This window comes from Leuresthes tenuis, unplaced genomic scaffold (assembly GCF_036924035.1).
Source record: "Leuresthes tenuis unplaced genomic scaffold, fLeuTen1.0.hap1 SCAF_15, whole genome shotgun sequence".
NCBI lineage: Eukaryota > Metazoa > Chordata > Actinopteri > Atheriniformes > Atherinopsidae > Leuresthes > Leuresthes tenuis.
In genome coordinates this window covers 2607192-2751370 of record NW_027325369.1, presented here as the reverse complement: position 1 = coordinate 2751370, position 144179 = coordinate 2607192, and the positions used below count along the sequence as shown (strand labels likewise).

At 41.0% G+C, this 144179-nt stretch overlaps 3 protein-coding genes and 4 gene segments (V, D, J or C); all 7 read right to left on the bottom strand.

Annotated features, from left to right (window-relative positions):
* Positions 1–836: 836 nt before the first annotated feature.
* LOC140270633 (M1-specific T cell receptor beta chain-like) lies at positions 837–4478 on the bottom strand (the record flags this gene model as incomplete). The annotated part of the segment is given in 5 exon segments: positions 837–1373; positions 1544–1650; positions 1768–1794; positions 1884–2231; positions 4424–4478. Coding segments are annotated over 5 exon segments (564 nt in total), but the record flags the coding sequence as incomplete, so codon positions are not given.
* A 54423-nt stretch (positions 4479–58901) lies between these two features.
* On the bottom strand, positions 58902–96390 carry LOC140270687 (M1-specific T cell receptor beta chain-like). The gene is made up of 11 exons (XM_072365884.1): positions 96282–96390; positions 96070–96141; positions 95813–95946; positions 95052–95118; positions 94674–94973; positions 67060–67076; positions 61064–61103; positions 59949–60296; positions 59833–59850; positions 59609–59715; positions 58902–59438 (listed from the first exon to the last, which is right to left on the bottom strand). The coding sequence occupies exons 1-11, from the start codon at positions 96388–96390 to the stop codon at positions 59412–59414; spliced, it is 1239 nt and encodes a 412-aa protein (XP_072221985.1). The 3' UTR covers positions 58902–59411.
* On the bottom strand, positions 88066–89559 carry LOC140270632 (uncharacterized). Its single transcript, XM_072365837.1, has 5 exons — positions 89502–89559; positions 89097–89386; positions 88996–89006; positions 88806–88921; positions 88066–88651 (listed from the first exon to the last, which is right to left on the bottom strand). The coding sequence occupies exons 1-5, from the start codon at positions 89557–89559 to the stop codon at positions 88287–88289; spliced, it is 840 nt and encodes a 279-aa protein (XP_072221938.1). The 3' UTR covers positions 88066–88286.
* Positions 96391–99485: 3095 nt separating the features above from the next.
* Positions 99486–121482, bottom strand: LOC140270686 (M1-specific T cell receptor beta chain-like). Its single transcript, XM_072365883.1, has 10 exons — positions 121428–121482; positions 120542–120844; positions 119888–120002; positions 109828–109832; positions 108477–108755; positions 103105–103161; positions 100636–100983; positions 100520–100546; positions 100296–100402; positions 99486–100125 (listed from the first exon to the last, which is right to left on the bottom strand). Exons 1-10 carry the CDS (start codon positions 121480–121482, stop codon positions 100099–100101), a joined length of 1323 nt encoding a protein of 440 aa, XP_072221984.1. The 3' UTR covers positions 99486–100098.
* A 5389-nt stretch (positions 121483–126871) lies between these two features.
* On the bottom strand, positions 126872–127408 carry LOC140270683 (T cell receptor alpha variable 23/delta variable 6-like). The segment is given in 2 exon segments: positions 126872–127246; positions 127325–127408. Coding segments are annotated over 2 exon segments (459 nt in total).
* A 943-nt stretch (positions 127409–128351) lies between these two features.
* On the bottom strand, positions 128352–129326 carry LOC140270754 (T cell receptor beta variable 29-1-like). The segment is given in 2 exon segments: positions 128352–128937; positions 129092–129326. Coding segments are annotated over 2 exon segments (417 nt in total).
* Positions 129327–140563: 11237 nt separating this feature from the next.
* LOC140270752 (T-cell receptor beta-1 chain C region-like) lies at positions 140564–142672 on the bottom strand. The segment is given in 5 exon segments: positions 140564–140869; positions 141040–141146; positions 141264–141290; positions 141380–141727; positions 142494–142672. Coding segments are annotated over 5 exon segments (666 nt in total).
* Positions 142673–144179: the final 1507 nt, after the last annotated feature.

The window sequence follows — 144179 nt, the reverse complement described above, 5'->3', positions numbered from 1 at the left end:
TGAAACCCCAGTGTTTTTCTTTTTGAAGCCTTTAAAAGTGCTGCTGACCTTCTGATTTTTACATTTTGTTATGTTCAGTGCCTGTGCTTTCTTTGTTTTTGGTTGTTGTCTTTGCTCAGTGAAGGACGTTGGGTTTTACTTGTATTTGAAAAAGTGCCGTATAAATAAAGCTGAGTTGTGACGGTTGGCGGATGGATGGCGTTAATACGGGCAGCTGTGTTTAAACTGCAACAGAATTCATTTCATGTTTGTTCTCTGCATCAGCATGAAACATTTAGCAACAAATTCCTGCCCCAGATCTCAGTGAACAGCTGCTGTTTGTCATATAACTCAGACACATGTTCGATTTTTAGCTTCGGTTGACACAGAAACGGAAGTTTTTCCAACTGTTTGCTCAGAGATGTGCAGTGTGTGTGTGTGTGTGTGTGTGTGGGGGGGGGGGGGGGGGGGGGGGGTGCTGGTGCACACATGCAGGTGCATTCAGAGAGCCGGAGGTTGTGGTGAAGTGGAAGGTTTCACCTCCGTTGTTTCTCAGCACAGAGAACGAGCTGCAGGCTGCTCTGTGACCACATCCTGTCCTCTGCTGTCGCTCTCTGCTCCTCTGCAGGTTTCATGCCCCACTTAATCTTCCTCTTCAGCAACAGCTCTGACCTTCTTCTCCAAACACACGAGGACCCTAACCTTCTGCTGTTACGTTACAGTAATAGAAATGAACTTATCTTTTCATACAAAGTTGAAAACTCAAGTTAACCTGCTTTAATTACATTAAAAACACATTTCAGGATCCAAAGCATGTGGGTAGAACATTACTCACAAGTTAGAAGAAGGAGAATAAATTCTAATTTGTGTGAGTTTGTTGGAAAGCCTGGCTAATGACTCACTTAAACCGACATGAAGAATTTTCCTGAGCTGAGACGTTTCAACATTGTGAAAACGAAACAGATTTCTCAGAATAACAGTCAGATAAGCCTGCAGCTAAAAATATCTGACTCTATCTCTGGAACAAGTGATGTTCAGTGTAGGATGATGGGCTGTTGATGCAAAAGTCAAAAGGAAAGAGACACGACTTGACTGAGAAGATTAACTTGCAGGTGTTTATTTAGAAGAAGCATTAATTGGAAATAGTTCAGCGAAAACACAGCCAATGAAGCAGGAAACAAAAGCTTTTATACTGTGAGAAGAATGTGCACATAGTTCCTCTATATTAGCAGGATTTGATCAACTCTCATATGAATGCAAAGTCACAGCAATACACAGACAGTGTGTTCTGTGTTCTCCAGATTTTATTTACACACAACAGAATAATCCATCTCCTGCTGATTGTAGATCCAGGCCTCAGTTCAGTTTCACTTCTTCTGTTTTCCTGCTGAACTCTGCAACACAAAGACCAGACATATTGTCCTTTCAGTCATCAGATTTCATTCATTCACATATTTAAATCCTTCCATCCCAAAGCAGGTTTTATATAGAAGACAGTGAATGCTAAAATAACAAGGGTGTAAGTTGGATAACTGATGTAAGCTGCAGTTGATGTTTAACACACCTGAAGCTTCCACACCAAAAAGCTAACAAAGGCTCCGTAGATGCAGCTCTTCACGATAAAAACACCGTAGGAGAGTTTGGCGCTCTGTGTGATCCTCAGATATTTCTCTGCAGGGAGGTCAAAGAGGAAACATTCAGTTAGTGGAGACTGGTGACCAGAGCAGCAAAGTTCACTGCAGTTTAAACTGTTAACATCACATTCAGTGGACAAAGTAAAACATTTACCTCTTGACATGCCTCCACCTGAAACATCTGATGAAGAATAAAACCAATTTAGTCAATGAGAGATATTTTCTCATGGCATCAAGCTTCAGATTAGGTAATACCTGCAGGTATCATACCTGTTTCACCATTAATTGATTCAGCATGGTCAGTGCTTGTTGTTCCATCGAAGAATTTGACGTTGCAGGTGAATTTATTGTCAGGTTTAAACCACTCATCAGCAGGGACCCTCAGCCTGCTGGTGATTCTGTAGAACTGTCCTTCTCGCACGGCAGCGCTGTCCGTCGCCACACCTTCAGGTTTTCCAACTCCATTGATTGTCCAGGACACTTTGACATGGTCTGGGTAGAAACCAGTCGCCACACAGACCAGGGTCTTCTTCCTTTTCCTGTCTTTTTTGTTTCTGCACTCTTTTTGTGAAGGTGGAAGAACTTTCACTGTTGGTGGAGTGGGATCACGTCCTGATTCTGAAAAGTCAGAGGAAAGAATTCATTCAGATTTCAGTCAAAGCTGCATTGTTAAAAGCCTGAAACCCACAAAGCAGTTTTCCTGCTGGAGACAAGAAGACAATGTGCTCCTAACACTTCTGTAGGTTAGAATCAGTGAACATCAGTTGTTTTCATCACATAAAAGTTTATTTTAGTTAACTACTGTAATGATCTCACCCAGAACTGTTAGCTTGGTTCCTTCTCCAAAAGCAGCAGGATAACTGCCAGAGCACACTGCTGACTCACATGGAAAAACTGACCACTACCTTATATTTAATCTTGCTGCCAGAATATTTTCAGTCCTATCAAACAATCACAATTTATCAGACGTTTATTCTGTGTAACTTTCTATTTAGTAAGTGAAATAATACTATTTTGCAAATTAAACACTGCTGTCTCTTGTGAGCACTTTTAGTGTTTGTTGCACATTTGGAAGCCTTTAAGTTAACGGATTAAGTAACACAACAGTTGAACAGGTATAACAAAGTCTGGGGCCTGACCCAAATGTTGCCTTTTTCCACTGAACTGAGGGATTTACATGTCTGTACAGACTTTGACACTTTTTACAACTTTTATAGGTATCTTTTTTTTTTTCACAGGTTTTTAACATTTTCTTCCAGAGTTCTGACAACATAACAGCATAACAATCCCAAAAAGTACACCAAAATATTATTTACTCAACAATAATTTTGCAGATTTAGGTTGCAGAAAGAGCTTCAGAAACACAAGATTTGATCATTTCTTACCCAGTACAGTCAATTTGGTGCCTCTGCCAAAGTAAGCAGGCTCGAAGTTGTTCACACTGATAAACAGCTGCATAAAAAACTGCTGAAGTTTCAGCGCTGAGAGCTGCAGACTGTCTTTGTGCTCTTTTACAGACACTAAAGACCTTTTTCCCAACATAATCTTGTTCAAAATCCATGCTTTTACAAAGTCTGATCAGTTTACAGCCATTTTAAATTGAGATTTAAGTTCAGTTTAGCTCAGAATAAGCGATTTTCCCTTATTTTTGTCAGTGCTTTACATTAGTAGATACTGAAAATCTTTACTTTCTTACCTAAAACTGTGAGTTTAGTCCCAGCTCCAAAGTGAGCTTCTGACTGTGTATTCACAGTGTTTCACAGAGCTGATAAGAACTGACTGAGACTAATAATCTGGGCGTAGAGCCAGATGTTTTATAGCTGCAGCACTTTAACTGAAGAAGGCTCATTTTTACTGGCACAAATAAACATGTGCATTTTGATTCATGCACTTTGCTGACTGCCGTCGTATCAAATGTCTATTGATTATGTTCCAAGTGTTGCTGATAGTTCTGACTCACAGATAACCAAAGAGTGGAGCTGAGCTCAGTTTGTTTGCTGGAAGTTTTCTTACCTAAAACAGTGAGTTTAGTTCCAGCTCCAAAGTAAGCCTCGCTGTTGGAGCACAGAGACTCTGAACTGCAACAAAAACTCTTCCTGCTGCCTGTCTTTATCTGTTATACTTTGTAACTCCTCCAACATTATCACTCTTTGACTTGTGAACACTTTGACTTTCTAAACATCAGTATTTTGGGGAATTTGATGTTTTTGACTCATCAAATCATTTCTATATAACATTTAATAAACTTCAAAGTGTTTTCTTACCTAAAACAGTGAGTTTAGTTCCAGCTCCAAAGTAAGCCTCGCTGTTGGAGCACAGAGACTCTGAACTGCAACAAAAACTCTTCCTGCTGCCTCTCTGACACTTTCTATTTAAACCAGCTTTTTCACCATTTTGCATCTCACGAGTTTAACTTGACCTACTTCAGAAGTTGTGGTGTATTCAAAGTTTTAGAAGCATTGAATTATTCCTCCAGAACATTTAATAAACTTCAAAGTGTTTCTTACCTAAAACAGTTAACTTTGTTCCTCCACCAAAGTAAGCCTCTGAAGCACCAGAGTCACAGTGCACATGACCAGTGCTGAAAACAGCTTGTCAGCTGATTTGACTTTACTTCTTTGCTTTCTAGTTTTACAATAAACAACTTTCACCTGAATTAAAAATAATCCACCAGCTGCTGATCTACATTCATTTTTTACAAGCTGTTTATGGCGCACACAACATCTCTCTCAATAAGAAACCTGCTTGGTTTTGACATATTCTCTTTGTCTTGTTATTTGTATGATAAGAAATTTGGACGTTTTACTCACCCAGAACAGTCAGTTTAGTTCCCTGACCGAAATAAGCTTCGTACTGACACAGCGTTTATGCTTCAGAACAAAAAGCACTGAACTGAAACTCCAGTGAGCTGAAGAACTCTGAGTTTGTTAATGTCCCTTCCAGTAAAACATTCTACCACTTAACTTTTTACAGACTTAATGCATAACGTGTATCTTACCTAAAACAGTTAATTTTGTTCCTGCACCGAAGAAAGCTTCATAACCACCAGAGTCACAGTGCACATGATCAGTGCTTAAAACATCCCAAGATGCTGCTTTTACTTTACTTCCTTTTTAGATTTTTGAGTGAATCAAACTTTCATTTAAAGCAACCAGCTGCATCATTTTCCCACAAAACCTGAAAAGCTCTCCATCAGCAGCCTGTTAAACTGGTTTCAGCTCACTGATGACTGTTATGTCTCATTCTACATCAGTTTAGGCTGAACAAGAAGCACTTAAATTGAGAAAAATACATTTCTTAATGAAACACTTCAACAGCGGTACTGGTTTTCATGTGTTTTGGTTTCTTACCTAAAACAGTTAACTTTGTTCCTGCACCGAAGAAAGCTTCAGCAGTACCAGAGTCACAGTGCACATGATCTGTGCTCAAAACAGCCCAAGATGCTGCTTTTACTTTGCGCCTTTGCATTTTTATCCTATTTTTCCTGTTATTTAACATTGAAAACCTTTTTTTCTTCATTTTACTTGTCTTTAAATCACAAACCAGTGTTTGTTTCTTTATAGTCTCCTTTATATTAACTTTTTTCCCATTAAAATGTCACTGTAACTTATTTATTACATGTGAATTCATGAGAAGACATTCAGAAGTCTTACTTACCCAGAACAGTCAGTTTTGTTCCCTGTCCAAAATAAGCTTCATAGGTGGCACAGAGCTGCTGCTTAATATCAAAAATCCCTGAGCTGGACTTAAAATGTAAATACCAATGGATGTGATGTCTCTTTATGCATTGACGCAGTTTAAGATCATGTTTCATTAGTTTTGTTTGAATCATCCTTCACTCACCTAAAACAGTCAGTTTGGTTCCTTTTCCAAAGTAAGCTTCGTTTGCATTGTCACAGTGCAGCAATACTGAGCAAGAATCTCTTTCTCTCCCTGATTTATCTCTGAAAAGTCTTTACTGATGCTTCTGTCTATACTAAGGCTTAAACCAATGTGTAATCCACCAAAACACAGTATTAAAGGGACATATTTACCTAAAACAGTCAGTTTGGTTCCTTGGCCAAAGTAAGCAGGATCAGTGTATGTCACAGTGCTCTGAGTTCAGCTCAATAATGCAGATTCTTTTAACACAACAGCTTTTTCCTTCACTTTCATCCCAACTTTTCCACCATTTTAAGTCTAATACAGTGAACAGAACTTGTAAGAGCTCCAACTTACCCAAAACAGTGAGTTTTGTTCCTTTTCCAAAGTAAGCTTCTGCTCCAGTGTCACACTGAAAGTCTCTTCGACCAAAAAGTCCCAAAACTGTCCAGAATCATCCTGTTCAGACACACTCTGGTAATCCAGAGGATAAAGAGGGTTTAAACATACAGGCTGAACTTCATCATGTCAACATTTGTTTTGTCTTTGTCAAGATGAGCAAAGCAAACTTCCAAATGTTCCACATATGAACAGCAAGACCTTAAAAAACTTCCTTTTGATCAAATATCTACATATAAAGTGACTAATCAATGGCCACCTGTTCCAGCATCCTACACACCTTCAGATGGATGATTTTTCTGCTCTGTTGAGCCTCCTAAGTTGCATGTAGCCGTCTACACAATGGAAGTTAATGGAAGGAGGTTTTTGTACGGCGGCTCTATGGGATTGTATCACCGTGCCCCCCTGTCCCCACGGTGAAAAAGCATCATACAAAAACCTTGTGTCTCTTTCGCTCTCTCCTCTCTGCCTCCCCCACCCAGCTTCTCCTTATCTCAGCCTCCATCTGTGTGTGTGTGAGAGCAGCTGTGCAGGTCGGGCTGACTGATGTCTGAGGCGCTCCAACCTGACTGCTGCTATTTCTGTGACAGCTAAGAAAAGAGGAGAGAACAGAGGGAAGGAAAAGGGAAGCTGCTTTTTGTTGGTGTTTGTTTATAGCTGCTCAGAGGAAGTGACATCTCTGCTGGTCACAGCTCTTCATCCAATCAGTTGTCAGGGTGTGACAATCGCTGACACATGTGACAGAAACTGTCGGTGGTCTTTTAAATGCCTCTGTCTGTCTTCTAACTCCAAGGTTAGAATGTAGAAATCTTTCTAAATCTTAAGCAGAAAATGCTGTAATGAGTAAAAATCTTGCCTTTCTTTATGCCTAAATGACAAAATGTATAATGTGAGGTGGTCTCTCTTTTACAGTGATGAGGAAACATTTAGTCCTTATTCTGCTTTGACAGCAGAATTAAAGCTAACATTCAGCTTCATACTTCAGCTAACATAGGCATGTTTTTGTCTTTGCATCCTTTGTTTAGGTCCACATAGGTCCAATCCCAGTTCTTCCCAGATTTGATTGGATTATGATAATATTAGAATGAATTGTATTCTAACTGGCTTCAATTGGACTGAATCTTTGACGTTCCTTTGAGATGACATTGTTATGATTCGGCGCTTTATGAATAAACTGAAATGAAATTTGCTCTAACATCTAACAATGTTAACCACTGTGCATGATTTGTTCACTATGTGCTGAATCCATCAAGAACCAATATCTGCTCATGTCAAACTACATATTTGCTTTAATTCAGGAACCTGACAGGTCACCAAACTTGAATGGTTTTGGTTTTTCATACAAACTGACTAAAATGACAGATTTACTACAATAAAGCTTTGATTCTATTGATAATGAATCTCGTGATATAATCCGTGATTTGGAAGAATATCTGAAGCTAAAGTTTGTGTAACTGTACAATAAATAATGATCATCAGTGATAAAAGTTTATGTCCCTTAAGTGTTCCTAAAGTAAAGTAACTCTGCTGTGAGGTCATTAAACTCGACAGATTCAGTCGGTATTGAGATCATTTATTTTCGTGACATTTACAGGATTTGATCTCCATGGTTGCTCCTTTATGCAGGCTGACATCATTTTACTTTTACCAACAGTACCAAGTGTGATCCTGTAGAGGTCAGCATATGATAACTTCTTAAAGTTGATACACTTCTGCCTTGTCAGGCTGCACAGAGAATGAAATTATTTATGAAGCTGCACACTTGATTTCAGTGACACAGATGAAACACTGCAGAGCAATCATAGAACATGGGATGCAGAAACCTAAACCATTAACACCTGCTCTTTCATCTGAACACATCAGCTTTTTGGGGTTTCAGAAACCACACAGAACCATGGAGAGACAGCTCTTATACTTTTAATGAATGTGCTCTTTTACATGGAGTTATATCATGGTGTGTGTTCTGATGCCATTAAAGTTAGTTGCCTGACATGTTTCTTATTTATTATTTCAACATGATCCTGCACGGAGCACTTAGTCTCCTCATTTCTTCTTCTCTGTTTTCTCCTGAGGTTGTTGTTTAGCTGCAGAGGCTCTTTGCAGCACTGTGCTCTTCTGGAGGCACAGTAAAACACAGCGGAGTCTCCAACCTCAGGAGGCTGAATCTGCAGAGTGGAACTCAGCAACGCAGGTCTGGACATGCTGTACTTGGACTTGTTGAAAGGTGCTTCAATGTCCCATGTGTCTTTGCCAAGAGAGTATGTTACCAGCTCCAGTCTCCCAGCGCTTCTTTGTCTGTACCAGTACATGTAGTAATACTGATCATCATCTTGTTCACACTGAAAAGTCACAGCGCTGTCGCTTTCTCTGCTGACTGCAAAGGGCAGCTGGTGGATTTTTACACAGAGGGAGAAATCTGAAAAAGAAGAAACAGACAAGTAAATAAACAACAGGTCATCATAACTAATAAGTGTGAAAACATTCAATGACAGCACTGAAAGGAAGTGTTCTTACTGGAGAAGATTAGTACTGCGACACAAAGGATGTTCATCATCACTGGTCTAATGAAATCATCCCTGTGCTCAGTCAGACCGAGGAGCTTCAGCTTTAACTTACAGCACTTCAAATCAAAAGCTCTGAAATACGCTCAGATCCTCCCCGTACTTCTCTGTTTGAACCAGGAAAACTTCCCACGCCGTCTTTCACATGCAAGTCTCTCTTTGCAGCAGCTGTCTCCTTGTGGACTCTGAGCAGTAACTGCAGGTTCAGATTCTTCCACTGCAGCTCCTCAAAGTCATATCTGGATGGACTATTTAGAAAGAGAATTTGAAAGATTTAACATGGAAATAAAACATTGTAACTGCATGTGATGCATGTGGATCATTGCTGCAGATTTTGGTTCATTTTCAAACAGAATATTTCATTTTTCTTATGATGGCAGAGACATTTGGAGCTGGGGGGGGTAGAACAATGTGAGAGTATAAACATTACAGTCACATCTAAAGAACAAGAAGAAAGGGCTGTTTGATGAAATCAGGCAAACAGATTATTGGAAGAGAGCAGTGACGTGAAAACTGAGGATGGAATCATTTATTATTCACTCAGAGATCGGATCATTCCTGTTGAACTTAGTAAATTTGATTAAATCGGGTAACAGAGATGAAACTATCCCGCCTCGCATGTGCTTACACACATCAAGCCAGCATAATGGAACGCAACACTCTAACCAGCAGTGCTGCCGTCACTCAGCTGATTCCACGTCGTAGGCTTAACAAGGAAAAGGCTTTATCCCTCAGCCATCAAAGTGAAAAAATGGGACCAGATATTGGGATCCATTTGTAGAGCATATTTAGGGGTTTTGTAAAGGTGCAGTATGTAGAAATGTGACTCTTAATCATTATGCTTATGGGAACAGATACAATAATCAACCACAACACTGAAACCACTGTCTGTGTCAGACACTCCAGCACACCTGCAGATGTTTCTTGTTCATGCCCTGACTGGTCAGAGTTTAGATGGATGAGAGGGAGCCTACACAATATCAGGTGGGACTGATTGGTGTGCCTTCTTTATGAAAATAAGAAGTAGAAACAGTAGAAACACTGTCAAAACCTTGCTTATCCAGTATTTGATGACAACGTGACCAGCATATCTTTACTCTAAATTTATATTTTAGCTTTGTGATATGTGTATTGAGGACTTAAGCCCTTGATACCTGAGGGAACCTACACTCAAGAGCTTGAAAACAGCAGAATAAAGGAGCAAGTTTTAGTAATGGTTTCTCATTAGACCACATCACTGTGTGCTGGCAGCGCAGAAATACACAGCAGAGTCTGACAGATTTGTACTGTTAATAATCAGACCTCCTGTTTGGATGTCTTTCCTTGTAATCTTAAAATGAGTTTCAAAGTGCTTCTCATACACTGGGTCAGAGCCAACATAGCTGTATCCAATCAAACCAATCAGACCGCTCTCTGTTTGCTGGTACCAGAGCATTACAGAGAGAGCATTATCATCGTGACTGCAGCTGAAATCCACTGTTTCCTTGTTGTGGACTATTATCGGATGGGATGGCTGGAATTTCACACTCTTTGCTTGATCTGCAGATAAAACACAGATTAAAAATCAATTCTCTGAAGGTTTTGTTTTCTTTTTGTTCATTTCAAGGCATGATAACATTACCTGGAAGCAAGATGAGAAGCAGTAGGATCATAGTGGGATACATCCTACTGGTTTGTGCTGCTGCTCCAGTGCCAGTCTGTAAAAAGACACATCTTTATGTGCAAACACACACACACACATCACATGTGCAAGAAAAGCTGAGGGTTTGAGTGAGGGAGCAGCATTAAACCACATCACTGTGTACTGGCAGCGCAGAAGTAAACAGCCGAGTGTGACAGATCCGCCTTCAGTATAGTCAGAGCTCCTTCGACTGCGTTTCTTCGTGTCAGCTTGTATTGTTTTTCAAACTGACCTTCGTAGGTCTGAGAGGTTTCATACCCGTACCCGATGAGGGTCATTGAGTTGTTGTCCCTGTTATGCTGATACCAGAGCATCATTATAAGGGAGTTATCGTCATGGCTACAGTTAATGTGGACCTCACTGCCCTGCCTCACTATGTGAGGAGAAGACTGGTGAAATGTAGCAGCACTCACCCGACCTGTGGAGAAACCAGCAGCAAACAATGGGTCAGTGCAAAGTGAAACAGAGTTTTACAAGTTCAGAGGAACATTTGAGATCTTACATGAGAACCAGATGAAGAGGAAACCAAATATTTGCATCGATGGGAGCATTGTCAAGTAGTTATGTTGGGGAAAGGGTTGATCAGGGTAAAGACGGAGGGCGTTGTGTTTGTTGGCTGATATATCAACCCACGCTCATGATGACGGCTGCATGTCATGTGCTGTGCCTCCACCTATTGGTTGAATATATTCAGTGTATTATTTCTTGGCAGTTTCTTACATCCTATCTTTAGTAGTTAGTCATAAAGAAGTCAACAAATGAATAAATAGTAAGAGTTTCAGTCTTTTCCACAGTGTGGTTTTCTTTCTTCCTTGGTTTGATCATGAATGAGAGTCAGGTGTCAGAACAATGAACAGCCTCTCCACAGTACGTTTTTGTCACAGTCCTGAGGTCTTCCACAGCACTGTGTGGCCTAGCAGCACACAGATAAACAGCCTCATCTGCCTCCTGGATGCTGGATATTGTCAGAGACCACTGCTTCTCATTCAGTTTTGCTGCCTGAAAGCCGGATTTGAATCCTTCTTCAAAGGTTGCAGTGCCAGCTATTATATTCACCATCAGCTGAAAACCTTTTCCCCTCAGTTGTCTGTACCAGTACAGGTACTCATAATCAGAGTCATTTTGGTAGCAGCGCATTTCTGCTGGACCATCGGGATGGCTGGCGATGTATTGCGGCCACTGGGTGATCAGCACAGACCCTGACCCTAACCCTGACACAAAGGAAGGAGAAAGAAAGAATCACTAAGAATCAAATCCACTGCCTGGATGCTTTTAAGAAATAGTTTTCTTCAGGGTTAAAAAGATGTAAATATGGAATAAGTGACATTTTTCTATCCCAGACTGACTAAGAGTAAAGTGTGATGTGTTTTTTCTTTGTATCAGTTTTACCTGCAGCCCAGAATATAATGAATGCCAAGGCGGTAAAGCTTGGAGCCATCAGGACTTTAGAAGAGGGAACCAAATGAATGGAAAGACAGAGGGCCAACACCTGGCATCTGTAGGGAGGAAATGACATCAGCGCATTTGCAACGAGAAATACATGGAAGAGAACAAAGTGAGCTCATTTTTCATTTGGTAGTCATTGGTGCTGCTTTGTTTCCAGTTTTGAGGTCTCCAATGTGCTGTCAAGATGTGGACATTTCTTTTACTACATAAGAGAGTCTCAGTCATCTGCCACATTTCTTTTTTGGCTTTGCAGCACAGAGAAAGAAATGGAAGTCTCGGTTCCTCTGTACCGAGCAGCTTGATGCAGGCGCACGTGTGTCGCTATGAGCCACCAGCTTTTTGTAAAGGAGCCAGACGAGTTGAAACACTGTGCTGACTCGCTGCACAGAAATACTCTGCCGTGTCTGACAGGTTGACGTTGGAGATTACGAGCTGGGCTTTGGCCTTTGAATTGCCGGTTATGCTAAAGCGGTTATTAAATATTTTCTCAAGATTTGGGTTTTCATTATAAAGGTTTCCAATCAGGTCCATGGCCTGTTGGCCTCCTGCTGCTGACTTGTACCAAAGCATGTAGGGATAGTTACTATCTCCATGGTAACATTCAAGGCTGGCCTCTTGTCCAGGCTTAATCAGAAGAGCCACAGGTGATTGCTGGATGACAAGTGATGATAGAACAATGTCTAGAAAATAAAAACAGAATGTAGACACACAGTGAAGGTCTGCTGGAGTAATGAGAACGTAAACACATCTCATGATTCTTACCTGCAAGTAAAAACAAAGAAAAAAGCAACTTGAACATTTCTGAGCAGATGGACCAAAAAAAACGTATAGAATTGATATAATCTGCGGCTTCTTACCGAAAACACACTGAACTGGAAACCTTCTTTTCCTCTCCATTTGTAATGAGAAGGGAGGAGCTTACAGCGACTGTATCTACATGTCAGTGTGTTATCACTGCTCTCTGCTGTTCAGTGCTTTGATTCTGATTTACTCAGAGCAGACACTTGTGCGGCTGATCTGACAGAATGTGCAACACCTCTACATATAAAGAACGCAAACGTACAATTATGACAGTAAATTCTCTAAAGTGCCTTCTGTCTTTATCTGTGGAATAGAAAGTCTGACCACAGAAGGTAATTTGTGAAAGGTACGGCCCCTGGTGAACAGTTGGGAATCGCCTGTGCTTTTTTATTAATTAGACAGAATGATAATACCAATGACACGACAATATTCTGTAACATCTAAACATGCTGGGTGGTAAAACACACCTGGCATTAAAAAGCATTTCTACCTGTGTTTGGTTTTCCGGCTCAGCTGCGCCTTTTGTTTGTGAGATAATAAATCAAGTTTTCTTTGCAATATCTGCGTCCGGGTCCTCCCATCCACACCACGTCTGTGACAGTTTCCCTTTTGCAACTTTCCCATTTTGTTTGATCTTGCTTCAGATTTTGGACACAGATGGTGGGAACAACTCCTTGTTGAAGGACTTTTATAATCCTTTTCATTGTTTTCACCAATGACTTTCTGATGGAGGCATTTTTTTTCCCTGTCAATCACCCAGGTGCAGCTCTTTAATCTCTGGAAGCACGGGGGGGCAGAGGCTGCTTCAGGCAGCTGGGGTGTTTCACCCTGGGCATTGGGGTGAGTGCTGGGGGAAGTTGTCTGGGGTGGCCTGGTCCTCTGAGGCGGACGGGCCCTCTGCCGGGTGGAGGTGCAGTCCTCGGCACGTGTGCATTTGGTCCTGCTTCCGGCTCATGCTGGGTGGCTGGGGGGGCCTGTCCCACCACCCCTGGTTCCCTGGCTCCTTTGCTCCATCATATTCAGGGTTCTACCCATGAACTTCCTCTGCTGTCCTCTGGGCTGGAGCATGACTGTCCTGTGATAGGCTGCCTGGTTTCTCTCTTCCGTGCTCCGTTGGGGCTGCTGGTTGCTCGGGTCTGGGGGCCCTTCCTGTCTGCTCCTGATCTCTGGAATAGGGGGTGGTTTCGGCCCCCTTTCCCTTTGCCATACATTAGCATGCGCACACACCCACTTATTCACTTGCATGCTTACTCCACAGTTGCCATGTCACCTTGTGGCGTTCTTAATATTCAGTGACCATGGTTTACTCTGATAAGGCCTCTAACCGAATGACCCCAGAGCTGGAGGTGGATATCAGCCACGCCCATTAACGCCTGTCTGTGGGCTTCGGCTTTGCTGATGCCTCTGAGTACAGCAAAGAAAAGAAACCCTTTGGACTGTGACGCTCTCTTTTAACTGGAGACTAATTTGAATGTTTCGATTTTAGATTTGTTTGAGAAACGCAATTTAAGAAGTGCTTCCTTATTTCTTCTCATATGATTGAGTGACATTTTTTCCTCTTAATCTGTTGAACATGTCAACGATGACATTTTGAGTGATGACACTGTTTTGTATTATTCAATATTTTTAGTTTTCATTTCTACAAAGACAAAAAACTGAATGTTCTCCCAGGGCATTTGTTCCATAGTTTTTGTGTAACACTCTGGGTTGTAAAACTGTAAATGACCATGAACTATCTCATGCATCCTTGTGACTTTGTCTGCAGAACAGAAAGTTGAACCATGGAAGGTAACATTATTGTAAGGCACTCTAAAATGTGAAACATAGTATGTTTGATGGAGGTAAACTGCTTAATTACAGCTAAAGTTTCACCTGGAAGCGTTTGATCCAGATTTTCCTGATCATTTCCATAAGTTTCTTTTACATCCACCCTTGCAGCAGTTCATCATGGAGTTGTTTTGCTGTTTCTTTAGATTTTTGCCACAGAGTCACATGGATTTAGAGGTTTCCTGTTGGTGTCCCATTATCTGCCAGATCATTATGCAGGTTTTTGTATGAGAGAATCACTATCTTCCTCACTGTGCATACTTGCTGCTCCAAAATATTCTCCAGTGTGTTCAGGGTGTGTGAGGTTCAGAAGGTGAAGATAAGCCGCTTTCTCTCCATCACCTCTCACTGTAAAGCGGCCCTGAAATTGTGCCTCAACCGTAGGTTTTTTGTAGGTCATGTAGGCAATCAGCTTCAAGGAGGTGTCTCCTGGTGAGCGCTGATACCAGAGAATCGTGTCATAGCTCGAGATGTTGTGTGAGAGGGTCAGGTTGACTTCACTGTTGGCTTTCCTCAAGACATTAGCCGGACTCTGAAACACTTGATTTTCTTTGCTGGGGTAAATTCCTGTGATTGAAAAAAAGTTATTCAGTAAAGATTACATTTTTTTTTTTTTTTCACAATCCTCAAATTTTTCTTCTTCTACTGCCTAAAAAACCAGTTAAGTGATACCTTTAATCCAGCATAGAGTGATGATGCTTATGATGAGAAGAGATGGCTCCATGTTGAATGTCAGGAACTAACTGGAGTCTCTGCTGTACTTTGTCCATCTGAAGGAGGAGCAGGAAATGGTGTGTATAACCGAGAGCTTTTTTTTACATCAGCGACTTGTTTTTTGTGTATTTTTCTCCAGGAGTAAAGGATGATGTACGGACTGATTTAGAAAAATATCTTCATCTGTATGATATCAGTATTTATTGCACATAAGAGTGCTTCACTTATGATGTGTAGTGTCTCCCTGATATTGTACAGACGCTGTGTTGGCCTTTAAGATAAAGAGCAGTGTAATCTAAGGGTGAAGTTGGAGGTGTCAAACATCTCAGGTGGCAACTATCTAGTAATAAATTGTACATTGTACTTTACAGTATATCAGTTGGCTAAATAATCTGTTGAGGAGAGAACAAGTAGCTTCAACTCCAAGCAGCATCGGTGACGTCCATCTGGGATGAGCCATACTATTGTCTATTGTTTTCTTTCTTCTGCTTCTCCATGTATTCATTCCTTTCATGAGATTGTTTTATAATATAATTAGTATGATTCTCATTTTCTACAAAACAGTATTTACAAGCACTAATTCCTCCACTTTCTTCGTCTTTATGGCACCTTGAATATAATGCTTTTCCATGTATCTTTTATGGCAGTAATATAGCTTTTCCATCATGTAGCAGAACCCACAGCACAAACTGATGAGAATGGTTTAATCTAAGGCAATAAAAACATACCACTTCACTGAGCAAAATGATTAACCGCTAATCGTAACATAGCTTTTAACTAAATAATAAAAAATCTATTTTATTGTTGAATCCTTTTTTGCACGCTGTTTAATAATGCCAAAATACACCTGTAAAGTCAAGTTAATGAGCCACTTATTGGGGGAAGATTTACCCTTTAACACGCATTCAGAGGGGAGAGATAAAGAGGTTTTTGTCAGGAGCAGCTGGGTGTTTGATGTACTGTGGCTACTCGCAGCGCAGAAATATGTTGCCGTGTGTTCAGGTGTTTTAAGATTCCTGATGAAAAGGGAACCATTTTTAGCTTTGTCTCCACTCAGGTCTCCAGCTAAGCTGAAATGTTTGCTAAAAGCCTCATCGACGGCGTCATCTCTGAACAGCATGTATCCATATCCAATGAGTTTCATAGCTTTGTCTCCAGGTGACTGCTGGTACCACAGCATCACTCTGTAGTCACTTTGTTCATGGCTGCAGACCAGCTGTACCTCATCATCCAGCTTTCTGATGAGAGCAGAAGGAGACTGATGGACCTGAATCCCCAAAGAAATACCTGCTGTGAGAAGAGTTAGACAGATTGGTGATTTAAAAAGTGATGAGAAGACAGCTGAATTCACAATTAAACAATCGGTACCTGTGAGGAAATGACAAATAAGAAATATGATAATCCTGTAGAAGTGTGACATGAGTGCAGTTACTCTGACGTCTGCGATGAAACACAGGAGTTAAATTACGACAGGGTTTCTCCTTCTAACTGAAGTGAGAGGGATTTTATGAGCGAACCAATGTGATGTCAAGAGAGGAGTGGCTTCCTGTCGCTGTAAACCAGACTGATGGCTCCCATTGTTGCTGAATTATTAATCATTTACTTGCATTCTTAAACTTTTGGTTTTTCAGAAAACGTGAAAAAGCTCATTACAGTTTTTTAAAACCCAAAGTGCTGCCTTGTGTTGTGAGATCTTCCAAACTAGAAAAGGAAGAAGGAAGACAGGAAGAAAGAAGTCTTTTGCTTTAAAGGCAACGTGTCAAAAACACGTAACATAAGGTCACATTTTCAAACTGAGCAGACAGCAAACAATAAATCAACATCAACAGTGCAAGACATGTGATGTAAGTCTTGTGGGAGAGAGTTCCAGAGGTGAAGGGCAGCTCATCTGAAGATTCTGGATACCATAGGGTAGCAACAAGGACACTTCTGTTTCATCACTATTTTTATTAAGGATCATGAAAACTAAGATTTAATTTCTACACCCTCACATCCCATTATAATAAAACCACTTCAGCAGGTGTCCCAGCAGTTTTTTTTTTCATTTTTTAAAAACCACTGAAGTTGATCAGTCGTGTGCAGTTTTTGTAAAGTTCAGAGAGGATTTCTGTCATTGTGCTTCTTGTGCTGCACAGTAGTAAACTGCACTGTAATTCACTCCTGCATCTCGGATGTACAAAGATCCATTCTTTGCTGCATCTCCACCCAAATCTCCATCGAGATTGAAACCATCTTTATATTTGTCTTCCATTGTGACAGCTTGGAAGTTCAAATATCCAATAAGTTTCATTGCTGTGTCTCCAGCTAACTGCTGGTACCAGAGCATCACTCTGTAGTCAGTTTTATTGTGGCTGCAGAAAATCTGCATTTTGTCACCAGGATTTCTGATGAGATCAGAGGGAGACTGACGGACCTCGAGACCCAGACTAACACCTGAACAAAGAAAGACAATAGAAAACTTTTAAACCATGATATATGATATAAAGTTACTTCAACATCCACAGAAGATGATGATTTCAGACAAATTATTACCAGACAAGCAGCAGAGAAAGAGCAAACGAATCATGTTGACTGTCCCAACACTGGACTGATGCTTTACTGATCTGCCTAAAAACAAGTGAAGTCACCTCAGTGGCAGCTGCTGACATCAAATCATGAGCTGGGAGGAGCTTGTTCAAGTTCTAATTTAAACCCCCTGATTCAGAAAATAAGCTGACTGTGAGTTTTTGTATGAGGGAGTGATGGTTTGCAGGTGATGTGCACAGCCAGCTGCGCAGTAGTACCCTGCAGTGTGTTCAGCCTTCAGGTCCACAATGAACAGAGAGACGTTCTTTGCTGTCTCCCCACTCATATCTCCAGTGATATTAAAATGTTTTTCAAAAGACTTGACCAATACACTGCAGAGCTTGGTCTCCAGGGGATTTCTGGAACCAGAACATTAGTCTGTAGTCAGTCTGTTCATGGCTGCAGAACAGCTGGATTTTGTCTCCAGGATTTCTTAAAGCAGCTGGAGGTCTTTGGTTGACTTCAACTCCCAGACAAACACCCAGAAAGAGACAAAATGGATTCCTGTAAATCTGCTGAAGGTATTGAAAAAGGGAGATTTCTTATCAAGGAGAGTGATTACCGATGAGCCAAAGTAAAAGAGAAAGTGTCAGCATGATAAACGTCTGTCTTAGTGGACACACAAACAAGACTGGCTTTAACTTGTCACTGCACACTTCTTATAAACGCCCCCTTTTCAAACCTAATAGTTAACTGAAAAAGTATTCCTGGAGCTCCAGCACCATCTACTGGAAAGACATAAAAGTGAAACAGATTCCTAAGTGCATCCTGATGAATTGGCAACTGGTCTTTGTTCAGCTGCTCACACTCCTCTCATCACTGTGTTTGCTGAAGGCACAGAAACACACACCACTGTTGTGAGGCTGAAGGTTTCTCACAGTGACAGTCCCAATGCTGTCTTTGAAGGCTGAATATTTGTTTTTAGGTCCCCCCCGTAGTCAGGCTTCCCTCACAGGGGGAACAAGGAAAGGGAGAAAGCAAAGAGAAGAAAAACGAGACACAGAGACAAAGGAATATTATTAGGTAAAAATAGTATAAGAAAAACAAGACAAAACTGCAACCTGCTACTACATCTGTAGAGAGAAATAAGAGAAGACATCCTGCAGTCTCTGTGGGGAAACCATGCAGAGAACCATTAGGAGCACATTAAAACCACAAGATGACACAGCAACTGTATAATAAGCATGTGAGAGAGTGAATGTGCAAGCAAAGTATATGACTTAGGTCTTACATGAACACTGCTGAACGATGGGTGCAGAGGGCCCCAACCACACCCCCAGGGATGATCAGAAGCAGGTAGAAAGGGCCCCAAGACCTGGGCAATCAGCTGCCGCCATGGAGCACAAAACCTAGACAGCCCACCCAAAGGCATAAGTTTGCATCGGGACCATAGGGACAAGTCACAATCAAAGTTTGGGGAAGACAGAGTTGTCCCTACCAATATTTTTGATAATATTTTTTTTACATAATGCATTAAATATAATATTTTTCACAAACTCATTCCTAGTATTAAGCATTTGTAGAGAACTATTTTTCCAATGTGCCCTTTCGTCCATAGACATCGGAAATAGGGGTGCGGGAAGTGGGGACCCCATCAGCCTCCCTAGCCATTGCATTACACTTTAGAAAAACAAAGAATCTGAATTTAAAATAAATTTGTCTTACTTACATTTATGTCTTTGATATAATTAATTCATAGATCTGTGCTTTTGGTGTGATATGCAGCCTGCCGTGGCATAGGCCACTGTGGAGTCAGCCCAGTGTAACAAATAAAAAAACATGACTTTTGTTTCACGGGCATTGTTTTTTTGTCTTGATATGTTCACATGCATTGTTGTTTTGATCTGTTGGTGTTAGCTTAATGTCACAAGTTCAATAAAACCAGCTGAAATATTACAAAAAAGGACTTGCATGATGCTGACAGGGGTCTGTCTCTGTCTCATGTTTTATTTAGGCTTCCTTTATACTGCACATGACATTTCTAAATACATTTTAGTCCCTTATTTCTGAAAAAAATAAATAAAATAAGAATAATTACACTGTGGAGTCTGAAAAAAAAAAATTCTTGTGGGGGTCCCGCAGAGAAAGTGTTTCTCTCATAAGAAAAAGGTTTTTTTCAGACTCCATTGCAGTTTCTTTCAGCATTATAATTAATACAATACAATTGAAGTAAACTTCCACTAAAACTTATTTTAGAATGAGAAATAAATAAAATAACAAACCGCTTTTACAGTGTAATTATAAGCGTTGGCTGAAGATTCAAGCATAGCTGAAACCGTGTCCATAGCACAGGGAAGTATTAATTCCTCCGCTGTTGGCTTTTTACACTCTTCCACTCGGCAGCCAACTTTATATGAGACGAGTTGAGCATTCGCCGGCATAGTTGCAGCTTTAGTAAAAAATGACTGCTGAGTCAAATCAAAAACTTGTCCATGTTATGCTGGCAGTGTAATTCATTCATTCAAACCCCTCTCCCAATGGCTCTGTGCCCCCCAGTTTGGGAACCACTGCCCTACTGTAAAAGCCTCACAGAAACCCTTATATTTGAGCTTTCTTTAAGGCTTTAGTGGTCTTGTTTGTTCTAAATGGGGATATCTAATGTCAAGCCAACCAGACAGGCAGCAGGAAAAGGAGAAAATGTTTCATTTTGACTGTTCTCATGTGAAAGTTTCTCAGAAGTCCTTTGATAAATGTGTTCTGTTGCACTTTTAGCTTGTGTACTTGAAAATGAGTAGAAATAATCAACAATCAGAAGCAGCAACTTCTGATTTATCAATGGTTGAACTTGCTGCTGTTTATAAAGAGAGGTGGGGGTTAAAGTCACTCCTCTACAGTAAGAACCTCCATTTTAATCTATGATTATAATCAGAGGAGACCAACACTGGTTAGAATGCAGGTGCAGGGAGCTGAGAGCTATCAGAGAGATGAGAAAAAGAAATGTGTGATCAGGAGGTTTTTGTACTGAGGAGCAGTGATATGTTACACTGTGGTAACTAGCAGCACAGAAGTAAACTGCACTGCTGTTCAGGCTGAGTCCTTCAATTGTTAATGTGCAGGTTTCTCCTTTGTTTGCACCTCCTTCAATCTTCACATTCACTCCTTTCTCTACATTTCCAGTTCCTACATACATGTATCCGAGGAGCTGCAGTTGTGTGTTTGATTGCTTGTACCAGAGGATTTGGTTGTAAATATCAACTTTGTGTGAACAGCTAATTTCAACTGTTTGCTTCTCTTCTTTGTACAGATCAGGTGGAGTCTGGCTGACTTCATCACTGAGAGAGGAACCTGTTGAGAAATTATCAGCAAGAAGCATTATCAGCACTGATGAAACCAGAAAACTGAAAGTGAAATTTATTTCTTTTTAATCCAGTAATGCTGCATTAAAGTTTAACAGAAATGTCTGAATTATTCTGAGGTCGTTACCTGAAAGCAGCACGGTGATAAAAGCAATGCAAAGAAGAAAGATCAGCATTTTCTGTTCTCCAAATGTTTAGTTATATTGAAGAATTTAGTTTATTTCCCTTAATGCCTGAGCAGTTATACTGATTATTTCCAGCTTCTTTCTGATTTAACCCTCCAACAGCACCACCAAACATACATGAAATCATCAGATGGGTGGTGTCACAGTTGTTCCTCCTCTTAGTTTGTAGATGAGCATGAAGGTCTGATGCTGCCACCTAATGGAAGGAAATTGTACGGGTGTTTGGGTCTCTGAGATGTAATACACACATGGAAAACGCTCATGACATTTTTGTATTGAGTGATATCAGTAACAGTGATATGTTACACTGTGGTAACCAGCAGCACAGAAGTGAACTGCACTGCTGTCTTTCAAGTGTTAATGTAAACTCCATTTCTCCATAATCACCCATAAAAACCCAAAGCATTTTCACAGTGTTTTTTTTTTGGCCTCCTCACAAAACTGCAGAGGATATTGACCAAAATGACACAGCCTTGCAGACAAATTGGCAGCCTCAGCAAAATAATAGGTATATAACATATCTCACTGATAATTGAGATTCTCACTAACCATCTGTAAAGGCAGCTATGATTTGATAAATAAGTCCTCCCCAGCTCTGATATCTTTAAAGAAGGAAGAGGTATTAAACTCCACTGAAATGGGAAAAATGACCAATTGACCTGCAAATTCCTGAAAGGGGTTACTCTGTAAATCTGTTAACACTTATGAAGCATTATAGCTTTGCTTTCCATTGTGGATTTCCTGCAGAGATCATTTCATTAGATAATTAAATGTGACCTTGTATTCACAGACACTTAGTTTGACTGAATATTACTTGAGGTCCACAACAGGAAGGGGGCAGTATGAAGAGTTGTTTTCCGATGATATTATCCATGTTCTGTTTGACAGAAACTGCCAGAGTCTCTGATAGTTTCAGGTGGGAGTGTCACTGAATTAAAGTATCACAAGAAGTGTAGCATACGGTCTGTCTCCCAGCAGGTCATTACTGCTATGAAAATATCTCAAATTTGAACAAAGGCTGAGAAAGACAGATGTCAAGGATTTGTTCATTTTTTATTGTTTCAAAGAGAAGAAGCTAAGCTTGAAATAACAAAACGGTGTTGCCCACAGAGACTGTAGGAGGCAGAACATCTTAGAAGTCTCCTTATATATCGGAACTGCACGGAAAGAACTGTGTGTCTGCTAGTGTAAGTTTTTTCTAAGCTTCTTGCCTAATTCAATATCTGTTGTTGTTGTGAGAGTGATCAAAACCCATCCGTGGGTGAAACCTGTTGCCTAGTAGCCTCGGTTGGGCCATCGCAAAGCAATCAGAGTATTCAGGAGCTGTGAACGGGCGGGGCGGTCACTCTCCTCTCTGAAAACACTTGCTGGTTAACTCTCGGTGGGCGGTCGCAGCCTAGTGCAATTAACCAACACATGAACGGCTGTGCACAACATAAAGTAAGGGGTGGCGCCTGAAGCGTCAGCCATTCTCGTGTGAAGACATTCTTGGGTAAAGACTAGCGTGTATACCTGCACGTGTCCACCGAGCAAGGCCACTGAACAAGGCAAACCTGTCCTACTTGCCTCATCCATGTCGCTCTGGCCTCACCACCTGCTTTAAAATGTGCCTCAAACCCATTCCCATTCCTGTTGTCTCCGGCTCACACAGAAGGTTTCACATAACCAAACGCCACCGCAACCTTAACAACCTCCGCTCTCTAAAACCCACTTCACTCTGTGACACACCCTTGTCTGTGGGGTTGTGGAATTGCCAATCGGCGGTAAACAAAGTAGATTTCATTATGGCTTATGCTAATCACCTGTCTCTTGACATCCTGGCTCTCACTGAAACGTGGATTAAGCCTGAAAACACAGCTACCCCGACTGCACTTTCAACCAACCACTCATTTTCCCACACCTCTCGTACATCTGGGAGAGGTGGTGGAACAGGCATGCTCATTTCCAACAAATGGAAATACACCCAACTGCTACCTGAAGCTAAATACAATACCTTTGAATACCACGCCATCTTGGTAACTGCACCGCTCAAAACCTATATGATTGTCGTATATCGCCCACCAGGACAACTCGGTGACTTTCTAAATGAACTCGACACCTTGCTCTCTTCTATCTTGGAGCATGACTGTCCCACAATTGTCCTTGGTGACATGAAGATCCACCTTGACAGTCCTAACTCTTCTGATTTTCTGTCACTAATGCACTCGTTTGAGCTACAACTGCTCAGCAGTCCTCCGACCCATAAAGCTGGCAAAGTGCTCAATCTCGTTTTCTCAAGAAACTGTGCCACAGAGGCCCTATCTGTCACACCTCTGCATTTCTCTGACCACTATTTCATTCAGTTCAGAGTGAGTCTCCCGAGAAGACCATCTGCTTCTACCCCTATGGTTTCCTTCCGCCGCAATCTCCGCAACTTGTCTCCCACCCGCTTCTGCTCCGTTGTTGCTCTTCCAACCTCCAGCACATTCTCCTCCCTTCAGGTTAGTGATGCCACGGAGTCCCTTTGCTCTACTCTGAGCTTATCTCTGGAAAGTCTGTGTCCTCTATCCACCAAACCCTCCTGATCCTCCCAGTCTCACCCCTGGCTTAATGATACTCTCCGAGCGACGCGCACCAATCTCAGAGCTGCCGAAAGGAAATGGCAAAAGTCAAAAGATCCGGCAGATCTAGCTAAATTCCAGGTGCTACTGTCATCATTCGCATCCAGTGTCACTGATGCAAAAAAGTCTTTCTACATCAACAAGATTCATAGTACTACTGACACCCGGAAACTTTTTTCCACCTTCAAAATAATACTTAATCCTCCGCCTCCGCCACCTGCTACCAATTTAACAGCAGACTCCTTTGCCTAATTTTTTACTGACAAAGTGGCAGCTATAAGCAAACAGTTTACCAAACCTGTTACCACAAAATCTGCATGCAGAAGTCCTACTGCATCATTTTCCTCATTTACCCCTCTGACTCAGAGCAGTGTGTCTAAACTTCTCACATGTAGCCGTCCTACTACATGCCCGCTGGACCCCGTTCCTACTAATCTTCTCCAATCCATTGCTCCTACTGTAACTGCAGCAGTCATGCATGTGATTAATGCTTCACTGACATCGGGCACATTTCCTACCACTTTCAAACAAGCTCAGGTTACACCGCTGCTCAAGAAACCTTCCCTCCCTCAAACTCATGTGGAGAATTATCGGCCGGTCTCTCTCCTCCCGTTTCTGTCTAAAATCATTGAAAGGGCGGTCTTTAAGCAGGTCACCGATTATCTCTCTCATAACAACCTCCTTGACCCAAACCAATCTGGGTTTAAAAGTGGACACTCCACCGAGACGGCTCTGTTAGCTGTGACAGAAGCCTTAAAAGAAGCCAGAGCGACAGCTAAGTCCTCTGTACTTATCCTGCTCGACTTATCGGCTGCATTTGACACTGTCAACCACAGTATTCTTTTGTCCATGCTCTCAAGCATGGGCATCACAGGGAGAGCATACTCCTGGTTTGAATCGTACCTCACTGGTCGGTCCTTCAAAGTATCCTGGCTTGGTCACACTTCTGCAGCGCACCACCTTGCCACAGGGGTCCCCCAACGCTCAGTACTGGGACCTCTTCTCTTTGCCATATACACCAACTCACTGGGACAGATCATCCGATCACATGGCTTCTCATACCAATGTTATGCTGATGATACCCAGCTCTATCTGTCATTCCCACCTGATGACCACACGGTCTCAGCACGAATCTCAGACTGTCTCTCTGACATATCAGCATGGATGAAAGCCCATCATCTCCAACTTAACCTCCCAAAAACTGAACTGCTTGTCTTTCCAGCCAAACCAACCATACAACACAGCATCTGCATCCAAACCGAATCCCTATCTCTTGCTCCATCAAAGGTTACTAGAAACTTGGGTGTCATGATTGATGACCAACTAACCTTCAAAGATCACGTTAGCTCGGTTGCTCGTTCATGCCGCTTTGCATTACTAAACATAAGAAAGATCAGACCATACCTGACCCAACATGCCACCCAGCTCCTGGTGCAGGCCATGGTCATCTCCTGCCTTGACTACTGCAACGCTCTCCTAACTGGTCTCCCAGCCTGTGCTGTGAAACCTCTGCAGATGATCCAGAACACGGCGGCGCGTCTGGTCTTCAATCAGCCTAAAAGAGCACACATCAGAGATATAATAGGATACCTTCGATCAAACTAATTTTGACAGGTGACCTCTGACCTCTTATCGATCAATCAAATTAATATGACAGGTGACCTTTGTTTGACATCCGTTTGCTGACATCTGGGGATATGACTTTTGACCTCTTATCGATCGATCAAGCTATTTTGACGTGTGACCTTTGTTTGACATAGATTAGCCATCTGTTGAAGAGGTCTTTGTAGGTCTTAAGAATGCAAAGTACAGTGTGGTAAACAGTCTGTGTCGTTGTCTTAGTTCGCAAGTAAACAAATGAACATATATGATGTTCACTAGAATGCATCATGCTGTGTGGGAAAGAGACAGCATTTTAAGTCTCGTATGAGTATGGCTCAGGGTGCCGGAAAGTCCTCCTTTTGCCAGGTGTTGCTAGCCCTACAAGGATTTGGGTGGGGTGGGGGATGGTAACAGACATCTGGTTCTCTCTGGCTGCACCATACTGTGACACTGAACGGAGGATGGGGTGTTTATAGCAAATAGAGGTAGGTTTAAATTACACAAAAAGGTTTCCCTCTTAGTTTGCACACATGGTGTATATGGTATCATGGGTTAATCTACAGAGAATTCACTAATAGACCAGGCAGCCCATAAAGTTTGCATCTGGTTCTCTCTGACCGATCAACTCATTTTTTTATCCTCTTCATTTTTTTTCTCTTTTATAGTCTGCACTGCATGCATGCTGTGACACTGGGCAGTAGGAACAAATGGCCAGGGGTTCATAAAAATGCAAAGTACAGTGTGGTAAACAGTCTGTGTCGTTGTCTTAGTTCGCAAGTAAACAAATGAACATAGATGATGTTCACTAGAATGCATCATGCTGTGTGGGAAACATCCTATGTCTTACTTCACAAGTAAACAGAATCAATACATCTGTTACTAACCGTAGGGTGGATGTAGACCAGGTGTGAAGAGCAAATGGGTTGAAATTAGCACTTCAAGAAATTTTTAAAACACTCCCTTATTTCTATGGAGGGGGATGTAAGACTATATAAAATGGTTCAGGCATTTACGTCGGGGGCTCAACCGAGGCAGGACAGGAATCATGGACTCAGGTACGCAAAAGTCTCCTTAAAACTTTAGATCTCTTAGGTCAGTACTAAAAAAAACAAAAAAAAAAAACAACAACAAACAACTTTTTTTAGGACAGAAAACAAGAGCTGACATCCATACACAGCCAACTCAACGGTGAGTAAAAAAGATCTGATGATAAACATGAATGCGTGTATAGTTATATTACCACACCATGACAGAGTGCTAATTTCCAGAGCTGGACGCGGAGGATTTGGTTGACTTCATATTGACGCAAGCCGATTATGGTAATGTTTCTTTAACTTTAATAACTTTTAACAAGTCAAATGTTTCAATGAAATAACATCAGATGTAACTGTTTACAGATTTACTAAACAGTGTGGAGCAAGGGCTTCCCCGAAAGAAGAACCCAGCCGTGTTTGAGGGTGATTTGACTTTCATCGCACCGAGCGGGGGAAACTGACTTTCCCTGAATAAATCCCGGCTACGACGAAGACTGCTCCCTGTTCAGCACAATCAGTTTTCAACGGAGTGTCCGAGTGCTATTACAGAGGACGGACAGCAGGAAACATCGATGTTACACACACCACCGAGCATACGTTTCTCCCCTCGAATAATACCGCGGCCCGAGTCGCCTGTGAGCGGCTTCAATACCGATACGGTTGAGGGCGAGGGGGCACGGGCTGTCGGTTTACTAGGCTGCATATCGGCGCAGCTATTAGAGGCGCCGGGCATTGTTCGCGGGGAGGAAGGACCCCTCGCTAAACAGCTTGATCTGCGGGGTAAGTTTTAAAAAAACTCATCACTCTTTGTTTTTGTTTTCTCACGTGAGCGCGTAAGCGTCATACGTCATCAACACGGATGTGACGCATAGGGAGAGAGTGAGGGTGGGAGGGGTTAAAAGAGCGCAGCCTTTTTCAGTAGAACTCATGTGAACCTTAGAATGCGAATTAATCCATAAGAAAAAACGTCACTTGTACATTACAGATAACTGTGACAATCAGCTCTGTTTCGCCATCAGTCTCGCGCACGTCTCCGGCTCTAAATTTACCGATAGTCAGGCTTCGGCCCAGGCGAGAGAGTGGCAGCGTCAGGCAGGGCTGACTGATCAGACGCCTGTATCTTTCAGTGATGTTGGAAAATTCGAAAAAATCCTAAACAGAAAAATTGTGGTGTTTCACAGAACCAAGGGTGATCTAGCTCTGTGTAAATTTGAAACTGATTTCAGAGATCGATCAAGCCCTCTCTTTCTGTTGTTACTCCAAAACCATTACTATGGAATAAAAAACCTCAAAGTATTTTTAGGGTCGAGGTACATTTGCGTGCACTGCTACACCAGTTACAATCAGCCACACTCACACTACTGTCCTGGTTACTGTCCTGTGTGTTGCGACTCATCATGTACAAATCAAGAGCTCAGTCGTGTATTTTGTGGTGATTGCAACAGAAGCTTTCGTAACTCGTCGTGCTTCAACAGACACAAAGAACCTCGTGAGAGACCCCGAGCCAGAATGCAAGTGAGTGGTTGTGATCTGATTAAAAGGTGTCCGACGTGTAAGAGATTTTATCGCGTTGCGATGACTAAGGTAAAAACCCCCCACGTGTGTGAAGGTTTAAAATGTACAATCTGTGGTGAGAAACTGACCCTCGGTTCTACAGCAACTCTCAGTGGACACCAGTGCTACATTCAGCCTAGCAGCGCCGACGAACGGCTTGACGAAAAACTGATCTTTTATGATTTTGAATCCTTAGTCGGTCAGAACGATGTGCATGTCCCCTTTCTGGTCTGTGCAAAAACGCTGAAAGGTGTCGAGTGGTCTGCCTACGGATTGGATTGTGTCAGGAAATTCCTCCTCCATTTCAGGAGACCACGCTACCGTGGATACACGTTTATTGCTCACAACGGACGAGGTTATGATAGCTATCTAATCCTTAACGTCATGGTGCAACTAGGTATGAAGCCCTCTCTCATCACACAGGGGAGTAAAATTCTCTGTTTTACAGACTGTGATTATGGTTTGAGATTCATCGATAGTCTGTCATTCCTGACTATGAAACTGAGTATGATGCCGAAAGCATTAGGTTTCAGTGATCATACCAAAGTTTTCTTTCCCCACAGATTCTCTTCAGAACAGAATTTGAAATATGTGGGGCCTTTTCCTTCACCAAGTTACTACTCTGTAGAACTCATGAGCCCCAGTGAGCAGGGAGAGTTCTACAGATGGTACGATGGAGTTTGTAAAGGCACCTTTAACTTTCGTGAACAGAGCATGCTTTACTGCAAAAATGATGTAGACATACTTTTCAAGGGGTGTGTCAAATTCCGCGAGCAATTCTTTAACGAGACGCGCGTGGACCCCCTGAAATGCATCACGATCGCGTCGGCCTGTATGAAGGTTTTTACCGCAAACTTTCTGCAGCCTAAAACCCTGGCCATACCTTCACCTGTTGATTACAGTCAGCAGTGTAAGACCTTCTCAAACGCATCCATCCAGTGGCTGGAGTGATTAGTGTTTAGCAGAGGGATTGAGATTAGCCACGCGTTAAACACAGGGGAAAATGGAATCGGTCCTTATCACGTAGATGGGTATGCGGAAATTGACGGTGTGAGGGTAGCTTTTGAGTTTTACAGCTGTTTCTTTCACGGCTGCCCCATCTGCTATCTGCCTCAGGACACATGTCCGCTGAGGAAGGAGCCGTTTGAAAAGTTCTATGCAGAGACCCATGAGAGAGAGAGAGTGCTTCAGTCAGTGTATGGTCTTCGTCTGCATATCATGTGGGAGCACGAGTGGACTGAGATGAAAAAGTCCCATCCGGAGGTGATTGAATTTCTCAAGAGCTTTAACGCCCCTGAACTTCTCTCTCCCAGACAAGCACTGTACGGTGGTCGGACCTGCGCACTCAGGTTGAGGTACAGTGGGGGGGTAGATGAAACTGTGCACTACGCTGACTTTACATCTCTTTACCCCTATGTAAATTGCAGCTTTCCTTACCCTCTCGGCCATCCCAGAATTATTTGCAAAGATTTTGATGACCCTGACAGCTACTTTGGTTTCATAAGAGCTGTTGTTTATCCTCCGCTTGGGCTGTTTTTCCCAGTTTTACCTTACAAGTCATCTCACGGAAAACTTGTATTCACTCTCTGTCGCACCTGTGCTGAAATGAATAACCAGGCAGATGCATGCAACCACAGCGATGAGGAGAGAGCACTAACAGGCGTGTGGGTGAGTGTGGAGTTTAGCAAGGCGTTAAAGCTTGGTTATCGTCTTGCTAAAATCACTGAGGTGTGGCACTATGACAGGACCAGTAGCTCAATCTTTGTAGACTACATACACACATTTCTGAAGGGTAAACAAGAGGCTTCAGGATATCCCGCAGACGCACTTGATGAGGAGAGAAAGCTGAGGTACGTCAGAGATTACAAACTCCATCAAGGTATTCAGCTGGATACCAGCAAAATAGAGGTGAACCCTGCTAAAAGACAGGTGGCTAAACTGTGTCTGAAGAGTTTCTGGGGGAAATTTGCGCAGAGGAACGACCTCCATCAGACCACCATCGTCACAGACCCGAATGAATTTTTTAATTTCATGTTCTCGGGTAAATACAAGATAGCCTACTTCCACTTTCTAAACCCTGACGTGTGCATGTTGCAGTGGACTTACAACAAATGGTGCATCGCTCCTCCCAACAAGGTAAACAATGTATTCATTGCAGCATTTACCACCGCATATGCACGTTTAAAACTGTACAGCTGTATGGAAGTAATGCAGGACAAAATTCTCTACATAGACACAGACAGTCTGATCTATGTTGTGAAAAAAGGTGAGACTCCTCTGAAACTGGGAAACGATCTGGGGGATTTGACCGATGAGCTGGGGGGTGACACAATTCAGGAATTTGTTGCAGCAGGACCCAAGAGTTACGCCTACCAGACCAGAAATCAGAAAAAAGTATCGATGCGCGTTAAAGGCATCACTCAAACGCATGAATGCAGCGAGAAGGTCAACTTTGACAGCGTCAAAGAGTTAGTGGAGGGATACTTGGCTGGCTCCAGAGAAACGGTGATCGAGACCCCTCAGCGTACCATCAGAAGAGATAAAAAGGGGTTTCTGTTAAAAAATGTGACATTCCCGAAAAAGTTCCGGGTGGTGTATGACAAGAGACGCCTTTTTCCTGACGGTACAACTCTTCCTTTCGGTTATTAAGGTATTAAGGTGGTTAAGAGGGGAAAAAATAATAAAAAATGCCGCAATTTTCTGATATGAAGGAGATTGATTTTGACCCCAGACTAAAGACTCCTTTTTCATGTCTGATTGTGGGGCCCAGCGGATGTGGGAAATCATTTTTTGTTAAAAGTGTTTTAAAAAAGTGTAACCATGTGATGGATGATGTACCTGATAATATTGTTTGGATTTATACCTCTTCCCAACCATTGTACGCTGAACTGCAGCGGCTGAATAAAAACATCAAGTTTGTGGAAGGATTGCCTCATTCTTTTGAAGATGAAAATCTGTTCCCTCCTGATCGTAAGCACTTGGTTATTCTGGATGATGTCATTTTTCAGGCTTCAGACCATCCTGAAGTGGTAAAAATTTTCACACAGTACAGACATCACAGAAATATGAGTGTCATGATGTTGACTCAAAATGTATTTCATCAAGGGAAATACAGTCGCACCATCAGCCTGAACAGTAACTACCTGGTGCTGTTTAAGAATCCCAGAGACAGATTGCAGGTGAATATACTAGCCCGTCAAATCTTCCCCTCAGAGAAAGCTATTTTCCTGGAGAGCTTTTAGGACGCCACCAGAGAGCCGCACGGGTATTTAATCGTCGACCTGACCCACTCATACCCAGAACAATACAGACTGAGAACGGGTTTACTTCCTAGTCAGTGGCCAGTTGTCTATGTTCCGAAAGCATAGTAATTTATCATGTCAGCCCGTATAAAAAGGAATGCTCCGTTACTCAGAGCTCTGTACCACGCCACACCTCAGAAACGTAAGGACATTCTCGGCCATTGTTCACCCGACTTTCTTAAAGCTTTGTGTGAGATTGCTCTGATTATTTTAAAGGGTAACATTAAACTATCTCCTCCCCAATATCGGAGTTTGAAAAAGCAAAAGAAAGTTATCAGACTGCTGGCTGATAAGAGAACCGGTTTAAAACGTAAGCAGCTGGCTCTCAAAAGTCAAGGAGGTGGGTTTATTCTCCCCATCCTAACGGCTCTTGCACCCGTAATTGGGGATCTAGTGGCCGGAATCGTTAGAAGATAAGATGTCGCTCAGGACGGCACAAAAGATGTTTCTCATCTCACCTCATCAGTTCAAACACTTGAGTCAGTCAGAGACTTCTATCAGACAGACGGCGGAGGATGATTTGGATAATAAAATGAGAGCGATACTCGACGAGTCAGGAATGACCTCTTATGAAAAAATTAAGAAATACGACGCCCTGCTGCAAAGATACCTCACCCTAATCAAGCAAGGTCAGATGGAGGAGCCGCGGATGACTCTTCAGCGAAACAGTCTTAATGATCCAATACCTGAATCAGATTCCCGTGAGACGGATCGTGTTCACGAGCCCGATCAGCTAGAATTGGATGCAACGGCGAGTGAGGTATTAAAAATCCTTCCAAAGCGCAATCGCAGAAATGGTGAATACATCTTGAGGAAATTATCTGAGAGAAAGGGCTGGACCACCAGAGGAGAATTTGTTTATCAGGGGCAGGTTGTGAGAGGATCACATTTGGTTGATTTACTTAAAAACCTTCTGCTCCCTTTTAAAAGAAAAGCCCAAACCATGCAACCAGCAGGCTGGACAAGTTTTCTCAATGTCCTGAATGAACTGAACATACCTTTATCCTCTGTGAATAATCCGCAAGCCCGTGAACAATATCGTCGTCTCAAAACAGAGCCGAGCGGAATGGAGAAAATACCATCTGTAAAACAGAAGAAGAAGATAACCCTCTCCCCACATTTTTTAAGATCTGGACATGGTGAGCGAGACGAGGGTGCAGATGAACATAGTCTGCATAAGAAGATAAAACCTACGCGCTGGGTTACCTTTTCACCATAAATTTCTGTAAGAAATGAATAAAAGGATACCGTCATTTGTTCTCAATAAAAATTTTTATTGATTCCAATTTTCAGAGTCTACAGAGTCATCACTTTCATGCTCTTTGAACATCTGTAAAGAACAGGCTCCGTGATGAAATGAGGTAGCACTGTGCTTTCTGATGCATCTCTGATATTTTTTCACAAAGTTAGATACCATCACATCATTTTTAAGAACATCGTCACTGTAGGAGGATAATACTTGTTGCAGAGACATTCCGCACGCCCGGTGGCAGAGGTAATAAACGCACTGCTGACCGCACACGGTGGACAAGGTGTTCTGAAGTTGGCGATTATGGTACGTTATCTTCAGGGATCGGTCTTTCAGAAATGACACAATGTCTGAGGGGTAGTGAGAAAAATCTGACGGTAGCCCGTAAGAGTCGAAAAAGGTGGCTTGACCGTTCTCCTCCAGAGTCAGAGCTAGCCAGTGCTCCCCAGGCATGTGAGAAGGATGGGTGTTCACAATAAAGTAAGCCGGCTTTGTAAACGTTTGTGTGAGCAAGGGGAGTTGGTCACTAGCCCACACGCCACAAAATAGGTCTCCCAGTAGATGGTGCAACAGGCTCTCCAGTTGGTGGTTATTCATGCTTACTCTTTTAATAATAGTCCACCAGCACCTGTCTTCTCGAGTTGATCTCCAAAATGGAATCGTAACATGCGTAGACAATGAGGGTTGTGGTGTGAGGTAACGGAACTCTAAACCTCGCCTCCAGTCTTAAATTCCCATTAGAAACAGGTGACAAGGCGTCGCTATCCTCACCAGGATTGAGATTAAAGATAAACAGCGAGTAACTGTTGTTAAATTATTCACGTGTGATACTCAGAGGGAGATCTTTTAAATGACGACCTGTCACTGTAAACAAATTGTAAAATTCCCGGACTGAAATGCCTTGGTTGAACTGAGGCTGGAACGCCTTGGCGGGAACTTGTTTACCATCCTGACAAAGAGCTAGATACTCTATATCCATATGTTTAAAGTTGAAGGGTGACAAGTCCCTTCTTCCCGTGAATGCCTCGTGGTGCACCATACCTAAAACAATATATTTAGGCATCGCTCCCAAAAATACCTCTGTCACTCGTGACAGTGGGTAGAGAGCGTTTCCTCTCATTAAGGCCGATGTGTGGCCTAAACGAACAGCGGGGGAGACGGAAACTTTTTTGATAAAAAGAGAGGCTCCTAATATCATTAATCGGTAAGTCAAGTCTCTGGTTCCCATGAGATAGAAAGCCTCGCTGGCTCTAGTTAGTTTAACTCTTTCGCAGCCTTTCGCAGAAAAAAATATCCCCATGGAGGGGGCCCAATAGGTGTACTTCTCTGGAATTAGCTGTACAGAGAGCCCTCTGGTTTAGCCCTCTGTTTGGCCCATTATTGGTTACTATAGAGTCTATGGCGCCGGCTGTGTCTTTACAATAAAGACCAGCGCTGAACTGACTCTTTAACGTGTCTTCAGAAAAGTTTAGCAGAGTCTTGATCATAGCTCTATATGGGTGGGTGGCACTAGACTGTGAAATTAATCTATCACCCAGAGTGACATCGCATTGACTGAATAGTGTATTGAGAGGATAATTGATGAGACCCACAGGTGCGTCGTTCGCCAAGTTTGTGCCGTCTGCATTGGTGATCTTCACGCGTAGATGTAACAAGGTATCGTTGAGATCCAGATACTTTTCACCATCTCCCGGTATAAAAAACTCAATCGGACCATTCTCAGTAATAGCGGATAGAGGCATAATTTCCGTGTAGATCTTATCCTCGATAGAAAGCTGGGTCATAGGGACTGAAAATAAGTCCAGTTCTGCCAGGGTGCACTCAGGGGATTTGTGATGCAAAAGAGCCATGTTTTACTCTCTTTCTCTCTCTATTTATGATTCGGTGAAATATATCCCTGCTCCGTGCAGACTTCCTTCCTTTAGGCTTGATCCTTCCAACTGACTTCTTTCTTTTGAGCGGCCTCACTATTTGTGACCTCCTCACACGTTCACCCGGCCGCCGCTTTTTTGGTCTTCGTGACAGAACCATAATACCCGATCCTTCTTGTCCTCCCGTCTCTGCAGGACCAGAGATCCTTCTCATGGATTTGCCTATGACATCTGAGGCAATGTTTGTAGCTGCTGTTTTCAGATGAGGCTTAGCTATAGCAAAACCTTTTTTAACAAGGGGGGCTACGAAGCAAAATAATTTTGAAAATATAGAACCTATTCCGCGACCGTACATTACAGGTACTCCATAAAAACCAGGCAGGGTACCTCCGACCTGATTCTGGTAATAGTTTACGATCATCCCTCACGTTTATCTGAACCATGTTGCTTTGTTTTGTTGTCCTCCTTCTGACACAGACACAGACACTGAGGTGACCTCTGACTGAACGTTTGCTTGATAGTGACTAATGAGTCTGTGATCGACCCGTTTTTATATATATATATTCCCTCTTACTCTCTCTGTGATATCAGAGTGAATGACCATCATTTCATTACGCGTTGTGATATCACGGGTCGAAAGTGTAGTCTCACAACGGTTTTCCCATAAGTAAAATTTACCGGAGTGTTTTGATCCGTTTTTAATCTCTATGTGGATGTTTTCAATATGCCTCTTTGCTACAGGTAGATAGTTGACCGGGTTAAAAGTATGCGTAATTATATCGCCAAACTTACCCTCTACTCTAACTGTTCGCAAGAGCGGGGCATAAGCATCGCCGACTATCTGAGGAACAACCACATCGCTGTAACAGTAAAGCTGGTAGAAACCTGCTTTTAAATCCATCGGGTAAGGGGCACTCCTTTTATCAAATACGATCCATTTGCCAGGCTCCACAACTAGCATGTAGCTCAGTGGTGGATAAAAACGCAGGTGGTACTGGGCACCTGCCTGATACACGAGTCTATTTTCCACCGTGTTCACGACTAAATAAATATCAGAACCTATTTTTCTAAGGTGACCCTCAATCTCGGCTTTGAGCTGATTCAAATCCTTGAAATGTCCGCATCCTATATTCTGGCGGTAGAAGTTTTCCAGCCCCGCTTTCCTCCATTCAAAAAAAGCCTGGTCCCTGGGGGCGTTATGCCATGTGTACGGATAAGAAATCTCCGTCAAGGCAACCTGCCACGAACCTTCCAAATCTGGAACTGGTATTATTCTTAAAGACGTTGAGACTAGCGTTGGAGGGCAGGGTGATATAAAACCCCTCATCCTCTACCGTTCGGTTCATGGCGTAATGTAGCGGGCTATGAGTAGTGATGGCCCCCTTTATACCTCGTGAAGGTCACTGGCTCTGACCCAGCTGTTGAATTTCTCATGCCAGTTTTTCCAACGGACAAAAACCTGTTTTACACCTCTGATGCTGCGTCGTTTTAATATCTTCTCCACTTGATACATCTTGTCTTTATTCAGTTTAACTTTTTGAAGCTCCTCCGCGTAAAAGGAACCTTCAATAGCTTCTCCATCAAAATCTTTGAGTTTGTACACAGGGGGAGATCGTGCAAGCTGCTCGGTCACTGTAAACACTTCATCTGTAAAACTTTTCATATTTCTTGTCAAACACGCCTCGCAGTTTAGATATTCTTACAAGATCTCCTTTTTTAAACTTTATCCTTGAGTCCTTGCAGCGTCGATCGCGTGCATAGCCGTACAGGTTCTGAAAAACTTTAAAGGTGTTTTCTAGAGTCACCTCTACAGGCTTCATTTTGATGCTCGTGTGGTAACTGTGGTTGCAACTTTCCAGGAGATCCTGCAGGACGTCGAGGTATCGACGTGTGTTATTAGCAGTAAAATATCTCCACATCCTGGTTTTTAACGTGCGGTTAAACCTCTCAATCACAGATGCCTTTACCTCGCTCGGAGTAGCAAAATGCACAACTCTGTGGTTCTCTAATAATGCCTTAAATTTTTTGTTAAAAAATTCTTTCCCCGCATCAGTTTGAAGTTTTTTAGGGGTCTCGCTTTCTCTAAAAACGGATTCAAAAGCCTTTACCACCTCTGCGGCGGTTTTTCTCTTCGTAGTGCGAACGTAAGCCTTTTTTGAAAACACGTCAATGACGGTTAATAGATAATTATACCCGTCATTGTACTCAGCCAAGGCCTGCATGTCGCAGAGATCTCCTTGGAATTGTTTTAAGGGGCTGGTGACAAAAACTCTGTTTCTCGGAAAATGTATTCTTGCAGGTTTATGTAGAGTATATGCATCTTGCTCTGATAAGAAGTCTTGCACTTTTTCGCACGCAACTTTCTTACCCGTTTCGTCCTGTACAGCTTTACGCAACCTCTCTACTCCCCCAAAACTACCAGGGTGGATAGGATCGTAGAAAACCTTTTTCATTAATCTCGTTTCAGCCATCTCACCTTATACAAACTCTGGCTTGTAATGACAGAAAACACAAAACGCAAGTATATTTCAACCTTTTATTTTTTCTCTAATGTGTGATAATACACACACACACACATACAAATGATCACAAAAAGCAGGAATGCTAGTAATATAGGATTTAAGAAAAGTTAAATGTTATAACAACATCACATCACATGATTACAATATTACACCCTCCTTTTAACCCTCCCAGAACTTTGTCATGGTTTGAAGCTGCTGCAATTTCTTTACATCTTCTCCAATCAACTGCTCGTACATATCGTGTATAGAAGTGTTGATTTGTTTCACCAGAGTTAGTTCGTACAAGTAAGCTTCTGCCACAGCCCTGACTCTGGCATCATCTTCACAAATGTTACGCGCAGTTAGAAGATGTTGAATGGAAGCAATGAATCATTGATTACAAAGTCTCCGCAACAGAGTGTAGTAATGGTCATGAAAAAAGTCGTCCTGGAGGACATCCTTGCACTGATGTTGGCGTAAACTAGGGTGATCGACACTACACCCGTAGCATGATTCAATCATACATTTTTTGATGGTCTCATTCAAGAGGTGTATCACTGCAGTTTTCACAACTTTGATAAAACCTGAGGGGACCCATCCATCAAATTCGTCCTCGCCCTCTCCTCCCCCATCCTGAGTGTCTGCAGGGGACCCCTGGCCTGGTGGAAGCTGAGAGTCCTCCATTTCGTTAGATTTAGTTGTTACGGCCACGGCCAGTGCCAGTGCCACGGTGGATCCTATCGGGTAGAGCGTTAAGCAGCGGTCATCAGGCACCGAATTTGAGAACTCGATCTCGAGAGAAGAGGAGGAGTTGGAGGAGAAGAAAGACTCAGACGAAGTCGCTGGTGAAGGAGGGTGATACGGCTCCAGGTAGTATCTATCGCTGTCTGGTGATCCAAACTGCGGTGATGTGGATGTTGCAGAAGGGGTCCCTGTATCCATCAATAGCGACGGAGAAGCATTCTCCAGATCGCGGTCAGTGATCTCCTCGCACAATGTCTTCTGGACGCTAGTTCTCATCCTGTTCCTCGTGTTGATCGGTGTATGACCTGTGCTGGAGTGTGTCCTTATAAACCTGAAGGGGGTGTGGTTATTGAGGTTGAGGAGGAGGGTTCTCAGCGGAGGGAGGTCTACACAGCCAGGGTTTTCTTGACTGCTAGAATCTGACCCCAGTTCTGGCAACTGCGGAACAGCATGGAAACTCGATCCGCTATATCATTCATCTTCTCCACCCAGGCTGCATGAGGTATTGCTAACAATACCTAAATCAGAGATGTCCACAGTCAGAGTTATAACACTCAAGAACAAAAAGATCCCCCTCTTCATTCTCATTAGATTTCCGGTGGCTTGCACGGAAGAACCAACGGCCTGTAACGCCTGTTTTCGATTGCCACACAGCAGTGAAAACCATCCTTGTTTTGGCCAGCTCAGCATCATCCAGAGGATTCTTCAGTCTCGGACTCTCCAGTCTCGGTCGTTTGACTGCAGACGTTGCTGGGATTTCTTCGGGTTCTTCTTTCACTGTTAACACCTCCTCAGCCGAGCCCTTGCCTCCTTCTATATGACGCGGTATCGCTAGTTTCAACACTCCCCAGTCGTTGGAAGTTAGCATACCCACAGTGGTCAGAGGTCCCGGCTTCTCACCACCCTCGTCAAGCTGATACAGACAGAGGTCACCTGTTTCGTACATGAACACATAGCCCCATCTTCCCCGCAGTCCATAAGGCTCCAGTGACCATTCTTCCTGTAGAGACACGGGCGGTGCTTGCTGCGTTCTGCACAGAAACACCATCCTTTTCTTGGGAGCATTTGGTATCAAGGGCTGATCTTCAAATATCGTTACTGGAGTCTCACAAATGAGAGACCGCAGAGCACATGTCCTCTCCGGTGCCTGCGTAGATTTCTCCTCTACACTCACTCTGCTTCTTGTCCTGGGCATCTTGAATCAGCTATCTTTCACCCCAAAGTCGTTCTCTACACACTGACTGTCTCAGGGTTTTTATCCTTTACTCTAAACCCCACCCCTGTCCACCCATTGGCCCTCAAACCTGGGGTCTAACAATACCCCCCACACATCTAATTATTTTCCCATCTTTACCTTACAGGGACCGGTCTTTGAAGCTGTTAAAATGTTGACCGCTTCTACAACTTTTCTATTAACCCTAACCCTTTCTCTTATTTAAACATTCAACTCATATATTTCTCACAACCTCCTGACTTTAGCTGTAATCATTCTTAACCCTAGCCATAAACACCCCCTTCCTTAAATGTCAAAGACCTCTTCAACAGATGGCTAATCTATGTCAAACAAAGGTCACACGTCAAAATAGCTTGATCGATCGATAAGAGGTCAAAAGTCATATCCCCAGATGTCAGCAAACGAATGTCAAACAAAGGCCACCTGTCATATTAATTTGATTGATCGATAAGAGGTCAGAGGTCACCTGTCAAAATGAGTTTGATCGAAGGTATCCTATTATATCTCTCACATCCCCCCTCTGTTCATTGAACTCCACTGATTACCCTTAGCCGCCCGCATCAAATTCAAGTCTCTGATGTTAGCCTACAAAGTGCTTAATGGAACGGCTCCCATCTACTTGAATGCTCTTGCAAAGGCTTATGTCACAACTCGGTCTCTCCGTTCATCCCAGGATTGTCGTCTAGCAGCTCCTACACCACGCCTAAGACAATCCAAACTCTTTTCATGTGTCGTCCCACGATGGTGGAATGACCTACCGAGCGCTACCAGAACAGGGGCGTCCCTGTCTATCTTCAAGAAGCTCCTGAAAACCCAGCTCTTCAGAGAGCATCTCCTATCCTAGCACTTACCTTGTACTTCCCTACACCCTCTATCTCTGCACTTTATCTTTCTGCACTTCTTTCTATGCCTACACCCTATCTCTACTCTGTCACCTCTGACATAGTCAGACTAGTGGGTTCCTTCTATGTAGTTTATTGTTAGCTTTATATAGCTTGTTAAATCTTCATTTGTAAGTCGCTTTGGATAAAAGCGTCTGCTAAATACATACACATAAACATAAACATAACATAAACATATATTAGGATCACAATTCTATATCCTACACTGCCAGGAATTGGAAAAAAAATTCCTGAAGTGGGATTTATGGCATAGCAGGGGGGTCAAAAATTGGTGTGAAAATAGCAACATAACAACAACAACATAAAATGATCAAATTCCAGGCTTACACGGCGCGCTGCAGGTGTTCAGATCTTTATCTGTATGCTGACTTCTTGTATTGATTCAGGGGAAGTTGTTGCACTGTGCCGACTGGCAGCACAGAAATACACTGCACTGTCATTCATTGAAACAGTAGAAATAGTCAGGTTTGAAAATGTACTGCCATCTCCACCAAAGCTGATCTTTCCTTTTACGTCATCCTCTGGATAGGGAAACTTCAGATTCAGATATCCCAGGTACCTCAGAGCTCCGTGTTTGTCTTGTTTGTACCAAAGGATGCGCTCAAAACCAGACACATGGTGTGAACAGTGGATCTCACTGACAACGGATTCATCAGGTCTCTTAATCATGAAAGGAGGTGTTTGGAGGACATTGTAGGCTTTAGAAGCCCCTGTGAAGGAAAAACAAAGCAGATGGGATTTTTTCTTATTAATATAGCATGAAATTAGAAACTCTTTGAGGTCTTTTCATGGTGTAGCTACTCACCATTATTCACAGGCAGATGAAGGAAGTGTAATATGAAGACCAGGAAGATCATGTTTATGGTATTTAGAGGTGCTCTCTCTTTCTGAGATATGACCTTTTAGCTTACACTTTATAGGCGGGGATAGGATTTTGTCAAAAGTGTAAGTGAACATTTATTTGTTTCCTCACTTTATTTGACCAAATTTGTCTCCCTCTGCAGGTGATTTTTGTGAAGTTGGACCCCATGTTTGCAAATATTTCTTTCCTTTTCAGATAATTTGCCAAGATAGTGGCTTGTAATAAACTGATGCGTTTCTCCATTCTTCAAGCAGCTTTGGCTGTGATTGCAGACTCGGTTCTTTTTAAGTTTAACATGAATAAGTGTTTCTGTTTGAAATTAAGGTTTTTGTACCATTCAACTCAGCAAATACTCTCAAGCTCTGTCAGATTAGATGAGGGCTGTTGAGAGGCAGCTTTTGTTAGGTGGATTTGATCAGTTGGCTTAATGCTGGGACTCTGATGAGACCACTCAAGACATTCACATCCATCTCGATCTATTGTGACGACATGCTTAAGATCACTAAGTCTTCTATCCATGCAGAGATTCCTGATTGTTTCCCCCTGTTCCCCACTTCCCTCCATGTGAACTTATTGTCTGTGTCTCCCTTTGTCCCGTGCCAGCGTGTTCGTTATCAGTCTTATGTTCATGTGTTCATCCAAGCTTTTCCATGGTTATACCAAGCCTTGAGTCACAGCCATAGCCTTCTGCTTCATTTCCCTCCAACAGACTGGTTTTGATTTGGGAAGTTTTGTCTTGTAGATTTAGTTAAGCTTTGCTAAGTTTTTCATAGCCTTTGGTTTCCTCCATTCAGAGTGATTTTGATTTCTGTAATTTTTCATAGTGCCTCCGTTTTTACAGTGATTTTTGTTTCTCGCTGCCTCTTTAGTAAGAGAGCATTTTTGGTTATTGATAAAGTTTATAGTTCTTTTCATTTTCCTCCTCGAGTGGAGTGATTATTCTTTTGATCATTTTTATAGTCTCACTTTTCCCTCTTTATTCACTAGAAGTGTGTTAGGCATACTTCATAGCCTATTTATAGCCTATTTATTTCTCTGCCTTGGAGATTTAAAGTAGTGAAAATAAAGATCTACTTATTGAAAAGACAAACCCTGCATCTGTATCCTGCCGGGTCGTGACAGCACCTACTCTTGACTTTTAACAGTGTCTTTCACCTAATATTTGGAAATAAAACAAATTGCAAATGAAATTTCACAGACAGAAGATGAAGTCACAGACAGAAGAAAATGAAAAGGCGGGTTATTTTCTCCTTTATCAGCACAGAGGATTTGTTTAAAAGCCTAATAAAACTAGGTCATGGTTCTCCAGGATCTGGTGTTCTCTCTCTTGTGTTCACCTTCCCTTTTCCCATAAGTGTGTATTGCATTGTCTCTTATTGCTGAGAGTTGGTGCTTGTTCCTGTGTGTGGGAGTGTGGGCCTGATCTATTTCTCCAGCAGGCTCTCTCCGCACTGATAAAGATCATCTACTTTATCAATCCCTCTGATTATATTCCCTGGGCTGTCATCCACTCAACACCAGATTGCTGTAACTTCTAAGTGATACAACTGGCTACTCCTTAAGTTAAGCCTTTCTTCCCTTGACCTTATCTAATTACACTTCTCTCGGCTCTTAAAAAGGAGAAAATTAATAATTTTGGCTGTTCTCATGTGAAAGTTTCTCAGAAGTCCTTTGATAAATGTGTTCTGTTGCACTTTTAGCTTGTGTTCTTGAAAATGAGTAGAAATAATCAACAATCAGAAGCAGCAACTACTGATTTATCAATGGTTGAACTTGCTGCTGTTTATAAAGAGAGGTGGGGGTTAAAGTCACTCCTCTACAGTAAGAACCTCAATTTTAATCTATGATTATAATCAGAGGAGACCAACACTGGTTAGAATGCAGGTGCAGGGAGCTGAGAGCTATCAGAGAGATGAGAAAAAGAAATGTGTGATCAGGAGGTTTTTGTACTGAGGAGCAGTGATATGTTCCACTGTGGTAACTAGCAGCACAGAAGTAAACTGCACTGCTGTTCAGGCTGAGTCCTTCAATTGTTAATGTGCAGGTTTCTCCTTTGTTTGCACCTCCTTCAATCTTCACATTCACTCCTTTCTCTACATTTCCAGAGCCTGCAAGCATGTATCCGAGGAGCTGCAGTTGTGTGTTTGATTGCTTGTACCAGAGGATTCGGTCGTAGCTATCACTGTTGTGTGAACACTTAATTTGAGGTTTTTCTTCAAGTGTTTTGTACATTTCTGCTGGATCCTGTTGAACTTCATCACTGAGAGGGGAACCTGTTGAGAAATTATCAGCAAGAAGCATTATCAGCACTGATGAAAACAGAAAACTGAAAGTGAAATTTATTTCTTTTTAATCCAGTAATGCTGCATTAAACTTTAACAGAAATGTCTGAATTACTCTGAGGTCGTTACCTGAAAGCAGCACGGTGATAAAAGCAATGCAAAGAAGAAAGATGAGCATTTTCTGTTCTCCAATTGTTGGTTATATTGAAGAATTTAGTTTATTTCCCTTCATACCTGAGCAGTTATACTGATTATTTCCAGCTTCTTTCTGAGTTAACCCTCCAGCAGCACCACCAAACATACATGAAATCATCAGATGGGTGGTGTCACAGTTGTTCCTCCTCTTAGTTTGTAGATGAGCATGAAGGTCTGATGCTGCCACCTAATGAAGGAAAATGATACTGATGTAAGGGAATAATATGTGTGGCTGAGAGGTTTTTGTACTGAGGAGCAGTGATATGTTACACTGTGGTAACTAGCAGCACAGAAGTAAACTGCACTGCTGTTCAGGCTGAGTCCTTCAATTGTTAATGTGCAGGTTTCTCCTTTGTTTGCACCTCCTTCAATCTTCACATTCACTCCTTGTTCTACATTTTCAGCACCATAGCGCATGTGTCCAAGAAGCTGCAGTTGTGTGTTTGATTGCTTGTACCAGAGGATTCGGTTGTAGCTATCACTGTTGTGTGAACACTTAATTTGAGGTTTTTCTTCAAGTGTTTTGTACATTTCTGCTGGATCCTGTTGAACTTCATCACTGAGAGAGGAACCTGTTGAGAAATTATCAGCAAGAAGCATTATCAGCACTGATGAAACCAGAAAACTGAAAGAGAAATTGATTTATTTTTAATCCAGTAATGCTGCATTAAACTTTAACAGAAATGTCTGAATTATTCTGAGGTCGTTACCTGAAAGCAGCACGGTGATAAAAGCAATGCAAAGAAGAAAGATCAGCATTTTCTGTTCTCCAAATGTTTGGTTATATTGAAGAATTTTCCCTTAATGCCTGAGCAGTTATACTGATTATTTCCAGCTTCTTTCTGAGTTAACCCTCCAGCAGCACCACCAAACATACATGAAATCATCAGATGGGTGGTGTCACAGTTGTTCCTCCTCTTAGTTTGTAGATGAGCATGAAGGTCTGATGCTGCCACCTAATGAAGGAAAATGATACTGATGTAAGGGTATAATATGTGTGGCTGAGAGGTTTTTGTACTGAGGAGCAGTGATATGTTCCACTGTGGTAACTAGCAGCACAGAAGTAAACTGCACTGCTGTTCAGGCTGAGTCCTTCAATTGTTAATGTGCAGGTTTCTCCTTTATTTGCATTTCCATGTATCTTTATTCTGGTCTCTGGAAATGCAGTGAATGCTTGCATGTATCCCAAAAACTGCAATTGTCTACTCTTCATCTGCTTGTACCAGAGGATTGTATCATAGTTGTCGATAGTGTGTGAACAGCTAATTTCAACTGTTTGCTTCTCTTCTTTGTACAGATCAGGTAGAGTCTGGAGTGAGGAACCTGTGGAAAAGAACCAACAGAAAACCCATGAAGATATACAGTGAAGGATATATTAATAACTGAGAACTGTTCTAAAAGTGTTTCATTTGAAAAAATGATAAAAGCACATTTGGTTCATTACCTGAGACCCATATAAGGTGAAAGGTTATGCAGAAGCCTGTGATGATCATGTGGTGTTTCATGGCTGAATTTAAGGACATCCTTGTTATTGCTGCCTTGTTTGCAGTTCAGCTGATTATTCACCTTTCATGTCAGGGCTCACTTATCCATCAGGAAATGTGTCGTTAGGTGGGCGGGGCCTTCATGCGTTGTTCTCTTTCTTTTTTTTTTTTTTTCCCCTTGTCCTGTTCAGCATTATGGCAGCAGAATTGTAGTCTGAATACCTTTGATGCCAAAGAGATTTGCTTTGCCAAGGGAAGTTTTATAAATGTAAAGCTCCCCTTGATGCCCATTTATTTATTTCTGTTTACAATATATGACATGAAATAGAACTGAACCGGACCGGGGGACAAGGAAAGAAGAAGAGGAAAGAAAAGGAAACAGAACAAAAATAGAAACAAAAACCAGACAACCAGCTGCTACACCTGTAGCCTGTATGTTGTATGTTTGTGTGTGTGCATATATGCTTCCATGAACATGCCATTGTTGGTGTTTCAGTTGTCAGTATGAGCTTGCTACAATATGTACTTGCGCTGTCGATGCAGACAGAATAGAAAAACAGTGCAAAAGAGTGGAAGTGTGAGATAGAAAAAACAAAAACGAAAACAAAAAAACATACCCAAATAAACAAATATGAACTGCATACATCCTGTGCTGGTGAGACTGGCAGTGAGCTATATATTTTGCCTTGATAGATAACTGTGAATTGGATAGATTATTTCATCTTACTTATGTCATCTACAGTGAAATGATTCATACAAGTTAACGAATACAGATCACCTGGAGTTTAGAAGAGCCAAGGAGTGGTTGCCTGGTACAGCTGCCCGGTGATGAATAACTTGTCCACCGCGATGACAGCTCGGGAGCCTCCTTCCATGAACTTTCTCCGGATGGGGAACAGAACTCTGCGTCTTTCCAGGATTTCTTTGGGAAACTGGTCGTTGACGCTGAAGTCCGTTCCTCTCAGCTCCCTGCCGCGTCCCCTCACCTGGACCTTCTGTTGATAATGCTCGAACTTGGCCACAATCGGTCTCGGTCGGCGGGCATCAGGTCTCTTCCCTCCCAGGCGGTGGACTCGGTGAAAAGTAATGTTTTTCACTACATCTCCTGGAAGTTTCAGCTGATTTTGGATGAAGTTTTTCACTGCGAGTTCAGGATCCGTCTGCCTGCTCCGGGATTCCAGAAAACACCAGATTGTCCCTCATACTACGAGCCTGGAGATCAATAATTGATTCTTTTATCCTCTTGTTCTCATCAGAGATCCGGCTCATTCCCTCGGTGAGTGTTTTCACCGATCCTCTGAGGGCTGCGTTTTCTGCAGCCAGCGTCTGCACCTGTTGCTGAACTCCAGCGACTCCCGTAATGCCTGGAACTCTCTGTGTAGAATCTCCAACAGAGACACACGGTCGTCGAAGCTGGATAATTTGTTATCGATCGATGTTGAAATGTCCGTCGAATCATTACCAGCTGGAGACGTCGCTCCGGGTGACTCTTCCTTACGACTTCTTTTTGAGGTTGAAGCCTTGCTGCTGGCAGATGGGGTTTGGTTAGTTTTCCCCATGACGATCCTGTCAAAACACTCGTCGATGAAATCCGTGAGGCTCTCCAGGCTTTCTTCACTGTACTCCAGTGTTTTCTTTTTGTTTCACCCGATAATATATTTATTTAAACAGTAGTTATTGGCGTAATTATAATCTTACTATATTGTTTGCTCTATTTGAGGCGCGCCTTGTTTGAATCTGCCGATAGTCTCACACAATCTCGCAACACTACAGCATCACACTACAGCCTTTAATCGTTGTTCTCTTTCTAAACTGTTGCAGCACTCTGCAGCCATACTGCCACTTTATGAAAATAGATGCCTGCTTGTCACAAATAATGATGAGATTTGATCATTCTTTTGTCACAGTCTGTCATGTCATAGTTTATGTTAATCATGTTTTCAGGTTTTGTTCTAGTCATGTTTCTCACGTTCAGTTCACTCTAGTCACCTGGTTAATTGTTCACAGCTGCACCTCATGTCACTGATCACTCCCCTCACAGTATTTAGCTTCCTGGTTTACTTTCAGTCACTGCAGAATCCTCACCATCCCTCAGTCATAGTGTTTTTCATAGCCTTGTTTTGTTATAGCCTCGTTTTGTTTGTCATAGTTCTTTTTGTAGTCAAGTCATTTTGATGATCCGGCTTTGCCGCGCCCTTTGTTCATGCTCCCTGTCTTGATTTTTGCGAATAAACCTTGTTTTTTGATATAAAAGAGAACTGCATCTGGGTCCTACCTTCCCACGATCCTGACATCTTTAAATTTAAGTTACAGGAATTTGACAAAGGGAGATTTATGCTTAAAAAGGGTTCCAGAACAATAGGATAATGCTGTTTTTTGAGAGATCCGCAGGATGAAAACGAGAGCAAAAAGATTTAGAGCTGAGAATAGATTTTACTTGGGATGATTCCTTATGATTTGATTGAATGTTACCTGTTAAACAGAACGGCAGAGCTGCTAAATGTATGAGGAGCCTGATCATGATCCCAGAGCAGAGAAAAACTAAATGATAATGAGAAGTGCAAACTGAACAGAGCTGCCTGGATGTAAAGCAGGAGGAGGGATCAACACATGGGCGTCACATTTGATCAGTGGATCTGTACAGTATCCTGCTGTGTGGGTTAACACAGGAAGAGGAGGCTTTAATGATGAGATCTTTCTTTATTTGCTGCCATTAACTGTGGTTAGATGCAGGTGTCTCTTCTTCTGTGTGTTTGTGTGGTGAATTAAAGTTACTGGATGATTGTTTTAACATTAAATACAGAGCAGAGCTGCAAAGAGTTTGATCAGAGCAGCTGTGATCATTATTGTGTTGTGAGAAGACTGAACTTTGAGACCACAGTCACTGTCAGTGTGTGTGATGGGAGCTCTGACATCACAGCACAGATATGAAGACTTGCATATGGGAGTGTCACATGACTGTGAGACATTGTGTGGTTGTACTTGAGGTCCCCCTACAGTAGAGCAGATAAATACAGATGGGAACAGTGTGCAGAGGTTTTTGTTCAGCGTTCACATGTGTTTGGATCACTGTGTTCACTCACAGCACAGAAATACCAGCCTGTATCTGCTGGCTGCAGATTCTTTACTGTGAATGTTCCTCTCTCAGCTTCAGTCTTGGTGGCTGAGAATTTGTCTTGGCTGAATTCTCCAAAGTCATGTTTGACTGTAGTTGAGAACACAATTAGTTTCATAGTTTCTCCAGGCAGCTGTCTGTACCAGTACATCTGGTTATAGCCAGCACCCTTTGTGTGGTTACAGTGTATTGTTGCATTTTCACCCTGCTTCTCCCACAGTTTGGGAGTCTGGTAGACATCACTTCCATCAACATGACCTGTGAGTACAACAGTGAAAGTTACCAGAAATGAACATCTTAATAGTTGACGGTTTCAGAAATATTTTCATCTTCTAACTGCTGAATACAATCTGCTGATATACCAGTACTTTACCTTGTATCCAGAGTACAAGCACCAACAAGCTGAGGAGACCCTGTCTGATAGTGGTCATGTTGTAAAACTAAGAGTCTCAGTTATCTTTAAGTGCAGTTACAGAGATATGAAGAGATGCAGGTAGGTGTGTCACTGCAGAAGTGACGTCTAATTCTGTGATCTGAGCAGGAGGCTAAATTTCTCATCTGTGACGAGTTGAGCTGTAACAAAAAGCTCGTAAAAAATATGGCAAACTCATTATTTCATTATTACAGGTCAACATACAAACTGCAAATGCCACTCCACTACTCACTGAATTCCACTGGCTACCCTTCATAAAATTCAAGTTATTAATGCTTCCTACAATGTTCTTACACTCATTTCTTTCTTGATCCCTCGCCTGTGAAATCTGACTCACAAACCTGACTCATGATCTGTGAGTACAACAGTGAAAGTTACCAGAAATGAGCATTTTACCAGTTAACGGTTTCACAGGTGTAGACACCATCTAATTGCTGAAATGAAACTGCTAATAAAATACTACTTTACCTTGTATCCAGAGTACAAACACCAATAAGCTGAGGAGCCAATGTCTGATAGTGGTCATGTTCTAAAACTCAGGGTCTCAGTTACAGTATCTCACTGTGTCGTCACACAGATATGAAGAAATGCAGGTAGGTGTGTCACTTTAAGGTGTGACGGTCTCTGATCCTGTGAACCAACAGGAGGAAACATTTGTTATGTGGGATGAGCTTAACTGAAGTGAACACAGCTGTAAAAAACAGGAAGATTAGACTGTGTGTGAAGCATGAATCAGCTGATGGAGAAATTCCACCATGTGATCCGTTCTGATATTGACATTCACACTTGTAACACTTTGAAATATTGGTATTAACATTTTTCTGTCTTTAACAAATATTCAAAAGTTAAACGGAGGCGGGTTTGTGTGCTCGGTACAGGTGTTCGTCAGTGTCTTTGGACATGTTGACGGAGCTGATGGTGGTTTAAACACAGAGGCAGATATATTATTTGATATACTACAGATATAGATATATTATTTTGGGTTTGTCACAGAACTTCTGAGGTTTTGTCTGTTTTGTTTGAATGGTTTCACTGTATGCACATTCACCAGTTTTCTTCACCATGAAGTTAAGTTTGTGAATGACTCACCGTTGGTGTAGAAGACATCTTAATTCACAAATATAGCTACAATAAGCTAACAGAGCTATAGTACACATTCATTCAGTCATTCGTCTTAAAGTATTGGTGAATTATAGACAGATAATGCCTTATTTAGAGGCTGCATTGTCTAAGCCCCGTTCACTCCGTTATATGGATCTCGAGGAATCTAAATATCTTCTGAAGGACGCCGACTTTCACCAATCTGCTCTCGGTGAGTAGATGAACGTATTTCATGCCAGAAATAAGGTCTAGAGCTCTACCAGAGTTCCCCTTTAAACATTCGGTACCTGTGAGGAAATGACAAAAAATAAATAAGATAATCCTGTAAAAGTGACAGACCTCAAGACCCAAAAGAGAACTTCAGATCAGGATAATGCATCAGAAAAACATCCACATGATAAAGAATGAATACTTTCTTAAATGATTACCTGGTATGCAACAAAAAATGAGAAGGCAGAACATTTTCTCCTTTAACAACACAGATTAAAAGCCTTTAAAAAAAACTATGTTTCAAGTTTTGTTTCAAGATGTTGAAACAGTCAGAAAAGTCTCAGCATCTATATTTGTGAAAAGGCTCACATCTGTCACAGTTTATGTTCATGTCACAGTTTATGTTTTAATAGTCTTGTTTTCAGGTTACGTTCTGGTCATGTTTCTCCCCTGCCACCTAGTTTCACTCACAACACCTGCTTCATTGTTTACAGCTGCACCGCATTCACTGATCACTCCCTCCACAGTATTTAGTCTCCTGGTTTCCTTTCACCCATTGTAGAATCCTCACCAACCCTTCATGCCTCAGTCACAGAAGATAAGGCTGGTTTCATGCCTCATAGTCCTGTTCATAGTTATTTATTCATAGTCACAGTTAATCAAAGTCTTGTTTTGTTTTTCATAGTCTTGGTTTTTGTCAACCTTTAAGTATTTTTGAATCCGGCTCTGTCGCGCTTTCTGTTCTTGCCTTTTGCTCCCTGTTTTTTGGAAATAAACCTTTTTTGAATTCGAAGAACTGCATCTGGGTCCTACCTCTTCACAGTTCCCGTCAAAATCATGACTGCAAAGAGATGAGTGAGGTTTAAAGAGGAATGAAGAGAATGAAGAAACACCATCAATGTAACTGATGAGGAGGGAGTGGCTTCACATATTCTTGCTAATATAAACTGCCTTCCTGGAAGTATAAATCATATTAAAGTGAGACACATAGTTAAAGTGTACAGTGTACTATGAATGCGTCAAACTACAAGGCAACCACATAGCAGCTGCTTTGGGAGCCCCTTTAAAGAAAACACCTGCAGAAAAAACATTGTGTGCCGTTTTTGTAAAGTTCAGAGGGGATTTCTGTCATTGTGCTTCTTGTGCTGCACAGTAGTAAACTGCACTGTAATTCACTCCTGCATCTCGGATGTGCAGAGATCCATTCTTTGCTTCATCTCCACCCAAATCTCCAGCGAGATTGAAACCATCTGAACAAAGACAGACAATAGAAAACTTTTAAACCATGATATATGATAAAAAGTTACTTCAACATCCACAGAAGATGATGATTTCAGACAAATTATTACCAGACAAGCAGCAGAGAAAGAGCAAACGAATCATGTTGACTGTCCCAACACTGGACTGATGCTTTACTGATCTGCCTAAAAACAAGTGAAGTCACCTCAGTGGCAGCTGCTGACATCAAATCATGAGCTGGGAGGAGCTTGTTCAAGTTCTAATTTAAACCCCCTGATTCAGAAAATAAGCTGACTGTGAGTTTTTGTATGAGGGAGTGATGGTTTGCAGGTGATGTGCACAGCCAGCTGCGCAGTAATACCCTGCAGTGTGTTCAGCCTTCAGGTCCACCATGAACAGAGAGACGTTCTTTGCTGTCTCCCCACTCATATCTCCAGTGATATTAAAACGTTTTTCAAAAGACTTCTCAAGTTCTGTGGTGCTGTGGTACTCATGACCAATGCACTGCAGAGCTTGGTCTCCAGGGGATTTCTGGAACCAGAACATTAGTCTGTAGTCAGTCTGTTCATGGATGCAGAACAGCTGGATTTTGTCTCCAGGATTTCTTAAAGCAGCTGGAGGTCTTTGGTTGACTTCAACTCCCAGACAAACACCCAAAAGAGACAAAATTAATTCCTGTAAATCTGCTGAAGGAACTGAAAAAGGGAGTTTTTTATCAAGGAGAGTGATTACCGATGAGCCAAAGTAAAAGAGAAAGTGTCAGCATGATAAACGTCTGTCTTAGTGGACACACAAACAAGACTGGCTTTAACTTGTCACTGCACACTTCTTATAAACGCCCCCTTTTCAAACCTGATAGTTAACTGAAAAAGTATTCCTGGAGCTCCAGCACCATCTACTGGAAAGACATAAAAGTGAAACAGATTCCTAAGTGCATCCTGATGAATTGGCAACTGGTCTTTGTTCAGCTGCTCACACTCCTCTCATCACTGTGTTTGCTGAAGGCACAGAAACACACACCGCTGTTGTGAGGCTGAAGGTTTCTCACAGTGACAGTCCCAATGCTGTCTTTGAAGGCTGAATATTTGTTGTTAGGTCCCCCCCGTAGCCAGGCTTCCCTCACAGGGGGAACAAGGAAAGGGAGAAAGCAAAGAGAAGAAAAACAAGACACAGAGACAAAGGAATATTATTAGGAAAAAATAGTATAAGAAAAACAAGACAAAACTGCAACCTGCTACTACATCTGTAGAGAGAAATAAGAGAAGACATCCTGCAGTCTCTGTGGGGAAACCATGCAGAGAACCATTAGGAGCACCACTTCATCCACACGCCCCCCTGGAGCACAGTTTATTTACTCCGTGCTCTGTGACAGTCGGCTCACTTCACACGGACTTTGCTACTGCTAGTTTTGAGCAACATGACAGGATATTTCTCAAATTTTGACAACGTGAACGACAACTTTGAGTAAGATGGACGTTCTTACTGGAGTGAATGAGCTGTGCTGCAGGGGGGCGTGTGGATGAAGTGGTCCCAGTAGAGGTGTGTGTAGAAATCCCTCCGTTAGCTCTCCTATAGCTGCAAGTAGCCACATAACAGCAGCTATGAGCTAACAGAGCTATAGCACACGTTCATTAATTCATTTGTCTTAAAGTATTGGTGAAATAAAGACAGATAATGCCTTATTTAGACGCTGCATCGTCTTTGCCCCGTTCACTCCATTATATGGATTGAGAGTTATCTAAATAGATTCCGAAGTACACCGACTTTTGCCAAACTGTTCTTTGTGAGTAGATAAACGTATTTCATGCCAGAAATAAGGTCTAGGTTTAAAACTACTGGAGTTCCCCTTTAAGCTCTGTCTGTCTCTGTCTCCATGTTTTATTTAGGCTTCCTTTATACTGCACATGACATTTCTAAATACTTTTTAATCCCGTATTTCTGAAAAAAATATATAAAATAATTTTTACACTCTGCCACTCGGTAGGCAACTTTATATGAGACGAGTTGAGCATTCGCCGGCATAGATGCACTTTTAGTAAAAATGACTGCTGAGTCTTTTTCTGAAAAACTCAACTGGCTTTTCTTTGTGCTCTGGATGTTTTCTCTCCCTCATTACCCACCGTTGTACAGGTGAAGCCAAAGCCAAGATATGTGTCATCATGTCTTCTTAACTTTGCCATGGAATGAAACTGCTTTGGAAGAACATTTGGCAATGCTTCATCCACTGCTTTGCTTGTGAGGCCCAACAGAAACTTGTCCATGTCATGCTAGCAGAGCCCGCAATGGCTCTGTGCCCCCCAGTTTGGGAACCACTGCCCTACTGTAAGCTTTGTGCACTGATGGTTGGGGCCGAGTTGGGGGGGCTTTTGTCGGTGGAGTAGGCTGAGGAGGGAGAGGGGCTCGATGCTTCTTTGAGGATAAAATTCTTGATCTTGCCATGTTTGGCGTGAGAGGAAGTTGTAAAATTATAAGGATATAATATGTGTGACGGAGAGGTTTTTGTACTGAGGAGCAGTGATATGTTCCACTGTGGTAACGAGCAGCACAGAAGTAAACTGCACTGCTGTTCAGGCTGAGTCCTTCAAGCCAAGTCAAGTCAAATTTATTTGTATAGCACATTTCATGTACAAAACAATTCTAAGTGCTTTACATAAAATAAAAGCATGACAGTCACGCTTTTGGGTCTTTTGTCGTGTCGCACATTGTATTTCTTACACTGAAAAAAAAATTCTAATATAAATTTCCCTGGTGCCGCTACTGCTATGGAAACGGCAGGAAAGAAGCACGTCCCCCATGAGTCTGAGCAGAACAGTTTTAGCTTTAGGAGGAGAGATGTCACTCTTGCCTGCATTCAAAACTTGAAAGTCCTGTAACGCAAAACTTCCAGGTCCTGTTGATTGTAATAATGTTAACGACATACTGTATGAATAATTTCCAACTGATATTAACATTTAGTTGACAAGGACTGCAAGAGTGAGGCAGGCTCAGAGGCAGGATCACACATACCTGTAGCTACACCTTTCATACAGGCAGGGAAAAGCAAAATGACAGAGGAAAAAATAGATAAAATGCTGGTGCATACTTAAAAAAAAGTGTTTCTGCAACCAAAGCCATTTGTTCTATATATTACTGGATGAGAACTGATAAGAGAACTGATAAGGAACCGAATCGATAAGCGATATCGATAATGGAATCAGAATTGCTAAATTCTTAACAATTCCCATTTCTATTCCTGAGGTAAGAGCAGTTTGACGTGAGTGTGTCAAAATGTCATGTGACATCACTGATCCTCTTAGCACATTGTGACTTTAAGAGTAATGCTACTATTATTGGTACTTGAGGTCCCCCTAGAGTACATGAGATTCTTAGGTTAGGTTTGTGAGTATTGCAGTGGGGTTTCTGTTTAGCTTCCATGCATGCCTGCATCACTGTGCTCACTGACAGCACAGAAATACAAGCCTCTGTCTTCTGGCACCAGGTTCTTCACTGTGAATGTCCCAGTGTGAGCATCAGGCTTGGTGGCTGAGAACTTGTCTTTGCCAAAATCCCCAAAGTCACGCTCACTCATTCCTGTTGTTGTGAAGACGATCAGTTTCATGGCTTCTCCTGGCAGCTGTCTGTACCAGTACATCTGGAAGTAAAAATTGCCTTTGGTGTGGCTGCATTCTATTGTTGCATTTTCACCCCTGTTTTTCCACACAGTGGAGGGCTGGGTGACATCACTCCCATCAGCAAAACCTGTAAATGTAAGAGCAAAGCTTACGAAAGATATTATTGATGCATCAGTAAATTCTGTAAATTAATTTTGTAATTTACCTGATGTCCACATTAAAGAGAGTAGTAATGGCAGAATATTTTATTTAACGATGATTATATCCATTTCCTGTTATACAGAAGCTGGCACATTCTAACTGAGTTACACAGATATTAAAAGCTGAAAGGGGAGTGGCTTTTAAATAGCTTTTAAAGCACAGCTTCAGTTTTAGTAGAGGTTCCCCACAGAGTATGTAATTTCCTGATAAAGGAAGATAAAAGCTAAAAAAGTTTAGATATGATGGATTTTGTGAAATTTTATACATATTTTAACACAAATGACTTGTCATTGTGTATCAGTTACTGAGAATAATCTGTGATCAGGTTTGATTTTGAATTGCTTCAGAGGGAAATCAAGTCACATTAAGTGCTTCTTAAACATACTCGTATGTTCCAGCCTGAGAAAAGTGAACATTTCTTAATTTTTCTGTATTTGTGAGCATAAAGACATCATTTGAAGAATAACTCTTCATATAATGAGAGGGACATGGAAAAGGCATTTTACACAATTTCCTGGTATCTATAATTCGAAGGATTCATCACTTTAAGATCACCTTTGAAGAAAATGTGGGTAGATTAAATAAAAAAATGTAACCTTCAACCATCTTTTTCATTATTGTTTTAAATATATTTACAAGCATCAAAGTACATCAAATCGTTGATAAAATCTTGGTTGAGAGTCTTTGTTGAGTCAGTGGCTCCCTGCAGGTGTTCAGCAGCTTAAACGTCTGTGAGTGGAACAAATGAAAGGGGTTTTTGCATTGACTTTTGGGGAATCTGCAGCACTGTGTCGACTGGCTGCACAGAAATACACAGCACTGTCGTTCAGCTTAAGATCAGAGATGGTGAGGCTTGATTGTTTGCGACCATCTCCATCAAAGTTGATTTTTCCTTCCACATCTTTTTCAGGATTTACGGATTCGAAATTTAGATGTCCCAGGAGTTTCAGAGCTCTGTGTTTGTCTTGTTTGTACCACAGAATGACCTCATAACTTGGTATGTTGTGTGAACATTTAATCTCACTGTCCACAGATTCTCCGGTTTTCTTAATGATGAAAAGAGGAGTTTGGTCGACATCTTTGGTGTCAGAGGCGCCTGTGGAGAAGCAGATAGGATTTTATTTGCAGAAAATTTTACCTTGGCATCATCTTCCTGCTGAATATTGTTTCCTTTCTCACCATTATTTCCTGGAAGATGAAAGACACAAAATATGCAGAAAATAAATTTCATGTTACAGAAGTTGAGATTTGAGAGTCTGCAGCTCGCTCTCAGTTCAGGTCCTGTGTGTTCCAACAGTGCACGAGAAGGCATCCCTTCTACAATGATGACTGAGTGACCTTTCATCTTAGTCATGTAATTTTTAACTGACATTAAACAGGAAGTAGTATCTTGAATCTGAGGTTTATTTGTTGAGGTTTGTCTCCACCTGCTGGAGAAAAATATTTTCAAACACTTCACTAAGTAAAGACTTGTGAAGTTTACAGGAAAAATGCAGCTGATCTTTATTAGAGCACAATGTATTGATATCATGACAATGAGAGTGTTATGTAAAGGATTAATCATGATCAAACTCAATATTTGAACTGCCACAGAGCCAAATATTCACCGTTTCAATGGGATCTGTTGGTTTCCTTAGCTATACAACATTTTCTTAAACTGGCTCTATGAATTGGGCTAACTTGGAATGTAATGAATTTTATTTAATTGAGTCATACAGCATTAAAGTGTTACAATGAATGGAATTGGCTTGCACTGGACTGTATCTTTGAAGTGCCTTGAGATGACATTTGTTGTGATTTGGTGCTATATAAATGAAATTGAATTGAACTAAATTGCAGACTACATGCAGTTAAACATCAAGCCTTGTTACAGGAATTAGAAATTCTTTTGTATCTCCTTTTATTCCCAGTTCAAAGATGCTGATTTTGAGGTTTGCAGCTCTGACTGATGTGTTGCAGGTTTATCCAGCAGATGGCACCCTGACATCTGGCCAGCTGCTGGGGACGAAGTAACAAAGCAGGAGGTGGATTTTATCCTGGTCATCATGCACAGAGGTGAATATGAGGATGTTGATGTGCACTACAGCAGAAAACAACATCCTGAGGTAAGTATGGAGATTGTGAGTGGAAAAAAGTTGGTGCTAACTGTGTCAAACGCTGCAACACTTTTATTTTCCTGAAGGTTTCATCCTTTACACAAGCAAAGACTGACTAACACTGACCACTGAAGTACCAGCATGCCAGGACTGACCTTTGCTGGCGCTTTAATGTCAGGCGTCAGAGGACATCAGTACATTTTTAACTCCTTTATGAACATTCATTCCACAGTTTTAAGCTGACTTCCTTGGCAGAACTTACTTATTCTGTTTGTTTGGTTTTCCATCTTAAATGTGTTGATTTGAAAGACAATTCATGAGGTATATTCCTGCATCCGCTAATGTCATTGAAACAGAAGTATTGAAGGTTTCAGCTCCTGAGAATATCAGGAACTGTTACAGTCTGCTTTATGATAGAAAACTTTAAAGGCATATTAGAAAGAACTACATTTTGGGGGTAAATCCAGTAAACTTTTCCTGCTGATTCTGCTTTTGTCATCATGATCAACAATGCAGCCTGTTTGTTGGAAATACTGAGCATGAATCACATGATGTGATGTTCACTTTGCACCACAGGGGGTCATTCAACATGACAAGCGTCTCACTCTGCTGATTAAATGGAACATTTGAGTGGAACAATTTGTCAGCGGCTGCAGCGTCATAATTTAACACAGAACACAGGCACAGACAACATATGTGCTGTTCAGTCCACACCAGCAAACACCATCTGCTCAGACAAAGACTGCTGTTCAAAGAAAATCTTCCAGCCTGCTATTTCAGTTTCCCTCACTGCTCTGCTGTCATTACTGCAGATTATGCTGACTCGCTATTTTAACGTTTTCAGTCCACTGAAACCATCATTTTGTGAAGATGCTTTAGTGAACAACCACTGATAATCTATATTACAGATGTGACAGGCAACTTCTTTGTAGCAGTCAGCGATAAGAAAATCAGTACGTTGATGTTCAAACTTTCAGATGGTTAAGTTACAGTCCATTCTACTTAATACCTTTAAAGCCTCGATCATCAGAAAATGTTCTGCCTGATCCTACGAAGTACCACATACATCTGTTCTAATGATGATTACACATAACTAAAACTTTGCATTTCAGTGTGACTCGGTATAAAGACATTTGTGTTTATTGAAGGATCCCACTGTTTCTTTTTCTCAGGAAAATTTCAAGTGTATCAGCTTGATTTCCATGTCTGAGAGTGCTGATTTCCACTTTGGTTTACATTTTGAAATGTGGCTCATATATAGAGACAGAATAATCATGTTCACAATTCATTTATGCTGATCTTTTATCAGGACCCAATATTTGATAGTGTTTGGATTTGCATGTGTTTTCCTATCATTTTTCTGACATAAAAACAGGATTTCAAAAAGATCAAGCTTTGCCGGAGAAGATTTCATCGGCTCACATGTCAGACACAGCGTGTTTCTGTGGTTGCTCTGCACATGCTGGTCCCTGCTTATATGACAGCATCGATTTAAGGACAAACATGTTTTTCAAAGAAACTTATGGAACAAGAACAAGAGTTTTCCTCAATGTGAGTCGCACTGAGTGCTTGAAAATAGAACTAAGATATTGTGGGTCACTACAGAGGCAGTAATCAGGTTAACTGCTGGGCTTTGCTTCACATATAGTTGTTATAGTTTGTGCTTTTTGTTGTTTTCAACATGAAGGAGGAAAATACAATGAAACCCCAGTGTTTTTCTTTTTGAAGCCTTTAAAAGTGTTGCTGACCTTCTGATTTTTACATTTTGTTATGTTCAGTGCCTGTGCTTTCTTTGTTTTTGGTTGTTGTCTTTGCTCAGTGAAGGACGTTGGGTTTTACTTGTATTTGAAAAAGTGCCGTATAAATAAAGCTGAGTTGTGACGGTTGGCGGATGGATGGCGTTAATACGGGCAGCTGTGTTTAAACTGCAACAGAATTCATTTCATGTTTGTTCTCTGCATCAGCATGAAACATTTAGCAACAAATTCCTGCCCCAGATCTCAGTGAACAGCTGCTGTTTGTCATATAACTCAGACACATGTTCGATTTTTAGCTTCGGTTGACACAGAAACGGAAGTTTTTCCAACTGTTTGCTCAGAGATGTGCAGCGTGTGTATGTGTGTGTGTGTGTGTGGGGGGGGGGGGGGGTTGCTGGTGCACACATGCAGGTGCACTCAGAGAGCCGGAGGTTGTGGTGAAGTGGAAGGTTTCACCTCCGTTGTTTCTCAGCACAGAGAACGAGCTGCAGGCTGCTCTGTGACCACATCCTGTCCTCTGCTGTCGCTCTCTGCTCCTCTGCAGGTTTCATGCCCCACTTAATCTTCCTCTTCAGCAACAGCTCTGACCTTCTTCTCCAAACACACGAGGACCCTAACCTTCTGTTGTTACGTTACAGTAATAGAAATGAACTTATCTTTTCATACAAAGTTGAAAACTCAAGTTAACCTGCTTTAATTACATTAAAAACACATTTCAGGATCCAAAGCATGTGGGTAGAACATTACTCACAAGTTAGAAGAAGGAGAATAAATTCTAATTTGTGTGAGTTTGTTGGAAAGCCTGGCTAATGACTCACTTAAACCGACATGAAGAATTTTCCTGAGCTGAGACGTTTCAACATTGTGAAAACGAAACAGATTTCTCAGAATAACAGTCAGATAAGCCTGCAGCTAAAAATATCTGACTCTATCTCTGGAACAAGTGATGTTCAGTGTAGGATGATGGGCTGTTGATGCAAAAGTCAAAAGGAAAGAGACACGACTTGACTGAGAAGATTAACTTGCAGGTGTTTATTTAGAAGAAGCATTAATTGGAAATAGTTCAGCGAAAACACAGCCAATGAAGCAGGAAACAAAAGCTTTTATACTGTGAGAAGAATGTGCACATAGTTCCTCTATATTAGCAGGATTTGATCAACTCTCATATGAATGCAAAGTCACAGCAATACACAGACAGTGTGTTCTGTGTTCTCCAGATTTTATTTACACACAACAGAATAATCCATCTCCTGCTGATTGTAGATCCAGGCCTCAGTTCAGTTTCACTTCTTCTGTTTTCCTGCTGAACTCTGCAACACAAAGACCAGACATATTGTCCTTTCAGTCATCAGATTTCATTCATTCACATATTTAAATCCTTCCATCCCAAAGCAGGTTTTATATAGAAGACAGTGAATGCTAAAATAACAAGGGTGTAAGTTGGATAACTGATGTAAGCTGCAGTTGATGTTTAACACACCTGAAGCTTCCACACCAAAAAGCTAACAAAGGCTCCGTAGATGCAGCTCTTCACGATAAAAACACCGTAGGAGAGTTTGGCGCTCTGTGTGATCCTCAGATATTTCTCTGCAGGGAGGTCAAAGAGGAAACATTCAGTTAGTGGAGACTGGTGACCAGAGCAGCAAAGTTCACTGCAGTTTAAACTGTTAACATCACATTCAGTGGACAAAGTAAAACATTTACCTCTTGACATGCCTCCACCTGAAACATCTGATGAAGAATAAAACCAATTTAGTCAATGAGAGATATTTTCTCATGGCATAAAGCTTCAGATTAGGTAATACCTGCAGGTGTCATACCTGTTTCACCATTAATTGATTCAGCATGGTCAGTGCTTGTTGTTCCATCGAAGAATTTGACGTTGCAGGTGAATTTATTGTCAGGTTTAAACCACTCATCAGCAGGGACCCTCAGCCTGCTGGTGATTCTGTAGAACTGTCCTTCTCGCACGGCAGCGCTGTCCGTCGCCACACCTTCAGGTTTTCCAACTCCATTGATTGTCCAGGACACTTTGACATGGTCGGGGTAGAAACCAGTCGCCACACAGACCAGGGTCTTCTTCCTTTTCCTGTCTTTTTTGTTTCTGCACTCTTTTTGTGAAGGTGGAAGAACTTTCACTGTTGGTGGAGTGGGATCACGTCCTGATTCTGAAAAGTCAGAGGAAAGAATTCATTCAGATTTCAGTCAAAGCTGCATTGTTAAAAGCCTGAAACCCACAAAGCAGTTTTCCTGCTGGAGACAAGAAGACAATGTGCTCCTAACACTTCTGTAGGTTAGAATCAGTGAACATCAGTTGTTTTCATCACATAAAAGTGTATTTTAGTTAACTACTGTAATGATCTCACCCAGAACTGTTAGCTTGGTTCCTTCTCCAAAAGCAGCAGGATAACTGCCAGAGCACACTGCTGACTCACATGGAAAAACTGACCACTACCTTATATTTAATCTTGCTGCCAGAATATTTTCAGTCCTATCAAACAATCACAATTTATCAGACGTTTATTCTGTGTAACTTTCTATTTAGTAAGTGAAATAATACTATTTTGCAAATGACTCACTGCTGTCTCTTGTGAGCACTTTTAGTGTTTGTTGCACATTTTGAAGCCTTTAAGTTAACGGATTAAGTAACACAACAGTTGAACAGGTATAACAAAGTCTGGGGCCTGACCCAAATGTTGCCTTTTTCCACTGAACTGAGGGATTTACATGTCTGTACAGACTTTGACACTTTTTACAACTTTTATAGGTATCTTTTTTTTTTTCACAGGTTTTTAACATTTTCTTCCAGAGTTCTGACAACATAACAGCATAACAATCCCAAAAAGTACACCAAAATATTATTTACTCAACAATAATTTTGCAGATTTAGGTTGCAGAAAGAGCTTCAGAAACACAAGATTTGATCATTTCTTACCCAGTACAGTCAATTTGGTGCCTCTGCCAAAGTAAGCAGGCTCGTAGTTGTTCACACTGATAAACAGCTGCATAAAAAACTGCTGAAGTTTCAGCGCTGAGAGCTGCAGACTGTCTTTGTGCTCTTTTACAGACACTAAAGACCTTTTTCCCAACATAATCTTGTTCAAAATCCATGCTTTTACAAAATCTGATCAGTTTACAGCCATTTTAAATTGAGATTTAAATTCAGTTTAGCTCAGAATAAGCGATTTTCCCTTATTTTTGTCAGTGCTTTACATTAGTAGACACTGAAAATCTTTACTTTCTTACCTAAAACAGTGAGTTTAGTCCCAGCTCCAAAGTGAGCTTCTGACTGTGTATTCACAGTGTTTCACAGAGCTGATAAGAACTGACTGAGACTAATAATCTGGGCGTAGAGCCAGATGTTTTATAGCTGCAGCACTTTAACTGAAGAAGGCTCATTTTTACTGGCACAAATAAACATGTGCATTTTGATTCATGCACTTTGCTGACTGCTGTCATATCAAATGTCTATTGATTATGTTCCAAGTGTTGCTGATAGTTCTGACTCACAGATAACCAAAGAGTGGAGCTGAGCTCAGTTTGTTTGCTGGAAGTTTTCTTACCTAAAACAGTGAGTTTGGTTCCAGCTCCAAAGTAAGCCTCGCTGTTGGAGCACAGAGACTCTGAACTGCAACAAAAACTCTTCCTGCTGCCTGTCTTTATCTGTTATACTTTGTAACTCATCCAACATTATCACTCTTTGACTTGTGAACACTTTGACTTTCTAAACATCAGTATTTTGGGGAATTTGATGTTTTTGACCCATGAAATCATTTCTATATAACATTTAATAAACTTCAAAGTGTTTTCTTACCTAAAACAGTGAGTTTAGTTCCAGCTCCAAAGTAAGCCTCCCTGTTGGAGCACAGAGACTCTGAACTGCAACAAAAACTCTTCCTGCTGCCTCTCTGACACTTTCTATTTAAACCAGCTTTTTCACAATTTTGCATCTCACGAGTTTAACTTGACCTACTTCAGAAGTTGTGGTGTATTCAAAGTTTTAGAAGCATTGAATTATTCCTCCAGAACATTTAATAAACTTCAAAGTGTTTCTTACCTAAAACAGTTACCTTTGTTCCTCCACCAAAGTAAGCCTCTGAAGCACCAGAGTCACAGTGCACATGACCAGTGCTGAAAACAGCTTGTCAGCTGATTTGACTTTACTTCTTTGCTTTCTAGTTTTACAATAAACAACTTTCACCTGAATTAAAAATAATCCACCAGCTGCTGATCTACATTCATTTTTTACAAGCTGTTTATGGCGCACACAACATCTCTCTCAATAAGAAACCTGCTTGGTTTTGACATATTCTCTTTGTCTTGTTATTTGTATGATAAGAAATTTGGACGTTTTACTCACCCAGAACAGTCAGTTTAGTTCCCTGACCGAAATAAGCTTCGTACTGACACAGCGTTTATGCTTCAGAACAAAAAGCACTGAACTGAAACTCCAGTGAGCTGAAGAACTCTGAGTTTGTTAATGTCCCTTCCAGTAAAACATTCTACCACTTAACTTTTTACACACTTAATGCACAACGTGTATCTTACCTAAAACAGTTCATTTTGTTCCTGCACCGAAGAAAGCTTCATAACCACCAGAGTCACAGTGCACATGATCAGTGCTTAAAACATCCCAAGATGCTGCTTTTACTTTACTTCCTTTTTAGATTTTTGAGTGAATCAAACTTTCATTTAAAGCAACCAGCTGCATCATTTTTCCACAAAACCTGAAAAGCTCTCCATCAGCAGCCTGTTAAACTGGTTTCAGCTCACTGATGACTGTTATGTCTCATTCTACATCAGTTTAGGCTGAACAAGAAGCACTTAAATTGAGAAAAATACATTTCTTAATGAAACACTTCAACAGCGGTACTGGTTTTCATGTGTTTTGGTTTCTTACCTAAAACAGTTAACTTTGTTCCTGCACCGAAGAAAGCTTCAGCAGTACCAGAGTCACAGTGCACATGATCTGTGCTCAAAACAGCCCAAGATGCTGCTTTTACTTTGCGCCTTTGCATTTCTATCCTATTTTTCCTGTTATTTAACATTGAAAACCTTTTTTTCTTCATTTTACTTGTCTTTAAATCACAAACCAGTGTTTGTTTCTTTATAGTCTCCTTTATATTAACTTTTTTCCCATTAAAATGTCACTGTAACTTATTTATTACATGTGAGTTCATGAGAAGACATTCAGAAGTCTTACTTACCCAGAACAGTCAGTTTTGTTCCCTGTCCAAAATAAGCTTCATAGGTGGCACAGAGCTGCAGCTTAATATCAAAAAGCCCTGAGCTGGACTTAAAATGTAAATACCAATGGATGTGATGTCTCTTTATGCACTGACGCAGTTTAAGATCATGTTTCATTAGTTTTGTTTGAATCCTCCTTCACTCACCTAAAACAGTCAGTTTGGTTCCTTTTCCAAAGTAAGCTTCGTTTGCATTGTCACAGTGCAGCAATACTGAGCAAGAATCTCTTTCTCTCCCTGATTTATCTCTGAAAAGTCTTTACTGATGCTTCTGTCTATACTAAGGCTTAAACCAATGTGTAATCCACCAAAACACAGTATTAAAGGGAAATATTTACCTAAAACAGTCAGTTTGGTTCCTTGGCCAAAGTAAGCAGGATCAGTGTATGTCACAGTGCTCTGAGTTCAGCTCAATAATGCAGATTCTTTTAACACAACAGCTTTTTCCTTCACTTTCATCCAACTTTTCCACCAGTTTAAGTCTAATACAGTGAGCAGAACTTGTAAGAGCTCCAACTTACCTAAAACAGTGAGTTTTGTTCCTTTTCCAAAGTAAGCTTCTGCTCCAGTGTCACTCTGAAAGTCTCTTCGACCAAAAAGTCCCAAAACTGTCCAGAATCATCCTGTTCAGACACACTCTGGTAATCCAGAGGATAAAGAGGGTTTAAACATACAGGCTGAACTTCATCATGTCAACATTTGTTTTGTCTTTGTCAAGATGAGCAAAGCAAACTTCCAAATGTTCCACATATGAACAGCAAGACCTTAAAAAACTTCCTTTTGATCAAATATCTACATATAAAGTGACTAATCAATGGCCACCTGTTCCAGCATCCTACACACCTTCAGATGGATGATTTTTCTGCTCTGTTGAGCCTCCTAAGTTGCATGTAGCCGTCTACACAATGGAAGTTAATGGAAGGAGGTTTTTGTACGGCGGCTCTATGGGATTGTATCACCGTGGCTCCCTGTCCCCACGGTGAAAAAGCATCATACAAAAACCTTGTGTCTCTTTAGCTCTCTCCTCTCTGCCTCCCCCACCCAGCTTCTCCTTATCTCAGCCTCCATCTGTGTGTGTGTGAGAGCAGCTGTGCAGGTCGGGCTGACTGATGTCTGAGGCGCTCCAACCTGACTGCTGCTATTTCTGTGACAGCTAAGAAAAGAGGAGAGAACAGAGGGAAGGAAAAGGGAAGCTGCTTTTTGTTGGTGTTTGTTTATAGCTGCTCAGAGGAAGTGACATCTCTGCTGGTCACAGCTCTTCATCCAATCAGTTGTCAGGGTGTGACAATCGCTGACACATGTGACAGATTTTTAAAACTGCTCTTAAATTTATTTACATTATAAAGTTATAGGTGACTTTATCTGTGATAATATGATCTTATATTTTGCATCATAAAGTGACCATTGATTAAAGTTTTCATATATATATAGAGTACAATATGCTATTATACAATAGTATACTATACATATTGAATATATATATTGAAATGAAGGATAATATGCTTCATTTCTCACTGATCTGAAGTAGGATGGTAAAAAAGAAAAAACAGGGTGATGTTTTTTGTATTATGAGGAGAAAACACAGATAAAGTTACCTCACTTGTGTACTTAAGTGTTTGAATAAATACAGTTTGTCACATCTCATGACACCAGATTATATGAGACATCGTTGTATTTATTAACTTAACTTAAATCTCTTACATCGCCAAGTTCATCAGAATGATTAATGATGTCTGACTTCTGAATGCTTATTTCAGGATACATTTCATTGTGTATTTTATCACTTTATTATCAGTGATAGCAACATAAACATGTTAATATTTGGTAAAATGTGAGTTGCTTTGCAATCAGCCATCTTGTCTTCGAGTCGTTTCAGTGTCCAACAGTGGTTAGATGGAGCTGAGAGAAGGTTTTTAGATCAAGTATTCTAATGAGCATGTTCTTGTGAAACACGCATACCAACAAAGTGAATTTTTTTATAGAATCCACATCTTACCAGTCTGTGTGCTGTGCTATCGCTCTGTGCATTTAAGGTTTTATCTAAGTGATCATTCAACAATGAAGTGGTAACATCAGCGTGTTTAAACACATAAACTATGTTTATGAGGAAGCTGTACCTTACTTGTATTAATTCTTAATGATTGGTGCCATGATTGATTTTGAAGCACAAAATCATTTGTTTTTACTTTGAATGTAATCCCACATGAAGCCAGTAGAGGTCAGTCTGTGATAGACTCTTAAACTCGATCCTAATCGAACAGAATTATGGCAAAATCAAATAGTAAAGAATGAAGGTGTATATGATGAGAAGCTGTCCGGGACAAAAATTTGAGTGTGACAGATACTCTCCACCCTGCAGACACCTGCTGTCTTATCTGAACAGATCAGCTTTGTGGTGTTGTGGAAGCACGACTATGAACACGCAGTTCTTGTACCTGATGTATATGTGCAAATAAATGTTAGTGATTTGTTCTAAATGTGATGTGTGTCAGTAAATCCTATTTCTGCTTCCCTTCTCCTCTTCCTGGTTTTGTCTGAGGTTGTGTTTTAGTTGGTGAGGCTTCCTGACCCTCTGCGCCCTACTGGAGGCATAGAAATATGTCCAGCTTCAGCAGGATGTATCTGCAGAGTGGAACTGCACTGTGTGATGGGACATGGTGTGCATGGATTTTATTAGAAGGAGCTTCAGTAATCCACACATCTTTACCAATGAAATATGCTAGGAGCAAATTCTAGCTTTTGAGTCTGTCCCAGAACGTGTTCAGATGCTGGTCATCATCTCATTGACATTTGCAAGGTTACAGCCTGGTCTCCTTTACTGAAAAATGCGAGTGGATTTGAACAAAAATGGATAAATCTGGATAGCAAGAAAGACAGTTAAAACAAACTTAATGAGGAACACACTGCTCTGTTTTTATTCAAACTGAATATGAATGTTCTTACCGTGGAAGATTAAAACTACAAACCAAACCGTGGTCTTCGTGTTCCTGATTTGTGATTGTCCTTTATTTTACGGCACATCTTCTTTCACTTTTGAAGTCTCTCTAAGTTCCGTACCAGTGATAGTGAATATTGATGATGGATCTACAAAATCTCAGGCTCGAACAGACTCCTAGTCCCTCATGAAAGTGTAAGTCAATACGTTTTCCTATAAGTTGTTATGGTGTTTGATGCATTCACTCATTCTGATTACTATGCTGGTGGACTTCCTCAGATAGCTCATTTAATAGATCTTCATTGTGAGCTGAGTTTGTCCAGTCTGCTTTCAAGTATCTCTCTCCATCTTGACCTTTTTGTCCAAATATGGTCAGTTGAAGATCAAAAGATCAATTTTTACCAACAGTATTCAGAACGTAATCAGCCCAGGGCTCTGAACCTTTCAGCCTTTGCATTTCCAATGAGGTGGAAGGTGGGTAAAGCAAAGTAAGTGAGCTCAAGTGTGTCGATCTTCTTCGACAGTACTCTCTGGAGTGTTGGCACAGCCGGTGGATCAAAACTGCTGACACAAATCAATCAACAAGGAACCCGCCACTGTACCTCCTCTTAATGCACACATGCCAAACAGAAGCTGTTGTCACTGAATCAGCTGAGTAGTGACAGAAGCTTTGGTTTGAGTGGCGTATTCTGTGATGCTGGTTTGATGTGTCTAAGCACACACGAAGCAGGCCTTCAGTGGCAAATTAACTTTGATCCCCGTTCCACCTCCACACTGTCACAAATGATGCAATGGAATCAAGGTGCGTCAGTCCCTGCTTGAAAAGGTATTTGTGAAAGAAAACCTCCCTACCAGAACAGTTTTTTGGTACATTTTTCTCCCGGATGTTAGTGTTTCGAGTTCCTGCAGTTTAGATGGATACAAAGCGAATATCTCCATTCATAACTGCATAATTAGGGGTCTAGCAGCGAAGCTGCAGAACCCTATTGTTTTAGTAGTTTTTCTTATTATTATTATTCTTCTACTTTCCGCTGCAATTGAAGTCTATGGCAGCCCCATTAACGCAATGGTAAAAAGTTGTGAAATTTGGCACATCTATTTAGCACATTCCCATTAGCAAATTCAACAAATTTCGTGCCCAAATTCTAAACTCTCTAGCGCCACCAACATGTCAAAGTTTGAAGCCCATTCAGCTAAATAACTTTTGAGTCGTTGATCCAAATTTAAAAAACAAGGCATCGTTGGAATCCTTGGATCATGACGAGTCCAACGCACCCTATGACGTCATTTTCCGTCTAACTAGATTTTCCGCCATCTTGGATTTTGTTGAAAACCTTCAAAAATTTTCACAGGTCACAAATTTTGACCAATTCTCATGAAAATTGGCACAGAGTATCTTTAGACCAATCCGCACAAAAGTTGCTCGTTTTTTACTTCAAATTTGACTTTGTTCAACCAGTACATCCAATCAAAGTTGATGGCGACTACGCCAAAAAGGACGTGAGGACATATCTCAGCAACAGTTTAATCTTTTGACATCAAACTCATAACACATATTCATAACTCGATTTTGAAGAGGCCCAAGAATTTTGGAGACCTTTGACCTATAGGTGGCGCTATATTTAGAAAAAATGCATTTTTGCTCATATCTTTAGACCCGTTTGTCCAAATTTCACAAATGAGGTACCGTTGTAATCCGTGGATATAGCCGAGGTCAACCAATCCTATGACGTCATTCGCGCCATCTTTGATTGTCCGCCATTTTGAATTATGTCAAAAACCTTCAAAACGCATTACAGGTCACCCAGATTGTCTGATCTCCACGGGACTTGACATATAGAATCTTCAGACCATGCCCCACAAGAGCTATCATGTGAAATTTTTATATTCACTTCCGTTTGCCCGTAGTAGCCAATCAAACTCAGCGATGACGCGCCAAACAGGACGTGAGGCCATATCTCAGCAACCAATTAATCTTTTGACATCAAACTTCTAACACAGACTCATGACCAAGTCTGTAAGAAGCCCAAGAAGTCTGGTGAACTTCCAAGCACAGGGGGCGCTATAAGTAGCAAAAATGCATTTTGCTCATAGCTTTGGAGCCGTTGGTTCAAATTGGACAAATGAGGTACCGTTGGAATCCCTGGATGAAGACGAGTTCATTTCAAACACCAAACTTGGTCTATGGACTCATGACGCCTTCCTGAGCGGCCGCAGGCTTACCTGCTATTCTGCTAGACCCCGCCATCGCTGCTTGCAGCTATATTTAGGGGTCTAGCAGCGAAGCTGCAGAACCCTATTGTTTTAGTAGCTTTTCTTATTATTCTTCTACTTTCCGCCACCATTGAAGTCTATGGCAGCCCCATTAACGCAATGGTAAAAAGTTGTGAAATTTGGCCCATATCTTTAGGACAATCCCATTAGCAAATTCAACAAATTTGGAACCCAAACTCAAAACTCTCTAGCGCCACCAACATGTCAAAGTTTGAAGCCCATTCAGCTAAATAACTTTTGACTCGTTGGTCCAAATTTCAAAAACAAGGTATCGTTGGAATCCTTGGATCATGACGATTCCAACGCACCCTATGACGTCATTTTCCGTCTGACTAGATTTTCCGCCATCTTGGATTTTGTTGAAAACCTTCAAAAGGATTCTTCGTTCACACATTTTAACAGATTCTCATGAAAATTGGCACACAGTATCTTTGGACAAATCCGCACAAAAGTTAGGAAGCGGATTTTTGAATTTCGACTTTGTTCACCCACAATAACCAATCAAATTTGGCGGCGACTACGCCAAAAAGGACGTGAGGCCATATCTCAGCAACCGGTTGATCTTTTGACATCAAACTTATAACACAGACTCATAACTCAATCTTTAACAGGCACAAGAATTATAGTTATCTTTGACCTATAGGTGGCGCTATATTTAGCAAAAATGCATTTTTACTCATATCTTTTGACCCGTTTGTCCAAATTTCACAAATGAGGTACAGCTAGAGTCCCTGGATATAGCCGAGGTTAACCAACCTCGTGACGTCATTCGCGCCATCTTGGATTGTCCGCCATTTTGAATTATATCAAAAACCTTCAAAACGCATTACAGGTCACCCAGATTGTCTGATTTCCACGGGACTTGACACATAGAATTTTCAGACCAAACCTCACAAGAGCTATCATGTGGAATATTTTATTTCGTTTCCCTTTGCCCGTAGCAGCCAATCAAACTCAGCGATGACGCGCCAAACAGGACGTGAGGCCATATCTCAGCAACCATTTAATCTGTTGACATCAAACTTCTAACACAGACTCATGATCAAGCCTTTAAGAGGCCCAAGAAGTCTGGTGAACTTCAACTCAGAGGGGGCGCTATAAGTAGCAAACATGCATTTTGCTCATAACTTTGGAGCCGTTGGTTCAAATTGGACAAATGAGGTACCGTTGGAATCCCTGGATGAAGACTAGTTCATCTCAAACACCAACCTTGGTCTATGGACTCATGATGCCTTCCTGAGCAGCCGAAGGCTTACCTGCTGTTCTGCTAGACCCCGCCATCGCTGCTTGCAGCTATATTTCAAACTTGGATTTTGTTGTTAATGCACATTCAACTAATTCTTGAACCTGTCGCAGCTAAGTATTACAGCGTGTTTCACATTCATGTTTGAGGAGGAGTCATGTTTTGAATCAAACACTATTAGGCTGGCCTGTTAGCTTTAACAGAACATATTTGACTTTGACTATTTGACAATGATGATATGATTTTATAGATATTTAAACTCCATGATTTGGCAAAGCGAGACAGATGGAGAAAGCCTGTGTGACTATATGGAGCAGCAGACTTTAAGCATTTAAAAATTTTAACTATGAGCATTTAAGGAATCACAAGGACAACTCACTGCACTATATAAGTTGGTAAGTTTTTGACATGAACTGTCGAACAAGAACTGATGACAGTCATGTATCTGTTCTGTCTCAACCCGAGCTGCTTGCTCATATCAAAGTGTACAGGACGAAGTCTCATGGTATCTTCTTTTTGCTTACTTAAGAAAAGAATCGTCCATAAATGTCCTCACAAACAGGGTAAAAGTCCTTTTTTCAGCAACAACCCGCATTCTGATGTCTAAAAAGCCACAGCTCCTTCATGCCTGTGAGCGATATATAGAGTCCTGTTATTTGTATGAGGGCCTGGTCTGGCTGCATCACTGTGACTGTAGCACAGTAGTAGGTGCTGCTGTCGTTCACAAACAGCTCAGTGATTTGAAGAGAAAAGCTGTTTTTGGTTGCCTCGATAGACGAGTGGAAGCGACCCACAGTTTTCTCGTGTTCTTTGATGAGAAACTCTACTTGAGCTCCGTGGTGGTTTTGTCGGTACCAGAGCATGGTGTAGCTGCTCATGTCAAACCCTTCACCCATTCTGCACTCCAACGTCACCGTGGCTCCTGGGGGAGACGTTTGATCTCCAGACTGAAGGACTACAACAGGGAGAGCTGCAGCACATGGAGGTCAATGTTTCAATGTGTCTCATCTCAACACAAACAAATGCAAAGTTACTCAGATATGAAATATTTGATGGGATCTCAACCGTCCAAGTCCTGCTTAGCCATTATGTTCATTATGAGTTAATACTCAGCACCCACCTGAGTGTGTAAAAAGTGCCAGATAAATGACTGCGACCAACATGTTAGTGATGAGCTGTCTTCAGCTGAATGATGCATCTGATACAAATATCACTCTGTTCAGCAGAGGGAAAGCACCGGGTCACATGATCACATGATGTGACAGGAAGTGACATCAGAAACAAATACTCACAACTAACACTTACACACCGGTGTACTGGCATTGAAAGGAACAGATTAAATACTCAAAATTCAGTTGATTAGTTTTATTTTTCCTGGGAGGAAAAACATCTGGAATAAGATCATAAAACACTCATTTATAAGAAACAATAGACCATCAGAAGTATCTTACTGCATACATATAATACAAAGGTCTTGTGCCACCTCTCATTTCTTTATATATTGCAGGGAAAACCAGTAATAGATGCAGTGATTTACTGAAACATGTGCAAGCATAAATGGAAACACAGTATATAACGCAAATACAGAGTTTGTACTATTCTAATGAGCTTGAAAGTCAATATTTCGTCTGAGGATCTTTATTCTTAGCCTGAAGCCTCTTAAAAAAACCTTCTCGTATTTTCAGTAATTACATTTCAGGAATAGTTCTTCAGGCTTAATGAAGGACATTCCAACGCTCTTCTTTGGATGTTGACTGCTTCCTGTTAGAATAGAATAGAATAGAATATAATAGAATAGAATAGAATAGAATAGAATAGAATAGAATAGCCTTTTATTGTCACTGTACTGTGGAGGTACAACGAAATTGAGGCTGCTCCCGCAGAGCCATCCTTCAGCACAAATTATTCAAAACAAGGCAAAAAACAACATAAAGGACATTATAAACATAAAAGCATTTGGATAAAAAAATATAAAAGAGAAAAAGGAGGTAAGAGTCAGGTTAAATCATGACTGCAGTTAATGCGGACCTCAGTTTCACCATCTGGGGAGCAGATTGCTGAAATGTCACAGCGCTCACCTGACCTGTGGAGAAAGCAGATTTTAAAACATCAGAAGAGTGAACACTCATTTTTGGACTGTTCACGTCAGTGACAGTTTCAGTGATTATGAAGAGGCTCTGTCATCTTATGATGAACCCAGATGAAGAGAAAACCAAAGCTCTGCACAGCATTCTCAGGCACTGATGTAGGAAAGAGTTGCTCTGTGAATAGGATTTATGGTGAGAAGATGGGATGTTGGTTTGATACATCACCACGTCCTCATGATAAAAGCTGCGTACAGTGGGCTGTGTCTCCACCTATTGGTTGAATTTGTTTAAACCTGACTCAGCTGTACTGTGCTTTATATTCTAATTATAATCACCAAATTGTGCAATCCCAGGTAAAACAGTCATTACGGTCTGCTCCACAAGGTCTCTCCTATTAAACACAAACACGTTAGATTTGACTTTCTCTCATCCTTTATCACACACGGATCCACTTACAAGCATGGAGATAATGCCTGTTACCATTAAGTCTGTGAGCTCATTCACATCAGAAAAGATGAATAAATTCATGAACAGCAGCACAATGTTATCAGTCTGCAATGTTGGATTTCTCAATGCGAGTGCCTGCTCATGACCCAGGACAGTTACTAAAACTACCCATCAGATTTCACGCTTGTGCACATGAGCTCAAACAATCTGTGGCTCACTTGATTTGTTGACTGGCTGAAAATTACATGACATATACCTGAAGATTTTAAAATTTTCAGTCTTATGGCTGCTTTTTAAACCCCCTGCTGTCCTGATACTTGTTTAATCTTGAATAAAAAATTGCACACAGGGTATCCATTGATAAGTAAGGCTGTAAATGACCAGTTTTCAACAACAGAGGCTGATTCAGAGGATTACACAAAGTTCACTTAAAGAATAGTGCAATAAACCTAAAAGAAGGCTTCCCTCAAAATGATATATGTTCATTAATATGTATCAGAAATATTAATATAGACCATAATATGTCAAATAACCATTGGGATTATAACACAGCTGACTTTTAGTTGTTTATTTAAATTTTGTTTTGTGACCTGGTAACGAGTAGCCTTTCAGCTTATCTCGCTGGTCAGAATTTCTCCCAGATTCTCCCAACTGAGAGTACTCTGACAGCTTTTAACTGCAGGGAGGAAGCAGACCGCTCATTAGTACTTCAAATAAATCCCACATATGTTTTTAAATGAGCCACACTCTCTTTGCATGTGTGAGCTGCTTCCCTTTAAAACAAAAACTGAACACAAAGCCAGTTCTTCTGATAAGTATCCTACAGTCCCCTTTTGCTACAGACCACCTGTCTGTCATCAGCTAGTTTCTGCCTTATAAAGCCTGAACAGCGTCTGGACTCAAGTCACGCAGAATCTCACAGTCCATGCAGGAACTGTGAATTTGAAAATATCTTTCCAGCTCAGAGGATCAATAGTGAACTTTCTCGAGCGGTATCAGTGATGATAGGATTGTATGTGTAGAGGTTGGGCTGCCTGCAGTGTTTGGATCCCTCAGCAGCTCAGATGGAGACTGAAACACTTCTTTCCCTACTGAGGTAAACTCCTGCAAACAGGCAAAGAAACTGAATAAATTAGAACAGTAAACGTATTGTTCGTGGTGGATAAATTAAAAGGTAAAACAGAAAAAGGTGTAAATAGTCCACCTCAGTTCTTCCATCTTTACGTATCAGTAAAAAGCTTCAGGGCTGCACGGTGGTGTGGTGGTTAGCACCATCGTCCCCACAGCAGAGGGTTCCAGGTTGAACTCCCACCTGGGGCCTTTCCATGTGGAGTCTGCTTGTTCTCCCCGTGTATGCATGAGTTCTCTCGGGTACTCTGGCTTCCTCCCACCGTCCAAAAACATGCATGTTAGGTTTACTGGTGTCTCTGAAATTGTCCCTAGGAGTGAGTGTGAGCATGCATGGTTGTTTCTCTGTGTGGCCTGTGATGGACTGGCAACCTGTCCAAGGTGTACCCCGCCTCTTGACCCATGACCGCTGGGATAGGCTCCAGGCCCCCCGCGACCTGACCGACGGATTAAGCGGGTCTAGAAAATGGATGGGTCTGTGCTTTATTGTAATTTCTCTACAAATGAAAATTTAAAAAAAAAAATGGACTCAGGAATATACTCATGAATATGACATATATGGACTGGAAGGGATGATCAAATATTTTCATTTGTGTTAAACAAGCAGTAAAACCACAAAATGTAGCGACTGCCGCATGTCTGCAGTGGGGTGATGGTGGTGGAGGGTTGCTCTTTAACCTACATTCAGAGACAAGATAAGAAGAGGCCATAGGAGGAGGTTTTTGTTCAGAACTGATGGATGCTTGATGCAGTGTGCCTCCCTGGCAGCACAAAAGTATGTTCCCGTGTGTTCGAGCGGATTTGGATCTACGATGGTTAGTAAACCATTTCTCTCATCTCCTCTCAAATCTCCAGTTAGTTTGAAATGTTTTCTGAATGACTGTTCCACACTGTCATTGCTGAACTGTCCATATCCATATCCAATGAGTTTCAGAGCCTTGTCTCCAGGTGTTTGCAGGTACCACAGCATCACTCTGTGGTCCTTCAGTCTGTGTTTGCAGTAAAGCTCAATGTTACCATCTGGCTTTCTGAGCACATCTGAGGGAAACTGTTGGACCTGAAGCTGCAGAGAAAAACCTGCAAGACAACAGACAAAACTCAGCTTTGGTTTTACATTCAAACAAAACAGAAACATTTATCTATTTTACCTGTGAGGAGACAGAAAATCAGAAATGGAATCATCTTTAGTCTTCGTCTGACGCAGATGAGATTCTAATGAGGATGAAGTCTCGTCTGCACATGAAACAGCCAGCAGAGGAAAGAGGAAATTATGTGGATGTCACATGACTGTGGAAGAAGCTGGCAGAAGGTAGCTTCATGACTTTATCTCACTTCACAGTGAATAAGTTCTTTACAACAAAGAAATCTTTCAGAGTTTCATGTCAGGAGGAAAACATTCCACCAGGAACATCACTGTCAACATGAATTTGTGCGTAATGACCGAGTTAAATAAAGGTTACAAGAATTAACCCTCTAAGACCCAGATATAGAAAAAAAATTGACCTCTCAGATATTGTTTTAGGAGGCCTCTGATGTAGAAATTAAGGAGTTTTCAGATTTTTTACATTTTAGTAAGTTTTTAGGGAAATGTTATAAATTTGCAATGTTGGGCATAGTAGGGAGCAGAACTGTCTGGAGGCACCTGCAGGCATTTCTCCCTGAATAAATTCAGCCATCGTCTGAGTTTCCAGAGTTTGTCCTTCTTTTCCATCTCTGACAGAGTGACTGTGTCCCATTCGCACCTGTCCCATTCGCACCTGTCCCATTCGCACCTGTCCCATTCGCACCTGTCCCATTCACACCTGTTGCTTTCACACCTGTCCCATTCGCACCTGTCCCATTCGCACCTGTTGCATTCGCACCTGTCCCATTCGCACCTGTCCCATTCGCACCTGTCCCATTCACACCTGTCCCATTCGCACCTGTCCCATTCACACCTGTTGCTTTCACACCTGTCCCATTCGCACCTGTCCCATTCGCACCTGTTGCATTCGCACCTGTCCCATTCGCACCTGTCCCATTCACACCTGTCCCATTCCCACCTGTCCCATTCGCACCTGTCCCATTCGCACATGTCCCATTCGCACCTGTCCCATTCACACCTGTCCCATTCGCACCTGTCCCATTCGCACCTGTCCCATTCGCACCTGTCCCATTCGCACCTGTCCCATTCGCACCTGTCCCATTCGCACCTGTCCCATTCGCACCTGTCCCATTCGCACCTGTTGCTTTCACACCTGTCCCATTCGCACCTGTCCCATTCGCACCTGTCCCATTCGCACCTGTTGCATTCGCACCTGTCCCATTCGCACCTGTCCCATTCGCACCTGTCCCATTCGCACCTGTCCCATTCGCACCTGTCCCATTCACACCTGTCCCATTCGCACCTGTCCCATTCACACCTGTTGCTTTCACACCTGTCCCATTCACACCTGTCCCATTCACACCTGTTGCTTTCACACCTGTCCCATTCGCACCTGTCCCATTCGCACCTGTCCCATTCGCACCTGTCCCATTCGCACCTGTTGCATTCGTACCTGTCCCTGAACAATGCAACAGGCCTGTTTTTCTATCTCCTATTGCTACTAACTGCTGCTTGGGCAACACAGAAAAAGATCTCAGGATCATTTAGAAGTTAAAAAACAAAGAAAAAAACTATAAAGATACAGAGAGTTTCAAATGCTGCTATAGATGCTGGAGTTTCACACATCCCATACAATTTATTCATGTGTTTAATTATGGTCGAAGCTAAACTAAGTAAAAAATTTAACAGAAAAGGACATCTAGCGCTTAATTCAATTCAATTCAATTAAATTCAATTTTATTTATATAGCGCCAGAATACAACAATTGTCATCTCAAGGCACTTAAGTAATATAGTCCAATTCAAGCCAATTAGAATTCAATTCATTGTAATCATAATCCAATTAATTCATATAGAGCCAATTCAAAAAATAATAATATCCTAGCTAAGGAAACCAACAGATTGCACTGAAACTTGTCTTCAGTCCAATCTCCCGTCCTGAGCGTGCCTGTGGCGACTGTGGAAAGGAACGACTCCCTTTTAACAGGAAGAAACCTCTGGCAGAACCAGAACCAGGAAGAAACCTCTGGCAGAACCAGAACCAGGAAGAAACCTCTGGCAGAACCAGAACCAGGAAGAAACCTCTGGCAGAACCAGAACCAGGAAGAAACCTCTGGCAGAACCAGACTCAGGAAGTGTGGCCATCCGCCCCAACCAGCTGGGGTTTGAGAAGACAGAAAAGAGGGAAAAGAGGAGGGAAGAACACCATAACACCATTCAAAGGATACCTGTTGGAACAGGGAAACACAAGTTAATAACCACAATAATGTCACATGTACATAATATCATTTGAGAAATTAAACAGGGGGAAAAAGAGAGCAAAGTGAGGAAAGGTGTGACAGATGAGGTCCCCCAGCAGTCTAAGCCTTTAGCAGCTTAACTGTGGGATGTTTCAGGATTACCTGAGCCATCCCTAACTATAAGCTTTATCAAAAAGGAAAGTTTTAAGCCTAATCTTAAAAGTGGAAAGGGTGTCTGCTTCCCGGACATTTACTGGCAGCTTATTCCACAAGAGAGGGGCCTGATAACTGAAGGCTCTGCCTCCCATTCTACTTTTAGAAACTCTGGGAACAACAAGTAAACCTGCAGTTTGGGAGCGAAGTGCTCTGTTAGGAAAATATCTTACAATGAGATCTTTAAGATATGATGGAGCTCGGTCATTAAGAGCTTTATATGTGAGGAGAAGAATCTTAATCTGTTAAAAGTGATGTTTTAAATTTGCAACCGTGGGTCTTACAGGGAAAATTCACCCACATAGTATTATAAGGGTGTTCTGCATCCATAGTGAATTCACTATGCGTGCATAGTTTTCCTGTTTCCTTATTGTTTTTAATCATTTTGATTTAATTTGAATTATTTTACTTCTCTTTATATTCTTTTATGCATTTTTAATGCTTCTTCCACTCCCGGCTGCAATGCTTTTATTTCATGTAAAGCACTTTGAATAGTTTTCTACATGAAATGCGCTATACAAATAAACTTGACTTATTATTCTGTATGTTTTTTGCTGTTTAACTACTTCCGCATACTGCAAATTAAACCATTTTTGTACAAAATGTTCAGCTCTCTCTGGACATGGCTCTATCTGTTTCTAGCTTTTATAGTTTTTAAAATAGAGGTTTTTTATTTCTGAGTTTACAATGCATTCCAATGAGATGGAATGTTCATGTGTAGAGTGAAGGCTCCAACTGACAGAGTGGAAGAATAGAGAAAGATTCTGCAGAAGAAAAAGTTTTTACCATGTCACGGTTTCCAAACTCTTTAAGCCACAGAAATCATTTTAGCATTAAAATGTAGGACAATTTGTCCTTATCACAACGGGTTGGTTTGCTGTGGTGGAAGTTTGAGGACCCAGATGCAGATATAATTAAAACAAAACTTGATTTATTTAAAAAAAACAAAGCGCAGCTGAGCCGGAATACAATAAATCTAAACTGTGGAGAAAAAAGCTAAACTTGACTATGGCTGTGAAAATACATGTGCCATCTGTCTTCATCAACCTTCATCAACCTTCTAGCTGTCTTCATCAAGCTCCAGGTCCTTTAAAAAATGCCTTTCAGGCCTTTTGAAACTACAGCAACTAACTTTTCAAGCTAAATTTTCACTATTTTCAGCGTTTTAGCATGATCAGATAACAGCTTTGTCTAGTTCCATATTTTATTTAAACCCACTGATGTGCAGTTTTTGTAAAGTTCAGACAGGATTTTTATAATTTTGCTTTTCGTGTGAGCTTGTTGTGCAGCTTTGATTATAAGAGAGACTTTGCTGTGTTCCCACTCAAATCTCCAGAGATGTTAAAATCCTCTTTATATAGCCCTTCCACAGGATATAGACTACATATAAAATTATATACAGAGGTGTGCTGATGTTAGTCAAGACACTGAGAGTCAAATGTCAAAATGACAATAAAAAAAAGGCTCAACTTAGATGAGTGAGGTTTAAAGAGGAAAAGGAAGTAATGTAGAAACACCATCACCGTGCAGCAGAAAATTGAGTTTTTTGGGAGGAGTTTTCTCTCTGAGTAACCGCTCATGTTTTGTATTTATGTCCGTTGTGACACTGCATTAATAGAAAACTCTCATAAAATGTGCATTTATGAGTTTTATTACACATATTGTATATATTATGTATTATTAAGCCTCTCTGCAAACAATGTAACAGATAGGAAGGTGTCACTGACTGAAAAATCGACACAAATTGAGGTTATTCATACTGCATGGCCTCCATGTAAAATACTGCCTGAGGAGGTTTAACTGCATTTATGACATGCTGTGCTGAAGATCAGCCTTTGCAGCTCCTGGTGCCAGAAAAGAGAATATGGTCAGTTTCTAAAGGCTCAACGGGTCTGCTATTATTGTTGATTTAGAGGGAGAGGAGGAGTTGACTTCATTTTGGGTTTGCTGCCTGGTTATATAAAGAGTAATGCTTGTTGAATTAAATACATATTAGGAATAAAGTGGGAAAATCAGGTGGAAACAATGTTATTCAAGTTAAGTCTGAAAGTGCATCAAACTAACCACAACAGCAGCTGCTCGGGAGCGTGTCTGAAAACCACTGATGATAGAATTATAGTTCAGTTTTTGTAACGTTCAGAGGGGATTTCTGTTAGCGTGCTTTGCTAGCTGCACAGTAGTAAACCGCACTGTGCTTTTGTTCTGGAGCTTCGATTGTAAGAAAGCCAGTCTTCACTGTATTGATGCTCAGATCTCCAGAGATATTAAAATTCTTTTCATATGGGTCTTCCATTTTTGGCTCTTTATAGTACAAATGTCCGATGAGTTTCATAGATGTGTCTTCAGGTGGTCGCTGGTACCAGAGCATCACCCTGTAGTCAGTTTTGTCATAGCTGCAAAGAATCTGCATTTTGTCACCAGGATTTTGGATGAGCTCAGAGGGAGACTGATGAACCTCAAGACCCAGACTAACACCTGGATATATCGAAATATAAAGAAAATGTAATTAAATTGTAACGGATTATAAACACAAATAAACTGCATCTACATTTAAGAAGACTGTTATGATAAAGTTCTTACCTGCCACACAAAAGAGGATGAGGATACACATCATTTTTACTTGTCAAAGTAATTCAGTTGCTCAGAGACCTTACATGACATGTAAATGGACAAACAAAATGCCCATAAGCTCAGTAGTTTAAACACTGAAAGTTTAATGACTGTGTGTTTGAACAATGACCTAAAGTATATATAATCCTAATCTGTTATCTGCCTGCAGGTTTTGTGAGCAAATCAGAGGGAGACTGATGCACTTCATAAGCCTAAAAGCAAAAAAGAAAAGTCAATCATTCATGCAGATGTTTGGCAGAGATAACGATGTCAAGCTGACTTCCTGTCTGAATGAACACAGACCGCAGAGTAACTCTGATTGCTTCAGACTCTTCGTCAGTGTCCTCGTATCAAATCTCCACCAGCGCCGTCACATTTCATAGAGCTGCATTTTAAGAAGTTAAGCTTGAGCATTTCTTGAGCTTTAGTGCCCTCTACTGGACAGATGTAAAAGAGCAGATGTGGCTGCTAATTCACACCCAGTTTTGTCTGCAACCAGTTTTTGTTCAGCTCTTCCCACTCTTCACATCACTGTGATTTCCAACAGCACAGAAATACACACCGCTGTCATCAGACTGCAGGTCTTTTACAGTAAGAGCCCCGCTCTGGGCGTTGTCTTTGATGGCTGAATATTTGCTTTGAGAGCTCCCTCCATAGTCTGGCTGCCCTCCTAAAGCTGTGAACACGATGACTCCTGGACGCTGCCTGTACCAGTACATCTGGGTGTGAGAAATGTCTTTGTTGTGGCTGCAGTTCATAGCTGCAGATTTGGACTCATAACTCCAGCTGACTGTGGGGTCCTGTGTTACATCCTGGCAGTGAACTGTGTGGAGAGAGCACAACATCAAAAAATATGAGCTTTCATTTTGAGAAAAAGTAAATAAATTACAGTGAAGAGATGTTTGTCATGTTTCACCATGTCCAGATTATCAGTGTTTTTGAGAAGTAACTTAGTTTGACATTAAAGCTGAATGCAAAACTACATTTATCTCAGTCGTAAATGAAAAAGATAGGAAGATAATTTGTTACATGGACCTGATGCAGGTTCATCTTCACATTATTTTGACAGATTTCTATATATTTCATTATGAAATAAAACAGTCAGTGTACCTTTAATCCACAGAGACCAGAGTAGAAATATGAGGAGAACTTTCATGATGATCCTGTTCACAGGAGAAGCTGCCAAGACACTGAATGTCTGAGTGAGGTTGAATGCCGTGTTAATTCTCAGAAGGCTCCTCCTCTTTGAAAGGAAAAGAAAATCTGGTGATTAGAATGAGCTGATCATGATACAAAGGCCTACAAGCTGTAACACTCAGAGATCAAACAATGAGGAGATTTTTGTACTGAAGAGCAGAGATATTTAACCTGCAGCACAGAAGTAAACTGCGCTGCTGTTTGGGTCGAGTGTTTCAGCTCTCAGTGTGCAGGTCTGGCCTTTATCTGCACCTTCACATCCACCGCGGTGTCTCGTGGGGACTGATTAATCTGTCAGGAAAAGAGGAAACTTTTCCAGGTGGGCGGCCTCAAAGCGCTTCCTCCTTCTCTAAACATGGAAAACATGCCTCAGTACATAAATACTGCCACTTCATGAGAGGAATCCAACAACACAGACCTTCTAACACAGTTAGAAATAAAGCATTCCACTACATTCAGTCACTGACGTCATTCGTCTGATCATTTATTCAAGGGTTGTTAGTTTAGATCTTACAACAGTCATTTTTTTAAACTGTTGTCAGAACAACTGTTGTGAGTTTGATAACCACATCTTAATGATGTAGCACGTGGAATGTCATGTTGGACAGAAATGTGAAACACTTTCCTTCAATTCAGGTGTAAAAACTGTAAAATTGCTAAACGTCCAAGCCTTGAAAATTGTAACATGACGTGAAACTGTCACACATGCTCAAAAAAGCAGTGAAATTTACATGTAGACATCTGTGTTTTTATCCATGGCAGCTGCACATAATCTAAATTTAACGGCTTCTTTCAGGTGTGTTTTTGGCAGTTGTTGATATGTAAAGAACATTAATGGTTCTGAAGGACTGATCTAATCAGCGTTTATCAGCTGAATGTTCCCTTTTTCGGTGTGTTAGTAATACCATGACTTTTGGATTTCATGTTCTGGATTTTTTTGTTTGTTTTAATATTCATTCAGTTATTTTTGCTCTCTTTCCCTCCCTATTTGTTCCTGTTTTTGTGCTCTTCTGCTTGATCAGTGTGTGTCCTGAGTGCTGTTTGTGGATGTACTTTGATAACCTGCCCTGCCGTGTCTTTGGTTTGTTGGTTTTACTCTCAGATAAATCCGATCTCTCAGCTGATATTGGCCTTTTCTCCAGGGTTGCAGTACATTTCAGCTGGAGTCTGGAGGACTTCATCGCTGAGAGAAGAACCTGTTGAAAAGAATCTCTTTTTAAAGAAATGAAACTACATAGAAACACTTTGAGACAGAGACAGACATAGGATTGCAAATGAAAAGAGAGACCTATGAAATATTGTGGGGGATAAATGATGTGACCTTTGATTGAAATAAACAGTTCTCTGCAGCCCAATTTTCAGCAAAATAACTATAAACACAACCTCTGGAAGAGCAAATAAAACAACATTACCTGAAACTAGCAAGACGTTAAAAGTCATGCAGAAGAAAACGAGTTTAGTGAATAATTTCAGCATCAGGACATTTGATGCCCCGTGTCTATGACAGCATAAACTGCGATGCTGAATGTTCTCTGAATCTGAAGAGAGCTCAGACAAACAAATCCCTCTTTTGGGTGAGTTGAGTAATTGTGCTTCCGCCCCTTCCGAATATTGAACCAATCAGCCAGCACTCCACTCCTCCTTCTGTGTTTAGCTGTGACTGTTGGTCTGAGTGTAGCAGCTTTGTTATCTTACGAGATAAAGAGGAGGAAGGACCATGAATATTTAATGCTTTAAAGTCCTCCGGAGGCAGAATTCACAGAGATGAACTTAAAGTGTAGATGATGATGGGTTTTTGCTTGAATTTATGTCATTTAGTCAAAGAGTTCTTCTGTCTCAGTGATAGAAATCTAAATGCTGTGAGAAACAGTGAGAATGATGCATTGTGGTATTGTTTGTATGTTTGCTTGGCAATGAACAAATTGAGCTGATGATGTCACATGCAGTCCTGGCAAGCAACAGAGGTGAACTCTCTCTGTAGACAGCTTGGCTGGAAAGTCATAGCAAACAGTTCCACATCTGGGGTAAAGATACGGCCCTTGATAGTAAAATATCCAGAATAATACCTTCGGTTGTTAAAAAGCTCTGGACTTATTTGGGCTTTGTTAAGGTCAATCAGCTTCTTCCACATGCAAAAACTTTCCTACTGGCACAGTAACTCATCACAATAGATGTTAAGAAGTATGAGCAGAAATCTTTCCTGCAACACACTTTTTAAACCAGCATGAAAATAGTTTTATAAAATCAGTGTTTTCATAGAAAAGAGCTCATGAAAACTCTCAAGAAGGTAAGAAGGGAAAGATATGACCAGAGCAATAAGTAACACACCTTTTCTATTTGTAACACACACATGCATCTAATGAACATATTTAATTACACAAAGTTCAAATATCGTGTATTCAAACTATTTGACAACATTTAAGTCAAAAACTATTCTCAGCTGCAAAATTTATGCAAAAATGTTATTAATTATGATGAAATTAGACAAAACTTTATTTTTGACAAGAAGTTTATATTTGAACGCTGCTTTGCTCAACATAATACAACTTATGTTAAAATATCTTATCTTTATAAGACAAAGGACCAACATTGGTTAGAATGATTGTTGCAGGTGTGAGGGGGCTGTGAGCTGTAGTGATGCCATTGTTTGAAGAGGAGGATCAGTCATATGTGGTACTTTGCAGCACAGAAGTACACTGCTCTGCTGTTCAAGTTGAGTCTCTCTCTTTATCTGCACTTCCCTCCATCTTCCCATCCGGTCCAGTTTACTGAATAAGGATAACCATCTTTATAGTACAAATATCCCAGGAAGAGCAGCTGTTTCTCTGACTGCTTGTACCAAAGGATTTGGTTATAGTTTGGGATGCTGTGTGAGCAGTAGATCTGGGCTGTTCCTCTTGATGTGCTGTAGATGTAGCCGGAGTCCGGTAGACTTGCTCACTGAAGGAAGAACCTGGTGGCCAAACAAAGCCAGAAATATGATTTGGTGTACAGTAACAGGCCATTGAATAAAAAACACGATAGAATGCAGTTACAGGTGAAATAGCAGAACTGTATAAAACTGTCTGAACACACAATAACTTCATGAACTCCTGCTGATTAAAAACGATATAGAAGCACACTGAAAATATTCATGACATTACCTGAAGCAGGAAACGTGAAACCCAAACAACAGTTTGTGTGTTATAGAAGAAAAATGATCATAATGTTGAGGTTTGCATGTCCATAACTGTATATGGTATGATTGTGTCCTCTTCTCTGTCTGAGGAAAAGATTAAATACAGAAGAAAGTAGAATTAGAAAAAGTGTTTGGTAGAAAGAGTTAACACAGCTGTGGGAGGATGTCAGCTGTGATACAGAGATAAAAAGATGGCGATGAGGAGGATTTTGTACTGAGGAGCAGTGATATGAAGCACTGTGGTAGCGAGCAGCACAGAAGTAAACTGCACTGCTGCTCATATTCAGTCCTTCAATTGTTAAAGTGCAGTTTTGACCTGTTTTTGCACTTCCTTCCATCTTCACCTTCACTCCAGCTTCAGGATTACTGTTGTCCATGTACATGTATCCCAGGAGCTGTAGCTGTCTGTTTTCTGATCTCTTGTACCAGAGGATTTGGTTGTAGCTGGGAATACTGTGAGAGCAGCTGAATTTGGCTGCTTCTCCTGGATTTGCCAGAATATGAAATGGAGTCTGGTGGACTTGATCACTGAGAGAGGATCCTGTGGAGGAAGAGCAATACGGAATGTATTTCAATGGGAATTAAGTCATTCCTGTAATACGATAAAATGCAGGGAAAACAGCAGCAAAATTACTATTGTTTTGAATTATTTGTCATAAAAATTCTGATATTATTACCTGAAACCAGAGCAGTGTTGAAAATAAGTAATAATAGTATGGCATTCATGCTGTTCTGGTTGTTGTTTGGTCTGGTCATAAGTTTACTGTTGCTATGAGAAATCTTCTCAGAGTCTCAGCAGCTGAACTGATCTTTCCTTTGAGTAAAGCCTCTTGTCAGCAAAACGAACGTGTGCTCTGTGAGTGGGCGGAGTCACATTAGGTACAAAACCTCTCATCATATTTGTGCTGTAAGCTACTACTTCTCCTTATCAAAGAACAGACTACAGGTGCAAGGAGCTGGGAGCCGTAGGAGATGTTGAACAATGATGAGGAGGTTTTTGTACTGAGGAGCAGAGATATGAAGCACTGTGGTAACTAGCAGCACAGAAGTAAACTGCACTGCTGCTCAAACTCAGTCCTTTAACTGTTAAAGTGCATGTCTGGTCTTTGTTTGCACTTCCATCCAGCGTCACATTCAGTCCGCTCCCTGGAAGTCTGCTGTCTCCTGTCATGTGTCCCAGAAGCTGCATCTGATTGTTCTTTGTCTGTTTGTACCAGAGGATACGATTATAGCTTTGAATACTGTGTGAACAGCTGAATTCAACTGTTTCTCCTGGATTTTTGAAGGTGTGGGTTGGAACCTGGGTAATTTGGTCACTTAGAGAGGAACCTGTGGAAAAGACAAGAAAAACAGGCCACAATATATTAATGATGAGTCTTCATAAGTGAGAGAGCCAGGTTTAACTCTGGATTTAACTGGAAACTGTTCTGTCTTTAAGGATTGTGCAAGATAAATGCTTTTCTTCAAAAAGTCTGGCTGTAGAAGTCTAAAAATACTTTCCATTACTTTACCTGAAACCAGTATGAGATGCAAGGACATGATGCAGACAGTGAGGACCATCATTCTGTGTTCACGTCAGTTTGTTTCTACTTCTGTATCAATGAATGCTTTTGCAGAAAACCAAGGTGGGTGGTGTTACTGTGCCGTCCCCGCCCCTAGTCTTCTCAACATTACAACTGTCAGCTGAAACAAGTGTCATGAGGGTTGGTGAAACAGTTGTTCTGTGTGATGTGTAGTAGCACTGCACATCTTTGAGTCACTGTAAGAGCTTAAAGACATGCTGTCAGCTCATCAGAAGGAGCACTGACCTACAATATTAATGGTAACAAATAAAGAAGAGGGGATTTAACCTCACAAGATCAAACATGAAACAACAAATCTCTATAAACTTGAGTTCATTGGTGTAACAGAGAACGTAAGTTCCCACCTTGTTGGACATGAAGTATGTCTCTTCCATGTGTATCCTCAGTACAGAGGTTTCCTGTGAGATCTGTTTTTGTGGACCTGTGCTCTGTGAGAAACGTTCATGTCATGTGACGTTAAATTCATGATTGATGCCAGCAGCATAAAGCTGTCTGTCCCTCCATGGTGAGCTTTCTGTTGAGTCCTGGGGACCATTATTCACACATGCACTAAGCTCTCAACTCACAACATCTGACACGCAGGTATCCAGAGCCCATACTTCTACTGAGCAAATAATCACAGATATTCAATCAATTTTCTGGAAGAATGAAGATAAGATGTAAAAGTCATGTTAATGAAACCTTTTGAAAGTAACTGCTGATCATAAATGAACCAAATAAAAAACTTTCACAGACTAAATTTTAGTTGGACAGAGAGAAGACCATCATATCTACTGTTTGTTATTCCTTCACTTCCAATTAAACTCATTTCTGCATGTTTTTAAAGCCCACGAAATTTTTCATGATGAACTTTAAAACATTTTGTGTCTCATTGGGTTTCCTGACACTGAGTCAAAAAGAAATCCAACACTACAGGATGTGTTGGGGAACACTGCCCCCTGCTGGATTAAATAAGACTCCAGCTCTCTGATCACTCGTTCAATCGTGGTTTACTTGTTGCTCATGTTGTTATCAGCAGGTGAATGATTGTTACTGCCTGCAGCAGAGGAGGTTTTTGTTGTAGCTGGAGGTTTCATGCAGCACTGTGCATCACTGGCAGCACAGAAATATACTGCGCTGTCCACAGACTGTCTCAGCTTTGGAATAACAAGAGAAGACAGACTGCGGCCATCACCGGTCACATTATAGGAGTTTTTGAATAAATCTTCAACAGCTAGAGAAGAGAAGCGAGCGTAACCAATCAGAGCCATATCAGTTTTCTCAGGAGACTGTTTGTACCACTGGATCATATTGAAATTGGTGTTTGAATGGCTGCAGTTTATCTGGATCTCTTGTCCATGTCCTCTGATCACAGCAGTGGGAGTCTGTTGAACGCTGTTTTTTGAGAGATCTGCAGGATGAAAAAGAGAGCAAAAAGATTTAGAGCTGAGAATAGATTTTACTTGGGATGATTCCTTATGATTTGATTGAATGTTACCTGTTAAACAGAACGGCAGAGCTGCTAAATGTATGAGGAGCCTGATCATGATCCCAGAGCAGAGAAAAACTGAATGATAATGAGAAGTGCAAACTGAACAGAGCTGCCTGGATGTAAAGCAGGAGGAGGTATCAACACATGGGCGTCACATTTGATCAGTGGATCTGTACAGTATCCTGCTGTGTGGGTTAACACAGGAAGAGGAGGCTTTAATGATGAGATCTTTCTTTATTTGCTGCCATTAACTGTGGTTAGATGCAGGTGTCTCTTCTTCTGTGTGTTTATGTGGTGAATTAAAGTTACTGGATGATTGTTTTAACATTAAAACATTTAGAATGCTCTTTTCAGGAAATGTGTTTGACATGCAGAACATGTTTATTTGACTCTTTAAACTTGATGTTTTGCATGCTTTCTGTCCTCCTATTCATTAATTTATCATGACAGAAAATTAAACATTTTGTAAGAGAATTTTCTCCATTTCATCATTCGGGTGTTGGCAATAAACATGAATACAGGAACTCAGCGAGTACCTGGTCACTGTTGATACGGGCACATCTTAAAGTTACTGCCACTATTATCATGTGTTTGCAGTCCACCTGAACAGACTGACCCCTCCACCAGCAAGCAGGAGGTCTGATGGGATCCATAACTCCAACATGGAGCCAAAGCATCAAACAAACTGTTTTAGGTGGTTTATAGCTTCTTTTTTTTTTAAAAAAAGATTAGTTTTCAAATCTGTGTTACACCATCAGTAACACAGAGCAGAAAAATGTTCTTTTGATCTGTTCAGCAGACATATCACTGTTCCACTGAGGAGGCATAAAAAGCCACTTGTCTCTAACATATTTTTAATTGCTGTCACAAAGCAAGAAACAGCTGTGAAGAGAACTTTGGATTTGGTGCTTGGACCTTTGTCTTCCAGGTGGGGATCACTACTCTGAGCAGTTCAACGAGATATTTCTACTCTTATTTCCATACAATTGTCAATTCCAGTAAACAGTACAGAAAAGGTAAATCTATATGAGGGCAGTCAGAAATGGCAGTGATGAAAAGAAGGAGAAAAATGACATATTTGATCTGTAGAGTTTAATGAGAGACTGAGCTCTGTGTTAAAAATACATCGTGTTTGAAATATATCAAAGTATAAATGTTGAAAATATACTCTACATGTCGTGTGCCCCCCCCTTCAGGAACTGAAACACAGTGATGTCTTTGGTTCACTGTGACACCAGCAGCTGGGTTTTTGTGCAGCTCTTTAAGTCACCTGCATCACTGTGTTGACTCACAGCACAGAAATACACTCCGCTGTCTTGAGGCTGCAGCTTCTTTACTGTCAGAGATCCAGTCTGAGCATCCTTCTTCTCTGCTGGAAATTTGTCCTCACTGAAGCCGCTTTCATATTTATGTGGAGGAGATGTAGAGGTGAAAACTATCTGCCTCATTCCCTCCCCTGGCAGCTGTTGGTACCAGTACATCTGGAAGTAAGAAGCATCCTTTGTGTGGCTGCAGTTCATCGTGGCAGACTGACCCTCGTTCTTCCACAGCAGAAGAGTCTGGGTCACATCCCTCCCGTCAGTTAGACCTGCAGGAGTCAAAAGTCACATTGTGTTACAGAAGCTCCAACAGCTCCTGTAAATGCAAATTAAAGAGAACAACATGGAATTATGGTTATGAATTAAAAGAGAAGAGAACTTCTTCTCCTTTCAGTCCTCAGCATCATCATGTCCATAAAGTACCTCCAATACAGAGCAGAGCTGCAGAGAGTTTGATCAGAGCAGCTGTGATCATTATTGTGTTGTGAGAAGACTGAACTTTGAGACCACAGTCACTGTCAGTGTGCGTGATGGGAGCTCTGACATCACAGCACGGATATGAAGACTTGCATATGGGAGTGTCACATGACTGTGAGACATTGTGTGGTTGTACTTGAGGTCCCCCTACAGTAGAGCAGATAAATACAGATGGGAACAGTGTGCAGAGGTTTTTGTTCAGCGTTCACATGTGTTTGGATCACTGTGTTCACTCACAGCACAGAAATACCAGCCTGTATCTGCTGGCTGCAGATTCTTTACTGTGAATGTTCCTCTCTCAGCTTCAGTCTTGGTGGCTGAGAATTTGTCTTGGCTGAATTCTCCAAAGTCATGTTTGACTGTAGTTGAGAACACAATTAGTTTCATAGTTTCTCCAGGCAGCTGTCTGTACCAGTACATCTGGAAATAGCTTCCACCCTTTGTGTGGTTACAGTGTATTGTTGCATTTTCACCCTGCTTCTCCCACAGTTTGGGAGTCTGGTAGACATCACTTCCATCAACATGACCTGTGAGTACAACAGTGAAAGTTACCAGAAATGAACATCTTAATAGTTGACAGTTTCAGAAATATTTTCATCTTCAAACTGCTGAATACAATCTGCTGATATACCAGTACTTTACCTTGTATCCAGTGTACAAACACCAACAAGCTGAGGAGCCAATGTCTGATAGTGGTCATGTTCTAAAACTCAGGGTCTCAGTTACAATATCTCACTGTGTCGTCACACAGATATGAAGAAATGCAGGTAGGTGTGTCACTTTAAGGTGTGACGGTCTCTGATCCTGTGAACCAACAGGAGGAAACATTTGTTATGTGGGATGAGCTTAACTGAAGTGAACACATCTGTAAAAAACAGGAAGATTAGACTGTGTGTGAAGCATGAATCAGCTGATGGAGAAATTCCACCATGTGATCCGTTCTGATATTGACATTCACACTTGTAACACTTTGAAATATTGGTATTAACATTTTTCTGTCTTTAACAAATATTCAAAAGTTAAACGGAGGCGGGTTTGTGTGCTCGGTACAGGTGTTCGTCAGTGTCTTTGGACATGTTGACGGAGCTGATGGTGGTTTAAACACAGAGGCAGATATATTATTTGATATACTACAGATATAGATATATTATTTTGGGTTTGTCACAGAACTTCTGAGGTTTTGTCTGTTTTGTTTGAATGGTTTCACTGTATGCACATTCACCAGTTTTCTTCACCATGAAGTTAAGTTTGTGAATGACTCACCGTTGGTGTAGAAGACATCTTAATTCACAAATATAGCTGCAATAAGCTAACAGAGCTATATTACACATTCATTCAGTCATTCGTCTTAAAGTATTGGTGAAATAAAGACAGATAATGCCTTATTTAGAGGCTGCACCGTCTAAGCCCCGTTCACTCCATTATATGGATCTCGAGGAATCTAAATATCTTCCGAAGGACGCCGACTTTCACCAATCTGCTCTCGGTGAGTAGATGAACGTATTTAATGCCAGAAATAAGGTCTAGAGCTCTACCAGAGTTCCCCTTTAAACAATCGGTACCTGTGAGGAAATGACAAAAAAGAAATAAGATAATCCTGTAAAAGTGACAGACCTCAAGACCCAGACTAACACCTGGAGCAAGAGCAAAAGAGAACTTCAGATCAGGATAATGCATCAGAAAAACATCCACATGATAAAGAATGAATACTTTCTTAAATGATTACCTGGTATGCAACAAAAAATGAGAAGGCAGAACATTTTCTCCTTTAACAACACAGATTAAAAGCCTTTAAAAAAACTATGTTTCAAGTTTTGCTTCAAGATGTTGAAACAGTCAGAAAAGTCTCAGCATCTATATTTGTGAAAAGGCTCACATCTGTCACAGTTTATGTTCATGTCACAGTTTATGTTTTAATAGTCTTGTTTTCAGGTTACGTTCTGGTCATGTTTCTCCCCTGCCACCTAGTTTCACTCACAACACCTGCTTCATTGTTTACAGCTGCACCGCATTCACTGATCACTCCCTCCACAGTATTTAGTCTCCTGGTTTCCTTTCACCCATTGCAGAATCCTCACCAACCGTTCATGCCTCAGTCACCGAAGATAAGGCTGGTTTCATGCCTCATAGTCCTGTTCATAGTTATTTATTCATAGTCACAGTTAATCAAAGTCTTGTTTTGTTTTTCATAGTCTTGGTTTTTGTCAACCTTTAAGTATTTTTGAATCCGGCTCTGTCGCGCTTTCTGTTCTTGCCTTTTGCTCCCTGTTTTTTGGAAATAAACCTTTTTTGAATTCGAAGAACTGCATCTGGGTCCTACCTCTTCACAGTTCCCGTCAAAATCATGACTGCAAAGAGATGAGTGAGGTTTAAAGAGGAATGAAGAGAATGAAGAAACACCATCAATGTAACTGATGAGGAGGGAGTGGCTTCACATATTCTTGCTAATATAAACTGCCTTCCTGGATGTATAAATCATATTAAAGTGAGACACATAGTTAAAGTGTACAGTGTACTATGAATGCGTCAAACTACAAGGCAACCACATAGCAGCTGCTTTGGGAGCCCCTTTAAAGAAAACCCCTGCAGAAAAAAACATTGTGTGCAGTTTTTGTAAAGTTCAGAGGGGATTTCTGTCATTGTGCTTCTCGTGCTGCACAGTAGTAAACTGCACTGTAATTCACTCCTGCATCTCGGATGTGCAGAGATCCATTCTTTGCTGCATCTCCACCCAAATCTCCATCGAGATTGAAACCATCTTTATATTTGTCTTCCATTGTGACAGCTTTGAAGTGCAAATATCCAATGAGTTTCATTGCTGTGTCTCCAGCTAACTGCTGGTACCAGAGCATCACTTTGTAGTCAGTTTTATTGTGGCTGCAGAAAATCTGCATTTTGTCACCAGGATTTCTGATGAGATCAGAGGGAGACTGACGGACCTCGAGACCCAGACTAACACCTGAACAAAGAAAGACAATAGAAAACTTTTAAACCATGATATATGATAAAAAGTTACTTCAACATCCACAGAAGATGATGATTTCAGATAAATTATTACCAGACAAGCAGCAGAGAAAGAGCAAACGAATCATGTTGACTGTCCCAACACTGGACTGATGCTTTACTGATCTGCCTAAAAACAAGTGAAGTCACCTCAGTGGCAGCTGCTGACATTAAATCATGAGCTGGGAGGAGCTTGTTCAAGTTCTAATTTAAACCCCCTGATTCAGAAAATAAGCTGACTGTGAGTTTTTGTATGAGGGAGTGATGGTTTGCAGGTGATGTGCACAGCCAGCTGCGCAGTAGTACCCTGCAGTGTGTTCAACCTTCAGGTCCACAATGAACAGAGAGACGTTCTTTGCCATCTCCCCACTCATATCTCCAGTGATATTAAAATGTTTTTCAAAAGACTTCTCAAGTTCTGTGGTGCTGTGGTACTCAAGACCAATGCGCTGCAGAGCTTGGTCTCCAGGGGATTTCTGGAACCAGAACATTAGTCTGTAGACAGTCTTAAAGCAGCTGGAGGTCTTTGGTTGACTTCAACTCCCAGACAAACACCCAGAAAGAAACAAAATGAATTCCTGTAAATCTGCTGAAGGTATTGAAAAAGGGAGATTTTTTTTATCAAGAAGAGTGATTACCGATGAGCCAAAGTAAAAGAGAAAGTGTCAGCATGATAAACGTCTGTCTTAGTGGACACACAAACAAGACTGGCTTTAACTTGTCACTGCACACTTCTTATAAACGCCCCCTTTTTAAACCTGATAGTTAACTGAAAAAGTATTCCTGGAGCTCCAGCACCATCTACTGGAAAGACATAAAAGTGAAACAGATTCCTAAGTGCATCCTGATGAATTGGCAACTGGTCTTTGTTCAGCTGCTCACACTCCTCTCATCACTGTGTTTGCTGATGGCACAGAAACACACACCACTGTTGTGAGGCTGAAGGTTTCTCACAGTGACAGTCCCAATGCTGTCTTTGAAGGCTGAATATTTGTTGTCAGGTCAGAAGACATCCTGCAGTCTCTGTGGGGAAACCATGCAGAGAACCATTAGGAGCACCACTTCATCCACACGCCCCCCTGGAGCACAGTTTATTTACTCCGTGCTCTGTGACAGTCGGCTAACTTCACACGGACTTTGCTACTGCTAGTTTTGTGCAACATGGCAGGATATTTCTCAAATTTTGACAACGTGAACGACAACTTTGAGTAAGATGGACGTTCTTACTGGAGTGAATGAGCTGCAGTAGTTTTATTTAGGCTTCCTTTATACTGCACATGACATTTCTAAATACTTTTTAATCCCGTATTTCTGAAAAAAATTTATAAAATAATTTTTACACTCTGCCACTCGGTAGGCAACTTTATATGAGACGAGTTGAGCATTCGCCGGCATAGATGCACTTTTAGTAAAAATGACTGCTGAGTCTTTGTCTGAAAAACTCAACTGGCTTTTCTTTGTGCTCTGGATGTTTTCTCTCCCTCATTACCCACCGTTGTACAGGTGAAGCCAAAGCCAAGATATGTGTCATCATGTCTTCTTAACTTTGCCATGGAATGAAACTGCTTTGGAAGCACATTTGGCAATGCGTCATCCACTGCTTTGCTTGTGAGGCCCAACAGAAACTTGTCCATGTCATGCTAGCAGAGCCCGCAATGGCTCTGTGCCCCCCAGTTTGGGAACCACTGCCCTACTGTAAGCTTTGTGCACTGATGGTGGGGGCCGAGTTGGGGGGGCTTTTGTCGGTGGAGTAGGCTGAGGAGGGAGAGGGGCTCGATGCTTCTTTGAGGATAAAATTCTTGATCTTGCCATGTTTGGCGTGAGAGGAAGTTGTAAAATTATAAGGATATAATATGTGTGACGGAGAGGTTTTTGTACTGAGGAGCAGTGATATGTTCCACTGTGGTAACGAGCAGCACAGAAGTAAACTGCACTGCTGTTCAGGCTGAGTCCTTCAAGCCAAGTCAAGTCAAATTTATTTGTATAGCACATTTCATGTACAAAACAATTCTAAGTGCTTTACATAAAATAAAAGCATGACAGTCACGCTTTTGGGTCTTTTGTCGTGCCGCACATTGTATTTCTCACGCTGAAAAAAAAATTCTAATATAAATTTCCCTGGTGCCGCTACTGCTATGGAAACGGCAGGAAAGAAGCACGTCCCCCATGAGTCTGAGCAGAACAGTTTTAGCTTTAGGAGGAGAGATGTCACTCTTGCCTGCATTCAAAACTTGAAAGTCCTGTAACGCAAAACTTCCAGGTCCTGTTGATTGTAATAATGTTAACGACATACTGTATGAATAATTTCCAACTGATATTAACATTTAGTTGACAAGGACTGCAAGAGTGAGGCAGGCTCAGAGGCAGGATCACACATACCTGTAGCTACACCTTTCATACAGGCAGGGAAAAGTAAAATGACAGAGGAAAAAATAGATAAAATGCTGGTGCATACTTAAAAAAAAGTGTTTCTGCAACCAAAGCCATTTGTTCTATATATTACTGTATGAGAACTGATAAGAGAACTGATAAGGAACCGAATCGATAAGCGATATCGATAATGGAATCAGAATTGCTAAATTCTTAACAATTCCCATTTCTATTCCTGAGGTAAGAGCAGTTTGACGTGGGTGTGTCAAAATGTCATGTGACATCACTGATCCTCTTAGCACATTGTGACTTTAAGAGTAATGCTACTATTATTGGTACTTGAGGTCCCCCTAGAGTACATGAGATTCTTAGGTTAGGTTTGTGAGTATTGCAGTGGGGTTTCTGTTTAGCTTCCATGCATGCCTGCATCACTGTGCTCACTGACAGCACAGAAATACAAGCCTCTGTCTTCTGGCACCAGGTTCTTCACTGTGAATGTCCCAGTGTGAGCATCAGGCTTGGTGGCTGAGAACTTGTCTTTGCCAAAATCCCCAAAGTCATGCTCACTCATTCCTGTTGTTGTGAAGACGATCAGTTTCATGGCTTCTCCTGGCAGCTGTCTGTACCAGTACATCTGGAAGTAAAAATTGCCTTTGGTGTGGCTGCATTCTATTGTTGCATTTTCACCCCTGTTTTTCCACACAGTGGAGGGCTGGGTGACATCACTCCCATCAGCAAAACCTGTAAATGTAAGAGCAAAGCTTACGAAAGATATTATTGATGCATCAGTAAATTCTGTAAATTAATTTTGTAATTTACCTGATGTCCACATTAAAGAGACTAGTAATGGCAGAAGATTTTGTTTAACGATGATTATATCCATTTCCTGTTATACAGAAGCTGGCACATTCTAACTGAGTTACACAGATATTAAAAGCTGAAAGGGGAGTGGCTTTTAAATAGCTTTTAAAGCACAGCTTCGGTTTTAGTAGAGGTTCCCCACAGAGTATGTCATTTCCTGATAAAGGAAGATAAAAAGTTTAGATATGATGGATTTTGTGAAATTTTATACATATTTTAACACAAATGACTTGTCATTGTGTATCAGTTACTGAGAATAATCTGTGATCAGGTTTGATTTTGAATTGCTTCAGTGGGAAATTCACTGCAAGTCACATTAAGTGCTTCTTAAACATACTCGTATGTTTCAGCCTGAGAAAAGTGAACATTTCTTCATTTTTCTGTATTTGTGAGCATAAAGACATCATTTGAAGAATAACTCTTCATATAATGAGAGGGACATGGAAAAAGCATTTTACACAATTTCCTGGTATCTATAATTCGAAGGATTCATCACTTTAAGATCACCTTTGAAGAAAATGTGGGTAGATTAAATAAAAAAATGTAACCTTCAACCATCTTTTTCATTATTGTTTTAAATATATTTACAAGCATCAAAGTACATCAAATCGTTGATAAAATCTTGGTTGAGAGTCTTTGTTGAGTCAGTGGCTCCCTGCAGGTGTTCAGCAGCTTAAACGTCTGTGAGTGGAACAAATGAAAGGGGTTTTTGCATTGACTTTTGGGGAATCTGCAGCACTGTGTCGACTGGCTGCACAGAAATACACAGCACTGTCGTTCAGCTTAAGATCAGAGATGGTGAGGCTTGATTGTTTGCGACCATCTCCATCAAAGTCGATTTTTCCTTCCACATCTTTTTCAGGATTTACGGATTCGAAATTTAGATGTCCCAGGAGTTTCAGAGCTCTGTGTTCTTCTTGTTTGTACCACAGAATGACTTGATAACTTGGTATGTTGTGTGAACATTTAATCTCACTGTCCACAGATTCTCCGGTTTTCTTAATGATGAAAAGAGGAGTTTGGTCGACATCTTTGGTGTCAGAGGCGCCTGTGGAGAAGCAGATAGGATTTTATTTGCAGAAAATTTTACCTTGGCATCATCTTCCTGCTGAATATTGTTTCCTTTCTCACCATTATTTCCAGGAAGATGAAAGACACAAAATATGCAGAAAATAAATTTCATGTTACAGAAGTTGAGATTTGAGAGTCTGCAGCTCGCTCTCAGTTCAGGTCCTGTGTGTTCCAACAGTGCACGAGAAGGCATCCCTTCTACAATGATGACTGAGTGACCTTTCATCTTAGTCATGTAATTTTTAACTGACATTAAACAGGAAGTACTATCTTGAATCTGAGGTTTGTTTGTTGAGGTTTGTCTCCACCTGCTGGAGAAAAATATTATCAAACACTTCACTAAGTAAAGACTTGTGAAGTTTACAGGAAAAATGCAGCTGATCTTTATTAGAGCACAATGTATTGATATCATGACAATGAGAGTGTTATGTAAAGGATTAATCATGATCAAACTCAATATTTGAACTGCCACAGAGCCAAATATTCACCGTTTCAATGGGATCTGATCCTTAGCTATACAACATTTTCTTAAACTGGCTCTATGAATTGGGCTAACTTGGAATGTAATGAATTTAATTTGATTGAGTCATACAGCATTAAAGTGTTACAATGAATGGAATTGGCTTGCACTGGACTGTATCTTTGAAGTGCCTTGAGATGACATTGTTGTGATTTGGTGCTATATAAATTAAATTGAATTGAACTAAATTGCAGAAATTCTTTTGTATCTCCTTTTATTCAAAGATGCTGATTGTGAGGTTTGCAGCTCTGACTGATGTGTTGCAGGTTTATCTAGCAGATGGCACCCTGACATCTGGCCAGCTGCTGGGCACGAAGTGACAAAGCAGGAGGTGGATTTTATCCCGGTCATCATGCACAGAGGTGAATATGAGGATGTTGATGTGCACTACAGCAGAAAACAACATCCTGAGGTAAGTATGGAGATTGTGAGTGGAAAAAAGTTGGTGCTAACTGTGTTTTTACTATAACTGTGACAAACGCTGCAACACTTTTATTTTCCTGAAGGTTTCATCCTTTACACAAGCAAAGACTGACTAACACTGACCACTGAAGTACCAGCATGCCAGGACTGACCTTTGCTGGCGCTTTAATGTCAGGCGTCAGAGGACATCAGTACATTTTTAACTCCTTTATGAACATTCATTCCACAGTTTTAAGCTGACTTCCTTGGCAGAACTTACTTATTCTGTTTGTTTGGCTTTCCATCTTAAATGTGTTGATTTGAAAGACAATTCATGAGGTATATTCCTGCATCCGCTAATGTCATTGAAACAGAAGTATTGAAGGTTTCAGCTCATATTAGAAAGAACTACATTTTGGGGGTAAATCCAGTAAACTTTTCCTGCTGATTCTGCTTTTGTCATCATGATCAACAATGCAGCCTGTTTGTTGGAAATACTGAGCATGAATCACATGATGTGATGTTCACTTTGCACCACAGGGGGTCGTTCAACATGACAAGCGTCTCACTCTGCTGATTAAATGGAACATTTGAGTGGAACAATTTGTCAGCGGCTGCAGCGTCATAATTTAACACAGAACACAGGCACAGACAACATATCTGCTGTTCAGTCCACACCAGCAAACACCATCTGCTCAGACAAAGACTGCTATTCATAGAAAATCTTCCAGCCTGCTATTTCAGTTTCCCTCACTGCTCTGCTGTCATTACTGCAGATTATGCTGACTCGCTATTTTAACGTTTTCAGTCCACTGAAACCATCATTTTGTGAAGATGCTTTAGTGAACAACCACTGATAATCTATATTACAGATGTGACAGGCAACTTCTTTGTAGCAGTCAGCGATAAGAAAATCAGTACGTTGATGTTCAAACTTTCAGATGGTTAAGTTACAGTCCATTCTACTTATTACCTTTAAAGCCTCGATCATCAGAAAATGTTCTGCCTGATCCTACGAAGTACCACATACATCTGTTCTAATGATGATTACACATAACTAAAACTTTGCATTTCAGTGTGACTCGGTATAAAGACATTTGTGTTTATTGAAGGATCCCACTGTTTCTTTTTCTCAGGAAAATTTCAAGTGTATCAGCTTGATTTCCATGTCTGAGAGTGCTGATTTCCACTTTGGTTTACATTTTGTAATGTGGCTCATATATAGAGACAGAATAATCATGTTCACAATTTATTTATGCTGATCTTTTATCAGGACCCAATATTTGATAGTGTTTGGATTTGCATGTGTTTTCCTATCATTTTTTTGACATAAAAACAGGATTTCAAAAAGATCAAGCTTTGCCGGAGAAGATTTCATCGGCTCACATGTCAGACACAGCGTGTTTCTGTGTTTGCTCTGCACATGCTGGTCCCTGCTTATATGACAGCATCGATTTAAGGACAAACATGTTTTTCAAAGAAACTTATGGAACAAGAACAAGAGTTTTCCTCAATGTGAGTCGCACTGAGTGCTTGAAAATAGAACTAAGATATTGTGGGTCACTACAGAGGCAGTAATCAGGTTAACTGCTGGGCTTTGCTTCACATATAGTTGTTATAGTTTGTGCTTTTTGTTGTTTTCAACATGAAGGAGGAAAATACAATGAAACCCCAGTGTTTTTCTTTTTGAAGCCTTTAAAAGTGCTGCTGACCTTCTGATTTTTACATTTTGTTATGTTCAGTGCCTGTGCTTTCTTTGTTTTTGGTTGTTGTCTTTGCTCAGTGAAGGACGTTGGGTTTTACTTGTATTTGAAAAAGTGCCGTATAAATAAAGCTGAGTTGTGACGGTTGGCGGATGGATGGCGTTAATACGGGCAGCTGTGTTTAAACTGCAACAGAATTCATTTCATGTTTGTTCTCTGCATCAGCATGAAACATTTAGCAACAAATTCCTGCCCCAGATCTCAGTGAACAGCTGCTGTTTGTCATATAACTCAGACACATGTTCGATTTTTAGCTTCGGTTGACACAGAAACGGAAGTTTTTCCAACTGTTTGCTCAGAGATGTGCAGTGTGTGTGTGTGTGTGTGTGTGTGTGTGTGGGGGGGGGGGGGGGGGGGGTGCTGGTGCACACATGCAGGTGCATTCAGAGAGCCGGAGGTTGTGGTGAAGTGGAAGGTTTCACCTCCGTTGTTTCTCAGCACAGAGAACGAGCTGCAGGCTGCTCTGTGACCACATCCTGTCCTCTGCTGTCGCTCTCTGCTCCTCTGCAGGTTTCATGCCCCACTTAATCTTCCTCTTCAGCAACAGCTCTGACCTTCTTCTCCAAACACACGAGGACCCTAACCTTCTGTTGTTACGTTACAGTAATAGAAATGAACTTGTCTTTTCATACAAAGTTGAAAACTCAAGTTAACCTGCTTTAATTACATTAAAAACACATTTCAGGATCCAAAGCATGTGGGTAGAACATTACTCACAAGTAAGAAGAAGAAGAAGAAATTTTAATTTGTGTGAGTTTATTGGAAAGCCTGGCTAATGACTCACTTAAACCGACATGAAGAATTTTCCTGAGCTGAGACGTTTCAACATTGTGAAAACGAAACAGATTTCTCAGAATAACAGTCAGATAAGCCTGCAGCTAAAAATATCTGACTCTATCTCTGGAACAAGTGATGTTCAGTGTAGGATGATGGGCTGTTGATGCAAAAGTCAAAAGGAAAGAAACACGACTTGACTGAGAAGATTAACTTGCAGGTGTTTATTTAGAAGAAGCATTAATTGGAAATAGTTCAGCGAAAACACAGCCAATTAAGCAGGAAACAAAAGCTTTTATACTGTGAGAAGAATGTGCACATAGTTCCTCTATATTAGCAGGATTTGATCAACTCTCATATGAATGCAAAGTCACAGCAATACACAGACAGTGTGTTCTGTGTTCTACAGATTTTATTTACACACAACAGAATAATCCATCTCCTGCTGATTGTAGATCCAGGCCTCAGTTCAGTTTCACTTCTTCTGTTTTCCTGCTGAACTCTGCAACACAAAGACCAGACATATTGTCCTTTCAGTCATCAGATTTCATTCATTCACATATTTAAATCCTTCCATCCCAAAGCAGGTTTTATATAGAAGACAGTGAATGCTAAAATAACAAGGGTGTAAGTTGGATAACTGATGTAAGCTGCAGTTGATGTTTAACACACCTGAAGCTTCCACACCAAAAAGCTAACAAAGGCTCCGTAGATGCAGCTCTTCACGATAAAAACACCGTAGGAGAGTTTGGCGCTCTGTGTGATCCTCAGATATTTCTCTGCAGGGAGGTCAAAGAGGAAACATTCAGTTAGTGGAGACTGGTGACCAGAGCAGCAAAGTTCACTGCAGTTTAAACTGTTAACATCACATTCAGTGGACAAAGTAAAACATTTACCTCTTGACATGCCTCCACCTGAAACATCTGATGAAGAATAAAACCAATTTAGTCAATGAGAGATATTTTCTCATGGCATCAAGCTTCAGATTAGGTAATACCTGCAGGTATCATACCTGTTTCACCATTAATTGATTCAGCATGGTCAGTGCTTGTTGTTCCATCGAAGAATTTGACGTTGCAGGTGAATTTATTGTCAGGTTTAAACCACTCATCAGCAGGGACCCTCAGCCTGCTGGTGATTCTGTAGAACTGTCCTTCTCGCACGGCAGCGCTGTCCGTCGCCACACCTTCAGGTTTTCCAACTCCATTGATTGTCCAGGACACTTTGACATGGTCTGGGTAGAAACCAGTCGCCACACAGACCAGGGTCTTCTTCCTTTTCCTGTCTTTTTTGTTTCTGCACTCTTTTTGTGAAGGTGGAAGAACTTTCACTGTTGGTGGAGTGGGATCACGTCCTGATTCTGAAAAGTCAGAGGAAAGAATTCATTCAGATTTCAGTCAAAGCTGCATTGTTAAAAGCCTGAAACCCACAAAGCAGTTTTCCTGCTGGAGACAAGAAGACAATGTGCTCCTAACACTTCTGTAGGTTAGAATCAGTGAACATCAGTTGTTTTCATCACATAAAAGTGTATTTTAGTTAACTACTGTAATGATCTCACCCAGAACTGTTAGCTTGGTTCCTTCTCCAAAAGCAGCAGGATAACTGCCAGAGCACACTGCTGACTCACATGGAAAAACTGACCACTACCTTATATTTAATCTTGCTGCCAGAATATTTTCAGTCCTATCAAACAATCACAATTTATCAGACGTTTATTCTGTGTAACTTTCTATTTAGTAAGTGAAATAATACTATTTTGCAAATGACTCACTGCTGTATCTTGTGAGCACTTTTAGTGTTTGTTGCACATTTTGAAGCCTTTAAGTTAACGGATTAAGTAACACAACAGTTGAACAGGTATAACAAAGTCTGGGGCCTGACCCAAATGTTGCCTTTTTCCACTGAACTGAGGGATTTACATGTCTGTACAGACTTTGACACTTTTTACAACTTTTATAGGTATCTTTTTTTTTTCACAGGTTTTTAACATTTTCTTCCAGAGTTCTGACAACATAACAGCATAACAATCACAAAAAGTACACCAAAATATTATTTACTCAACAATAATTTAGCAGATTTAGGTTGCAGAAAGAGCTTCAGAAACACAAGATTTGATCATTTCTTACCCAGTACAGTCAGTTTGGTGCCTCTGCCAAAGTAAGCAGGCTCGTAGTTGTTCACACTGATAAACAGCTGCATAAAAAACAGCTGAAGTTTCAGCGCTGAGAGCTGCAGACTGTCTTTGTGCTCTTTTACAGACACTAAAGACCTTTTTCCCAACATAATCTTGTTCAAAATCCATCAGTTTACAGCCATTTTAAAGAGTGATTTAAGTTCAGTTTAGCTCAGAATAAGCGATTTTCCCTTATTTCTGTCAGTGCTTTACATTAGTAGATACTGAAAATCTTTACTTTCTTACCTAAAACTGTGAGTTTAGTCCCAGCTCCAAAGTGAGCTTCTGACTGTGTATTCACAGTGTTTCACAGAGCTGATAAGAACTGACTGAGACTAATAATCTGGGCGTAGAGCCAGATGTTTTATAGCTGCAGCACTTTAACTGAAGAAGGCTCATTTTTACTGGCACAAATAAACATGTGCATTTTGATACATGCACTTCGCTGACTGCCGTCGTATCAAATGTCTATTGATTATGTTCCAAGTGTTACTGATAGTTCTGACTCACAGATAACCAAAGAGTGGAGCTGAGCTCAGTTTGTTTGCTGGAAGTTTTCTTACCTAAAACAGTGAGTTTAGTTCCAGCTCCAAAGTAAGCCTCGCTGTAGGAGCACAGAGACTCTGAACTGCAACAAAAACTCTTCCTGCTGCCTGTCTTTATCTGTTATACTTTGTAACTCCTCCAACATTATCACTCTTTGACATGTGAAGACTTTGACTTTCTAAACATCAGTATTTTGGGGAATTTGATGTTTTTGACTCATCAAATCATTTCTATATAACATTTAATAAACTTCAAAGTGTTTTCTTACCTAAAACAGTGAGTTTAGTTCCAGCTCCAAAGTAAGCCTCGCTGTAGGAGCACAGAGACTCTGAACTGCAACAAAAACTCTTCCTGCTGCCTGTCTTTATCTGTTATACTTTGTAACTCCTCCAACATTATCACTCTTTGACTTGTGAACACTTTGACTTTCTAAACATCAGTATTTGGGGGAATTTGATGTTTTTGACTCATCAAATCATTTCTATATAACATTTAATAAACTTCAAAGTGTTTTCTTACCTAAAACAGTGAGTTTAGTTCCAGCTCCAAAGTAAGCCTCCCTGTTGGAGCACAGAGACTCTGAACTGCAACAAAAACTCTTCCTGCTGCCTCTCTGACACTTTCTATTTAAACCAGCTTTTTCACCATTTTGCATCTCACGAGTTTAACTTGACCTACTTCAGAAGTTGTGGTGTATTCAAAGTTTTATAAGCATTGAATTATTCCTCCAGAACATTTAATAAACTTCAAAGTGTTTCTTACCTAAAACAGTTAACTTTGTTCCTCCACCAAAGTAAGCCTCTGAAGCACCAGAGTCACAGTGCACATGACCAGTGCTGAAAACAGCTTGTCAGCTGATTTGACTTTACTTCTTTGCTTTCTAGTTTTACAATAAACAACTTTCACCTGAATTAAAAATAATCCACCAGCTGCTGATCTACATTCATTTTTTACAAGCTGTTTATGGCGCACACAACATCTCTCTCAATAAGAAACCTGCTTGGTTTTGACATATTCTCTTTGTCTTGTTATTTGTATGATAAGAAATTTGGACGTTTTACTCACCCAGAACAGTCAGTTTAGTTCCCTGACCGAAATAAGCTTCGTACTGACACAGCGTTTATGCTTCAGAACAAAAAGCACTGAACTGAAACTCCAGTGAGCTGAAGAACTCTGAGTTTGTTAATGTCCCTTCCAGTAAAACATTCTACCACTTAACTTTTTACAGACTTAATGCACAACGTGTATCTTACCTAAAACAGTTAATTTTGTTCCTGCACCGAAGAAAGCTTCATAACCACCAGAGTCACAGTGCACATGATCAGTGCTTAAAACATCCCAAGATGCTGCTTTTACTTTGCGCCTTTGCATTTTTATCCTTTTTTTTTTTTTATCCATTTTTTTTTAAACATTGAAAACCTTTTTTTCTTCATTTTACTTGTCTTTAAATCACAAACCAGTGTTTGATTCTTTATAGTCTCCTTTATATTAACTTTTTTCCCATTAAAATGTCACTGTAACTTATTTATTACATGTGAGTTCATGAGAAGACATTCAGAAGTCTTACTTACCCAGAACAGTCAGTTTTGTTCCCTGTCCAAAATAAGCTTCATAGGTGGCAAAGAGCTGCAGCTTAATATAAAAAAGCCCTGAGCTGGACTTAAAATGTAAATACCAATGGATGTGATGTCTCTTTATGCATTGACGCAGTTTAAGATCATGTTTCATTAGTTTTGTTTGAATCATCCTTCACTCACCTAAAACAGTCAGTTTGGTTCCTTTTCCAAAGTAAGCTTCGTTTGCATTGTCACAGTGCAGCAATACTCAGCAAGAATCTCTTTCTCTCCCTGATTTATCTCTGAAAAGTCTTTACTGATGCTTCTGTCTATACTTAGGCTTAAACCAATGTGTAATCCACCAAAACACAGTATTAAAGGGAAATATTTACCTAAAACAGTCAGTTTGGTTCCTTGGCCAAAGTAAGCAGGATCAGTGTATGTCACAGTGCTCTGAGTTCAGCTCAATAATGCAGATTCTTTTAACACAACAGCTTTTTCCTTCACTTTAATCCCAACTTTTCCACCATTTTAAGTCTAATACAGTGAGCAGAACTTGTAAGAGCTCCAACTTACCCAAAACAGTGAGTTTTCTTCCTTTTCCAAAGTAAGCTTCTGCTCCAGTGTCACTCTGAAAGTCTCTTCAACCAAAAAGTCCCAAAACTGTCCAGAATCATCCTGTTCAGACACACTCTGGTAATCCAGAGGATAAAGAGGGTTTAAACATACAGGCTGAACTTCATCATGTCAACATTTGTTTTGTCTTTGTCAAGATGAGCAAAGCAAACTTCCAAATGTTCCACATATGAACAGCAAGACCTTAAAAAACTTCCTTTTGATCAAATATCTACATACAAAGTGACTAATCAATGGCCACCTGTTCCAGCATCCTACACACCTTCAGATGGATGATTTTTCTGCTCTGTTGAGCCTCCTAAGTTGCATGTAGCCGTCTACACAATGGAAGTTAATGGAAGGAGGTTTTTGTACGGCGGCTCTATGGGATTGTATCACCGTGGCTCCCTGTCCCCACGGTGAAAAAGCATCATACAAAAACCTTGTGTCTCTTTCGCTCTCTCCTCTCTGCCTCCCCCACCCAGCTTCTCCTTATCTCAGCCTCCATCTGTGTGTGTGTGAGAGCAGCTGTGCAGGTCGGGCTGACTGATGTCTGAGGCGCTCCAACCTGACTGCTGCTATTTCTGTGACAGCTAAGAAAAGAGGAGAGAACAGAGGGAAGGAAAAGGGAAGCTGCTTTTTGTTGGTGTTTGTTTATAGCTGCTCAGAGGAAGTGACATCTCTGCTGGTCACAGCTCTTCATCCAATCAGTTGTCAGGGTCTGACAATCGCTGACACATGTGACAGATTTTTAAAACTGCTCTTAAATTTATTTACATTATAAAGTTATAGGTGACTTTATCTGTGATAATATGATCTTATATTTTGCATCATAAAGTGACCATTGATTAAAGCTTTCATATATATATAGAGTACAATATGCTATTATACAATAGTATACTATACATATTGAATATATATATTGAAATGAAGGATAATATGCTTCATTTCTCACTGACCTGAAGTAGGATGGTAAAAAAGAAAAAACAGGGTGATGTTTTTTGTATTATGAGGAGAAAACACAGATAAAGTTACCTCACTTGTGTACTTAAGTGTTTGAATAAATACAGTTTGTCACATCTCATGACACCAGATTATATGAGACATCGTTGTATTTATTAACTTAACTTAAATCTCTTACATCGCAAAGTTCATCAGAATGATTAATGATGTCTGACTTCTGAATGCTTATTTCAGGATACATTTCATTGTGTATTTTATCACTTTATTATCAGTGATAGCAACATAAACATGTTAATATTTGGTAAAATGTGAGTTGCTTTGCAATCAGCCATCTTGTCTTCGAGTCGTTTCAGTGTCCAACAGTGGTTAGATGGAGCTGAGAGAAGGTTTTTAGATCAAGTATTCTAATGAGCATGTTCTTGTGAAACACGCATACCAACAAAGTGAATTTTTTTATAGAATCCACATCTTACCAGTCTGTGTGCTGTGCTATCGCTCTGTGCATTTAAGGTTTTATCTAAGTGATCATTCAACAATGAAGTGGTAACATCAGCGTGTTTAAACACATAAACTATGTTTATGAGGAAGCTGTACCTTACTTGTATTAATTCTTAATGATTGGTGCGATGATTGATTTTGAAGCACAAAATCATTTGTTTTTACTTTGAATGTAATCCCACATGAAGCCAGTAGAGGTCAGTCTGTGATAGACTCTTAAACTCGATCCTCATCGAACAGAATTATGGCAAAATCAAATAGTAAAGAATGAAGGTGTATATGATGAGAAGCTGTCCGGGACAAAAATTTGAGTGTGACAGATACTCTCCACCCTGCAGACACCTGCTGTCTTATCTGAACAGATCAGCTTTGTGGTGTTGTGGAAGCACGACTATGAACACGCAGTTCTTGTACCTGATGTATATGTGCAAATAAATGTTAGTGATTTGTTCTAAATGTGATGTGTGTCAGTAAATCCTATTTCTGCTTCCCTTCTCCTCTTCCTGGTTTTGTCTGAGGTTGTGTTTTAGTTGGTGAGGCTTCCTGACCCTCTGCGCCCTACTGGAGGCATAGAAATATGTCCAGCTTCAGCAGGATGTATCTGCAGAGTGGAACTGCACTGTGTGATGGGACATGGTGTGCATGGATTTTATTAGAAGGAGCTTCAGTAATCCACACATCTTTACCAATGAAATATGCTAGGAGCAAATTCTAGCTTTTGAGTCTGTCCCAGAACGTGTTCAGATGCTGGTCATCATCTCATTGACATTTGCAAGGTTACAGCCTGGTCTCCTTTACTGAAAACTGCGAGTGGATTTGAACAAAAATGGATAAATCTGGATAGCAAGAAAGACAGTTAAAACAAACTTAATGAGGAACACACTGCTCTGTTTTTATTCAAACTGAATATGAATGTTCTTACCGTGGAAGATTAAAACTACAAACCAAACCGTGGTCTTCGTGTTCCTGATTTGTGATTGTCCTTTATTTTACTGCACATCTTCTTTCACTTTTGAAGTCTCTCTAAGTTCCGTACCAGTGATAGTGAATATTGATGATGGATCTACAAAATCTCAGGCTCGAACAGACTCCTAGTCCCTCATGAAAGTGTAAGTCAATACGTTTTCCTATAAGTTGTTATGGTGTTTGATGCATTCACTCATTCTGATTACTATGCTGGTGGACTTCCTCAGATAGCTCATTTAATAGATCTTCATTGTGAGCTGAGTTTGTCCAGTCTGCTTTCAAGTATCTCTCTCCATCTTGACCTTTTTGTCCAAATATGGTCAGTTGAAGATCAAAAGATCAATTTTTACCAACAGTATTCAGAACGTAATCAGCCCAGGGCTCTGAACCTTTCAGCCTTTGCATTTCCAATGAGGTGGAAGGTGGGTAAAGCAAAGTAAGTGAGCTCAAGTGTGTCGATCTTCTTCGACAGTACTCTCTGGAGTGTTGGCACAGCCGGTGGATCAAAACTGCTGACACAAATCAATCAACAAGGAACCCCCCACTGTACCTCCTCCTAATGCACACATGCCAAACAGAAGCTGTTGTCACTGAATCAGCTGAGTAGTGACAGAAGCTTTGGTTTGAGTGGCGTATTCTGTGATGCTGGTTTGATGTGTCTAAGCACACACGAAGCAGGCCTTCAGTGGCAAATTAACTTTGATCCCCGTTCCACCTCCACACTGTCACAAATGATGCAATGGAATCAAGGTGCGTCAGTCCCTGCTTGAAAAGGTATTTGTGAAAGAAAACCTCCCTACCAGAACAGTTTTTTGGTACATTTTTCTCCCGGATGTTAGTGTTTCGAGTTCCTGCAGTTTAGATGGATACAAAGCGAATATCTCCATTCATAACTGCATAATTCAAACTTGGATTTTGTTGTTAATGCACATTCAACTAATTCTTGAACCTGTCGCAGCTAAGTATTACAGCGTGTTTCACATTCATGTTTGAGGAGGAGTCATGTTTTGAATCAAACACTATTAGGCTGGCCTGTTAGCTTTAACAGAACATATTTGACTTTGACTATTTGACAATGATGATATGATTTTATAGATATTTAAACTCCATGATTTGGCAAAGCGAGACAGATGGAGAAAGCCTGTGTGACTATATGGAGCAGCAGACTTTAAGCATTTAAAAATTTAAACTATGAGCATTTAAGGAATCACAAGGACAACTCACTGCACTATATAAGTTGGTAAGTTTTTGACATGAACTGTCGAACAAGAACTGATGACAGTCATGTATCTGTTCTGTCTCAACCCGAGCTGCTTGCTCATATCAAAGTGTACAGGACGAAGTCTCATGGTATCTTCTTTTTGCTTACTTAAGAAAAGAATCGTCCATAAATGTACTCACAAACAGGGTAAAAGTCCTTTTTTCAGCAACAACCCGCATTCTGATGTCTAAAAAGCCACAGCTCCTTCATGCCTGTGAGCGATATATAGAGTCCTGTTATTTGTATGAGGGCCTGGTCTGGCTGCATCACTGTGACTGTAGCACAGTAGTAGGTGCTGCTGTCGTTCACAAACAGCTCAGTGATTTGAAGAGAAAAGCTGTTTTTGGTTGCCTCGATAGACGAGTGGAAGCGACCCACAGTTTTCTCGTGTTCTTTGATGAGAAACTCTACTTGAGCTCCGTGGTGGTTTTGTCGGTACCAGAGCATGGTGTAGCTGCTCATGTCAAACCCTTCACCCATTCTGCACTCCAACGTCACCGTGGCTCCTGGGGGAGACGTTTGATCTCCAGACTGAAGGACTACAACAGGGAGAGCTGCAGCACATGGAGGTCAATGTTTCAATGTGTCTCATCTCAACACAAACAAATGCAAAGTTACTCAGATATGAAATATTTGATGGGATCTCAACCGTCCAAGTCCTGCTTAGCCATTATGTTCATTATGAGTTAATACTCAGCACCCACCTGAGTGTGTAAAAAGTGCCAGATAAATGACTGCGACCAACATGTTAGTGATGAGCTGTCTTCAGCTGAATGATGCATCTGATACAAATATCACTCTGTTCAGCAGAGGGAAAGCACCGGGTCACATGATCACATGATGTGACAGGAAGTGACATCAGAAACAAATACTCACAACTAACACTTACACACCGGTGTACTGGCATTGAAAGGAACAGATTAAATACTCAAAATTCAGTTGATTAGTTTTATTTTTCCTGGGAGGAAAAACATCTGGAATAAGATCATAAAACACTCATTTATAAGAAACAATAGACCATCAGAAGTATCTTACTGCATACATATAATACAAAGGTCTTGTGCCACCTCTCATTTCTTTATATATTGCAGGGAAAACCAGTAATAGATGCAGTGATTTACCGAAACATGTGCAAGCATAAATGGAAACACAGTATATAACGCAAATACAGAGTTTGTACTATTCTAATGAGCTTGAAAGTCAATATTTCGTCTGAGGATCTTTATTCTTAGCCTGAAGCCTCTTAGAAAAACCTTCTCGTATTTTCAGTAATTACATTTCAGGAATAGTTCTTCAGGCTTAATGAAGGACATTCCAACGCTCTTCTTTGGATGTTGACTGCTTCCTGTTAGAATAGAATAGAATAGAATAGAATAGCCTTTTATTGTCACTGTACTGTGGAGGTACAACGAAATTGAGGCTGCTCCCGCAGAGCCATCCTTCAGCACAAATTATTCAAAACAAGGCAAAAAACAACATAAAGGACATTATAAACATAAAAGCATTTGGATAAAAAATATAAAAGAGAAAAAGGAGGTAAGAGTCAGGTTAAATCATGACTGCAGTTAATGCGGACCTCAGTTTCACCATCTGGGGAGCAGATTGCTGAAATGTCACAGCGCTCACCTGACCTGTGGAGACAGCAGATTTTAAAACATCAGAAGAGTGAACACTCATTTTTGGACTGTTCACGTCAGTGACAGTTTCAGTGATTATGAAGAGGCTCTGTCATCTTATGATGAACCCAGATGAAGAGAAAACCAAAGCTCTGCACAGCATTCTCAGGCACTGATGTAGGAAAGAGTTGCTCTGTGAATAGGATTTATGGTGAGAAGATGGGATGTTGGTTTGATACATCACCACGTCCTCATGATAAAAGCTGCGTACAGTGGGCTGTGTCTCCACCTATTGGTTGAATTTGTTTAAACCTGACTCAGCTGTACTGTGCTTTATATTCTAATTATAATCACCAAATTGTGCAATCCCAGGTAAAACAGTCATTACGGTCTGCTCCACAAGGTCTCTCCTATTAAACACAAACACGTTAGATTTGACTTTCTCTCATCCTTTATCACACACGGATCCACTTACAAGCATGGAGATAATGCCTGTTACCATTAAGTCTGTGAGCTCATTCACATCATAAAAGATGAATAAATTCATGAACAGCAGCACAATGTTATCAGTCTGCAATGTTGGATTTCTCAATGCGAGTGCCTGCTCATGACCCAGGACAGTTACTAAAACTACCCATCAGATTTCACGCTTGTGCACATGAGCTCAAACAATCTGTGGCTCACTTGATTTGTTGACTGGCTGAAAATTACATGACAAATACCTGAAGATTTTAAATTTTTCAGTCTTATGGCTGCTTTTTAAACCCCCTGCTGTCCTGATACTTGTTTAATCTTGAATAAAAAATTGCACACAGGGTATCCATTGATAAGTAAGGCTGTAAATGACCAGTTTTCAACAACAGAGGCTGATTCAGAGGATTACACAAAGTTCACTTAAAGAATAGTGCAATAAACCTAAAAGAAGGCTTCCCTCAAAATGATATATGTTCATTAATATGTATCAGAAATATTAATATAGACCATAATATGTCAAATAACCATTGGGATTATAACACAGCTGACTTTTAGTTGTTTATTTAAATTTTGTTTTGTGACCTGGTAACGAGTAGCCTTTCAGCTTATCTCGCTGGTCAGAATTTCTCCCAGATTCTCCCAACTGAGAGTACTCTGACAGCTTTTAACTGCAGGGAGGAAGCAGACCGCTCATTAGTACTTCAAATAAATCCCACATATGTTTTTAAATGAGCCACACTCTCTTTGCATGTGTGAGCTGCTTCCCTTTAAAACAAAAACTGAACACAAAGCCAGTTCTTCTGATAAGTATCCTACAGTCCCCTTTTGCTACAGACCACCTGTCTGTCATCAGCTAGTTTCTGCCTTATAAAGCCTGAAAAGCATCTGGACTCAAGTCACGCAGAATCTCACAGTCCATGCAGGAACTGTGAATTTGAAAATATCTTTCCAGCTCAGAGGATCAATAGTGAACTTTCTCGAGCGGTATCAGTGATGATAGGATTGTATGTGTAGAGGTTGGGCTGCCTGCAGTGTTTGGATCCCTCAGCAGCTCAGATGGAGACTGAAACACTTCTTTCCCTACTGAGGTAAACTCCTGCAAACAGGCAAAGAAACTGAATAAATTAGAACAGTAAAAGTATTGTTCGTGGTGGATAAATTAAAAGGTAAAACAGAAAAAGGTGTAAATAGTCCACCTCAGTTCTTCCATCTTTACGTATCAGTAAAAAGCTTCAGGGCTGCACGGTGGTGTGGTGGTTAGCACCATCGTCCCCACAGCAGAGGGTTCCAGGTTGAACTCCCACCTGGGGCCTTTCCATGTGGAGTCTGCTTGTTCTCCCCGTGTATGCATGAGTTCTCTCGGGTACTCTGGCTTCCTCCCACCGTCCAAAAACATGCATGTTAGGTTTACTGGTGTCTCTGAAATTGTCCCTAGGAGTGAGTGTGAGCATGCATGGTTGTTTCTCTGTGTGGCCTGTGATGGACTGGCAACCTGTCCAAGGTGTACCCCGCCTCTTGACCCATGACCGCTGGGATAGGCTCCAGGCCCCCCGCGACCTGACCGACGGATTAAGCGGGTCTAGAAAATGGATGGGTCTGTGCTTTATTGTAATTTCTCTACAAATGAAAATTAAAAAAATAAATATGGACTCAGGAATATACTCAGGAATATGACATATATGGACTGGAAGGGATGATCAAATATTTTCATTTGTGTTAAACAAGCAGTAAAACCACAAAATGTAGCGACTGCCGCATGTCTGCAGTGGGGTGATGGTGGTGGAGGGTTGCTCTTTAACCTACATTCAGAGACAAGATAAGAAGAGGCCATAGGAGGAGGTTTTTGTTCAGAACTGATGGATGCTTGATGCAGTGTGCCTCCCTGGCAGCACAAAAGTATGTTCCCGTGTGTTCGAGCGGATTTGGATCTACGATGGTTAGTAAACCATTTCTCTCATCTCCTCTCAAATCTCCAGTTAGTTTGAATTGTTTTCTGAATGACTGTTCCACACTGTCATTGCTGAACTGTCCATATCCATATCCAATGAGTTTCAGAGCCTTGTCTCCAGGTGTTTGCAGGTACCACAGCATCACTCTGTGGTTCTTCAGTCTGTGTTTGCAGTAAAGCTCAATGTTACCATCTGGCTTTCTGAGCACATCTGAGGGAAACTGTTGGACCTGAAGCTGCAGAGAAAAACCTGCAAGACAACAGACAAAACTCAGCTTTGGTTTTACATTCAAACAAAACAGAAACATTTATCTATTTTACCTGTGAGGAGACAGAAAATCAGAAATGGAATCATCTTTAGTCTTCGTCTGACGCAGATGAGATTCTAATGAGGATGAAGTCTCGTCTGCACATGAAACAGCCAGCAGAGGAAAAAGGAAATTATGTGGATGTCACATGACTGTGGAAGAAGCTGGCAGAAGGTAGCTTCATGACTTTATCTCACTTCACAGTGAATAAGTTCTTTACAACAAAGAAATCTTTCAGAGTTTCATGTCAGGAGGAAAACATTCCACCAGGAACATCACTGTCAACATAAATTTGTGCGTAATGACCGAGTTAAATAAAGGTTACAAGAATTAACCCTCTAAGACCCAGATATAGAAAAAAAATTGACCTCTCAGATATTGTTTTAGGAGGCCTCTGATGTAGAAATTAAGGAGTTTTCAGAATTTTTACATTTTAGTTTTAGTTTTTAGGGAAATGTTATAAATTTGCAATGTTGGGCATAGTAGGGAGCAGAACTGTCTGGAGGCACCTGCAGGCATTTCTCCCTGAATAAATTCAGCCATCGTCTGAGTTTCCAGAGTTTGTCCTTCTTTTCCATCTCTGACAGAGTGACTGTGTCCCATTCGCACCTGTCCCATTCGCACCTGTCCCATTCACACCTGTCCCATTCACACCTGTTGCATTCACACCTGTCCCATTCACACCTGTCCCATTCGCACCTGTCCCATTCACACCTGTTGCTTTCACACCTGTCCCATTCACACCTGTTGCATTCACACCTGTCCCATTCACACCTGTCCCATTCACACCTGTCCCATTCACACCTGTTGCATTCACACCTGTCCCATTCACACCTGTCCCATTCGCACCTGTCCCATTCACACCTGTTGCTTTCACACCTGTCCCATTCACACCTGTCCCATTCGCTCCTGTCCCATTCGCTCCTGTCCCATTCGCACCTGTCCCATTCACACCTGTTGCTTTCACACCTGTCCCATTCACACCTGTCCCATTCGCACCTGTCCCATTCGCACCTGTCCCATTTGCACCTGTCCCATTCCCACCTGTCCCATTCGCACCTGTCCCATTCGCACCTGTCCCATTCACACCTGTCCCATTCACACCTGTTGCATTCACACCTGTCCCATTCCCACCTGTCCCATTCACACCTTCTGCATTCACACCTGTCCCATTCACACCTGTCCCATTCCCACCTGTCCCATTCGCACCTGTCCCATTCACACCTGTCCCATTCGCACCTGTCCCATTCCCACCTGTCCCATTCACACCTGTCCCATTCCCACCTGTCCCATTCGCACCTGTCCCATTCGCACCTGTCCCATTCGCACCTGTCCCATTTGCACCTGTCCCATTCCCACCTGTCCCATTCGCACCTGTCCCATTCGCACCTGTCCCATTCGCACCTGTCCCATTCACACCTGTCCCATTCCCACCTGTCCCATTCGCACCTGTCCCATTCGCACCTGTCCCATTCACACCTGTCCCATTCACACCTGTTGCATTCACACCTGTCCCATTCACACCTGTCCCATTCACACCTTCTGCATTCACACCTGTCCCATTCACACCTGTCCCATTCGCACCTGTCCCATTCGCACCTGTCCCATTCGCACCTGTCCCATTCACACCTGTCCCATTCGCACCTGTCCCATTCCCACCTGTCCCATTCACACCTGTCCCATTCCCACCTGTCCCATTCGCACCTGTCCCATTCGCACCTGTCCCATTCGCACCTGTCCCATTCCCACCTGTCCCATTCACACCTGTCCCATTCACACCTGTCGCATTCACACCTGTCCCATTCACACCTGTCGCATTCACACCTGTTACCATTCACACCTTTCCCATTCACACCTGTCCCTTTCGCACCTGTCCCTTTCGCACCTGTCCCATTCACACCTGTCCCATTCACACCTGTCCCATTCGCACCTGTCCCATTCACACCTGTCCCATTCGCACCTGTCCCATTCCCACCTGTCCCATTCACACCTGTCCCATTCCCACCTGTCCCATTCACACCTGTTGCATTCACACCTGTTACCATTCACACCTTTCCCATTCACACCTGTCCCATTCGCACCTGTCCCTTTCGCACCTGTCCCATTCACACCTGTCCCATTCACACCTGTCCCATTCGCTCCTGTCCCATTCGCACCTGTCCCATTCGCACCTGTCCCATTCACACCTGTCCCATTCGCACCTGTTGCATTCACACCTGTCCCATTCACACCTGTCCCATTCACACCTTCTGCATTCACACCTGTCCCATTCACACCTGTCCCATTCGCACCTGTCCCATTCGCACCTGTCCCATTCGCACCTGTCCCATTCACACCTGTCCCATTCGCACCTGTCCCATTCCCACCTGTCCCATTCACACCTGTCCCATTCGCACCTGTCCCATTCGCACCTGTCCCATTCGCACCTGTCCCATTCGCACCTGTCCCATTCACACCTGTCCCATTCGCACCTTTTGCATTCACACCTGTCCCATTCACACCTGTCCCATTCACACCTTCTGCATTCACACCTGTCCCATTCGCACCTGTCCCATTCGCACCTGTCCCATTCGCACCTGTCCCATTCGCACCTGTCCCATTCGCACCTGTCCCATTCACACCTGTCCCATTCCCACCTGTCCCATTCACACCTGTCCCATTCGCACCTGTCCCATTCGCACCTGTCCCATTCGCACCTGTCCCATTCCCACCTGTCCCATTCACACCTGTCCCATTCGCACCTGTCCCATTCACACCTGTCCCATTCGCACCTGTCCCATTCCCACCTGTCCCATTCCCACCTGTCCCATTCACACCTGTTGCATTCACACCTGTTACCATTCACACCTTTCCCATTCCCACCTGTCCCATTCGCACCTGTCCCTTTCGCACCTGTCCCATTCGCACCTGTCCCATTCGCACCTGTCCCATTCCCACCTGTCCCATTCCCACCTGTCCCATTCCCACCTGTCCCATTCACATCTGTCGCATTCACACCTGTCCCATTCACACCTGTCCCATTCGCACCTGTCCCATTCGCACCTGTCCCATTCGCACCTGTCCCTTTCGCACCTGTCCCATTCACACCTGTCCCATTCCCACCTGTCCCATTCACACCTGTCCCATTCGCACCTGTCCCATTCGCACCTGTCCCATTCGCACCTGTCCCATTCCCACCTGTCGCTTTCACACCTGTCCCATTCGCACCTGTCCCATTCGCACCTGTCCCATTCGCACCTGTCCCATTCCCACCTGTCGCTTTCACACCTGTCCCATTCGCACCTGTCCCATTCGCACCTGTCCCATTCGCACCTGTCCCATTCCCACCTGTCCCATTCACACCTGTCGCATTCACACCTGTCCCATTCGCACCTGTCCCATTCGCACCTGTCGCATTCGCACCTGTCCCATTCGCACCTGTCCCATTCGCACCTGTCCCATTCGCACCTGTCCCATTCGCACCTGTCCCATTCGCACCTGTCCCATTCGCACCTGTCCCATTCGCACCTGTCGCATTCGCACCTGTCCCATTCGCACCTGTCCCATTCGCACCTGTCGCATTCGCACCTGTCCCATTCGCACCTGTCGCATTCGCACCTGTCCCATTCGCACCTGTCCCATTCGCACCTGTCCCATTCGCACCTGTTGCATTCGTACCTGTCCCTGAACAATGCAACAGGCCTGTTTTTCTATCTCCTATTGCTACTAACTGCTGCTTGGGCAACACAGAAAAAGATCTCAGGATCATTTAGAAGTTAAAAAACAAAGAAAAAAACTATAAAGATACAGAGAGTTTCAAATGCTGCTATAGATGCTGGAGTTTCACACATCCCATACAATTTATTCATGTGTTTAATTATGGTCGAAGCTAAACTAAATAAAAAATTTAACAGAAAAGGACATCTAGCGCTTAATTCAATTCAATTCAATTCAATTCAATTCAATTCAATTCAATTTTATTTATATAGCACCAGATTACAACAATTGTCATCTCAAGGCACTTAAGTAATATAGTCCAATTCAAGCCAATTGGAATTCAATTCATTGTAATCATAATCCAATTAATTCATATAGAGCCAATTCAAAAAATAATAATATCCTAGCTAAGGAAACCAACAGATTGCAGTGAAACTTGTCTTCAGTCCAATCTCCCGTCCTGAGCGTGCCTGTGGCGACTGTGGAAAGGAACGACTCCCTTTTAACAGGAAGAAACCTCTGGCAGAACCAGAACCAGGAAGAAACCTCTGGCAGAACCAGAACCAGGAAGAAACCTCTGGCAGAACCAGAACCAGGAAGAAATCTCTGGCAGAACCAGACTCAGGAAGTGTGGCCATCCGCCTCGACCAGCTGGGGTTTGAGAAGACAGAAAAGAGGGAAAAGAGGGGGAAAAACACCATAACACCATTCAAAGGATACCTGTTGGAACAGGGAAACACAAGTTAATAACCACAATAATGTCACATGTACATAATATCATTTGAGAAATTAAACAGGGGGAAAAAGAGAGCAAAGTGAGGAAAGGTGTGACAGATGAGGTCCCCCAGCAGTCTAAGCCTATAGCAGCTTAACTATGGGATGTTTCAGGATTACCTGAGCCATCCCTAACTATAAGCTTTATCAAAAAGGAAAGATTTAAGCCTAATCTTAAAAGTGGAAAGGGTGTCTGCTTCCCGGACATTTACTGGCAGCTTATTCCACAAGAGAGGGGCCTGATAACTGAAGGCTCTACCTCCCATTCTACTTTTAGGAACTCTGGGAACCACAAGTAAACCTGCAGTCTGAGAGCAAAGTGCTCTGTTAGGAAAATATCTTACAATGAGATCTTTAAGATATGATGGAGCTCGGTCATTAAGAATTTTATATGTGAGGAGAAGAATCTTAAATTCTATTCTGAATCTAACAGGTAGCCAATGAAGAGAAGCTAAAACTGGAGAAACATGATCTCTCCTGTTAGTTCTCATCAGAACTCTGGCTGCAGCATTTTGGATTGGCTGGAGGCTTTTCAGAGAATATGTGGGACAGCCCAATAATAAGGAATTACAGTAGTCCAATCTTGAAGTAACAAATGCATGAACTAGTTTCTCTGCATCACCCTGAGACAGGATGTTCCTGATTTTAGCAATATTACGAAGGTGAAAGAAGGCAGTCCTAGAAACCAGTTTTATATGTGCATTTCAGGCCTTTTTTTTAATTGTTAAAAGTGATGTTTTAAATTTGCAACCGTGGGTCTTACAGGGAAAATTCACCCACATAGTTTTATAAGGGTGTTCTGCATCCATAGTTGTCCATCCATAGATGTTCTGCATCCATAGTGAATTCACTATGCGTGCATAGTTTTCCTGTTTCCTTATTGTTTTTAATCATTTTGATTTAATTTGAATTATTTTACTTCTCTTTATATTCTTTTATGCATTTTTGATGCTTCTTCCACTCCTGGCTGCAATGCTTTTATTTCATGTAAAGCACTTTGAATAGTTTTCTACATGAAATGCGCTATACAAATAAACTTGACTTATTATTCTGTATGTTTTTTGCTGTTTAACTACTTCCGCATACTGCAAATTAAACCATTTTTGTACAAAATGTTCAGCTCTCTCTGGACATGGCTCTATCTGTTTCTAGCTTTTATAGTTTTTAAAATAGAGGTTTTTTATTTCTGAGTTTACAATGCATTCCAATGAGATGGAATGTTCATGTGTAGAGTGAAGGCTCCAACTGACAGAGTGGAAGAATACAGAAAGATTCTGCAGAAGAAAAAGTTTTTGCCATGTCACGGTTTCCAAACTCTTTAAGCCACAGAAATCATTTTAGCATTAAAATGTAGGACAATTTGTCCTTATCACAACGGGTTGGTTTGCTGTGGTGGAAGTTTGAGGACCCAGATGCAGATATAATTAAAACAAAACTTGATTTATTTAAAAAAAACAAAGCGCAGCTGAGCCGGAATACAATAAATCTAAACTGTGGAGAAACAAGCTAAACTTGACTATGGCTGTGAAAATACATGTGCCATCTGTCTTCATCAACCTTCATCAACCTTCTAGCTGTCTTCATCAAGCTCCAGGTCCTTTAAAAAATGCCTTTCAGGCCTTTTGAAACTACAGCAACTAACTTTTCAAGCTAAATTTTCACTATTTTCAGCTTTTTAGCATGATCAGATAACAGCTTTGTCTAGTTCCATATTTTATTTAAACCCACTGATGTGCAGTTTTTGTAAAGTTCAGACAGGATTTTTATAATTTTGCTTTTCGTGTGAGCTTGTTGTGCAGCTTTGATTATAAGAGAGACTTTGCTGTGTTCCCACTCAAATCTCCAGAGATGTTAAAATCCTCTTTATATAGCCCTTCCACAGGATATAGACTACATATAAAATTATATACAGAGGTGTGCTGATGTTAGTCAAGACACTGAGAGTCAAATGTCAAAATGACAATCAAAAAAAGGCTCAACTTAGATGAGTGAGGTTTAAAGAGGAAAAGGAAGTAATGTAGAAACACCATCACCGTGCAGCTGAAAATTGAGTTTTTTGGGAGGAGTTTTCTCTTTGAGTAACCGCTCATGTTTTGTATTTATGTCCGTTGTGACACTGCATTAATAGAAAACTCTCATAAAATGTGCATTTATGAGTTTTATTACACATATTGTATATATTATGTATTATTAAGCCTTTCTGCAAACAATGTAACAGATAGGAAGGTGTCACTGACTGAAAAATCGACACAAATTGAGGTTATTCATACTGCATGGCCTCCATGTAAAATACTGCCTGAGGAGGTTTAACTGCATTTATGACATGCTGTGCTGAAGATCAGCCTTTGCAGCTCCTGGTGCCAGAAAAGAGAATATGGTCAGTTTCTAAAGGCTCAACGGGTCTGCTATTATTGTTGATTTAGAGGGAGAGGAGGAGTTGACTTCATTTTGGGTTTGCTGCCTGGTTATATAAAGAGTAATGCTTGTTGAATTAAATACATATTAGGAATAAAGTGGGAAAATCAGGTGGAAACAATGTTATTCAAGTTAAGTCTGAAAGTGCATCAAACTAACCACAACAGCAGCTGCTCGGGAGCGTGTCTGAAAACCACTGATGATAGAATTATAGTTCAGTTTTTGTAACGTTCAGAGGGGATTTCTGTTAGCGTGCTTTGCTAGCTGCACAGTAGTAAACCGCACTGTGCTTTTGTTCTGGAGCTTCGATTGTAAGAAAGCCAGTTTTCACTGTATTGACGCTCAGATCTCCAGAGATATTAAAATTCTTTTCATATGGGTCTTCCATTTTTGGCTCTTTATAGTACAAATGTCCGATGAGTTTCATAGATGTGTCTTCAGGTGGTCGCTGGTACCAGAGCATCACCCTGTAGTCAGTTTTGTCATAGCTGCAAAGAATCTGCATTTTGTCACCAGGATTTTGGATGAGCTCAGAGGGAGACTGATGAACCTCAAGACCCAGACTAACACCTGGATATATCGAAATATAAAGAAAATGTAATTAAATTGTAACGGATTGTAAACACAAATAAACTGCATCTACATTTAAGAAGACAAAATGCCCATAAGGTCAGTAGTTTAAACACTGAAAGTTTAATGACTGTGTGTTTGAACAATGACCTAAAGTATATATAATCCTAATCTGTTATCTGCCTGCAGGTTTTGTGAGCAAATCAGAGGGAGACTGATGCACTTCATAAGCCTAAAAGCAAAAAAGAAAAGTCAATCATTCATGCAGATGTTTGGCAGAGATAACGATGTCAAGCTGACTTCCTGTCTGAATGAACACAGACCGCAGAGTAACTCTGATTGCTTCAGACTCTTCGTCAGTGTCCTCGTATCAAATCTCCACCAGCGCGTCACATTTCATAGAGCTGCATTTTAAGAAGTTAAGCTTGAGCATTTCTTGAGCTTTAGTGCCCTCTACTGGACAGATGTAAAAGAGCAGATGTGGCTGCTAATTTACACCCAGTTTTGTCTGCAGCCAGTTTTTGTTAAGCTCTTCCCACTCTTCACATCACTGTGATTTCCAACAGCACAGAAATACACACCGCTGTCATCAGACTGCAGGTCTTTTACAGTAAGAGCCCCGCTCTGGGCGTTGTCTTTGATGGCTGAATATTTGCTTTGAGAGCTCCCTCCATAGTCTGGCTGCCCTCCTAAAGCTGTGAACACGATGACTCCTGGACGCTGCCTGTACCAGTACATCTGGGTGTGAGAAATGTCTTTGTTGTGGCTGCAGTTCATAGCTGCAGATTTGGACTCATAACTCCAGCTGACTGTGGGGTCCTGTGTTACATCCTGGCAGTGAACTGTGTGGAGAGAGCACAACATCAAAAAATATGAGCTTTCATTTTGAGAAAAAGTAAATAAATTACAGTGAAGAGATGTTTGTCATGTTTCACCATGTCCAGATTATCAGTGTTTTTGAGAAGTAACTTAGTTTGACATTAAAGCTGAATGCAAAACTACATTTATCTCAGTCGTAAATGAAAAAGATAGGAAGATAATTTGTTACATGGACCTGATGCAGGTTCATCTTGACATTATTTTGACAGATTTCTATATATTTCATTATGAAATAAAACAGTGAGGTTGAATGCCGTGTTAATTCTCAGAAGGCTCCTCCTCTTTGAAAGGAAAAGAAAATCTGGTGATTAGAATGAGCTGATCATGATACAAAGGCCTACAAGCTGTAACACTCAGAGATCAAACAATGAGGAGATTTTTGTACTGAAGAGCAGAGATATTTAACCTGCAGCACAGAAGTAAACTGCGCTGCTGTTTGGGTCGAGTGTTTCAGCTCTCAGTGTGCAGGTCTGGCCTTTATCTGCACCTTCACATCCACCGCGGTGTCTCGTGGGGACTGATTAATCTGTCAGGAAAAGAGGAAACTTTTCCAGGTGGGCGGCCTCAAAGCGCTTCCTCCTTCTCTAAACATGGAAAACATGCCTCAGTACATAAATACTGCCACTTCATGAGAGGAATCCAACAACACAGACCTTCTAACACAGTTAGAAATAAAGCATTCCACTACATTCAGTCACTGACGTCATTCGTCTGATCATTTATTCAAGGGTTGTTAGTTTAGATCTTACAACAGTAATTTTTTTAAACTGTTGTCAGAACAACTGTTGTGAGTTTGATAACCACATCTTAATGATGTAGCACGTGGAATGTCATGTTGGACAGAAATGTGAAACACTTTCCTTCAATTCAGGTGTAAAAACTGTAAAATTGCTAAACGTCCAAGCCTTGAAAATTGTAACATGACGTGAAACTGTCACACATGCTCAAAAAAGCAGTGAAATTTACATGTAGACATCTGTGTTTTTATCCATGGCAGCTGCACATAATCTAAATTTAACGGCTTCTTTCAGGTGTGTTTTTGGCAGTTGTTGATATGTAAAGAACATTAATGGTTCTGAAGGACTGATCTAATCAGCGTTTATCAGCTGAATGTTCCCTTTTTCGGTGTGTTAGTAATACCATGACTTTTGGATTTCATGTTCTGGATTTTTTTGTTTGTTTTAATATTCATTCAGTTATTTTTGCTCTCTTTCCCTCCCTATTTGTTCCTGTTTTTGTGCTCTTCTGCTTGATCAGTGTGTGTCCTGAGTGCTGTTTGTGGATGTACTTTGATAACCTGCCCTGCCGTGTCTTTGGTTTGTTGGTTTTTCTCTCAGATAAATCCGATCTCTCAGCTGATATTGGCCTTTTCTCCAGGGTTGCAGTACATTTCAGCTGGAGTCTGGAGGACTTCATCGCTGAGAGAAGAACCTGTTGAAAAGAATCTCTTTTTAAAGAAATGAAACTACATAGAAACACTTTGAGACAGAGACAGACATAGGATTGCAAATGAAAAGAGAGACCTATGAAATATTGTGGGGGATAAATAATGTGACCTTTGATTGAAATAAACAGTTCTCTGCAGCCCAATTTTCAGCAAAATAACTATAAACACAACATCTGGAAGAGCAAATAAAACAACATTACCTGAAACTAGCATGACGTTAAAAGTCATGCAGAAGAAAACGAGTTTAGTGAATAATTTCAGCATCAGGACATTTGATGCCCCGTGTCTATGACAGCATAAACTGCGATGCTGAATGTTCTCTGAATCTGAAGAGAGCTCAGACAAACAAATCCCTCTTTTGGGTGAGTTGAGTAATTGTGCTTCCGCCCCTTCCGAATATTGAACCAATCAGCCAGCACTCCACTCCTCCTTCTGTGTTTAGCTGTGACTGTTGGTCTGAGTGTAGCAGCTTTGTTATCTTACGAGATAAAGAGGAGGAAGGACCATGAATATTTAATGCTTTAAAGTCCTCCGGAGGCAGAATTCACAGAGATGAACTTAAAGTGTAGATGATGATGGGTTTTTGCTTTAATTTCTGTCATTTAGTCAAAGAGTTCTTCTGTCTCAGTGATAGAAATCTAAATGCTGTGAGAAACAGTGAGAATGATGCATTGTGGTATTGTTTGTATGTTTGCTTGGCAATGAACAAATTGAGCTGATGATGTCACATGCAGTCCTGGCAAGCAACAGAGGTGAACTCTCTCTGTAGACAGCTTGGCTGGAAAGTCATAGCAAACAGTTTCACATCTGGGGTAAAGATACGGCCCTTGATAGTAAAATATCCAGAATAATACCTTCGGTTGTTAAAAAGCTCTGGACTTATTTGGGCTTTGTTAAGGTCAATCAGCTTCTTCCACATGCAAAAACTTTCCCACTGGCACAGTAACTCATCACAATAGATGTTAAGAAGTATGAGCAGAAATCTTTCCTGCAACACACTTTTTAAACCAGCATGAAAATAGTTTTATAAAAACAGTGTTTTCATAGAAAAGAGCTCATGAAAACTCTCAAGAAGGTAAGAAGGGAAAGATATGACCAGAGCAATAAGTAACACACCTTTTCTATTTGTAACACACACATGCATCTAATGAACCTGTCTATTTACATATTTAATTACACAAAGTTCAAATATTGTGTATTCAAACTATTTGACAACATTTAAGTCAAAAACTATTCTCAGCTGCAAAATTTATGCAAAAATGTTATTAATTATGATGAAATTAGACAAAACTTTATTTTTGACAAGACGTTTATATTTGAACGCTGCTTTGCTCAACATAATACAACTTATGTTAAAATATCTTATCTTTATAAGACAAAGGACCAACATTGGTTAGAATGATTGTTGCAGGTGTGAGGGGGCTGTGAGCTGTAGTGATGCCATTGTTTGAAGAGGAGGATCAGTCATATGTGGTACTTTGCAGCACAGAAGTACACTGCTCTGCTGTTCAAGTTGAGTCTCTCTCTTTATCTGCACTTCCCTCCATCTTCCCATCCGGTCCAGTTTACTGAATAAGGATAACCATCTTTATAGTACAAATATCCCAGGAAGAGCAGCTGTTTCTCTGACTGCTTGTACCAAAGGATTTGGTTATAGTTTGGAATGCTGTGTGAGCAGTAGATCTGGGCTGTTCCTCTTGATGTGCTGTAGATGTAGCCGGAGTCCGGTAGACTTGCTCACTGAAGGAAGAACCTGGTGGCCAAACAAAGCCAGAAATATGATTTGGTGTACAGTAACAGGCCATTGAATAAAAAACACGATAGAATGCAGTTACAGGTGAAATAGCAGAACTGTATAAAACTGTCTGAACACACAATAACTTCATGAACTCCTGCTGATTAAAAACGATATAGAAGCACACTGAAAATATTCATGACATTACCTGAAGCAGGAAACGTGAAACCCAAACAACAGTTTGTGTGTTATAGAAGAAAAATGATCATAATGTTGAGGTTTGCATGTCCATAACTGTATATGGTATGATTGTGTCCTCTTCTCTGTCTGAGGAAAAGATTAAATACAGAAGAAAGTAGAATTAGAAAAAGTGTTTGGTAGAAAGAGTTAACACAGCTGTGGGAGGATGTCAGCTGTGATACAGAGATAAAAAGATGGCGATGAGGAGGATTTTGTACTGAGGAGCAGTGATATGAAGCACTGTGGTAGCGAGCAGCACAGAAGTAAACTGCACTGCTGCTCATATTCAGTCCTTCAATTGTTAAAGTGCAGTTTTGACCTGTTTTTGCACTTCCTTCCATCTTCACCTTCACTCCAGCTTCAGGATTACTGTTGTCCATGTACATGTATCCCAGGAGCTGTAGCTGTCTGTTTTCTGATCTCTTGTACCAGAGGATTTGGTTGTAGCTGGGAATACTGTGAGAGCAGCTGAATTTGGCTGCTTCTCCTGGATTTGCCAGAATATGAAATGGAGTCTGGTGGACTTGATCACTGAGAGAGGATCCTGTGGAGGAAGAGCAATACGGAATGTATTTCAATGGGAATTAAGTCATTCCTGTAATACGATAAAATGCAGGGAAAACAGCAGCAAAATTACTATTGTTTTGAATTATTTGTCATAAAAATTCTGATATTATTACCTGAAACCAGAGCAGTGTTGAAAATAAGTAATAATAGTATGGCATTCATGCTGTTCTGGTTGTTGTTTGGTCTGGTCATAAGTTTACTGTTGCTATGAGAAATCTTCTCAGAGTCTCAGCAGCTGAACTGATCTTTCCTTTGAGTAAAGCCTCTTGTCAGCAAAACGAACGTGTGCTCTGTGAGTGGGCGGAGTCACATTAGGTACAAAACTTATCATATTTGTGCTGTAAGCTACTACTTCTCCTTATCAAAGAACAGAATACAGGTGCAAGGAGCTGGGAGTCGTAGGAGATGTTGAACAATGATGAGGACGTTTTTGTACTGAGGAGCAGAGATATGAAGCACTGTGGTAACTAGCAGCACAGAAGTAAACTGCACTGCTGCTCAAACTCAGTCCTTTAACTGTTAAAGTGCATGTCTGGTCTTTGTTTGCACTTCCATTCAGCGTCACATTCAGTCCGCTCCCTGGAAGTCTGCTGTCTCCTGTCATGTGTCCCAGAAGCTGCATCTGATTGTTCTTTGTCTGTTTGTACCAGAGGATACGATTATAGCTTTGAATACTGTGTGAACAGCTGAATTCAACTGTTTCTCCTGGATTTTTGAAGGTGTGGGTTGGAACCTGGGTAATTTGGTCACTTAGAGAGGAACCTGTGGAAAAGACAAGAAAAACAGGCCACAATATATTAATGATGAGTCTTCATAAGTGAGAGAGCCAGGTTTAACTCTGGATTTAACTGGAAACTGTTCTGTCTTTAAGGATTGTGCAAGATAAATGCTTTTCTTCAAAAAGGCTGTAGAAGTCTAAAAATACTTTCCATTAATTTACCTGAAACCAGTATGAGATGCAAGGACATGATGCAGACAGTGAGGACCATCATTCTGTGTTCACGTCAGTTTGTTTCTACTTCTGTATCAATGAATGCTTCTGCAGAAAACCAAGGTGGGTGGTGTTACTGTGCCGCCCCCGCCCCTAGTCTTCTCAACATTACAACTGTCAGCTGAAACAAGTGTCATGAGGGTTGGTGAAACAGTTGTTCTGTGTGATGTGTAGTAGCACTGCACATCTTTGAGTCACTGTAAGAGCTTAAAGACATGCTGTCAGCTCATCAGAAGGAGCACTGACCTACAATATTAATGGTAACAAATAAAGAAGAGGGGATTTAACCTCACAAGATCAAACATGAAACAACAAATCTCTATAAACTTGAGTTCATTGGTGTAACAGAGAACGTAAGTTCCCACCTTGTTGGACATGAAGTATGTCTCTTCCATGTGTATCCTCAGTACAGAGGTTTCCTGTGAGATCTGTTTTTGTGGACCTGTGCTCTGTGAGAAACGTTCATGTCATGTGACGTTAAATTCATGATTGATGCCAGCAGCATAAAGCTGTCTGTCCCTCCATGGTGAGCTTTCTGTTGAGTCCTGGGGACCATTATTCACACATGCACTAAGCTCTCAACTCACAACATCTGACACGCAGGTATCCAGAGCCCATACTTCTACTGAGCAAATAATCACAGATATTCAATCAATTTTCTGGAAGAATGAAGATAAGATGTAAAAGTCATGTTAATGAAACCTTTTGAAAGTAACTGCTGATCATAAATGAACCAAATAAAAAACTTTCACAGACTAAATTTTAGTTGGACAGAGAGAAGACCATCATATCTACTGTTTGTTATTCCTTCACTTCCAATTAAACTCATTTCTGCATGTTTTTAAAGCCCACGAAATTTTTCATGATGAACTTTAAAACATTTTGTGTCTCATTGGGTTTCCTGACACTGAGTCAAAAAGAAATCCAACACTACAGGATGTGTTGGGGAACACTGCCCCCTGCTGGATTAAATAAGACTCCAGCTCTCTGATCACTCGTTCAATCGTGGTTTACTTGTTGCTCATGTTGTTATCAGCAGGTGAATGATTGTTACTGCCTGCAGCAGAGGAGGTTTTTGTTGTAGCTGGAGGTTTCATGCAGCACTGTGCATCACTGGCAGCACAGAAATATACTGCGCTGTCCACAGACTGTCTCAGCTTTGGAATAACAAGAGAAGACAGACTGCGGCCATCACCGGTCACATTATAGGAGTTTTTGAATAAATCTTCAACAGCTAGAGAAGAGAAGCGAGCGTAACCAATCAGCACCATATTAGTTTTCTCAGGAGACTGTTTGTACCACTGGATCATATTGAAATTGGTGTTTGAATGGCTGCAGTTTATCTGGATCTCTTGTCCATGTCCTCTGATCACAGCAGTGGGAGTCTGTTGAGCGCTGTTTTTTGAGAGATCTGCAGGATGAAAAAGAGAGCAAAAAGATTTAGAGCTGAGAATAGATTTTACTTGGGATGATTCCTTATGATTTGATTGAATGTTACCTGTTAAACAGAACGGCAGAGCTGCTAAATGTATGAGGAGCCTGATCATGATCCCAGAGCAGAGAAAAACTGAATGATAATGAGAAGTGCAAACTGAACAGAGCTGCCTGGATGTAAAGCAGGAGGAGGGATCAACACATGGGCGTCACATTTGATTAGTGGATCTGTACAGTATCCTGCTGTGTGGGTTAACACAGGAAGAGGAGGCTTTAATGATGAGATCTTTCTTTATTTGCTGCCATTAACTGTGGTTAGATGCAGGTGTCTCTTCTTCTGTGTGTTTATGTGGTGAATTAAAGTTACTGGATGACTGTTTTAACATTAAAACATTTAGAATGCTCTTTTCAGGAAATGTGTTTGACATGCAGAACATGTTTATTTGACTCTTTAAACTTGATGTTTTGCATGCTTTCTGTCCTCCTATTCATTAATTTATCATGACAGAAAATTAAACATTTTGTAAGAGAATTTTCTCCATTTCATCATTCGGGTGTTGGCAATAAACATGAATACAGGAACTCAGCGAGTACCTGGTCACTGTTGATACGGGCACATCTTAAAGTTACTGCCACTATTATCATGTGTTTGCAGTCCACCTGAACAGACTGACCCCTCCACCAGCAAGCAGGAGGTCTGATGGGATCCATAACTCCAACATGGAGCCAAAGCATAAAAAAAACGGTTTTAGGTGGTTTATAGCTTTTTTTTAAAAAAAAGATTAGTTTTCAAATCTGTGTTACACCATCAGTAACACAGAGCAGAAAAATGTTCTTTTGATCTGTTCAGCAGACATATCACTGTTCCACTGAGGAGGCATAAAAAGCCACTTGTCTCTAACATATTTTTAATTGCTGTCACAAAGCAAGAAACAGCTGTGAAGAGAACTTTGGATTTGGTGCTTGGACCTTTGTCTTCCAGGTGGGGATCACTACTCTGAGCAGTTCAACGAGATATTTCTACTCTTATTTCCATACAATTGTCAATTCCAGTAAACAGTACAGAAAAGGTAAATCTATATGAGGGCAGTCAGAAATGGCAGTGATGAAAAGAAGGAGAAAAATGACATATTTGATCTGTAGAGTTTAATGAGAGACTGAGCTCTGTGTTAAAAATACATCGTGTTTGAAATATATCAAAGTATAAATGTTGAAAATATACTCTACATGTCGTGTGCCCCCCCCTTCAGGAACTGAAACACAGTGATGTCTTTGGTTCACTGTGACACCAGCAGCTGGGTTTTTGTGCAGCTCTTTAAGTCACCTGCATCACTGTGTTGACTCACAGCACAGAAATACACTCCGCTGTCTTGAGGCTGCAGCTTCTTTACTGTCAGAGATCCAGTCTGAGCATCCTTCTTCTCTGCTGGAAATTTGTCCTCACTGAAGCCGCTTTCATATTTATGTGGAGGAGATGTAGAGGTGAAAACTATCTGCCTCATTCCCTCCCCTGGCAGCTGTTGGTACCAGTACATCTGGAAGTAAGTCGCATCCTTTGTGTGGCTGCAGTTCATCGTGGCAGACTGACCCTCGTTCTTCCACAGCAGAAGAGTCTGGGTCACATCCCTCCCGTCAGTTAGACCTGCAGGAGTCAAAAGTCACATTGTGTTACAGAAGCTCCAACAGCTCCTGTAAATGCAAATTAAAGAGAACAACATGGAATTATGGTTATGAATTAAAAGAGAAGAGAACTTCTTCTCCTTTCAGTCCTCAGCATCATCATGTCCATAAAGTACCTCCAATACAGAGCAGAGCTGCAGAGAGTTTGATCAGAGCAGCTGTGATCATTATTGTGTTGTGAGAAGACTGAACTTTGAGACCACAGTCACTGTCAGTGTGTGTGATGGGAGCTCTGACATCACAGCACGGATATGAAGACTTGCATATGGGAGTGTCACATGACTGTGAGACATTGTGTGGTTGTACTTGAGGTCCCCCTACAGTAGAGCAGATAAATACAGATGGGAACAGTGTGCAGAGGTTTTTGTTCAGCGTTCACATGTGTTTGGATCACTGTGTTCACTCACAGCACAGAAATACCAGCCTGTATCTGCTGGCTGCAGATTCTTTACTGTGAATGTTCCTCTCTCAGCTTCAGTCTTGGTGGCTGAGAATTTGTCTGGGCTGAATTCTCCAAAGTCATGTTTGACTGTAGTTGAGAACACAATTAGTTTCATAGTTTCTCCAGGCAGCTGTCTGTACCAGTACATCTGGTAATAGCCAGCACCCTTTGTGTGGTTACAGTGTATTGTTGCATTTTCACCCTGCTTCTCCCACAGTTTGGGAGTCTGGTAGACATCACTTCCATCAACATGACCTGTGAGTACAACAGTGAAAGTTACCAGAAATGAACATCTTAATAGTTGACGGTTTCAGAAATATTTTCATCTTCTAACTGCTGAATACAATCTGCTGATATACCAGTACTTTACCTTGTATCCAGAGTACAAGCACCAAAAAGCTGAGGAGACCCTGTCTGATAGTGGTCATGTTGTAAAACTAAGAGTCTCAGTTATCTTTAAGTGCAGTTACAGAGATATGAAGAGATGCAGGTAGGTGTGTCACTTTAAGGTGTGACGGTCTCTGATCCTGTGAACCAACAGGAGGAAACATTTGTTATGTGGGATGAGCTTAACTGAAGTGAACACAGCTGTAAAAAACAGGAAGATTAGACTGTGTGTGAAGCATGAATCAGCTGATGGAGAAATTCCACCATGTGATCCGTTCTGATATTGACATTCACACTTGTAACACTTTGAAATATTGGTATTAACATTTTTCTGTCCTTAACAAATATTCAAAAGTTAAACGGAGGCAGGTTTGTGTGCTCGGTACAGGTGTTCGTCAGTGTCTTTGGACATGTTGACGGAGCTGATGGTGGTTTAAACACAGAGGCAGATATATTATTTGATATACTACAGATATAGATATATTATTTGGGGTTTGTCACAGAACTTCTGAGGTTTTGTCTGTTTTGTTTGAATGGTTTCACTGTATGCACATTCACCAGTTTTCTTCACCATGAAGTTAAGTTTGTGAATGACTCACCGTTGGTGTAGAAGACATCTTAATTCACAAATATAGCTACAATAAGCTAACAGAGCTATATTACACATTCATTCAGTCATTCGTCTTAAAGTATTGGTGAAATAAAGACAGATAATGCCTTATTTAGAGGCTGCACCGTCTAAGCCCCGTTCACTCCGTTATATGGATCTCGAGGAATCTAAATATCTTCCGAAGGACGCCGACTTTCACCAATCTGCTCTCGGTGAGTAGATGAACGTATTTCATGCCAGAAATAAGGTCTAGAGCTCTACCAGAGTTCCCCTTTAAACAATCGGTACCTGTGAGGAAATGACAAAAAAGAAATAAGATAATCCTGTAAAAGTGACAGACCTCAAGACCCAGACTAACACCTGGAGCAAGAGCAAAAGAGAACTTCAGATCAGGATAATGCATCAGAGAAACATCCACATGATAAAGAATGAATACTTTCTTAAATGATTACCTGGTATGCAACAAAAAATGAGAAGGCAGAACATTTTCTCCTTTAACAACACAGATTAAAAGCCTTTAAAAAAACTATGTTTCAAGTTTTGTTTCAAGATGTTGAAACAGTCAGAAAAGTCTCAGCATCTATATTTGTGAAAAGGCTCACATCTGTCACAGTTTATGTTCATGTCACAGTTTATGTTTTAATAGTCTTGTTTTCAGGTTACGTTCTGGTCATGTTTCTCCCCTGCCACCTAGTTTCACTCACAACACCTGCTTCATTGTTTACAGCTGCACCGCATTCACTGATCACTCCCTCCACAGTATTTAGTCTCCTGGTTTCCTTTCACCCATTGCAGAATCCTCACCAACCCTTCATGCCTCAGTCACCGAAGATAAGGCTGGTTTCATGCCTCATAGTCCTGTTCATAGTTATTTATTCATAGTCACAGTTAATCAAAGTCTTGTTTTGTTTTTCATAGTCTTGGTTTTTGTCAACCTTTAAGTATTTTTGAATCCGGCTCTGTCGCGCTTTCTGTTCTTGCCTTTTGCTCCCTGTTTTTTGGAAATAAACCTTTTTTGAATTCGAAGAACTGCATCTGGGTCCTACCTCTTCACAGTTCCCGTCAAAATCATGACTGCAAAGAGATGAGTGAGGTTTAAAGAGGAATGAAGAGAATGAAGAAACACCATCAATGTAACTGATGAGGAGGGAGTGGCTTCACATATTCTTGCTAATATAAACTGCCTTCCTGGAAGTATAAATCATATTAAAGTGAGACACATAGTTAAAGTGTACAGTGTACTATGAATGCGTCAAACTACAAGGCAACCACATAGCAGCTGCTTTGGGAGCCTTTAAAGAAAACCCCTGCAGAAAAAAACATTGTGTGCAGTTTTTGTAAAGTTCAGAGGGGATTTCTGTCATTGTGCTTCTCGTGCTGCACAGTAGTAAACTGCACTGTAATTCACTCCTGCATCTCGGATGTGCAGAGATCCATTCTTTGCTGCATCTCCACCCAAATCTCCAGCGAGATTGAAACCATCTTTATATTTGTCTTCCATTGTGACAGCTTTGAAGTTCAAATATCCAATGAGTTTCATTGCTGTGTCTCCAGCTAACTGCTGGTACCAGAGCATCACTCTGTAGTCAGTTTTATTGTGGCTGCAGAAAATCTGCATTTTGTCACCAGGATTTCTGATGAGATCAGAGGGAGACTGACGGACCTCGAGACCCAGACTAACACCTGAACAAAGAAAGATAATAGAAAACTTTTAAACCATGATATATGATATAAAGTTACTTCAACATCCACAGAAGATGATGATTTCAGATAAATTATTACCAGACAAGCAGCAGAGAAAGAGCAAACGAATCATGTTGACTGTCCCAACACTGGACTGATGCTTTACTGATCTGCCTAAAAACAAGTGAAGTCACCTCAGTGGCAGCTGCTGACATCAAATCATGAGCTGGGAGGAGCTTGTTCAAGTTCTAATTTAAACCCCCTGATTCAGAAAATAAGCTGACTGTGAGTTTTTGTATGAGGGAGTGATGGTTTGCAGGTCATGTGCACAGCCAGCTGCGCAGTAATACCCTGCAGTGTGTTCAGCCTTCAGGTCCACAATGAACAGAGAGACGTTCTTTGCCATCTCCCCACTCATATCTCCAGTGATATTAAAACGTTTTTCAAAAGACTTCTCAAGTTCTGTGGTGCTGTGGTACTCAAGACCAATGCACTGCAGAGCTTGGTCTCCAGGGGATTTCTGGAACCAGAACATTAGTCTGTAGTCAGTCTGTTCATGGATGCAGAACAGCTGGATTTTGTCTCCAGGATTTCTTAAAGCAGCTGGAGGTCTTTGGTTTACTTCAACTCCCAGACAAACACCCAGAAAGAAACAAAATTAATTCCTGTAAATCTGCTGAAGGAACTGAAAAAGGGAGATTTTTTTATCAAGAAGAGTGATTACCGATGAGCCAAAGTAAAAGAGAAAGTGTCAGCATGATAAACGTCTGTCTTAGTGGACACACAAACAAGACTGGCTTTAACTTGTCACTGCACACTTCTTATAAACGCCCCCTTTTCAAACCTGATAGTTAACTGAAAAAGTATTCCTGGAGCTCCAGCACCATCTACTGGAAAGACATAAAAGTGAAACAGATTCCTAAGTGCATCCTGATGAATTGGAAACTGGTCTTTGTTCAGCTGCTCACACTCCTCTCATCACTGTGTTTGCTGATGGCACAGAAACACACACCGCTGTTGTGAGGCTGAAGGTTTCTCACAGTGACAGTCCCAATGCTGTCTTTGAAGGCTGAATATTTGTTGTCAGGTCAGAAGACATCCTGCAGTCTCTGTGGGGAAACCATGCAGAGAACCATTAGGAGCACCACTTCATCCACACGCCCCCCTGGAGCACAGTTTATTTACTCCGTGCTCTGTGACAGTCGGCTCACTTCACACGGACTTTGCTACTGCTAGTTTTGTGCAACATGGCAGGATATTTATCAAATTTTGACAACGTGAACGACAACTTTGAGTAAGATGGACGTTCTTACTGGAGTGAATGAGCTGTGCTGCAGGGGGGCGTGTGGATGAAGTGGTCCCAGTAGAGGTGTGTGTAGAAATCCCTCCGTTAGCTCTCCTATAGCTGCAAGTAGCCACATAACAGCAGCTATGAGCTAACAGAGCTATAGCACACGTTCATTAATTCATTTGTCTTAAAGTATTGGTGAAATAAATACAGATAATGCCTTATTTAGACGCTGCATCGTCTTTGCCCCGTTCACTCCATTATATGGATTGAGAGTTATCTAAATAGATTCCGAAGTACACCGACTTTTGCCAAACTGTTCTCTGTGAGTAGATAAACGTATTTCATGCCAGAAATAAGGTCTAGGTTTAAAACTACTGAGTTCCCCTTTAAGCTCTGTCTGTCTCTGTCTCCATGTTTTATTTAGGCTTCCTTTATACTGCACATGACATTTCTAAATACTTTTTAATCCCGTATTTCTGAAAAAAATATATAAAATAATTTTTACACTCTGCCACTCGGTAGGCAACTTTATATGAGACGAGTTGAGCATTCGCCGGCATAGATGCACTTTTAGTAAAAATGACTGCTGAGTCTTTGTCTGAAAAACTCAACTGGCTTTTCTTTGTGCTCTGGATGTTTTCTCTCCCTCATTACCCACCGTTGTACAGGTGAAGCCAAAGCCAAGATATGTGTCATCATGTCTTCTTAACTTTGCCATGGAATGAAACTGCTTTGGAAGAACATTTGGCAATGCTTCATCCACTGCTTTGCTTGTGAGGCCCAACAGAAACTTGTCCATGTCATGCTAGCAGAGCCCGCAATGGCTCTGTGCCCCCCAGTTTGGGAACCACTGCCCTACTGTAAGCTTTGTGCACTGATGGTGGGGGCCGAGTTGGGGGGGCTTTTGTCGGTGGAGTAGGCTGAGGAGGGAGAGGGGCTCGATGCTTCTTTGAGGATAAAATTCTTGATCTTGCCATGTTTGGCGTGAGAGGAAGTTGTAAAATTATAAGGATATAATATGTGTGACTGAGAGGTTTTTGTACTGAGGAGCAGTGATATGTTCCACTGTGGTAACTAGCAGCACAGAAGTAAACTGCACTGCTGTTCAGGCTGAGTCCTTCAAGCCAAGTCAAGTCAAATTTATTTGTATAGCACATTTCATGTACAAAACAATTCTAAGTGCTTTCATAAAATAAAAGCATGACAGTCACGCTTTTGGGTCTTTTGTCGTGCCGCACATTGTATTTCTCACGCTGAAAAAAAAATTCTAATATAAATTTCCCTGGTGCCGCTACTGCTATGGAAACGGCAGGAAAGAAGCACGTCCCCCATGAGTCTGAGCAGAGCAGTTTTAGCTTTAGGAGGAGAGATGTCACTCTTGCCTGCATTCAAAACTTGAAAGTCCTGTAACGCAAAACTTCCAGGTCCTGTTGATTGTAATAATGTTAACGACATACTGTATGAATAATTTCCAACTGATATTAACATTTAGTTGACAAGGACTGCAAGAGTGAGGCAGGCTCAGAGGCAGGATCACACATACCTGTAGCTACACCTTTCATACAGGCAGGGAAAAGCAAAATGACAGAGGCAAAAATAGATAAAATGTTGGTGCATACTTAAAAAAAAGTGTTTCTGCAACCAAAGCCATTTGTTCTATATATTACTGGATGAGAATCGATAAGAGAACTGATAAGGAACTGAATCGATAAGCGATATCGATAATGGAATCAGAATTGCTAAATTCTTAACATTTCCCATTTCTATTCCTGAGGTAAGAGCAGTTTGATGTGGGTGTGTCAAAATGTCATGTGACATCACTGATCCTCTTAGCACATTGTGACTTTAAGAGTAATGCTACTATTATTGGTACTTGAGGTCCCCCTAGAGTACATGAGATTCTTAGGTTAGGTTTGTGAGTATTGCAGTGGGGTTTCTGTTTAGCTTCCATGCATGCCTGCATCACTGTGCTCACTGACAGCACAGAAATACAAGCCTCTGTCTTCTGGCACCAGGTTCTTCACTGTGAATGTCCCAGTGTGAGCATCAGGCTTGGTGGCTGAGAACTTGTCTTTGCCAAAATCCCCAAAGTCATGCTCACTCATTCCTGTTGTTGTGAAGACGATCAGTTTCATGGCTTCTCCTGGCAGCTGTCTGTACCAGTACATCTGGAAGTAAAAATTGCCTTTGGTGTGGCTGCATTCTATTGTTGCATTTTCACCCCTGTTTTTCCACACAGTGGAGGGCTGGGTGACATCACTCCCATCAGCAAAACCTGTAAATGTAAGAGCAAAGCTTACGAAAGATATTATTGATGCATCAGTAAATTCTGTAAATTAATTTTGTAATTTACCTGATGTCCACATTAAAGAGACTAGTAATGGCAGAAGATTTTGTTTAACGATGATTATATCCATTTCCTGTTATACAGAAGCTGCCACATTCTAACTGAGTTACACAGATATTAAAAGCTGAAAGGGGAGTGGCTTTTAAATAGCTTTTAAAGCACAGCTTCGGTTTTAGTAGAGGTTCCCCACAGAGTATGTCATTTCCTGATAAAGGAAGATAAAAGCTAAAAAAGTTTAGATATGATGGATTTTGTGAAATTTTATACATATTTTAACACAAATGACTTGTCATTGTGTATCAGTTACTGAGAATAATCTGTGATCAGGTTTGATTTTGAATTGCTTCAGAGGGAAATCAAGTCACACTAAGTGCTTCTTAAACATACTCGTATGTTCCAGCCTGAGAAAAGTGAACATTTCTTAATTTTTCTGTATTTGTGAGCATAAAGACATCATTTGAAGAATAACTCTTCATATGAGAGGGACATGGAAAAGGCATTTTACACAATTTCCTGGTATCTATAATTCGAAGGATTCATCACTTTAAGATCACCTTTGAAGAAAATGTGGGTAGATTAAATAAAAAAATGTAACCTTCAACCATCTTTTTCATTATTGTTTTAAATATATTTACAAGCATCAAAGTACATCAAATCGTTGATAAAATCTTGGTTGAGAGTCTTTGTTGAGTCAGTGGCTCCCTGCAGGTGTTCAGCAGCTTAAACGTCTGTGAGTGGAACAAATGAAAGGGGTTTTTGCATTGACTTTTGGGGAATCTGCAGCACTGTGTCGACTGGCTGCACAGAAATACACAGCACTGTCGTTCAGCTTAAGATCAGAGATGGTGAGGCTTGATTGTTTGAGACCATCTCCATCAAAGTCGATTTTTCCTTCCACATCTTTTTCAGGATATCCGAATTCCAAATTCAGATATCCCAGGAGTTTCAGAGCTCTGTGTTTGTCTTGTTTGTACCACAGAATGACCTCATAACTTGGTATGTTGTGTGAACATTTAATCTCACTGTCCACAGATTCTCCGGTTTTCTTAATGATGAAAAGAGGAGTTTGGTCGACATCTTTGGTGTCAGAGGCGCCTGTGGAGAAGCAGATAGGATTTTATTTGCAGAAAATTTTACCTTGGCATCATCTTCCTGCTGAATATTGTTTCCTTTCTCACCATTATTTCCTGGAAGATGAAAGACACAAAATATGCAGAAAATAAATTTCATGTTACAGAAGTTGAGATTTGAGAGTCTGCAGCTCGCTCTCAGTTCAGGTCCTGTGTGTTCCAACAGTGCACGAGAAGGCATCCCTTCTACAATGATGACTGAGTGACCTTTCATCTTAGTCATGTAATTTTTAACTGACATTAAACAGGAAGTACTATCTTGAATCTGAGGTTTGTTTGTTGAGGTTTGTCTCCACCTGCTGGAGAAAAATATTATCAAACACTTCACTAAGTAAAGACTTGTGAAGTTTACAGGAAAAATGCAGCTGATCTTTATTAGAGCACAATGTATTGATATCATGACAATGAGAGTGTTATGTAAAGGATTAATCATGATCAAACTCAATATTTGAACTGCCACAGAGCCAAATATTCACCGTTTCAATGGGATCTGTTGGTTTCCTTAGCTATACAACATTTTCTTAAACTGGCTCTATGAATTGGGCTAACTTGGAATGTAATGAATTTTATTTAATTGAGTCATACAGCATTAAAGTGTTACAATGAATGGAATTGGCTTGCACTGGACTGCATCTTTGAAGTGCCTTGAGATGACATTGTTGTGATTTGGTGCTATATAAATTAAATTGAATTTAACTAAATTGCAGACTACATGCAGTTAAACATCAAGCCTTGTTACAGGAATTAGAAATTCTTTTGTATCTCCTTTTATTCCCAGTTCAAAGATGCTGATTGTGAGGTTTGCAGCTCTGACTGATGTGTTGCAGGTTTATCCAGCAGATGGCACCCTGACATCTGGCCAGCTGCTGGGGACGAAGTGACAAAGCAGGAGGTGGATTTTATCCTGGTCATCATGCACAGAGGTGAATATGAGGATGTTGATGTGCACTACAGCAGAAAACAACATCCTGAGGTAAGTATGGAGATTGTGAGTGGAAAAAAGTTGGTGCTAACTGTGTTTTTACTATAACTGTGACAAACGCTGCAACACTTTTATTTTCCTGAAGGTTTCATCCTTTACACAAGCAAAGACTGACTAACACTGACCACTGAAGTACCAGCATGCCAGGACTGACCTTTGCTGGCGCTTTAATGTCAGGCGTCAGAGGACATCAGTACATTTTTAACTCCTTTATGAACATTCATTCCACAGTTTTAAGCTGACTTCCTTGGCAGAACTTACTTATTCTGTTTGTTTGGCTTTCCATCTTAAATGTGTTGATTTGAAAGACAATTCATGAGGTATATTCCTGCATCCGCTAATGTCATTGAAACAGAAGTATTGAAGGTTTCAGCTCATATTAGAAAGAACTACATTTTGGGGGTAAATCCAGTAAACTTTTCCTGCTGATTCTGCTTTTGTCATCATGATCAACAATGCAGCCTGTTTGTTGGAAATACTGAGCATGAATCACATGATGTGATGTTCACTTTGCACCACAGGGGGTCGTTCAACATGACAAGCGTCTCACTCTGCTGATTAAATGGAACATTTGAGTGGAACAATTTGTCAGCGGCTGCAGCGTCATAATTTAACACAGAACACAGGCACAGACAACATATGTGCTGTTCAGTCCACACCAGCAAACACCATCTGCTCAGACAAAGACTGCTGTTCATAGAAAATCTTCCAGCCTGCTATTTCAGTTTCCCTCACTGCTCTGCTGTCATTACTGCAGATTATGCTGACTCGCTATTTTAACGTTTTCAGTCCACTGAAACCATCATTTTGTGAAGATGCTTTAGTGAACAACCACTGATAATCTATATTACAGATGTGACAGGCAACTTCTTTGTAGCAGTCAGCGATAAGAAAATCAGTACGTTGATGTTCAAACTTTCAGATGGTTAAGTTACAGTCCATTCTACTTATTACCTTTAAAGCCTCGATCATCAGAAAATGTTCTGCCTGATTCTACGAAGTACCACATACATCTGTTCTAATGATGATTACACATAACTAAAACTTTGCATTTCAGTGTGACTCGGTATAAAGACATTTGTGTTTATTGAAGGATCCCACTGTTTCTTTTTCTCAGGAAAATTTCAAGTGTATCAGCTTGATTTCCATGTCTGAGAGTGCTGATTTCCACTTTGGTTTACATTTTGAAATGTGGCTCATATATAGAGACAGAATAATCATGTTCACAATTTATTTATGCTGATCTTTTATCAGGACCCAATATTTGATAGTGTTTGGATTTGCATGTGTTTTCCTATCATTTTTTTGACATAAAAACAGGATTTCAAAAAGATCAAGCTTTGCCGGAGAAGATTTCATCGGCTCACATGTCAGACACAGCGTGTTTCTGTGTTTGCTCTGCACATGCTGGTCCCTGCTTATATGACAGCATCGATTTAAGGACAAACATGTTTTTCAAAGAAACTTATGGAACAAGAACAAGAGTTTTCCTCAATGTGAGTCGCACTGAGTGCTTGAAAATAGAACTAAGATATTGTGGGTCACTACAGAGGCAGTAATCAGGTTAACTGCTGGGCTTTGCTTCACATATAGTTGTTATAGTTTGTGCTTTTTGTTGTTTTCAACATGAAGGAGGAAAATACAATGAAACCCCAGTGTTTTTCTTTTTGAAGCCTTTAAAAGTGCTGCTGACCTTCTGATTTTTACATTTTGTTATGTTCAGTGCCTGTGCTTTCTTTGTTTTTGGTTGTTGTCTTTGCTCAGTGAAGGACGTTGGGTTTTACTTGTATTTGAAAAAGTGCCGTATAAATAAAGCTGAGTTGTGACGGTTGGCGGATGGATGGCGTTAATACGGGCAGCTGTGTTTAAACTGCAACAGAATTCATTTCATGTTTGTTCTCTGCATCAGCATGAAACATTTAGCAACAAATTCCTGCCCCAGATCTCAGTGAACAGCTGCTGTTTGTCATATAACTCAGACACATGTTCGATTTTTAGCTTCGGTTGACACAGAAACGGAAGTTTTTCCAACTGTTTGCTCAGAGATGTGCAGTGTGTGTGTGTGTGTGTGTGTGTGTGGGGGGGGGGGGGGGGGGGGGGGGGGTGCTGGTGCACACATGCAGGTGCACTCAGAGAGCCGGAGGTTGTGGTGAAGTGGAAGGTTTCACCTCCGTTGTTTCTCAGCACAGAGAACGAGCTGCAGGCTGCTCTGTGACCACATCCTGTCCTCTGCTGTCGCTCTCTGCTCCTCTGCAGGTTTCATGCCCCACTTAATCTTCCTCTTCAGCAACAGCTCTGACCTTCTTCTCCAAACACACGAGAACCCTAACCTTCTGTTGTTACGTTACAGTAATAGAAATGAACTTATCTTTTCATACAAAGTTGAAAACTCAGGTTAACCTGCTTTAATTACATTAAAAACACATTTCAGGATCCAAAGCATGTGGGTAGAACATTACTCACAAGTTAGAAGAAGGAGAATAAATTCTAATTTGTGTGAGTTTGTTGGAAAGCCTGGCTAATGACTCACTTAAACCGACATGAAGAATTTTCCTGAGCTGAGACGTTTCAACATTGTGAAAACGAAACAGATTTCTCAGAATAACAGTCAGATAAGCCTGCAGCTAAAAATATCTGACTCTATCTCTGGAACAAGTGATGTTCAGTGTAGGATGATGGGCTGTTGATGCAAAAGTCAAAAGCAAAGAAACACGACTTGACTGAGAAGATTAACTTGCAGGTGTTTATTTAGAAGAAGCATTAATTGGAAATAGTTCAGCGAAAACACAGCCAATGATGCAGGAAACAAAAGCTTTTATACTGTGAGAAGAATGTGCACATAGTTCCTCTATATTAGCAGGATTTGATCAACTCTCATATGAATGCAAAGTCACAGCAATACACAGACAGTGTGTTCAGTGTTCTACAGATTTTATTTACACACAACAGAATAATCCATCTCCTGCTGATTGTAGATCCAGGCCTCAGTTCAGTTTCACTTCTTCTGTTTTCCTGCTGAACTCTGCAACACAAAGACCAGACATATTGTCCTTTCAGTCATCAGATTTCATTCATTCACATATTTAAATCCTTCCATCCCAAAGCAGGTTTTATATAGAAGACAGTGAATGCTAAAATAACAAGGGTGTAAGTTGGATAACTGATGTAAGCTGCAGTTGATGTTTAACACACCTGAAGTTTCCACACCAAAAAGCTAACAAAGGCTCCGTAGATGCAGCTCTTCACGATAAAAACACCGTAGGAGAGTTTGGCGCTCTGTGTGATCCTCAGATATTTCTCTGCAGGGAGGTCAAAGAGGAAACATTCAGTTAGTGGAGACTGGTGACCAGAGCAGCAAAGTTCACTGCAGTTTAAACTGTTAACATCACATTCAGTGGACAAAGTAAAACATTTACCTCTTGACATGCCTCCACCTGAAACATCTGATGAAGAATAAAACCAATTTAGTCAATGAGAGATATTTTCTCATGGCATCAAGCTTCAGATTAGGTAATACCTGCAGGTGTCATACCTGTTTCACCATTAATTGATTCAGCATGGTCAGTGCTTGTTGTTCCATCGAAGAATTTGACGTTGCAGGTGAATTTATTGTCAGGTTTAAACCACTCATCAGCAGGGACCCTCAGCCTGCTGGTGATTCTGTAGAACTGTCCTTCTCGCACGGCAGCGCTGTCCGTCGCCACACCTTCAGGTTTTCCAACTCCATTGATTGTCCAGGACACTTTGACATGGTCTGGGTAGAAACCAGTCGCCACACAGACCAGGGTCTTCTTCCTTTTCCTGTCTTTTTTGTTTCTGCACTCTTTTTGTGAAGGTGGAAGAACTTTCACTGTTGGTGGAGTGGGATCACGTCCTGATTCTGAAAAGTCAGAGGAAAGAATTCATTCAGATTTCAGTCAAAGCTGCATTGTTAAAAGCCTGAAACCCACAAAGCAGTTTTCCTGCTGGAGACAAGAAGACAATGTGCTCCTAACACTTCTGTAGGTTAGAATCAGTGAACATCAGTTGTTTTCATCACATAAAAGTGTATTTTAGTTAACTACTGTAATGATCTCACCCAGAACTGTTAGCTTGGTTCCTTCTCCAAAAGCAGCAGGATAACTGCCAGAGCATACTGCTGACTCACATGGAAAAACTGACCACTACCTTATATTTAATCTTGCTGCCAGAATATTTTCAGTCCTATCAAACAATCACAATTTATCAGACGTTTATTCTGTGTAACTTTCTATTTAGTAAGTGAAATAATACTATTTTGCAAATTAAACACTGCTGTCTCTTGTGAGCACTTTTAGTGTTTGTTGCACATTTTGAAGCCTTTAAGTTAACGGATTAAGTAACACAACAGTTGAACAGGTATAACAAAGTCTGGGGCCTGACCCAAATGTTGCCTTTTTCCACTGAACTGAGGGATTTACATGTCTGTACAGACTTTGACACTTTTTACAACTTTTATAGGTATCTTTTTTTTTTCACAGGTTTTTAACATTTTCTTCCAGAGTTCTGACAACATAACAGCATAACAATCCCAAAAAGTACACCAAAATATTATTTACTCAACAATAATTTTGCAGATTTAGGTTGCAGAAAGAGCTTCAGAAACACAAGATTTGATCATTTCTTACCCAGTACAGTCAGTTTGGTGCCTCTGCCAAAGTAAGCAGGCTCGTAGTTGTTCACACTGATAAACAGCTGCATAAAAAACTGCTGAAGTTTCAGCGCTGAGAGCTGCAGACTGTCTTTGTGCTCTTTTACAGACACTAAAGACCTTTTTCCCAACATAATCTTGTTCAAAATCCATCAGTTTACAGCCATTTTAAAGAGTGATTTAAGTTCAGTTTAGCTCAGAATAAGCGATTTTCCCTTATTTTTGTCAGTGCTTTACATTAGTAGATACTGAAAATCTTTACTTTCTTACCTAAAACTGTGAGTTTAGTCCCAGCTCCAAAGTGAGCTTCTGACTGTGTATTCACAGTGTTTCACAGAGCTGATAAGAACTGACTGAGAGACTAATAATCTGGGCGTAGAGCCAGATGTTTTATAGCTGCAGCACTTTAACTGAAGAAGGCTCATTTTTACTGGCACAAATAAACATGTGCATTTTGATACATGCACTTTGCTGACTGCCGTCGTATCAAATGTCTATTGATTATGTTCCAAGTGTTGCTGATAGTTCTGACTCACAGATAACCAAAGAGTGGAGCTGAGCTCAGTTTGTTTGCTGGAAGTTTTCTTACCTAAAACAGTGAGTTTAGTTCCAGCTCCAAAGTAAGCCTCGCTGTAGGAGCACAGAGACTCTGAACTGCAACAAAAACTCTTCCTGCTGCCTGTCTTTATCTGTTATACTTTGTAACTCCTCCAACATTATCACTCTTTGACATGTGAACACTTTGACTTTCTAAACATCAGTATTTTGGGGAATTTGATGTTTTTGATTCATCAAATCATTTCTATATAACATTTAATAAACTTCAAAGTGTTTTCTTACCTAAAACAGTGAGTTTAGTTCCAGCTCCAAAGTAAGCCTCGCTGTAGGAGCACAGAGACTCTGAACTGCAACAAAAACTCTTCCTGCTGCCTGTCTTTATCTGTTATACTTTGTAACTCCTCCAACATTATCACTCTTTGACTTGTGAACACTTTGACTTTCTAAACATCAGTATTTTGGGGAATTTGATTTTTTTGATTCATCAAATCATTTCTATATAACATTTAATAAACTTCAAAGTGTTTTCTTACCTAAAACAGTGAGTTTAGTTCCAGCTCCAAAGTAAGCCTCCCTGTTGGAGCACAGAGACTCTGAACTGCAACAAAAACTCTTCCTGCTGCCTCTCTGACACTTTCTATTTAAACCAGCTTTTTCACCATTTTGCATCTCACGAGTTTAACTTGACCTACTTCAGAAGTTGTGGTGTATTCAAAGTTTTAGAAGCATTGAATTATTCCTCCAGAACATTTAATAAACTTCAAAGTGTTTCTTACCTAAAACAGTTAACTTTGTTCCTCCACCAAAGTAAGCCTCTGAAGCACCAGAGTCACAGTGCACATGACCAGTGCTGAAAACAGCTTGTCAGCTGATTTGACTTTACTTCTTTGCTTTCTAGTTTTACAATAAACAACTTTCACCTGAATTAAAAATAATCCACCAGCTGCTGATCTACATTCATTTTTTACAAGCTGTTTATGGCGCACACAACATCTCTCTCAATAAGAAACCTGCTTGGTTTTGACATATTCTCTTTGTCTTGTTATTTGTATGATAAGAAATTTGGACGTTTTACTCACCCAGAACAGTCAGTTTAGTTCCCTGA

What these genes read in the sequence shown, in the direction of transcription:
- LOC140270632 (XM_072365837.1), bottom strand. Translation starts at nt 89,559, where the DNA reads ATGACCACTATCAGACATTGGCTCCTCAGCTTGTTGGTGTTTGTACAC. An exon ending in GTTTGTACACTGGATACAAG is followed by an intron (nt 89,387 to 89,501) that starts GTAAAGTACTGG and finishes TTGTACTCACAG; the next exon opens with GTCATGTTGATGGAAGTGAT. An exon ending in AGCTCTGCTCTGTATTGGAG is followed by an intron (nt 88,652 to 88,805) that starts GTACTTTATGGA and finishes TGACTCCTGCAG; the next exon opens with GTCTAACTGACGGGAGGGAT.
- LOC140270687 (XM_072365884.1), bottom strand. Translation starts at nt 96,390, where the DNA reads ATGAAAGGTCACTCAGTCATCATTGTAGAAGGGATGCCTTCTCGTGCA. An exon ending in CACCAAATTGACTGTACTGG is followed by an intron (nt 60,297 to 61,063) that starts GTAAGAAATGAT and finishes CTGACTTTTCAG; the next exon opens with AATCAGGACGTGATCCCACT. An exon ending in TTTTGGTGTGGAAGCTTCAG is followed by an intron (nt 59,439 to 59,608) that starts GTGTGTTAAACA and finishes TTTGTGTTGCAG; the next exon opens with AGTTCAGCAGGAAAACAGAA.
- LOC140270686 (XM_072365883.1), bottom strand. Translation starts at nt 121,482, where the DNA reads ATGTTTTCCATGTTTAGAGAAGGAGGAAGCGCTTTGAGGCCGCCCACC. An exon ending in AAATCACAGTGATGTGAAGA is followed by an intron (nt 120,003 to 120,541) that starts GTGGGAAGAGCT and finishes CGATATATCCAG; the next exon opens with GTGTTAGTCTGGGTCTTGAG. An exon ending in AACAAAGTTAACTGTTTTAG is followed by an intron (nt 100,984 to 103,104) that starts GTAAGAAACACT and finishes CTGACTTTTCAG; the next exon opens with AATCAGGACGTGATCCCACT.